The sequence below is a fragment of the Sinohyriopsis cumingii genome, chromosome 19, assembly GCF_028554795.1.
Source record: "Sinohyriopsis cumingii isolate HCF-2022 chromosome 19, ASM2855479v2, whole genome shotgun sequence".
In the NCBI taxonomy this organism is placed as follows: Eukaryota; Metazoa; Mollusca; class Bivalvia; order Unionida; family Unionidae; genus Sinohyriopsis; species Sinohyriopsis cumingii.
The window spans coordinates 2,300,357-2,444,535 of record NC_142979.1 but is presented as its reverse complement, the minus strand read 5'-3'; the positions used below and the strand labels follow the sequence as shown (position 1 = coordinate 2,444,535).

The 144,179-nt window shown below is 37.4% G+C and overlaps 2 protein-coding genes across 2 annotated transcripts in view; one reads left to right on the top strand and one right to left on the bottom strand.

Moving 5' to 3' along the window:
* The first annotated feature begins 61,866 nt into the window (after positions 1-61,866).
* LOC149775056 (calpain-A-like) lies at positions 61,867-123,389 on the top strand. The gene is made up of 12 exons (XM_089943723.1): positions 61,867-62,197; positions 67,235-67,381; positions 70,971-71,111; positions 71,767-71,960; positions 72,494-72,662; positions 78,880-78,960; positions 87,382-87,470; positions 89,903-90,075; positions 101,844-101,960; positions 103,300-103,436; positions 112,939-113,150; positions 122,321-123,389. Exons 1-12 carry the CDS (start codon positions 61,985-61,987, stop codon positions 122,328-122,330), a joined length of 1,683 nt encoding a protein of 560 aa, XP_089799849.1. The 5' UTR covers positions 61,867-61,984; the 3' UTR covers positions 122,331-123,389.
* Positions 123,390-135,456: 12,067 nt separating this feature from the next.
* The window catches only part of LOC149775055 (lysine-specific demethylase 2B-like), a 123,589-nt gene continuing 114,866 nt past the window's right edge, over positions 135,457-144,179 (bottom strand). The window contains exon 18 of the mRNA XM_089944332.1: positions 135,457-144,179. This exon is cut by the window's right edge and continues 6,296 nt beyond it. The gene's annotated coding sequence lies outside the window, so the exon portion shown is untranslated.

Below are 144,179 nucleotides of genomic sequence, written 5' to 3'. Positions count from 1 at the left end.
CTCTCCAACTGTGCTAGTTTTCTGACTCAAATTATTTTCAAGTATATTATTTTAATGCGACGTAAAATTGGCCAAAGCAGCCCAACGTTGCAACAAAAAAATTCCCTTCATTTATTTTTCCTGTCTCGAATGCTATATTTACTAACACACCGGCGCGACCACCCGATGCATCCGGTCTGAAATGCACGAAAATTAGCTTCCGTAGAAGGCTTTATTTTTGAATTCTGAGGCTTCTACGGAGAAAGTTCGCGTAGGAAGGTTTATTTTGGCTGGACGCACTGGTCTGTTAAACTTCCCTGCTGCTTACATGTAGTAATAAATAGACATAGACTGTCACGTGCGGTTTTCAGTAAGATTTACATTTTTATCGATGTCTATTGATATTATCCAAATAGAGATCGTTGTCAATAATTCTAACTTAGTTTTGTATAAATTTTTTTTACTGAATATAATGAAATAACTTGTGTGTATATTTCATTTCTAGTGCGAATGTACTTGTGTAAGGATGCAAATTTATGTCGATCTATGACGAGTACATTACTTTAGGCCAGAGAACAATTAATTATATTTATGGGGACAGGTGCTTGTTAAATGGCTATACTGCAATGATTTCCAATGTCTGTGTCGGGAGGAAGTGATTCTTAATTAAGCCTTCGTTTTTTTTAGCAGCCAGACAGACTGTTAATGAAAGGATAACTTCCATTTTATAACAGAACTGTCAGATGTTGAGTTCTTCCAGGATAATTTGTTTGGGAATGTAGAGGTTAGGCTGACCACAATTTTGGCGCCTAGTTATAAAAGGCGGTAAATATATTTAATCCTGATTGGTTACGCTAAATGAGGGGCGTGTTTCCCCGCACGAATTTCTAGGTTTTAAATTGCCCCCATCGAAAAATCTAATCAGTCTGCAATTTTCCTGTAAGAATAAAAATATAAGGGACTCCGAGACTGAATTTGGAAGAAATTCCCTCGTAAAACATTGGTCAAAGGGACCGGATGTCTGGAAAGTCAACTGACACAATTTTGGTGGTAGAAGCGAACAAAGCTTGAAAACACAAGGTATTTGCGTCAGTCTCATGTAGTTCGTTGATACCAAAATAATGATTTGCTTGATATGCGTATAATTGTGTTGAGTTCATGTATCTGAATTCGTACAATGATCTTTATATAAGTTTGATGAATTGTTTGAACTTGTCGTCTTGATTGTTATAGGAATCTAAGAATTTCGTGCATTACTGTAGTCGATATGAGTTACGAGAATCCGTTGAATTCACCGATTTTAGATGATTTTACGTATGATAAAGACTTGAAAGACTTTGATGTGTGTATTCGCTGGAAAAAAAACGTAGTTGAGGCATATAATGAATTTCATTCATTCATTTGTGTAATTGAGACGAGAACGGAACCGTTATGTCTCGTGTAATGTTATGGGAATCAGTGATGGAATAGCCATTAGGAAGTACATCTATCTTGTGAAACTATGTTTGTTTATGGTCTGCCATCTTTAGCTTGACCAGACAGCCTTTGGTCTGTTTGAATTCCGATAGAACCATATTTGACATAACGTGAGGGGAGTAATGATCTGTTCCCAGTAGGACAACTGACAGAATATTTAGGTTGTCTCTGTTTATTTTGTATGGGGAAAAATAGCTCCACGGACGTATCCACTGACGTATCCACGTACCTACTTATCCAAGTATCTACGTATCTAGGTAATTATGTATCCACCTACCCACACAAAGTTTGAGGGCCGAAGGTCAGAAAAGGGAAAAGCGAAAGGACCTGGAGGAACCACCATAGTGAAGTCGGAGTGGACCGGAATAAGCAGGTTATTAAGTTGTACAAGGCAATGACTTTGATCGTTCACTCGGTTATATGGTGAACTAATTCTATCATTTAAAACAGATTGGCTATTTATATAAATATACTTGTGTTTGAAATTCGGTGAAAGATTTATTCCAAAAAGAAGTGTGCCTTCCTAATGTAATGTATTATCCCAGTTGTTTATGTAATTGATTAAATTTTTGTTTTTCCATGTACGGGGGCTCGTGTCATTCTGTTCGATATATTTGCTCATCTTCCATTTATAATTTCACACTTTATTTTAAAATTTACTCGATTCGGGCAACAATACCTCTGGATAACGATAGCCAAATAAAGCGGACACCTTGTAAGAAGGTACAACCTCATAATACCACTCCACCAGTAGTAACCGCTAGAAGGGAGAGAGGGAGAGAGAGAGAGAGAGAGAGGGCATGGAGGACGATGATGTTGCTTTTCGTTTAGTCAAGTTTGATTAAATGTCGTTACAGCCAGTTGTTTTTTTTTTTTTTTTTTTTTTTTTTTTCTCTCTAGAAAATGGAAGGGTGTCTATTTAGGAATTCTATTAGGATATCCCTTATAGCTGAAACAACATAAAAGAACGAACTGAGTGAAATAATTTGTTGATTGATACTGCACAGTCAATTTCACATGTCCTAGTAATGATATTAACTATGGCAAGGTAATTCATACATGAAGTTGTGTTGGTTCCCAGCGGGGATGTTATCATGGGTGATGTAAATGACTGTATTCTACGTGTTATCGGCACATGCTTGTGGAATTCTCTGTGGCAATGAAGATATTTGTGTTTCCTTTGTCATTTGTTGTGATTACTGTATAGAAGTCGGACCTCTACTATTTGCAATGAAAGTGTGTCTACTTAGGAATTTTATTAGGATATATTTGTTTACGAATTTCGTGTTTCTGAGATCAGATGCACATCTTCAATTATGCGTATATAGGTACCTTACATAAAACCACGTTTTTCTGAGCAACGATTACAGAATAAAAATTGTAAATTGCATTACATAAGGAACAGGAGATGATTTGGCTTGTAGAAATGTGGGGTACGCACAATATAGTTTACTCAGTGTAAAGCGGGGAGGATGTTTTCTGTGGTAGGTGTCCCGCTTAATTTAGTTTTCGTTATCTAGAGGTTGACTGCCCTCAATGTTATTGCCCTGTTCGAGTAAATATAAATATAAGTGGTGAAACGTGTAGGTGAAATAGATAGAGATCTGAGCAGATATATAGAACAAACCAACACGAGCTCCCGTACATGTAAACAAACAATTTAATCAATTAAAATTTGTTGTGCTAACAGAAACAGATAATTGGATTATCCGTGACAAATACGATCCTGTCCTTCAAAACGAAAAAATTGCCATACTGAGTAAAAATTCCAAACCAGGAATGCTGACTGGTATTGACAAACCGTATTATGAGCAAGCGTATCCTGTAACAGCAGTTATTTATGGAATGTATCCGATAAATGAAAAATACAGTGTTGATAATCTGAAGCCAATGAAATTTTCAAAAATAAATTGTGTGCCGAACGAGTAACAGAGCATTTTACAAATGCGATGCGTGGAAACGGTCTGACGGATCTACGACGTGAAAAAAATAAACAAATGGGCTGATTCAGTCAAGGATAAAGGAGCTACAATAAACAATGTTGCGGAGTTAGAAAAAAACACTAAAATTCCCAATAACAGTAACAACGATAACGGAAGAAGTATTGTACGAATCGAAATATAAATCGAAAGGAGCTCCGATAAATATCGTTGATCATACTACTCACGCGTGGACCAGCGCAGTCATAGTGTTTCCACGGGATCGAACCGTAAGATTTTACCAAAGAGGTATGTTTGATTTTATTAATGAAATAAGTAAAGACGATCCTGTGTCAGTGTGGCTATTTAAAAGTTCAGATGATGAAAACTATGATCAATTTGTACGACCCAACGGCGAAATATATCGTAAAGAATCTCTCCATGAAGAAATGAAAAATCTTCAACAGAGAATACCGAGCAATTACTAATTGTTTTACAGTTCCGTCAGTTGCAGCTCACTTTGCAAGAGAGAAAATTCGTGGAAGCCAACACGATTTGAACTTCTCGAAGACGTACAATTCAGTTGCTGTGAATACGGACACGGTGGATTGTGGAATACTAAGTATAATTACAGTGACATTATTTCCGTTGATATGGTCGGGTGTTATCCAGGAAGTTTTCTTGGACTGGGGAGTGTTCTGGATATTTTAAGCGATTTGGACATCCCACAAACGAGATGACAAGAGTATCGATAAATGGACCACTAACTGATTTTGATCAAACCGGATTCGCTCGTATTGTATCATTCGAGTTTGCTAAGGGTCTTCATCCAATTTGTTATGTTTGGTTTGGTAGACACTTTTCAGGAAAACGTTCGGCACCAATAGTGCTGTTACGCTATATGTTTGATTGTAAAATATTAATATCGTTGATTGTAAGTGAGGCTATTATATCATATCGGAAGCAGACCGAAGTTTGGTTACCAACACCTGATGATGATAAAACGGCAAAAGTTCTCGGTAGAAGAATTATCGGTAAGTTTACTCAAGGTGGAGCATATGATCATAAACGATATTATGCACGATTAATTCTAGATGATGCTGAATAACATTTTATAATCGCTGATGCAACAAAGAGAGATATATTTGTAAGTCGAGAAAACGCTTATTTATCTAACGGAACACGGTTAGGTACAGTTGTTGGTTATACTGATGGCGAGTCACCTCTGTTCACTCATTTAAGATCTTCAATGCTCGCGTATGTTCCTATAAATTTATTATCGATATTAAATAGATTCCCTGACACTGCAGTTAGAGTTGCAACGGATTCATTTTATATCGAAAAAAAATACTCAAAATTACTGACTCATTTTACAAGTACTGATGCATCATGGGGCAGATGGAGAATAAAAGAAATGTTATATAATTATTCCGAATCCGCAGATGTTTGAGATTAAGATATTTATTATAAAAATAATCAGATATCAGAATTATCGTCTGCGGCATATGTGTATGATCCAGTATCCAGACACAAGACTGTTTATCTAAACGGATCGGAATTCAGATATAGTTGTTTTAACACCAACACACAGACTTGCAAGAGAAATGAAACAACGAGGAGTGCAATCATGTACATACCACAGCTTTTTTCAATACAAAGGTGACACATGAACTCCTGATCGAATGGGAGAGAAATATATTCCGAAGATTATCGTTTGGGATGAAATATGCACAGTGTCGTTAGAAACATTAAAAACATTTCTTGATTGGTTATTAACAAAAAATACTGCTGTGATAATGTGTGGCGATCATGGTCAACCACCACCTTTTGATGGGTTATCTATACATGATTGGTTAAAGAATTATGTTGATTATTATGAAGAAATAACTGATGATCATAGAGCACTTGATACAGAATTAAGAGAGTTTAAAAAGTTAATCAGACTACAACCGAATAAAATTCAATTTGAAGTAATGCGTGAAATAATTTCAGCAACTTCAATGAACGACTTTCTGCAAACGTGGAGACCAGATGATTTGGTAGTTGCAAGTAGAAAGATAGTTCGTGATACACTTCAACAACAATTATTTATGTTACATAAAGAAACGTTTTCAGAATTACCAGTGCCGCTGTATTATCGACCAGCAGATACGCAACGACAGAATATCAACGTTGATATACCAGGACAGACCGAGAAACAAAATCTTGTATCAAATGATATTGTTTTAGTTGATGTCAATATTGTCGAAGATGCGTTAAAAACAAATAAATCTCCGTGGACGTTAGGATATGCAATGACCATTCATTTCAAGGGTTAACTATTTCTGATACTCGAGTTTGGATCGTCGATGATCGTGTCGAATGGTCAAATTTAGTTTATCTCGCAGTGTCTCGAGTCAGAAAAATATCTCAGCTGCGGAGAATTGTCATAGATGTTACAGAAGCCATCAATGCTGTTATTGACAATGATATAATAAAAAAAAAATTAGTTTGTTATGAATAAAGTGACACACAAAAAACACGACTTTGACCTTGATGTTGAATTTATCATAGCGCTGAAACAACAGCAGAAGAATCATTGTGCGAGCTGTAATTGTATAATGTTGTGGCAGTACTCGAGTAATAATCCAAGACAGTTTACCGCAGATAGAAAAGATAGTAGTCTTGGTCATACACGCGAAAACACCATGCTGATCAGTCTTGAGTGTAATCGGCGTAGAGGTGCTAGTTAAGTGATCGCGGTGCTAATTGTGTATCTTCGGGAATCACCTGTAATTGTTCACGTGTAAATCCACGTTGAGGAGCAGTTGAATCTAATCTCTATATTGCAGGTCTACCAGTAGATCTTGTTATACTAGATATCTTGTGCGTCGTAATACTCCAAATATGATCATTTGCTCTTTTTTTACCACCTTCAAGTTCACCGGGTTCATATAAATATTTTACAGTAACATTACCCAATACTGGCTGCGCTGAAAAATCACGTCGTTGTATTGGTATATGTTTTTTTTTTTTGTAATTGCATTAATGGGTTTCATGTTGGTTGTTCGAGTAATCTCATTATTTAATGCAGTTATCACAATTGGTAATCTTGCAACCCATTCGCGAGATCGGGTATCCTGAATTATTTCCTTCGCGTATTGATATCCAAATAACCGTTCAGCAAGTGTTCGATTGAATCGTTCAACAATTGCCTGATCACGATGAATTGCAGTGTGTCCTTGTCTGATTTTGGCATTATGTCGCTTCATCAACGATGATACTGGACCAAGAAATTCCTTGCCAGGATCAACCTGTAATAGTTGTGGCCATCGTAGACCACCTTGTGGTCCAGACCCTCGTTGATAAATTCGCTCAAAAGCAGATACAACTTCAGTCGCTGTTTTAGTTGATAATGGATCTGCCTTTTTATATCTACTTGCAACGACAATGACAGTTAATGCGTATTTGTACGTTATTTAACGTCTTCCAATTTTAATAGTATCGTGTGGTAAAAATAAAATATCAGCTTGATGAACTTCATTAGGAACACTAACATCGAAATGTTCGTACTGAATTCGTTTCGGTGGTGGTATATAAATTTGTCATATTGCCTGTCGTGCTAACCACGCTGAGGCGGCAGAACGTGTGACATCTGCTGCATCAGCGAGTTTACTAATAACAATAACAATAATGAGGACTTTGTATAGCGCCTAATCTTTAGAAGCTCTAAGCGCTTTACAACATTAGACAACACCTATAAGATAAAAAAACATATAATGATATGATTACAAAAACAAACACCATGAAATTAGAAAACATTAAAAAAACATGCTGAGAATATTTAAGGTAGTAAACATTATTAGGTCTTTAAGTTTGTTCTTGCAGTCGAAATAAGTGAGCTTTGAGAGTTCTCTTGAATGCGATCACTGTGTCTTTGTGTCCAAGTTCAGTGGGCAATTCATTCCACATTGCTGGGCCCTGGTATGCAAAAGAACGTTGTCCATATGACTTTGTTTTCATAGTGGGAATAATGAGTATACGATTGTCAGAAGAGGAGCATAAGTATCTTGCTGGTGTGTACACATGGGTGAGGTCGGATAGGTATGTTGGACTAGAGTCCGACAGTGAAACGTAGCACAGAGAACAAATTTTGTGTTTGATTCTGGATCGAATGGATAGCCAGTGTAGGGTACAGAGCATCGGGGAGGTGTGCTCTGATCGTGGTACTCTAAGTATGATCCGAGCAGTTGTGTTTTGAACTTTTTGAAGTTTCTGGAGTAGCTATTGAGATGAACCAGACATAACTGAGTTACAATAGTCCAGTCTTGAAAGTACTAATGAACACACAAGTGTTTTAGTGGCATCAACTGAAAGATATTTGCGAATTGAGCTGATGCGTCTCAGCTTAAGATATGCAGCCTTGCATATATTCATGACATGTTGGTGCAATGTGAGAGTACTGTCCAGAGTAACACATAGGTTTCGTACTGATTGTGTGAATTTAATGTTGGTGTTGCTGATATTTATTGTTTGAGGTAAAGAATGTGAATGAGAAAGTCTTTGTGTTGTGATCAGAATGGCCTAAGTTTTATCATCATTCATCTGCAACTTGTTACATGTCATCCATGATTTCACATCAGAAATGCACCTCTTTACACATTGGATGGTAGCATCAACTTCAGTTGGGTGGCTAGATTTGTATATTTGGGTGTTATCAGCATACAATTGGTGAGACACTGGATGATGATCTATGACACTTGAGAGCGACTGAGTGTATAGAATGAAGAGAACAGGTCCAAGTACAGACCCCTGTGGAACACCACAACAAAGATCAACTGGGCTGGAGTGTATTCCATTTGCAGATACAATTTGTGTCATGTTGACCAAGTACAATTTGTGTCATGTTGACCAAGTAGGATTTGAACCACAGTAAGGCTGTATCAGGAATGTCAAATACATGCTGGAGACGGTGAAGTAATATATCATGGTCTATTGTGTCAAATGCTGCAGACAAATCAAGGAGGGTGAGGACTGTAATCTTTCCGCTATCTAACGCAGAGAGAATGTCATTAACTACTTTTAGAAGAGTAGTTTCAGTACTGTGGCAAGGGCGATATGCAGATTGTACATTGTTAAAAAGACTGTTTGAATTTAGATGAGATACAAGCTGGGATAGAACAACCTTTTCTAAGATTTTTGAAATGAATGGGAGATTAGAAACTGGGCAGTAGTTCTTTAAATCATTATGGTCAAGTGTTGGTTTCTTCAGCAGAGGTTTTACAATGGCAGTTTTGAAAAATGATGGGAATTCCCCGGATGAGAGAGAGGTATTAATAACATCAGTTAGTGAAGGCAATACTGGATCTAAGCACTCAAGTAGCAGTGATGTTGAAATTGGATCAAGTTCAAATGACTTTGGTGCACTCTTCATCAGGATTGTACGTATGAAATCCATAGAGACAGGTTCAAATGCTGCTAATGGTTGCCGCTCAAATTCTGTATCCCAATTGTATGGTGACGACGAGTCAATTGAAATTGTGGTGTCAAGCTTATCTCTAACGGTTTGTACTTTGTCACGGAAGAAATTTGCAAACATGTCCGGAATGTCGACTGGAGAGAAGGTAACAGCAGAGAGAGTGAATCCCACAAGCTATTTAGCTTAACAGAACCTTCTATCGAGGACATTTTAGATAGAGATATTATTTTCACAAAATAAACCCTCTATTCAGAAAACACGACAAAATAGGCTTTCTCTGCTGACTTGAAGGGTTATCTCATGAAAATATCTACCTATACAACTATTTCTGTTATACAAGGGTCTATTAAACGAAAACACTCGGGGATGTTTAGCCCTCTCTGCTGCTCTGTGAAAGTCCCTGGCAGGGTTTGATTGTCGCCGCCTGTCTAGTTAAAAATTGTATCAAACCCAACTCGATACCGTGTTCGAGGATCATGTAAATTTATCGTTACAAATCCATGTGGTTTGCCTGAGCACGACTAAAGAAATTTCTGAATTTATTTATATCCATGTCGCCGCTGCACCAAGTCTGATGTATATTTCTCAGTGTATGAGTATCAACGCCGTTAAACAGCGCAAGAATGTTACAGTTGTCCTTGATCACTTTCGGGATTTGTGTATATCGTTGAGTTACATAAATCACATCCACGTTTTTATGTCTGCCGCGTGAAAATATCCTGGCAGGGTTTGTCTGTTTGTCTAACATCACATCATCGTACACGACTAAATTATTTACACTTCCATCAATGTCATCAATACTCGGCGCTTCATTGATATCAGTGATAAATTCAACGACGTCTTTATCGTCCTCACTTATAACTTTTACACTTTCGTTAAAATCCTTTATTACGTCATAGCATCGCTGATCGTCCACAGATGGAGCTATCAAATACAACTTATCCCACTTCATCCACTTCATTATTAAATTAAGTAACAACTGCGTCTTCCCGACCCAGATGGACCTATAATAATCATTCGAATTGAGTTTGGTAGCACTGAGTTATGTTTGATTGGCTCTCGTCTTTTTATAGCAGAAAAGTCAGTGATCTCCATTAGATATATTATAAAATAATATGGATTTATATTGTGTGAAATGTAGAACACGTACCCCAACTGCAGACATAACAACGATTACAACAAAAAATAATCGATCTGCGCTTACAGGCAAGTGTGAACGTTGCGGTACAAAAAAGTTTAAATTTATTCCGAAAAAAAAAAGCGAGGCGGTGATATCGCAGCTAAGTTAACAAAGTTACCCGGAGCTCCGTGGGCGAAATACCCAGGAGAAAAACATCTTCCAGGATATAATTACTGTGGTCCTGGAACCCGACTTGATATCAGACTTGATGCCTTAGATCAGCCAAAACCAGGTGAGTATCCGATAAATGGCATCGATAAGGCGTGTCATGCGCATGATGTAGCTTACCGAAGTAAGGATTTGCAACAGCGCCATCTCGCGGATGTGAAATTAATTCACGCGCTAAATGCCATCACTGATAAATCTTTCAAAGAAAAGTTAGCTAGCTGGTTAATAAAATCCGCAACGAAAGGTAAATTAGTTATAGGTGCTGGTATATGAAGTCGATTTATTATTCCCCAAAAGGATATTGGAGAGGTAGCGCAGCAATTAGTAAACTCGCTGAAGCAGCAAAAGTTACTCGAGTTACTGCAAAGAATTGGTTATCCAAGCAGGCAATATGGCAAATTTATCTACCGCGTCCTAAACAAATTCACTTTGCGCATTTTAATGTTAATGTGCCAAATGAAGTTCATCAGGCTGATATATTATATCTGCCACACGATACCATTCGTCGTCGAACATACAAGTACGCGTTAACTGTAGTTGATGTTGCAAATAGATACAAAGATGAGGAACCGTTAGCGACTAAAACAGCATCTGAGGTTGCTTCTGCGTTTGAACGAATTTATCAACGAGGTGGTGGACCACAAGGTGGTCTACGATGGCCACAGCTGCTACAAGTTGATCCTGGCAAAGAATTTCAGGGTGCAGTATCATCGCTGATGAAGCAACATAACGTTACCATCAGAAGAGGGCATACTGAAATTCATCGTGATCAGGCAATTGTTGAGCGATTTAATCGAACACTTGCTGAGCGGTTATTTGGATATCAATACGCGAAGGAATTCATTCAGGATAAAAGATCTCGTGAATGGGTTGCAAGATTACCAAGCGTGATAGCTGCATTAAATAATGAAATAACTCGAACAAACCAACATGAAACCTGCCATCGCGATCACAAAAAACATATACCTGTGCAACGACGTGATTCTTCAGGGCAGCCAATACTGGGTGATGTCACTGTAAGATATTTTTATGAACCAGGTGAACTTGAAGGTGGTAAAAAAAGAGCGACTGATCCTATCTGGAGTGTTACTACTCATAAGATATCTAACATAACTAGATCTACTGGCAGACCAGCAATCTACAGGCTGGATTCAACTGCTCCTCAACGTGGATTCACACGTGAACAATTACAAGTAATTCCCGAGGATACACAATTACCACCGCGATCACTTAACTAGCACCCAAGGCGCTAGCGCCTCTACGTCGATTACACTCAAGACAGGTCAACATGATATTATCGCGTGTATGACCGCGACTGTTATCTTTTCTATCTACGGTGAATTGTCTTGAATTTTTATCCGAATACTGCCAAGGCATTATACAATTACAACTCGCACAGTGATTATTCTGCTGTTGTTTCAGCGCAATGACGAAGTCATCGTCGAGGTCGAAATCGCGATTATTTTTTTTTGTCACTCTGTTTGTAACCGGCTAGTTTTCTTTTTATTATGTCGACTTGACATTTATCGTTGTCATCGATCACTGACTCTTCCAAGACAATTCTTCTCAGTTGAGATATTCTTCTGACTCTGGACACAGCTAAGTAAACTAAGTTTGACCATTCGATTCGATCATCAACGATCCAGACAGTTGTATCACTGATAGTCAGTCCTTGAGATGAATGAATTGTCATTGCGTATCCTAGCGTCCACGGGGATTTATTCATTTTTAGTGCGTCTTTGACAGCATTAATATCAACTAGCACAATATCATTCAATACTAAATTCTGTTTCTCTGTTTTCCCAGGAATATCAACATCTATATTCTGTAACAGAGTATCAGCTGGTCTATAACATAACGGCACTGGCAGCATTGGAAACTTTTCTTGTTGTAATTGAAATAGCTGTTGTTGAAGTGTGTCTCTGATTATCTTTTTACTTGCCACTATCAAATCGTCTGGTTTCCATGTTTTCCAAAAGTCGCTCATTGAAGTTTCAGGAATCACCCCGCGTATAATTTCACATTGAATTTTATTCGGTTGTAATCTGATTAATGTTTTAAATTCCTTCAACGTTGCATCAAGTGCTATATGATCATCAAACACTTCTTCGTAATAATCAACAAAATCTTTTAACCAGTCATGTGGAGATACGCCGACAAACGGAGGTGGCTGACTGTGATCGCCGCACATTATCACTGCAGTATTCGCTGTTAGCAGCCAATCAAGAAACGTTTTTAATGTATCTAACGGTACCGTACATATCTCATCCCAAATTATTTTCCCGGGAATATATTTTGTTCCCATTCGATCTGGAGTCCATACACCGCCGCTGTATTTGAAAAAGCTGTGCCAAGTGCAAGAATTAACTCCTCGTTGTTTCATCTCCCTGGCAAGTCTGTGTGTAGGTGTTAGCACAATCATATCTGACGATTTTCGAAATAATTCAATCGTTCGAGTTGTCTTACCAGACCCGCCTGGTCCGTTCAAATAAACGGTTTTGTGTCTAGTGATTGGATCATACACAGATGGTGCAGAAGACATTTCTGATAATTCTGATTTACAATAATCATCCTTAATCGTAACATCAGCGGATTTACAATATCCATGTAACATCTCCGCTTTTATTCTCCACGAACTCCATGATTCATCGCAAATGTCTTCGACTCTCTTTGTAAAACGAGCCAGTGATTCTGAATATTTTTATTGATATAAAATGAATCTGTTGCAACTCTAACTGCGGTGTCAGGAAATCGATTTATCATTGATAGCAAATTTATAGAAACATAAGCGAGCACTGAAGATCTTAAATGTGTGCATTGAGGCGATTCTCCGTCGATATAACTTACAATTGTGCCCAAATTTTCCCCGTTGGACAAGTAAGCATCCTCCCGATTACAAAATATATTTGTCGCAACGGCGTCAGCAATTATAAAATCCAATTCAGCATCATCGATAATCAGCCGCGAGTGATGTAGTTTATGATCATATGCGCCACCTTGAGTAAATTTACCGATTATTTTTCGTCCGAGATCCTTTGCTGTTTTTTCACTATTGCTGAGTTTGATCTTGAGAACTTTAGGAGCTTCGCCGACAATGACATCCATCGGAGTATTTGGACTCTCTCGTGCATACTCGCTAATAACTTCATCGAGGCTGATACGCTCCGGTGTTGGTAACCAAACTGAAGTCTGCGGTCGATATGATATGATTGCTTCACTGACAGTCAACGATACCAGTATTCGGCTGTCAAGCATATATCGCAATAACACTATTGGTACCCAACGCTTTTCACTAAAGTGTCTGCCAAACCAAACATAACAGCACGGATGAAGTTTTGCGACAAATTCAAATGAAGTCACACGAGCAAATCCTGTCAGGTCAAAGTCGGGTAAAGGACCGTTTATAGCAACTCGCGTCATCGAGTTCGTGGGATGTCCAAATCGCTTAAAATATTCGCGGCACTCGCCCATCCCGAGAAAGCTTCCCGGATAGCATGCAATCATATCCACGGAAATCATATCCCGGTGGTCATACTGGGTATTCCACAGTCCGCCGTGTCCATACTCGACACAACTCAAATGTATATCCGAAAGAAACTCACTTCGGGTTGGTCTCCACGAATTTCTTTCTCTTGCAGCGTGGGCGACAACACTCGGAATTGTAAAACAATTAGTTAACAACTGCTCGGTGTTTTTAAAATCTTCGATTTTCACATATTTCTCTGCGAGTTTTTTCATTTGTTGTTGCAACGACTCCGTCCGGTATAATTCACCGTTGGGTTTTACAAATTGATCATACTCGGAATCTTCGGAACTTTTAAACAACCACATCGACACAGAGTCGGTTTTGCTTATCTGTTTGATAGCATCAAATATGTTTCCGCGATAATATTTCACAACACGATCCCGCGAAAATATCGTAACTGCGTTAGTCCAAGCATGAGCGTCATGATCAATGATATTTATTGGAGCCCCGTATCGATTATATTTCGATTTGTATAATGCTTCCTTTGTTATCGTTGTTACGGTTATGGGAAATCTTAATGCGCTTTCTAGCTTGGCAACATCGTTTATTGACGCTCCTGTGTGTTTGACCAGCTCCGCCCACGCTGCTATCTTGGACTGTCTTAACGCAGTCAAACCGTTTCCGCGCATCGCATTTTTAAAATGTTCCATTACTCGTTCGGCTACACAATTCAGTGCCAACGACGTCCTCATCGGGGTGAGTTTATCAATTTTTGGTTTTTTTATCGGATAGATTCCATAAATAACCGCTGTCACAGGATATGCTCGAGCGTGATATGGTTTATCAATCCCGGTCAGCATTCCTGGTTTGGAGTCTTTACTAAACAAAATGGTCTTTCCGCTAGCAAGGACAGGGTCGAGTTTGTCACGGATAATCCAAGTATCGGAATCTGCTTGCACAATAAATTTTATTCTGAAAAAATATTTCCGACCACCTTGATCAAAGAGATAATTGATAATCGTTTTCGCCCGTGCATCATTCATTGTAGCATCGACAACACCTTCGGTGACATTGACTCTGTCGCGAATAATTTTAAATGACGACTATACGTGAGATGCGCCGTCGTCGCGGAATTCTTTTTTGGCATTCCTGATAATATCAAACAGATCCGTCAGGGAACGTCGTCGCGAGTCAGGGGTTAATCTGTCAAGATCGAATCTTCCAGTGCCAATGGTAGATAACCTCGAAAACTCCTCCATATTATATTTAAGACAAATATTTAAATAAGAAAATATTATATATATATATATATATATATGAATCATTGTAAGTGGCTTGGTACAAAATCATCAACTCGCTGTAATAAGTCCTGCTGAGGTGAATTCTGCGGGACACATTCCCAAAGCGTACGACGTGGAAGTTTAGGACCAATACCATGCCTGCGATGTGGCGTCGGAGTCAGGAGTAAAACACAGTTATGTGCAAGCTGCGGAGGAAAACGATACCGTGAACTCAAGCGATATTACAATAAAAAAATAACGATATATCCGAGCGTGATTATATAACTAAGTTTTCGGACAAATTATGATTTAGACAAATATATTATTATATAAATGAGTCAAGAATTTGTTCCACATCCTGTCATTAAAAATTATGAAGCATCTCGCGAGGGAATAGTCAGACACTGTAGATTGAAAAGCCTGTTTGTGTTGTTAATAATTCTGGTTATCTTAGATTTACTGTTGGGAAAAAGAAGTATCTTAATCACAGGGTCGCGTTCGAGTGTTTTCATGGAGAGATCAAAGACGGTCTTGTAACTGATCACATTGATGGACAAAGACTTAATAATAATTTATCCAATCTGAGAATTGTGACGCAAAGCCAAAATTATAGGGCTGGTAATACTGGCCGTAGTGATAAGAGCGCCAAGAGAGTTGTATCCATAAATTTAGATACGAATGAAAAAAAAAATATTCTCATCTATGAATTCAGCTGCCAAGTATTTTGATATTTGTGTGGCATCAGTACGAAAAGTCGCAGAAAAAATATACAAATCAGCTCTGTCAAAAAAATATAAACAGAAAATCACCTTTCAATATCAATAATGAAGATAAATTATCATGTAATTACGTAGAATTATATTTATTTAATTTTTTTCTGTGATGTAAAACGGAGATAACTCCGTTAGGCATATCTCATGCAATTAGTTCCCTCCCTTTGTGCATTACTCCTTGAGATATCATTGTGGGTAAATTTATCCAGCGCGACTTAGCGGTATACAATTATTATTTATAACACTTCCGCGTTCATGTATTTTTCAATTTAGAACTTAAATTCAATTTAGAATTTGTTAACTGTCTGTTACCACTACAGAGGTAACACAACGAGCAGACGGTTTTCTGTGTACAACGAAGTAAATAACTTCCCCTTATTCCTTAACAAAGTCAAGAATGATTTTATCCTTGACAAAGACATAATTGGCTATTTATCTTTTTTTCACAGATGAAATCTTTATTTTATTGCACTTGTTCGGGGTTATGGTTCATCTGTATTTTCCATACAATCTTATTTAAGAAGAAACATTTTAAACAAGTCACGCTGAGCTATTTTTGAACTTTCAAGTATCAGTCGGTTTATATACTATAGCGTTCGAATTATGTACGGGGTTTCGAAACCCAACAAAGTTGCACAACTTTCCCCGTTATCGCCCCTGACGGGGTGGTCTTTTATCACTCCGCGGGATTGATTTCGGGGAGGGAGTGCAACTTTGTTGGGCGTAGAATATAACTCCGCATCTGTCTGTGCTGTTCTACTGTAAATACTATATGTCTGTACCGTCCTAGGATAAGTTAGAATTCAGTTATATATGCAATTGTAAATATTGTAAATATACAATGCTGTAAATATTGTAAATACTAAATATTGTAAATAATGTTTGTACCGTCCTAGGATAAGTTAGAATTAAGTTATATGTTTGTACCGTCCTAGAATTACTGTAAATATGCTTTTTCTTAAATATATAAAAATATATATAAATATGAATTACGAAAAAATCAATAATCTGATTGTTGCTATTAAAAATTTAGAAGAACGCGGATTTAATTTATCTGAAACAATTTTGAATCATTGCATGAAGCTAAATGTGCAGGGCGTTATATCGATTCATAAAACAAATTCAAAATAATTTGTATAAATCGTTGGCTACAGTAGAAGAAGCACAAATAAATGAATTTGTTTCATTGTGTCGTGCAATTGAAAAGATTAGGCTGGCACTGGCGGCCGAGTATGAAACAAAAAAGATAATAAATACTCGGATTATGAAATTGAAACATTGTATGAGCAGCAGAGGGGGCGAATCCGACAACTTTTTAGACAAATTTCGATTAAGGCCTCAAAACGACAAATAGAGCCTTCCTTCGAAATCTCACTTTTCGAACAAAAAAAAAATAAAGTCTCCGTTTGGCAAATGGAGCCTTAGCGTTTTTTGCTCGAAAACGCTATATTTCGCCACAACATCTCGTTGGTGTTTTCCCGTGGTAATCATCGGGCGTCCCGCGTCGATGTCATCGCCCCCTCTGCTGCTATGATCTTACAAACAGAGTGATCACTAACTCCTCCTCTTGCAGTTCAATTAGGTTATTTGACTGATCGGTAATTCTAAAATTAATTCTCGTTAAAAACCGATCATGGCATCGCATATAGACCGGATTAATCGGACTCTCAACGATTAAAAATCCCGGAGGGGCTGTTGGTGAAAATGAATAAAGGATATATCCCTGTTGAGCCTGATTTGATTGCTTGGTATCCACCTGGTAACTCCCTTCGATAACATCACATACTAGATTAATCGCTATCACCGATGCAATATTTACGTTGTATGGAGCAATATGCCTACCACCATCTCCGTTATCGTATCTGAGGATAGTTGATGGGGGGGCGTCCGCGGGTGGATTCTTAGGCCATCCTAGTATGGTTCTTATTGAACTGTTATAAATATCAACCATATACCCCGGTGTGCTTATTTCAATCGTCGACGATAACGTCGGTTCATGAACCGTAATAGCGATTTTTGATTCTTTTCCTGTGATCGATTTTATCCTGCGTTGAAATTCTTTATTGATTTGCTCTATTTGGTATGACCCAGTTGGTATTGTAACCTCCTCCCAGTTTGGGGTCCCATCGGGTTTATTTGTCCGTGCAAAAACCAGCGAGTTATTAGGTTGTTGTCCGTTAAATGCGTTCGCTCGAATATTAGGCCAACTGTGATATATTCGCAATTTTGCCAGCGCTATTTCCTTCACTGGAACCGGCGACGGGAAGTTCACACTGAATTCGGGTTTCGTTGACGTTAGCGATATCATATTTGTTTGTACCGGAGTGGTGTTCTCCGCGATCCGTTGAAGCAACTGAAACCCTTCGGGGTTCAGCGACATTATTATTATTCGTTGTCTTTAGTGTCTAATTTCAGCAACCAGGTGGTTCCGGCTTCCAGTTAAAAATCCTCGATTTTTGACATCGCGGAGCTATACAACTGGACCATCGTGGAGAATTCAACATCGGATACGAACAAATTATCAATCGATAATGAGATCAACCCGGATAATTTCGAGTACGCGTCGGATACTATTTGATGTTTTACTGTATACTCGTTGAGTTTTTTCTGAAAACACGATGATATCTTTCTAGTGATTGCGTTGGCGACTCCAGCAACTGTTGTCATCGCGGAGACAGCGATTGGAACAGCGATCGGGGCTATCGTGGTCACCGTGGATAAAATAACACCGGTGCCAGCTACTATACCCGACACCGAGTACACGACCGCGTCGATGGCGGTTATTTTACGACGGTATTTTTTTATTTTTGCGCGGTATTGTTCGGAAAGCGTTTTCAAATTCGCGGAGAATTCTTTTGCGGTATCGAATCGATATTGATGTGACGTCGGTGATACCTCTGATTCAATTACCCTGGTGGTCATTTTATTCTAAAAGAGCTAGTGTTTTTAATTACTTAGATTCGCTGCAAATTCCACATACCATGTGATGTTTGCCCGGGTTAAATTTCCATCAACGGCATAAATTGTAAACTGTTCAGTTGCGTTCTTGTCTATAATTGTTGATATTGTATTGTTAAACCCGGATGAACTCGACGATAATATATTAAACTGCATCATTGAAACCAGTGTCAATCGATAAATGCCCTTAACAGTTGCGGTAGTATTTACTGTATTCTGTGTAGGAGTCCAATCGAATGATCCATGCCGAATTGTGTATACTGTGTTGATGATGTTCTCATGAGGGATTTTTATTTTTTTGAATTGCTCTGCTACTCTCGGTAGTCCGTCTTTAATCGCTTCAACATCAGTTCCGATTATTTCTATTCTCCGCAAATTCGCGTCTATATTATTCTTGTTCGCTGCAACCCTAGTAATGAGTATATCTATTTCCTGTATATGCGCGTCCACATTTTTTTTGTTCGCTGCAACCTTAGTAATGAGTGTATCTATTTCCCGTGTATGCGCGTCCACATCTTTTTTGTTCGCTGCAACCTTAGTAATGAGTGTATCTATTTCCCGTGTATGCGCGTCCACATCTTTTTTGTTCGCTGCAACCTTAGTAATGAATGTATCTATTTCCCGTGTATGCGCGTCCACATCTTTTTTGTTCGCTGCAACATCAGTTTTGACTGTTTCTATTCTCCATTCATGCGCGTCTATATTATTCTTGTTCGCCACAATATCAGTTTTGATCGTTCCTATTCTCTGTTCATGCACGTCTATACTTTTTTTATTCGCTACAATATCAGTTTTGATCGTTTCTATTTCCCCTGTATGCGCGTCTATATTTCTTTTGTTCGCTGCAACATCAAGTTCGATTGTTTCTATTTCCCCTGTATGCGCGTCTATATTCCTTTTGTTCGATGCAACATCAGTTTTGATTGTTTTTATTTCCTGTCCATACACGTCTATATTTCTTTTGCTCGTTGCAACATCAGTTTTGATCGTTCCTATTTCCCGTGTATGCGCGTCCACACCCTTTTTGTTCGCTTCAATATCAGTTTTGATTGTTCCTATTTCCCGTGTATGCGCGTCCACACCCTTTTTGTTCGCTACAATATCAGTTTTGATTGTTTCTATTTTCCGTCCATGCGAGTCTACATTATTTATGATCGTTGCAACATTAGCGCCGATTATTTCTATTTCCCGTTCATGCACGTCTACACTCCCTTTGTTCGCTGCAACATCAGTTTTGATTGTTTTTATTTCCTGTCCATACGCAGTGATATCATTTATAGTTGTTGTAATCTCATCCAGCTTGGTATTTTTTTTACCAAAGAATTTATCAAAGTTGTCATCGATCCTGTTAACATTTTTTCGTAACGTGTAAAATTGGCCCGACAGCGTTGTAAACTCCGAAATAGTATTTTTTATTGTTGCAAGATTCGGTTCGGTTACCGTCGGGGTCCCGAAAAAACTAGCGGTAGTGAGCTGTATATCGGTGATAGATTTTTTCACCTCGGTGGCAGATTTTTTCACCTGCGCGTCAAGTTCGGTCACCGATCTATCCAACCTTATAAAACCGTCTTTGACTAATGTTACCGCCGATATATGTTCACCCGGTTTGAGTCGTCCGTCGCCGGTATACAGCGCGATAGTGCCCTCGGCGGCGTCACGCTGTCGTGTTAAAACGTCATCCAGGGACACATTACCGGATTTCAATTTACCCTGGCGGTCTTGAAATACAACTATTTCGCCTGGGTCAACACTGGTTAAATTCAACGTATCGGCGATTTCATCCTCGATTAGTTTTTTTATGTCATCGGTGGCGAGCGTTTCCGTGGATTCCTTCAGCGCCGAAACCGGTCGTCCCCAAATATCAATCATCGTTATTGTAAAAAAAAACGGCGTTTCTAATTAACCCGCCGGGCCTCTACGACCCCACTAGTGTATTCGTTTACAACTACATGAGGTGGTTTTCGCGATGATGAAATCGCCGCAAGTACGTTTAATACCTCACGGCCACATATCGGCGGGTCGCTTAATCGCTGTGTTGGCAACGTGGAATAAAACGCCCGGGCTGAACACGCCCGGATATACCGCATGAACTCGTTTGGCGGGGCTAACCCGTATGAATCAAAATAGACGATCGCGCGCGGATCAATCGCGTATGCAACCCAATGAGTTCCCGCTCCGGAGGACCCATCGAGGTTAATTATGCCTGTTTCAATATTCCTTGGTGCCGCCGGTAATTGATCCCTCATAAAAACACCTCTGAAGTTTTTTATCGCTAGCGCGTTTGCGGCGTCTATTAAATCAAAATTAGACATAGGGGTCAATGACCCCCGAGTCAATAAACGGTTCCCGGTAGTCTTAGACCCTTTCCCGAGTACCATGAATACGGGGTTCCCGGTAGTCTTAGACCCTTTCCGGCCACGGGTCGTTTTTTTTTGTAGCCTTTCCCGGTTGCCTTCTTCAATGCCATTCCCGCCGCGGTACCAACGGCTCCTAACGCCGCCGCCTTCGCCACTGCTGGTGCGGCCGCGCCAATCAACGCTGGAATCGCAGCTAACAACGGAAATATCCCGCCGGTCTTTTCCATGTTTTTAATCGCTGCGGCTGAAAAATCTACCTGAACACCCTTTTTATTCTTCATCGCATCATTGAAATGTTTTATTTGACGCGCCGTCAACGATATCTTATGATTACCACCTGCCATCTGTGACGGCTTCAGCGTTATTGTGGTTCCGCATTGTTTAGCCGACTTTGATCGTAATTTCTTGACTTGACCATCAGTCAACTCTACACTGACGACACTATACGACATTTATTGTAAACGCGTTTGTGCTTTCAATTACATGTTTTCCACTGGCGCATCAACGATTCTCATTCGTCCACCAACACCTTCCAACAGCATTGATTTATCGCTGAGAATGACAGCAATAGCTCTATAATCAGCAATAACGCCGCGAGTTACATTAGCTCGGAAGTGTATATCAACGACGGATTGTCTCGTTAAATCAAGATGTTCCAGCGAAAAGTAATAGATCGGATATAGTTCTCTGAAATCATATTGTGATATTTGCAAACCAGTGTCGACGTTTTGATCACGACTCATATACGACAGCAACCGATGGTACACGCGTGCAATATGGTTTTGACCGTAATTAAGCTGTATATCCTCGGATGGTTCCTGCTGACCGTTTATTCTCAGCGAGACGTCAGTAACGCCTAATCGATCAAATATCATATGGCTGGATAATTGATTATCAACTCTCGTCATATCCTGCAACGCGACAAATATATGACGTGGAGCCGAAATGCCTTGTTGTGATGCCAGGTTCCATGTGAATATACCATTGATATTTGATTGCTTAGTATCTGTTGTTGTTGTTAGCCAACTTAGTAATGATTTTCCTCCCTGCTCCATAAAGGATAGCAATCGTGCCTCTGTGGTAATGGATGGAGTTATTACTGGCATCCACAATAATATTTTAGTTAAAACGACTTTACCAGGGTCATTATTTGGATTTGCAAGATCCGCTGGAATTCTCCAAATTGCATTTCTATCATCACCTTTTCGCACAAGCACCACGGTATGCTTTGCTCCGTAGATAACTTTTCGCACGTTCCTACAAAATCCAAATATATGATGCAGTGGAATCGCGCATGAGAAAGATCTACGCGGTCCTGTTAACATTGATATGCGTGTTGCAGCTCCGAGGTTGAAATTAGGATCGCTGTTTATAATCATATTCTCAACATCAGCGTCATTGTTATTAGCATTATTTCTTGGTCGTCTTACCACAAATTGCGAGTTTCCAGCAGTGTTTTTATTATCCTTTGCAAACATCATAGATGGACCCGCTGATCTTGTATAATCGTCGGAATATCTTGCTAGCCCGATTATTGTTGTAGCAACATCAACATCGCGTTCTATAGACTCGATCTCTCGCCCGTCAATGAGATATTTTGCGCTCTCAAATAGCGCCATTACGCCGTTATTGACTAAGCCAACTTTGGTACCATCTGGATACGGTGCTGGTACAGCAGGAGTATCGGCCTCTGTTACAAGTTCTCCTTCGATTTCAATAAACGCTTCACACGGTAAAAAATATTTACTGGTATCATGGACTTGAAGTTCAATTCGCGATCGTATGTTGGGTTGTACTGCATGATAGGAATAAAATTGATAATTACGGACAGAATCATCCTTGTGCACTGGTGCGTCCATATCAAACGCCGGGTCAGCTGTTCGTTTAAACATTTTATTTAATAATACGCTGCTGCATCTAAATCATCGTCGTGGTTTTAAACCACTTCCCGCTATTATGTTTGCGATGTCATCTTGATTATTGTTTACCAACGACGCTAGTTTTTCTTCCACGGCGTTATTTATTACTTTACTGACATTTGCAGGCATCACTGTCGTTGATGGCATCACCGGTGGTTTTTGTTTTTTTCTTGAAAATCCCCTAGATTTCACCAACGACATTAGTTTGTCCCGTGCGGCTGAAAGCGCCTTTCCGGCGACATCTCCAATGGCACTAATACCCTTATCACGAATAACATCAATAGCCTTCATTCCTAATTGTTTGGCTAACGGCGCTACTTTTGGAGCCATTCTTGTAAATAACCCCGCAATGGTGCTACCGAGACCATCTCCATAGTACGCGCGGTAAACAGGCAATCGCGAGTTTACCACGTAGACGAGTACTGGTTTATCGTGGTTGTAGTGTATGATCATCCTTATTAAAAACACCAGTTTTCCAATTAATCATCCACGAGTTCGTCTATGAGCGTTCGATATGAATTAATGTCTATGATACCACCTGCAAATAACCGCTTGCAAATATCAGCGGCCTCATTGATTATTTCCGTAGAGTTATTTCCGGCTCGTTTTCCTCCGATTAGTACCTCTAGCCGTGATATATCACTGAGAACACTACCAGGACAGGTAACACTAGCGTTTTCAACTAGACCACTACCACTTGGATACCCCTCTCCGCTTGTTTTTTTAGAACCAGCTTTTTTTTGACGTTTTTCTCGGACTTCTCCTTTTTGTTGTTGTTGTTGTATATCATAATCATCAATTCCCCTTCTAAATTCTTTATATCCCAATTCTTTTGTATCCAAGCGATCAACCCCTTTATTCGTTTTATACAACCAATTAACCCAGTCATCTCGTTTTATATTACTGTTTTTATACTCGTCTTTTAAAAAGTCTTTTCTTGAATGATAGCTTTGAGCGGCAAAATTACCCAAAACCCTATAATCGTTGATTTTCAGTAATTGAGGTTGTTTTATTTGTGCTATAGCCCCTTCAGTGAGTTTATCTATAAAGGGGACTCCTTTTTGAGTGGAAATTTTTTGAAGTTCACCAACATCACCCTGTTCAGAATCATCAATATCAGCTAATCGTTCATACTCTCGTTGGGTTTTTATATCACTGGAAAGTTGTTTTATCCGTTGCTGTGTTTGTTCTGTCTCTGCTGCTATCTTTTCAAGCACAGGAAGAAGAGGCGCCTCTTTCCGTTCGCCCTCCTTAGGAATATCCCCGTATATTGCTCGTTCTGTTGCAGCTGTAACATCCTTAGTCGCTTTAGTTACCGGGGCAAACAGTTGTTCGCTTCCAACAGTAAAATCGGTTTGTAGTTGCTGCCGCGTTTGAAGTTGTTCTCGGACCCTGTCTCGTAACGGTATGAACTTTTTAAGCGCCGCTAGCCGCTCTCTGGCTAGCCGAGTAGTGAGTGATTCGCCTACCATTATTGTAAATTGATCCGCAATTTTCTAATTTTCCGCCGAGTGTATCATCGGGAGCTCCACGGAGTTTTCGTCTATAATCCTTCTAATGTTTTTGATCTTACTAGAAATCTCCCGGCGTCGTTCATAAACACGTCCGAGTTTTTTTCGTATTATTTCAACGGCAGTGAATAGTCCAATGAATGCATTTGCGTCATTGTGGTACAAGTTTTCATTGATCGTATGTTGTAATCGTTTTATAAAAAAATACTCGCGGGCCAGGGTAAAACGCCCCCGTTTCGACTGCTCGTTAATAATCTCATAATCGGATAATATTTTTTCACTGTCGAGACCATCAGATAATTCAATTCCTTGATTTTTTAATTTTGAAATCTCAGTTAATATATTATTGATGTCTTGGGAATCCATATTCTTATAAACATCTTGTTTTTAAATAAAAAAAAAAATGAAACCCCGTGTATCAATTCCGAAGGTGTGTTAAGTATTAAACAGACAATTCGTCACGGTGACCTTGTCACGGTGACTTCGTCACTCGCTGATTTCTGTTATATATGAAAATCGAATTCTGTGATCCGTCTTTTTTGAAATCGCTGAATTCTGTATTCCTTCTGCAACAAATCGTATCGAGGCTCCACAAATGTCAAAATATTTTCCTGCCGCATGCATGGAGTGAAATGTTTTTTCCTCGTGAGTTGTTGTATCAAATGACTTTACGGGTTTTGCTTTCTTTGGGTATTTACCGGTTTGGCCTTTTTTGGTATTCTGACTTTGCGAGATAGCTTGCAAGTTTATAAGAGAATTATCAGTCTTATTATTATTAATATGATCAATCACAAGTCCATTCTCGATTAATCCGTTGAATACCTCAAATACCGCCCTATGAACATAGTATTTTTTCTTTCCGGCACCAAACATCAGATACCCCTGATTATTTACGGTACCAATCGGCTTCTTCAGTCTACAATTTCTAACAACGCCGTTGCGGGATACCTCGTAATTGACGAGCACAGGATGCGGCTGAAATTCTTGGTCCATTTGTATAATAATACTACTTGTCTAATTTATTATTTGGTTTAATTATGAATCTTTCAACGTAGTCCTGGGGGGTTTTGATGACGAAGTCTGCGGTGGGGTCAATGACGGCGTTTTTAATTCGCTTGTCATAATAGCGTTTTAGTTCCCTGTATCGCTTTCCGCCACAATTAATGCACAACTGCGATTTTCCTCTTACACCGACGTGACAAACCAAGCACGGGAGGGGGCCAAGAGAACCATTACGAACGCTTTGTAAATGATACCCGCAGAATTCACCTCTACATGATTTATTGCACGGGGTTGTCGACCCAATCATCAACCATTTGCAGTGATTCATTATACTATATTCTTTCATTTAAATACTTGTTTTAATTATATGGATGAGTTCGAGAGATTAGCAGCAATTAAGCCCTGGAAAAATATTAAGTTCAATCTTGATAGAGTCCTCAAGGACGCACCAAAAGCGTTAATAAACGATAGAACCCTGTTGAGTAAAATACGCGATTGTATCGATGAATTCAAGCGTGATGGCGCATCTCATAGTTGGTCAACATTTCGAATTGATGGCGTTGTTGATGCTACCATGAACGACAACCGCGCAGCAACGATAATATCACAACTTGACGGTAAAAGGTATTTCTTCAGAGTAAAATTCATTGTCCGGGTGGAATCAGGCGATTGGATCATACGTGATAAATTTGAACCAGTTCTCAGCGACAAGAAAACAGTCATTGTCAGCCGCGACTCCAAGCCGGGGTTGTTAACCGGAATTGACAGACCATACTATGAACGAGCGTATCCTGAAACAGCAGTTGTTTATGGAATATACCCGTTAAATAAGAAACCTGATATCGGAAAACTGAAACCGATGAAACAGTCAACGGGGATAAATTGTGTAGCAGAACGAATAATAGAGCATTTTACAAATGCGTGTCAAGGAAACAAATTGACTGATTTACGACGTAGCAAAATCAACCAGTGGGAACTAACCGTAAAAGAGCGTGGAGCGACCATCAGCGACATAGCGAGATTAGAAACGTCGTTGAGATTTCCAATAACCGTTACAACGATAACCGGTGAAGTATTATACGAATCAAAGTACAAATCAAATGGGGCCCCAATCAAAATTATTGATCATAACGAACACGCATGGACGCCCGCGATCACAGTGTTTCCACGGGATAGAACAGTAAAGTATATACCCGAAGAATTCCTGGGAGAAGAATTCTCCAAGGACGGTTTTCTCGCGGAGAGGAAACTATTTGATGCTATTGCCTACTTGTGTAAAAACGACCCTGTATCAGTGTGGTTACTTCGCAGCGCTGAAAACGATGCGGATACCTTTGATCAGTTTGTAAGACCAAACGGCGAATTATATCGCACTGAAGCGTTTCACAACAAGATGAAACAAACCGCCATGGAATTTGAGGAGCATGATGAACAACTGCTAACAAATTGTTTTACGATTCCATCGGTTGTAGCTCATGTTGCAGCAAGGAAAAATGCGTGGAGACCAACGCGCAAGGAATTTCTGCAGGATGTACAATCCAGTTGTTTGGAATACTATCACGGTGGACTATGGAACACTGAATACAACCGCGACGCTATGATCTCGGTTGATATGGTTGCCTGTTATCCAGCGAGTTTTCTCGGGTATGGATCCGCCGCTAAGTATTTCAAACGATTTGGACACCCCAGACATGAAATGACTCGTGTTGCTATTAATGGACCACTGCCTGATTTTGATTTAACCGGATTCGCTCGCATAGTATCATTTGAGTTCGCGGCAGGACTTCATCGCTGTTGCTATATTTGGATCGGTAGACACATGGCTGAAAAGAAGTGGCTGCCAATAGCGCTGCTACGGTATATGATTGATTGTAGCATGCTAGTTTCGTTGATTGTCAGTGACGCGATTATATCATACCGGGCACAGACTGAAGTCTGGTTACCAGAACCGGAGCGTCTAGATAGCATAATTGACGAGTCCAGAAAAAACATTGATGCCGACGAGGAATATATCATCGAATGGTCCAGGAGGATATTTAACCAACGAAACCGCGAGGCAAAAGATCTCGGTAGAAGAATAATTGGTAAGTTCACACAAGGTGGAAAAAACCACGACTACAAACGATATTGCTCACGGCTGATTATAGATGACGCAGAATATGATTTCGTAATCAAGGACGCAGTGGCGAAAAATAGATACGTGAACTGCGAAACAGCTTTCTTGTCCAATGGAACGAGGTTGGGTACAGTTGTTACCTACAGCGATGGAGACAGCCCGGCATATCCGCATTTGAGGGCGTCTATGCTGGGTTACGCCGCTATCAATTTATTCTCGATGATAAATAAATTTCCCGACACCGCGGTTAGAGTAGCCGTTGATTCGTTTTATATAGACGTAGCGTATAAGGGAAACTTAGCCGAGTTTACTAGTCCGGACGAGAGTTGGGGTATATGGAGAATTAAAAATGAAATACGACGCGATTATTCCCCGTCAGCAAATGTCACCGTTGAAAACAATTACTTACGCGGTGATAATTTATCAGAATGGTCTAATGCACCACCGTGTTCTGATCCAATTTGTAGATATAAAACAGTTTATTTAAGCGGCTGTGGCGGGTCAGGAAAGACGACTCGGGCAATTGAATTATTTCGAACGCGGGCAAGTATAATCGTGCTTACACCGACCCATAGACTAGCGCGAGAGATAAAACAACGAAATGTTGACGCCGTTACTTATCACAGCTTTTTTCGATACAGCGGCGGTGAGTGGACTCCTGATCGAATGGGTGAAAAATTTATTCCTGGGGTTATCATTTGGGATGAGATATGTACTGTTTCGTTAGATGTTTTACAAATGTTTCTTGATTGGTTGGTGCTCGCGAATACAGCGGTGATCATGTGTGGCGACCATGGTCAACCACCACCATTTGTCGGCGAGGGTCCACATGATTGGTTAAAGGGTTTTGTGGACTATTATGAAGAAACCGATACTGATTACCGAGCACTTGATGAACAACTGCGCGGGGTTAAAAAATTAATCAGATTACAGCCGGATAGAATTCAGTGTGAAATAATCCGCGAGGTGATTCCGGAAACGCCGTTAAATGAATTCTGGGAAACATGGAGACCAAACGATTTGATTGTAGCGAGTAGAAAGATAGTCAGAGACACACTTCAGCGGAAGTTGTTTACGTTGCATAAGGAAAAGTTTCCAACGCGTCCAGTGCCGTTATGTTATAGACCCGCGGACACACGGCGGCAGAACATTGAAGTTGAAATTCCAGGCCTGACAGCGTCAGGGACAGAAAAACAAATTCTCGTGCTGAATGATATTGTGCTCGTTGATATCGGTGTCGTCGAGGACGCGCTACGTGCTGATAAATCCCCGTGGACGCTAGGATACGCAACAACAATACATTCCTCGCAGGGACTAACCATCACGGACACAATTGTTTGGATGGTTGATAATCGCATCGAATGGTCGAATCTAGTCTATCTTGCAGTGTCCAGAGTACGAAGGATAAATCAGCTTCGAAGAATTGTTATTGACGGAGTCACTGACGGAGTCGCTGACAAGGTCAGTGACGACAAAGTCACCATCGATGCAAGCGTCATTGATAGAAAACTCTCGGGTTACCGCCAACAGGATAAAAAAAAACAGCGGCGTTTTGATATTGATGCCGAATTAATAATCTCGCTACGACAACAACAGAATAATCACTGCGCGAGTTGCAATTGTATAATGAGTTGGCGTTATTCGGATAAAGACACTCGCCAATTTACCGTGGATAGGATCGATAACAGTCTCGGTCATGTCAAAAACAATGTGAGGTTGACCTGTCTTGAGTGCAATAGACGCAACGGCGCTAGTTAAGACCACGCGGGGGTAATTGAGTATCGTCAGGTATCACTTGTAGTTGCTCGCGTGTAAATCCACGCTGAGGAGCAGTTGAATCCAGTCTATAGATCGGTGGTCTACCAGTTGATCGTGTTATCGTTGATATGTTATGTGTGGTAACACTCCAAATAGGATCAGTAGCTCTTTTTTTACCGCCTTCAAGCTCTCCTGGTTCATATAGATATCTAACAGTGACATCGCCGAGAATCGGCTTGGAAACGCTATCTATTTTTGATCTTCCGGGTATATACTTTTCTTTAATCGCGTCGCTGGGCTTCATGTTGATTGCTCGGGTAATCTCATTATTTAACGCGGCAATTACACCTGGCAACCTTTTAACCCATTCACGAGATCGTTTTTCTTGGATGAATTCCTTCGCGTATTGATATCCAAATAACCGTTCAGCAAGAGTCCGATTGAATCGTTCAACAATTGCCTGATCACGATGTAGCGCAGTATGACCTCGTCGTATCGCGACGCTATGATGTTTCAGCGTTGATAAAACAGCGCCGCGAAATTCACTACCGGGATCAACTTGTAATAGATTTGGCCAGCGCAGAGGGCCTCTTCGATAAATTCTTTCAAACGCAGCGGCTACTTCAGTTGCCGACTTTGTTTTTAACGGCTCCGCTTGTTTGTATCGACTCGCAACATCAACTACGGTTAGCGCGTATTTGTAACCGTTGTCATGCGGCAGAAATAGTATATCAGCCTGATGAACTTCATTAGGTACGCTGACATCAAAGCGCGAGAAGTTGATTTGTTTAGGCGGTGGTAGATAGATTTGCCATATAGCCTGTTTGGATAACCAATTAGCTGCAGTGGTCTTTGTTACCTTTGCAGCGCTTGCAAGCTTACCAATTGCGGCCTTCCCCTTCCAGTATCCTCTCGGAGAATAATAGATGGAATCCATGTTGTTATTATAAACGCTAGCGTTTTCAATTACCAGCGCGAGAAGCTCCGCTTCCAATCATTAATTTACCTTTCATAGCCGATTTTACCAACCATGAGGCCAATTTTTCTTTGACGGATTTATCGGGAATAGCATTTAATGCGTGAATTAATTTTACATCCGCGATATGACGCTGTTGCAGATCGCTACTTTTGTAGTAAGCAACATCATGAGCATGACACGCCTTATCGATAGCGTTTATTGGATACTCACCGGGTTTGGGCTGATTTTGATCATCGAGTCTAATATCTAATCGTGTTCCGGGGCCACAGTAGTTATATCCTGGGAGGTGTTTTTCTCCTGGATACTTTGCCCACGGTGTTCCGGGGAGTTTTGCCAATTTGGCTGCGATGTCACCTCCTCGCTTTTTTTTAAAACACCCCCGGGTCTAGCAGAAATAAATCTAAATTTCTTTGTACCGCATTGTACACACTTACCAGTAAGCGCCGATCTATTATTTCTTGTTGTAACGGTTGTCATATCATTTGTGCCAGTACGCACTCTACACTTCACACAATATAGATCCATAATTTATGTATAGAGATATGAATATAATTGATTTTTCGGCGACTAAAACAAGAGAACCAGTTAAGCATGTTGCAGCGTTACCAAACTCGATCCGGATGATTATCATCGGACCATCTGGATCCGGCAAGACGCAATTGTTACTCAATTTAATAATGAGATGGATGAAGTGGGATAAGTTGTATTTGGTTGCTCCTAGCGTAGATGATCAACGATGCTACGAGGTGTTGAAAGATTTCAACGAGAATGCATCAGCGATCGCTAAAAAAAATGTTATTGAGTTTATTACGGATATCAATGATGCACCGGGTATTGATGATATTGATGGCGACGTTAACAATCTAGTCGTGTACGATGATGTTATGTTAGACAATCAAAAAAACCCAGCTAGGATATTTTCCAGAGGCAGGCATAAAAACACTGACGTGATATATGTCACTCAACGATACACTCAGATTCCAAAAGTAATTAGAGACAACTGTAATATTCTTGCTGTATTCAACGGCGTTGATACACACACGCTACGAAATATTTGGCAGACATGGTGCGGCGGTGACATGGACTTTAATGTTTTTCGAAACTTTTTTAGTCATGCTCAGTCGACCCCACATGGATTCGTAACGATAAATTTACATGATCCTCGCACACGATATCGTATCGGACTTGACCAAATATTCGGTTAGTTGTAAATAATTTTCATTGTAAATAACCACTTAGCAGCAGAGGGGGCGATGACATCGACGCGGGACGCCCGATGATTACCACGGGAAAACACCAACGAGATGTTGTGGCGAAATATAGCGTTTTCGAGTAAAAAACGCTAAGGCTCCATTTGCCAAACGGAGACTTTATTTTTTTTTTGTTCGAAAAGTGAGATTTCGAAGGAAGGCTCTATTTGTCGTTTTGAGGCCTTAATCGAAATTTGTCTAAAAAGTTGTCGGATTCGCCCCCTCTGCTGCTGTATGTCCGCTGACAAAGTCAATGATGACGAAGTCAATGATGAAATCAAGGAAGTAAATATCTCACCTTGATGAAATCACCTTGATTTACTTGGAAATGAAATCGAAAGTAAAAAAAATATTGCTTTTTTTTTTACTTCCCCTTGACAAAGTCAAGGAGATAGTATTTTTCTTAGTCGGTGGGGTTCAATGCAGGAATGTGCATAATTGAGAATTTGATCTCTGTCACATACTATTGCAGTAATATGCTTGCGTCTGAGATTATCCAACTGTTGCTGTGTTAGTAAGAAATCTTCGTCTCCGTATTCATCAATAAGCAATTTAACGTTAATTTCTTCTTGTGCAAATGCAGCCCTAACTACTTGCTCGAGCGCTTGTTTGTCGTACACGAAAATATCGGTGTGGTGGTACATATTTAAGATATAAATCTATAGATTTATCAATCCAATCTAAGATCTAAATACGCGTATATACTCGTGGATTTCATGTACACTGCAATGCGCGATTACAACATGATCTTTTACCAATACTTGCAGTTGCGCATCAGTCAGTATAAAATCGTCATGACCGTATATATCAACCATTATTTTTACCGGGATAACTTTTCCGGTTCTGATAGCTTTATCAAGAAGTTCTTTATCATGTATGAAACATTTTACACGGTGATACATTATATAATACTTGCTTGATTAATTGTGGAAATCCCAGAAGTCGAAGACTTCCGCGATTTTCGGTATTTTTTAAAACTAAATTCGCATGATTTTTACTAGTAAATACCCTATAAATTTCAGCAAATCGGACGATTTCTGTGATTTTTAGTAGCCCTATAAATTTTAGTGTTGTAGAAAATACTTTTACTGCAATATCTTATCAAGATGATCTCGTGAAATACACGAGTGAGCATAATTTATGATTTGGTCTGGAAGACACATGATTATCGTAATATGATTCTCTCGTAGTTGTTCCAACTGCGATTCTGTCAGTAAAAACTTATCGTTGCCGTATTTATCAATAACTATTTTAACACCGCCTATCAACGATTCGCTGAATATTTTGATATATTCTTCAAGTACTTGTGTGTCGTGTATAAAACATTTCACGTGCGTGTACATGCTATATTTTTTTTATTGTTTAAAATAATTTATTGAAATATTTTTTATGTTGACGGTGACATCAGTGCTATCATCATCACTGTCGTCGTCAGTGACATCACTGCTATCATCACTGTCGTCGTCAGTGACGTCACTGCTATCATCATCACTATCGTCGTCAGTGACATCACTGCTATCATCAGTGAAATCATCATCACATTTTTTCTTCAAGGACATTATTATAATATAATATTGTTAATTGAAAATCGTTTTACGATGAAAGTCCTTAGGACTTTACCAGGAGACTAATATGTAGTGTTTCATTTCGCAAATCAAGGGGATTCCCACGCTGGTCTGTCAGCGCGAAATTTATTCTGGTCAGCCACGGATTATGACATCGTAGATAGACCGGATTGATCGGTTCTTGCACAATCAGAAATCCAGGTGGTTCTTTCGGAGGAAATGAATAAAGAATAAATCATTGCTGGGCTTGATTTGATATTGTCGTGTCTGTGCTGTAACTGCCATCAATGACATCACACACAAGATTGACCGCGACCACTTCAGTTATATTTACGATGCCCGGGGATACATGTCGGCCTTGCCCTTCGGAGTTATTGTTGTGTCTGAGGATAGTTGGCTCCGGTAGTGTTCGCCTGTGTTGTGTAAGTATGTCATCAAAGGACTCATTGATGAGGTCGGTGACGGATTTTTTTAGTTGTTCTGCGTTATATCCAGGGAATTTAAAATTCGGCAACGTGTCTTTTGTTATTTTATACTTATCCGCAAAATATCTTTTAATAGAGTCAATTAAAAAAAATTAGTATTCTCTGAATAAATAGTGTGTTTATATATTCCATGTCGGCGGTCAGTTGATTTAATATTTCAATCCGCGTAATGATGTCGCTGCGTGAACTTGTTATATCAAAAAGATGTTCTTGGAAGAGCCACCGTAGCTGCGTTAGTTGTGTTTGATGTAATTGATTAATTTCTTCAAAATATTCGGTGGCTAATTCTGGGGTAAAATTAAAATCATTTCCATCAGGAAGGCGTTCGGTAAAGACTAGCACAAAAGTGTTACTGTAAGTCTGAATACCAGCAGGTCTTGCACCTTTTACACCATCCATATATTCTTTATATGACGGGGTAATTTCATGATATGACTGCGTGTCAGTGACATAGTCAGACTTCTTTGGCGTTGGTGGTATTGGTTGTGCCGGTGGAGCGACTTCAGGCCATCCCAACACTGTTCTGATTGAACTATTATATATATCCACGGCGTAGTCTGGGGTGTTTATTTCGATCGCGGACGACAGCGTTGGCTCATGAACAGTTATTGCTATTTTGGATTCCTTCCGGTGATGTTTTTTATTCGACGTTGCAATTCCTCATTGATTTCTTCGATTTGATAAGACCCGGATGGTAACCCAATGACGTTCCAGTCTGGCGTGTCATCAGTGCCATCGGCACTGGGTTTATTTTTATATGCAAACACAAACGAATTATTCGCTCGTAATTTACCAAACGATGCTGATCTGATATTGGGCCAACTGTGATATACTCGTAACTGCGCTAACGCGATCTCGCTTGCTGGAATCGCAGTTGAAAAATTAATACTGAATTCTGGCTTAGTTGATGTTACTGTTAGCAGAGAGGTTCGCGACGGACTTGTATTTGCGACTATCTGCTGAAGTAACGACTCTGTCATTATTTATCTGCTGTTGTTTCAAATCAAACTTTTTGGTGTAATCCCCGTACATCTTAGCCATTTGCGCAAATTCGGAATCTGATATGATTGTGTCGTCGAGACTAGACGATATCAACTATGACAATTTCATATACGCGCTTGTGGCATCGGTGTTTAATTTTTCATACTCGTGTAATTTCATTGACGAGCACGAGGATATTTTCTTCGCGATGATATTGGCAACTCCTGCAATCGTCGTAGATGTTGAAACTGCAACTGTGATCGCGATTGCAGTTGTTACTGGTGTTAACGCTGACAATAATATCCCCGTGGACGCAAGTACCGCGGATACCGAATACACTATTGTGTCTAACATGGTTACACGTCGACGATATTTTTTTATCTTTATCGTGCATGTGTCAATGATGGTTTTTAACTCTGAATGCCAATTTTGCACCTGATTGTATCTATATTGTTGTGTCGTTGAGGCCATTTTATTATATTACGCAGTAACCAATTGAGGCGTTTCAGCTACGAATTCCAAACACCAGCAGTAAGATGTTGCGGTTAATTTCTTGTCGGCGGCTTCCAGTATAAATGTTTCTTCGGTTCCGCTATTTAATATGATAGTCACAACCCCGGAATACTTGTCGGTGGAATGTCTCCAGGGATATGTTGTGAAGATTTCAAATTTATCAGCACTAAACACAGAAAACCTATACACGCCAGTGGCTGTTGCTGTATATTTGATAGTATTATTTTGTTTGGACCATGTTGCGAATCCCGATGATACCGTGTATACTATGTTGGTAAAATGCCCAGAAGTAACTCCAGTGGGGACTTTAATCAAACTGGTTTTGTTAACGATCTCAGGAATCCCCGTTACGATATCCTGCAGTGTTTGTTTGATCGTGTCAATGTTCGTCTTGATATCAGAAAGTTTCATGTCGATGACGGGAGGAGTTCCAAAGAACTTATCCGTGGCATCATCGGTTTTTTTGACAGTTTCTTCGAAGTCTTGTAAAAGCACCCACGTGAACATCATACTCAGCCCGCAACGTTGTTAGTTTACCGTCAATGGTGCTAGTGCCTGTGTCAACATATTGTTTGTTAGTGGCGTCGGTTGGCAAGGTTGGATCTGCCAGCGTTGTTATTTTGAACCCACTAAGATCGAGATGACCAGTCATTGTATCACCGGATTTTAGTAATCGCTGTCCGATTAACAACGCAGCGATGCTATGTTGCGCATCCACGCATTGTTTGTTAGTGGCGTCGGTTGGCGATGTTGGATCTTTCAACGCGGTTATTTTGTTGTTGCCGAGATTGAGTTCACCTGTCATTGTATCACCGGTCTTCGCTACACGTCCCCCTGCAGCTTTCTGCGTATCATCTCGAAGCGCCGCGATTGATATCAGCGAATCTCTGATTTTTCCGCTGTCGGTGAACACAGGAAGGTTACCCGGACAGCTCCAAGAACCCTAAGTAGTAATAAGGGATACCCTACGGACAATGGGAATTAGCATTACAGAACCCCTTGGGACAATCTACGGACAATGGAAATTTAACATGGCGAAAAATCGTGGGACAATCTACGGACAAGGGGAATTTAACATGGGAATAAATCGTGGGACAATCTACGGACAAGGGGAATTTAACATGGGAATAAATCGTGGGACAATCTACGGACAAGGGAAATTTAACATGGCGAAAAATCGTGGGACAATCTACGGACAAGGGGAATTTAACATGGGATTTTTTAAAATTTTTTTTAAAAAAAGGGGTAGGCAATTCAAAGACTATCTCTTTTCGAGAAATATGGCTGGCCCTGAAAAGGGCCTTTGGGTTTTCTTCTTCTTCTTCTTCTAATTTCTTCTTTTCCTCCACCAACTTCTTATTTTATCTCCTACACTCTTCTTCTCTTTCTTTTTTTTCTTCTCCTCCTCCTCTTCTTTCTTCTTCTCTTCCTCCTCTTCTTTCTTCCTCTTTTCATTTTCTTCTTCTTTTTCAATTTTTTCGTTCCATTCTCTCATCCTTATCCTTTCCTCTTCATCCTCCTTTTCCTCCTTTATTTCTTTCAACAGATCACTGATGATTACCTTCATTTTTCGTAAATTGTTTATCTCCATCTTCACTCTATGGGGACTATATGAGTAGTGATCCTCGTTTAGGTTAACCAACATTTGCTCAAACATTCCTAAATTGTCCATGACGTTTTGCAATTTTTCCATTTTGTTAAGGTGGTTTGAAGCCATCTTCTTTTTTTATTCTTTGCAGAATGGTTTGAACCACGAATACTGTGGGTTCTTATACAAAAAGCGCGGACGTGATGGAAAACATCCCCCTAAAAAACATAAAATGGATCTTACCTAGATCATGACCCAATAACGCGCGTACGTGAAGGAAAACATCCCCTACTTTTTCATTTCATATAATATAACCCCAACTATACTCTTCACATGCGCTAAGAAACACTAAAAAACCTATAATCTACTATTCACAGAAACATACCTGAGCTCTTACAAACACAAACACACAAACACATACGCTAAGAAACAATAAACAAATCCATAATCTACTATCCTCACAATCTTACGTGAGCGGGTACAAACACAAACACACAAACACATACCCTCACATTTTTTAAAAAGAGTTAGTGTTTATATTCACACTACTCTACTTACTCACATTGGCAAATGGATCGTTATTTCTTTTCTAGAGTATTGGGTAGCCCTGAAAAGGGCTGTTTTTTCAACTCCAGATGCACCTATCTAATGGTTGCACCTTCCAGGTCTGGCGCCACACACACATCTTCTTCCCCAGTCTTCTTTCACCTTTCTTCTGGGGAGTGCAGAGGCGGGATGATTTGCTTCAGCACCCCAATCCTCTGTCTCTTGTATCTTATAAGTCATCCTCTCTCCTATTTTCTTTTCCTCTTCTTCCCTCTCTCTTCTCTCCTCCTCTTCCTTCTTTATTTTTGCTTCTTCTACTATAGCCTCCGCGGACAGTTCGTTTACTATGCGCCTGGCATATTCCAGGTGCATCTGGAGTTCTAGCAGCTTCACAATCCTTGTATTCATTGTCTTGCTGTTAACAGGTCGACGATGGGCCCAACTGACGATTAGTTTTTAATTTATACTGAAAGCGCGGACGTGATGGAAAACATCCCCCTAATAACATAAAATTCATCTTACCTAGATCATGACCAAAATCAACAACAACGCGCGGACCTAAAAGAAACACTCACTCACTTTTTATGCTACCCATCACTATTTTAAAAATTTTTTATAAATCACTTCAATCCAATCTAACCCCTAATATACACCCCAAACACTAAGAAAAGATATCATTTTAATCTACTATCTCCACCAACTTACTTGAGCTCTTACCAACACAAACACACCAACACATACACTTCCACTATTAATAAAGAGTTAGTGTTTATTTTCACACTACTCTACCTATACGCATTGGCAAATTAATAGTTATTTCTTTTCTAGAGTATTGGGTAGCCCTGAAAAGGGCTGTTTTTTGTTTTGCTATGGCATTCTTTTTTAGTTTCTAAGAATGCGATGTCCTCTGATTATAGACTTTCTGGCAATAGGTCTGCTTCTTCGGAAAGAGAAGAAGAACTCTTTGGTGTCGATACGGCAATCGACAAAGCCTCTGTCAGCTTCAGGTTGCTGCTGCTGTTGTTGTTCTTGTTGCTGTTGTTGCTGCTGTTGCTGCTGTCTCTGAAGTCTGTACTTCTCTGTCCATTCTTCTTTTTCCCTGTTCACTTCTTCTCTGAAGAGCTCTTCTATTAGGTCTTCAGTGATTTTTAACATTCTCACATTTTCTATTTCTTCTGGCTTCGGTATCAGACTGTGTCTGACCCTATGCAAATTCACGTAGGCTTCGTTGAGCTTAGCTAGTTTGGAGCACATCTTCGTAGGAGGATGAGTCGACAATGGATGGTTAGACTGGGAACAAACCGGTTCTTAAAGTGAAAGCGCGGACGTGAAGGAAAACATCCCCACACGGTTTTCGAGCCGCAACGTTCATGAGAGGGATAGTAAGAAATGAAAGAGCATCAATCCAACATTCTTATAGCTAAACAAAAGACAAAGGCATTTTTTTCAAAACACAACATTTTTTATTCAAAAATCACTTAACACTAAACAACAACATTTTTAACAATAATCCAACACTATAACATCAAACAAATTTTTTTCAAATCACCAACATTTTTTTCTCAAATAACAATCTACTTTAAACAGGGCTGACAACGTTGTGAATGAAATTGTGATTTCCACTGTTGGAAATCATTAGGCCATTGATGGACACTACGTTTCCTAGCTTGAGACAAAAGATAAGCATAATGGTCACAAAACCATCGATCTACTTTCACATCGTTTCTAGCAGAAGAACGAGGATCGAAATGAGTCACTAAATGTTCTAAGGAATAGCCCAGGCTGCGATGATGCAGAAAATACACGCAGTACTGTCCACACACCAAGGAATCTGTGCCTTGTAATTTCACATTATTGAATCGGGTGGTTTGAGCATTTCTTCTCATAAAGTCGATGATATCGTCTTCCAAAGGGGGCAATCCGTACGAATCGAAATATTCCACACATCCTTCTTGAGGAAAGTAGACGGCTACCCAGTGGGTTCCTGGGAGATGACTGTCGTCCGTGTTGATCACGTAAGCTTGATGGTCTTTAGGTTTGCGATGAGGGAGTTCATCTTTAGCACAGACGACAGGATTCCAAGAAGCCGTATACGAACTGTGGTTCAAAAGGTAATAAAGTTCCCAGGTATCCATTGATTTGTGTTTTTTCTTCTTCTTCTTCACAGGTAATAATAAGTCATCAATTCGATCCTGACTTTTTGCTTGAAAATGTCTGACGAATAAACGGTGATTCGTTCTGTTTCCTCACTCTGATTTAGGAGAGCTTCGATACGATGGATCTCTTGAGTGGTTAATGGTGGACAAGAATGTTCACGCAAGTCTTTATACCACTGGTGCAACACGTCTTTGTTCGAGATGAGACTCCAAGCTTCGTCCAGATACTCGTCCAATTTTTCTTCTTGGCTCAACATCAGGCATTTATCGTGTTGAATTTGACTGGGATGATCGTTTTGACATCCATAACAATTTTTCTTGATCAATTCCGTCATTTTGTCGACCAAGTGTTTGGCAAAACAGGAGACTAAATGGGCTTCTTGTTCTGGCCATCTTGACTTCATCATGATCACTTCTTCTTCCACAGTCTCCTCACATTTCATGTCCAAAGTTTCTCCACTTTGTAAAGAGGGATAACAGTCTTCCATGGTTTCTAGTAATCCAGAATGACTTCTCTCAAACTGTTGATTTCTATGGTATTGTCGAATTCTGCATACAGAATGACGTTCACCGTTTCATCAGGGATTCGGTCTTTAAACTGAATTTCCACACGAATCTGGCCGGATTTTATAGGGTGGAAATGTCCCTCGTCGCTGCCTTGGTCAGGAGTGAAATCGAAAGCCCACAAAGCATAGCCTCCTGCGTAATCCTCGTACGTAATACCGTGACTGGTGTTGGTTCCTAACTGGCCGGTGGCTTCGTACAGGGACAAGTACGATCTCAAGTAATTCTTCTTCTCAAAGTCAGGTTCGAAAGGTCGGGTACACAAGGTCTTGCCATCGCGACTGACTTCGATCTTGGACACGCCAAAGTGTTGAAAGTTGAAAGGATTTTTACCCAAATCTCCGTTGAAGGCTGTATTTTCGACGATACCAACGATCAAACGTTTGGGTAGCTGTCCTTGAAACAAATGATCTTCGATCATGGATCGTTGTCCCTTGGGAATGGTGAAGGTTTTCACTTCCACGCGTCGGATCGGATACTTAGCGGTCGTTCTGCTCAACGTCTGACTGATGTCGTTACCCACTTTAGGTAACACTTCTACGCGTCGTACGTAGAGCCTGGCTTCCTCGATGACAGTTTTGCAAGCAGTTTTACCTATCAAATGGAAAGCGGTACTGCTACGATTCAGTCTCAGGCGGACATTCACCCCGTTCAGCAAATACTTCTCTTGCAACCACATGTCCAAATGCAAACGATCCATCAGTTCTAAACTATCTCCACTTTTGATTCTGTTTCTTCGTTCTATAAATCCATCATTTGTTGATTTAGTTTTATCCTTTGTATCAATTTCGAATTCTTCAAACTGGCCTGCTTCGTCAGCTTCCCATAGCACACAGGCATTGAGATGAGTGTTCTTGGTATCTATTCCGTACGTCAAGAGATTTTCCAGGTACGCTCGATAAGGGTAAGTATCCATGCTGCTGCTGACCAGTTTGTTGTTCAAGTACAAGTCCACTCCGCTAAACAAGGAATGCATGAAATTGTTGACGGGAGCTATTACCTCATCGCCATCTAGGGTCGAATTGTCCTCATCGACAACTTTGACTTTCAAGTACAAGTAACTGCTATTCAGATCGATGTAATCTTCGGGCTGTCCTTTGATTTCAAACTCGATGGGAGCTGAGGCTGTCAATGAGGAGACGGGATGAAATTCCACCCATTGGGATTCTTGCATCGTCATCATGGTGGGGGGCATGGCAAACAGATCCAGTTCCGTCTTGGAACAAGCGCAAGATTCTCGGTGCATCATTTTTTTGTCTCTTTTCTCAATAATCGAAAACGTCTAAGTCTCGAACGGTTCTTCTTTTCTTGGCCTTTCTCGCTTGAAGTCTGGTGAAAGGGTGTTTTCTTCGTCGTCGTCTTTTTCTGCCTTGTCCTTGCTGAATGCCTGATTCGGTAGCGTGCAGGGCATTTATAGGTGTGTCTCGTCGGCCCAAAATGTCTTTGCCCGTTTGCAGCAAGACATTTTTGCCTGCCCTCATGAAGGCTTCTTTAGGGTTTTGTTTGTCAATGATGACATTTTGGAGAAATTCTTTGCCTTGCGTCAGTGCCGCATCTTTCAAAGCGTGCAATCCGCGTGTCACCATCGGTTTCAACACTGGGGCCACCGAACGAAAGGCCGATTTTAACATGTCTCCTAAACCGTGTCCTCGCTGTCGAGCAACCCCTTGGTACACTGGATACATGACTTACTTACGAGTCGTGAGAGAACCGTTTTCGAAAATGGAGTTTCACCGTGACTTTTCCTTTGGTGAATGGAATATTTTGTCCCAAATCTCCTTTTATAGCAATGTTGACCGTGTCCAAATACGACTTGCTGACAGGCAAATAGTGAGGATGGACAAATTCGCGGTGGACGTGGTAAGTGTTTCCACCTTCCTGGTCACTGACCGTGGTATTATCCACTTTGAAAGGAATGACACGCAGTAACGGTACAGAGGTGTGTCCCACCACGTTATACTCCACCACATCGGAGTACACGAACATTAAATTCAGTCCTTGATTCAGTTCTATAGGGAATCTAAAAAACTTGTAAAATTCCGTATTGCTGTTGATCTTCGGATTAAAATTTGGAGCCATGTTTGTGTCTCCACCTAAAATATCAAACAAGTCACGATTGAAACTGATGGACATCGTTTGGGTATCCTGAAATTTCATCAGTAAGCGACGAGCCACTTTATGGTACTCCAGGGTGACACTTTTTTTGGTTCTGTTCAGGGCTTTGGCAAAGGCGAACTCGAACCTGTCCGCAATAGTGTCCACCAAATGTTGGCCACTAAAATAAAACCCTGGTGGAATTTTCACGGTGTAGATTTTGAAGGCTGGATTGCTGGTGGATGTTGTTGTGATCCCTGAAAACCCGATGTCAGTCATGGCTTCTTGTAATTGTTGGTTCAGGATTTCGACCTCAAAAAAGTTTTGAGTTTCAGTGATGTTTTTGATTTGTGTAGGGTGAATCATTTCTACTAAAGCCACTTCCCAATGGGCTTCGTGATCTAAGGGGATGGCTTGAGGTAATTTGGCCGTGTAACAGCACAACGTGTTCTTGGGAAACACCTCCATGGAACTGTCACTGGGTAAGGTTAAGTAAAATTGGTTTTGGTGACTCATAATTCCAGAGTTCTGTGGCTGTCCGAGGGGTTATTAATGGATGTCAGAGGCGTGTCTCCGCCCAAAATGGGGTTCTGATTGTGGTTGTTGTTGGAGTGGTGACTGGCACTGGACACAACGTTCCCGTTCGAGGAGAATTTCAGGGAGGGATTGGGAAGCAGGTAACCGATGCAACTGCTCAATAAAATGGTCCACAATTGTTTGTCTCCTTGTTGCAAACTCAAATTGGCAATGGCTGCCCCGATGACACAATACACCACGAAGATTTGGCAGAAAAAGACGATTTGCGTTTTAGGCACACGTTCTCCACACCACACCCACAAGGGTTGTTTTTGTAAATCTTGCACAGAAGAACTAGGGGAAGAAGGACTGATTGACGTAGTTGCGTCTGCTGCTGTGTGAAAGGGCATGATGGTCACTTCTTCTTTTTATAGTCGATGACTTGCGAAGCGTCGATCCAAGAATCGAAACTGGGTGGATATCCTTTCCAACGTACTTTGACTTCTTTGACACGTCGTTTGCCCACTTTACGGGTTCTGCGTTCGAGAATGCTTTCGATGTCGTACACGTCGTCTTCTTTTTTGGTGACACGTTGTAACTCGGGCAAATAAAACGTTCCTTTGAGTACTTCTCCGTTCATGTCTTCCAATTTATAGACGGCAGGATGACGGCCATGCACTCGTCCAGTGACGCGAAACAATTCGGTCGTCCAGTTAGGTAAGTAACCTTTGTCGAAAGTGCGTTTGGTTTTGCCAATGCGCACCCAATCTCCTACGGTCAACTCTCCACTTTTCTCGGGGACAGCCCTCGTCGGGGACGTACCGAACAGGCGCTCGAACACCAGCACTTCGTTGTCGGGAGTCACGTCTTGCGGGGCACGTCCGATGCTTCGATGGTAAGATTGGTTGTACGCTTGCACCAGGTGCGGTAAGATGTCGATGTACTTCAGAGTGTGGTGATGCGTAAAATATTTCCACATGCGTTCTTTCAAAGTGCGTTGAAAACGTTCCACGATGCTGGCTTTGGTTTCGGGATTCTCGGTGGTAAAAAAATGAATGTCACGTTTCTTTAATTCTTTTTGGAAAGCTTGGTTCAGAAATTCGGTGCCTTTGTCCGTTTGCCATCGAAGAGGGTGACGACCGCTTTGTTTCAACACCCGTTGCAGGGCTTGCACTAACTCGCTGCTCGATTTGGAAGTCAAGGGTACGACCCAAGCAAATTTGGAAAAGACGTCGATGACACAAAACAAATATTTGTAGCCACGATTGTAGCTGGCCAAATGAGAGACATCGGCTAAATCGGCTTGCCATTGATGATCGATGCCTTCCACTCGGGTGCGACTTCTGGCAAACTTGCGTCGAATGGGTTTGTGTAAAGTGTAGGTAGCTTGTTCTTGTAACCATCGTTGCACTTGAGGTAAACGGAGACTTTTCAGTCGAGTTTTGGCAGCACGATACAATTTTTGAACTCCTGCGTAACCTGCAGGATGGGAGGGATCGTAGTAAATGCTGGCTAAGACTTTTTCCATTTTTTATTTTGTGTTGGCGTGTTAATAAGTCACCCACTCTTCGGTGATGCTACTTTGGGTGGGTCGAAAGGGTGGTTTGGAAACGGATTTACGTGTCCGATGGGCTACGGGAGTAGAAGTCGAAGGTAGTGGTGGTGGTGGTGGCAATGGAATGGCTTTGGTTTTCTTTTCTTTTTTCGCTTCTGGTTTCCCTTCTTTCTTTTTCACTTCTGTCGAAGGAGGTGTGGACATCATCTTTTTAACCCAAGCTTTCATTTCTTCTCGTTGGGGTGTGGGGGACGGGGTCAACAAGGATGCTGCAATCTTACTCGAAATGGGAGCTGCTGTCGGTGTTTGAAACACTTCGCGCATCTCTTCTTCCTCAGGTCTTTGTGGGGTAGCATCTCTGGTGACCCTTGGGGATGGTAGTGGTGGTAATGATGATGATGGTGCTGGACTTTTCATCAAGGTCTTAAAATCTTTTAGAGTGGGTAAAGCTGTTTCGTCTAAAGCTTTCTGGTGAAAGAGTTGCAGTCGTTGCAAGAGTTGACCGTACTTTTGCGATTTTTCTGTTTCGGACAAATCTTGGCGATCCATCAAGGATTGCAATTCGTGTTGTAACTGGGACATCTCGCTCAAATGGGGATTGGGAGGTAAATGCGGGGTGCGTTGTTCTTGCCACCGATGGTATTCCATCCATCGTTTGTAAGGCACTAAAGCTAGTTTTCGTCCTTCCATGGGGTTGTCAGGGGTCGATTCTGAGATCTTGGGACTTTCGAAGGCCTTTTTATCTTGCTCCCATCAGTCCTCCCAACATGGTTCCCAAGACTCCTTTCAGTATGGGGCCTAACAAGAGAGGCAAAATACCTCCACGTTGGACCAACATCTTCTTTTTTTGACGAATGGGAATTTTCTTTTGAACCATTTGGCGAAGAACGTGACGATGTTTGCCTAAGCATTGTTTCTGGTGTTTGGACAAAGGGATCGTGCCTTTCAAAACGTTCAAACAACATTCGCACACGGTATCGATGACCTCTTTGGAGGCCGTTTGAATGAGTTTTTTTCGTAGGGGTGAAGAAGCTTTGGACAGGACAGATAACAGGTCCCCATGTTTGGCTAAACGTGGTGGCAGTCCTTTCCTTTTCTTTCCTTGGGGTTTTCTGGAGGGTGACATCTTTGAGTCTTTAGGAGCACCAAAAGAACACTGATACCCTACTTGGTCACAGGCCTTTTTTATACTGGAACGCGTCGCCACTGATTGTCTTTACGTTTTATCAGTTTGAGGACAGGCATGACACGTCGTGCAGGGGTACGCAACGGACTAAATCGAGCCAGTTCTTGCTTGGACAAATCCAGTAAACTTTGTAACATGCCCGATCTTTCTTGGACTTTGATTTTGGGAGAAGGTACTTTGTGAGCAGCAGCCACTGCCACTAAATTGGAGGGTCCTGCCACTGGGGAAGTTCTTTTGGGGGTCATCAACGGAGATGTTCTTGGTGTGATCAACGTCTCCAAGTACTCTTCAGTTCTGGGTGACATTAACGGAGAAGTGGATGAACGTGAGGATGCTGGAGACGCAGTCACTGCTGTGGCAGGTCGTGGTTTGCGAGTGTAAGGTTGCGTCCTGGCCGCAGTGCCTCTCTTGCGACTAGTTTTCTTCTGTGGACTTTTCTTTTTCTGGGGACTTTTTCTCTGTTTCTTTTTCTGGGGGCTTCTTTTCTTTTTTCGGGGTGGTGTCTGGTAAGAGGAGGGTCCCGCCACTGGAGAAGTTCTTCTCTTTGGGGACCTGGTCTTTTTCTTCTTGGGGCTTCGTTGGACTTTTGTCTTGGGGATAACTTTGGGGGCATTAGGATCCCATCTTAAGAGTGAGCGAATGATGACCCCTCCTAGAGTACCGCTCCCTCCAGGTTTCAAAATGATTTGTTTTTTGGTTTGAGTGTCGATGCGGGGATCGGCCAGTTGGACCAAAGCGACTTTGTTTCGATCGAAAAAGCGTTGGGTTTGATGAGGAATCTGAATGATTCCTTGGAGTAATTGACGTGCCGTCACCGTAAACCATCGTAAGACTTCTTTGAGACTAGCTTCTAAGACACGGGCTCGTGTTTGTGGATCTTTTTCTCGACTGATGCCATACAAGGCACGAATCAATTTGACGGGAAGATGCGACTGAAGGGACGTCATGTTCGCACTGAGTGTGAGACAGACGAAAAAGGGTCTGAGGTTTTTATAGATTTTTTGATGGGGAGTGAAATGAAGTCGAGGACGGAGACGTGTACAGGACAGGCCCTCCGTCTTGGCACCAGTGGTGAAACAAGTGGGTACGAAATCGCAAATCCTCGGGGGTCGTAGGTTTCAAATCGACGAGTAAATAGGCGTGTGGCGTTTGAGTGGCATCGTCGTACGCCTGAGTCAGCCAAGGCGTTCCTAACTGTTTGGCTAAGACTTGCACTTGCGATTTATCTCGAGGGCTTTTAAACAAGACCACGTAATGCGCATTGAGACTGATGGTGCGATGGGCTTTACTTTGTTGAAACAAATTTTGGGTGATGTAAATGACACTGGCATTACGGTGATGCCCTTTGCGCGTGAACCACAATTTAATTTCTTCTTCGTCTTCTCCTAACATGTCGTCGAAAATGACCAAATGGGTTTGACGGGAGTCAGAGACGATGCCGTCGTCTTCTTTAGGAATGCCTTCCACAAACACGATGGAATCGCCTTGACTTTCTCGCAAGAGACTGTACGCCGATTGCCACTCTTTGTAACACCACACGATCCGTTGAGGGGGCCGATCGATCAAATGATGTTTATGTTCGATCAAACGTTTGACGAATTCGGTTTTGCCTGAACCGCTAGGTCCAGCAATGAGCATGTTAAAGGGATGGCGAAGATACAAAGCCTCCCAACTGGCACGATCTAAGTGTTCGTCGATGACTTTGACAGTAGAGGAAGAGGGAGTAGAGACAGCAGAGGTAGCCATGGTGTAAGAAATGTCACTTGTGACACGAAAACGAACAAGACAAGAGTTTATATACTTTTTCAGAACACGTTTATTGAATGTTTTTTTATCAAACATGAATACGAAAGACAAAAATACATAAAAGCCAAAGGCTTAAGTACAAGGATAAAAGGCACATGATAACGATGAACGTGGAATAAACACAAGTGTCTGTACAACAATCACATCTTTTGGGTAATGTTCTAACCAGTTCAACAGGGGGTAAGGTCACACAAGTGTCCTCCCGAAAGGGTCTTTCAGGTCTGTCCACGACAGTCCTGTCCTGGGTGACGGGTTCTTCTGGCACCGTCACTAACACGGGTTGAAAAGTAACTTTTTTCCTTGAACAACTCTCGTGCATACTGGGCCACTTCTTGGGTCCAAGCCTCAAAATCCCATTCTTTCCAGGCACGGACATCTGTCCAATGGGGATGTAAGTCACAAGCTACACACACATCGTCATACACGTCTTGGGTCGCTAAAAGTTGACGAATCTTTTTTTCCCGTAGAGGTCGAGAAGTATCCAGATGAAACCGCAAGGCTTTGAGCAAAAGGAGTTTTTCGTGACCATTTAAGGCCATGGAGGTGGTAAGTACTGATCGTAAAGAGTCCACAAAGAATCGGCTGGTAAACGAAATCCCAGAAAACAAGTCACTAAGACACACACCACTTGTCGTCCAAAATTGAATGGATACAGTTCTTGTAATAATCGATGGTAATGATCCACGGTTTGAATATGGTCATTGAGTTCCTTCCACGGAATCTGTTGGATAACATGTGACATAAGTCGTGGCATGGCAGCCTGTTTTTATAGTCTCTTTGTTTCGGAAACAATACACGTACTTTCTAGCCAGAGATCTTCGTTCTCCAGTAGGGAATCTAAATCTTGCATACTGTAACCGAAACTTCAGAGTTCGTTTAGAAGTTTCCTCTTCCTCTAAGTAGATTCCACGTAAAATATGTTGATAATCCTTTACCTTGTCTTCCTCAATGTATTGCTGTAGGTGAATCTCGAAGTAACCAAAATGATCAACACGTGGATCATCGGGGGCTTGGAAGTATTGAACAAGGTCTGACCACTGAAACAATTTCTGACGAATCAGTTCTCTTATACCATTCAGGTACCAGTGGTTAAAGATCTGGTGACGTATCGGATGCAATTGTTCTTTACGTTTCACTTGTATTTTCACCAGCTCTCGGTAAATGCGTTCTCTCAACTCCACAGGCAAAGCACGAATGTTCTCTTGTAAAGTATCCATGAATAGGTCATACTAAATCCTCTTTGGTCTGACACAAGAAATGTACTCTTTGCACAAACATGGTTTCACTTCAGTGTCGAATTTAAATCGTTGAGTCACTAATCTACACATTACAATTCGTTCAGAAGTTTCCTCTTTCACCAAGTTGACATTGTGTGAAAGATGTTGGTAATTCGTTAACTCTTCCTCTGGAATTCGATGCAGTACGTTTACAATGTAGTAGATAAAATCGTCCATACCAAACCATTCCTTTTTATAACCAGGAGGTCGTTGATCAATGTCTGTCCAATGGAACACTTTCAATTGAATCAGTCCTTGTATAGCCTTCAGGTACCAGTGGTTCAAACACCGGTGACGTATCGGATGCAATTGTTCTTTACGTTTCACTTGTATTTTGACCAGTTCTCGATAAATGCGTTCTCTCAACTCCACAGGCAAAGCACGAATGTTTTCTTGTAAAGTATTCATGAACAGATGATTATGGTAAGAAGTTACTTCAATGTCTCGGTCCCACTAAGGGTAAGTAATGACAATTCGGTGACCATCGAGCATGTTCTACGTAGGCCGAATCTTGCGGTTCCCAGTGGTGAAGTGTCACATCGCAACTGAAGCACCTGACTTTATCTCCTTCGCCCAAGTAGAAAAATCCGGCTCTGGCTAATTCTTCGGGGGTCGGTCCTCCCAGATACTTTGGCCATTTTCCTTTGAACGATTGAAGACGATTTTCAAAGTCGCAGTATTCCGACAAACGCACAGGAAAAGAATATTCGTTTTTCACAGGTTCGTTTCTATGAGGGTTGAGTGACATGGGTAGGAGTTTGCTCAGGGCTGGATGACATCCGTAGGGGGGTAGACGTGAAGGTGGACATTCCCCTTTAAAACGAAACCCAGTAAAATGTCCAAGAGGACGAGCAGCATCGCTTTCGCATCCCACAGGTTTGACACGCACAGCATCACTTTCCATGATAGGGGTAGGGGCACTAAAGTTCCCATGATGCTTTACGGCATCGCTCAGGTCACAAGGTACAGCATCGTATCCATCGCAAGGCTCACAATCGCACTCGTCTGCAAACTCCGTTACGCAATTACAATGGTAACCACATGGACAATCGCAGTTTCCTTCCGGACATTTTCCGTCGCAATGCCTGGGTCTTATCCATCCAATATTAGTCACACTAGAGGAAGATACAACTTTTTTACAATCCCCAAACTGGAACGATGTCTCTTTCAAAGTATTCATCTTGTTCGCTCGGTCTTGGTAGTCCCAATGAACTATCGATCTTGCCTAGGGTTCCTTTTTATATACAGACCAATACCGATGTGACCGTACGGTAAGGTGAAATGATTGGGAAGTCGAACTCGCTTCTGGTACACGATTTGATAAACTTTTTCCAAAGGTCGACTGACGATGTGGTGAGTGGGTAAACGTACAATCTTGTTCGGTTGGTAGGTGGTCACTTTAAAGTTTCCATCCTCTCCCGATTGCAAGGCTTCTTTCATTACCCCAAAGTTGACCACTCGACTGGTACGATAATTCAGAGTCAGTCCTTTCACTTTGCACGTCGTGTGCACTTCTCCTTGTTTGTCCCGGTATTCGTAGCCGTAATTTTTGGGACCGCCACTGACGAAACTTAGAATCTTGTCGTCGGGATGTTCGTCTGTCCAGGCTCCTAAACGGTCTCCTTCGATGTTAGGGTGATGTTGAATCGGGTGATGGATGTAAATGCAACTGTCCGTGTCAAAGTACAGGACGCGTTCTTCTAACAGTTCTAAAGCTTCGTACAATTTTAAGCGAGCATGGGCTGTCACGTAAGCCGCAATGATGACATTTCCAAAGGGGTCGTCTTGTACAAAGTCCAGATCTTCTTCGTAATTGACCAAGATCAAATCCTCGCGAACGACGTCCACGTGTTTCATGAATTTGGTTTTGTCGTGAATCATCTGAAAGTAGCGGGAAGGTTCTGTCAAATATTCCGTCTTGGGTAAACACGGTCGTTGTGCCATTTTACCCCACAAGCAATTTAACATCACTTTGGCAAACGATCGCCTGCCTTCGTTTTTCTCGATGTGGTCTAAAGTGATGCCTTCTTGTGCGTAGTATTTCTCTTTGAATTGTATTTGGTCTTCGGGAGTGTGACACCAGGAAGGATAGCCGCTGGCTTCTTGCTTCAGTTTCAAAAAGGCATCCACGTAGTCGGCGAAAATGCTTTTCTGAGTAGGGTCACCCTTGCGGTATTGTTGTGTCTTGGGAAAGTGGCAAATTTCGTACACTTCTAACAGTTGGTATCCCATGTCCAGAGCTTTGAACAATTCTACGCTGACCCAGGTTCCCGTCAAGGCCCGTTCTTCTTGGCTGTGATGACAAGGCTGGTCTTGGTTGCACGTTTCGGCACAAGTACGGCACAAAGGAAACATCAGTTTGCCTTGACAATGGTGAGGTAAGACGGGATGGTATAGGATCGTGGGAGGCAAAACTTTACACTTGATCAAGCCTTCGTATTGTCGAATGTTGACCAGGTCGATGTGTTCCGTGAACAATTGCGGGTGCCCTACGGGAAAACGACAATATTTGCACACGTAGGGATACAGCGAACACACGTCCAAGTATTTGATTTCTTCTCCGTTCTCTTCGTCGGCTTGGTACAGCAAACAGGTGGCATTGGTCCTTCCTCCGTACAAACTATCCCTCGGGTTCAGCGGGTCCATGAACTGGTAACTTTCCACGAGGCGTTTAAACTCGGGATCGGTTTTCATACGGTGATCGTACTCGTGTTCCCACATTTCCACCACTTGGTATCCTTCCTGTTCCAACTTTAGGCGTCGCTGACAAGTGTCCTGGTACAAGTCTTCCATGGTTCGTTGCAAAAACTGATTTTTAGTGTCACGGTCAGGGTAACAGACGGGACATCCGTGAAATAAGCAACCGTTAAACTCGTACACGATCTTGGGGTTTTCTAAGTCCCAGCCATCTACCGAATACGTTCCGATGGTCTTTTCGCCTCCTCCGTTGCGGGCATGCTGAATCCATTTGTCTTCCTTGTCACACAAGTAATGTAACCAACGTAGGGCTTTGACCGAGTATTGACGCTTGACATAGTGGGTCGTTTGAGGACTGATGACAGCCACGGTGTTTTCAGGCATGAATCGTTGGCGGTACACTAAGGAACACGCTTTGGCAATGGTGCAAGCTTCTTTCAAAGGATCGACCCCTCCGTGTTCCATGAACAGTTCTCGAAATTTTCCACAGCAACGTCGTAAAATGTCCACGTCGGAACGACAATACTTTAGCATTTCTTCCTGAAAGTCGAAAGGGTCCGAGGCATGAGCCTGGTACCAAGCGTAGAAAGCTTCTCGTTGTTCGGTACGCATGTTGTCGGGGTCGTAATAGTGAGCCTCAGGTAAATGGGGTAGAACGGCATGTTGATTGGCTTCCGTATTGAAAAAGTGTGGAAAGTACCCTTTAGCCATTTCTGTCATTCCAAACGTTTTAGGCATTCGACTCAAAGGCATGGCCAAGTAACTCATCGAATCTTTAAACTGTACTTGTCCCACTTGCATGAAAATGATTTTGGCTCCGTTCAAAGTGACTTTAGGACGCTCGGTGCCTTGTTCCGCATAGTACCTCAAAAGAAACTGTCCATCGTATCCGGATAAATTGTGAGCCATCACCGTGGCATGACGATGACAATCTCCGTAACGTTCGATGTCCTCTTGGCTCCACGTCTTGTCGATGGGGTCTAAGACCCATTGGGCAAAATCGGCTAACGTGTTTGGTCCCCGAAAGATTTTTTCACGCCCTCCTGGTATCTTGCTACAGTGAGGGCAATGACTGAAGATAGGTTCTTGAATGCACTTCTCGCACGCTCGATGAGCCACGCAGAAATTAGGAATGTGAATGCCAGTCTCTTGCATGCATTCGAAATCGAAAAAGATGAAATTGCCTTTCTTCTTGTGACCGTCCTCTTTCTCTGGTGGGGGTTGGTATTTTTGCACGTAGCATTGGTGTTCCAAGTCCACGATGTGGTGACAAATGTGACATTTTTTCTTTCCTCGACATACGTGTGCCTTGGCAGCATTGGTACATATGACTTGTTCACACGTAGGGCACAATCTCAGGAGTTGACAAGCACATTTCTTCTGTGAACCTTGCGTTTTCAGATGTTGTTGGTAACAGGTAGGGCTGACAAACGTGCGCAGACAAGTGGAACAAGGCACTGGTTCTTCGCTCAGACAGGGTGAAGAGGCCAAACATCCTGAGCATTTCAATCCACAATGCTTGTGTTGCTCTCGATTATTATAACCATGGTCACATTTCTCACAGTAATAACCGTATCCCAGAAATCCGGTGATACTGGTAATCGTATCGAAATGGTCATCGTGATGATAAACATGAATGTATTTTCCGTCCTTAAAATCTTGGCCTCGAAACAATAGAGGTCCGCGCATTTCTTGAGGGTGCACTTTCAAGGTGTATCGTGGAGCTAGGACATCTTGCAATTTTTGCATCTCAGGAATGCCGCAGGGTGTGTCATTGGGCAATCCGGCTTGTTGTAACAAGAGTTCTGCTTCGTTTCGTTGTTTGGCTCGGTCGGAACGTTGAATAGTGTCCCAGGTTCTTTTCCCTTCTACCGTGTCGTTCTTGTTGGCATAGGTTCGTCCCACCACGATGGCACGGGCTAAACACATCTGGTCTTGAGGGTTGTTAATTCGGACGAGACTTGTTTTGGTGTTGCGAAGGTCGTCTACCAATAACATCTTTTTGCGTCCAGTCCCTTGAGGAGGAGAGACGTGGGTCATGTCCAGTGTGGCTTTTCCATCGGTGATGTCAAACTGGTCATTAGATTGTTGCACGTGTTGAATCTTGTCCATGACTTTGGAAGCAGTCAATTCTGCAGGGGTGCTAAACTCGATCCAAACAGGGGATTTCAAACCGTCGTGTTGTATGGAAAGTCTCAAGCGATCGTCTTCTTTGGGTTGACATTGCTGCTTGAGTGAAGTGAGCAAAGAATCCCACACCTCGGTGATGAACACTTCTGCTTTCTCTAACGGCACTTCAGCCTTGAAATCTTTAAACTTCACCGTGTATTTGTAAGCCGTGGTTCTAAATTTTCTAGAGGAGCGCTTTTCCGTCTCTCGAATGGAATAGTACTTTTCAGGGTTGACTAAGGGTGGTGAATTTGGTTTAGAGGGTTCGGATTCTGGTTCACTCATGTCCTCTTCAAAATCACTGGCATGAATTTGTGCCAAGATTTCAGCCCTGGTACGAGGCGATAGATCACGTTTCTGCCTCTTACTTTCTTCTTCTTCTTTCTTCTCGAATGAATGGGATCGTTTCATCTTGAAAGCAAAAAGTCAAATGACTCAAGTTCAAACACCATAAACTACTTTATAGTCATAGCAGACCAGCGTATATAAAAGGATGTGTGTCTTGTCCTTTCACTATTCATTTCACTCTCAAGCCGAACACAACGATGGAAGAGACTGACCAGATGGAACGTTTCGTCAGAGCTTTGCGAGGGGTCATTAGAAAATTCTCTTCAGACCAGCCTACGGACTACTCTCCTTCCTTTAGAGATAAAAGTCAAGATACTTGCTATATCTGTCAGAAGAAAGGGCATTGGTCTTCAGAGTGTCCAGACCGTCAAAAAAGAAAAAAAACAGGGACTAAAAAAGACAAAAGTCAAGATACCTGTTATTATTGTAAAGAAAAAGGACATTGGTCTCCAGATTGCCCAAAAAAGAAACAAGAGGAGTCAGAAGAAAAGAAGGATTCTTCAGAAGAAGAGAGGGATTCTTCAGAAGAAGAGAGGAATTCTTCAGAGGAAGAAAGCAGACAGGTGAAGAAAAAGAAACAGGAGAAGAAAAGAAGAAGGGAAGACAGTGAGGAGGAAGAAGAAGAGGAAAAGAGTGAGACGGTGAAGAAATTCAAAAAAGAGAGAGACTAAACAAGGAGAAAGAAGAAGTCAATAAACTTTTAATTAAAGTGTTGTGTTGTGAATTGTAAATTGAATTGTAAAAAATGGAGAAAAGAATAAATGAATGATATAAGGTAAGTGTCTTTGAGTTATGATTTTAAAATAAGAAGCTACACTCACGCACTCATACACAGACACGTACTATAAGGGTAAAATGGGTGGGTTATTTTTTTTTTTGAGTTATTGGCAAATTGAAATTGTATTTCTTTTCGAGATATGTGGGTGGCCCTGAAAAGGGCCTTTTTTTCTTCATGGTGCAGGGGTGAGTTTAAGCAATCAACTTTAACTGCCTTATGCCTTTGCCACGGCCAAGGCCTACTTCTGGACTGCGTAATGTTGATGATAATGATTGGGTTGAAATCACTAAGGGTGGTACGGTAGGCTTAGTCACAGGGTTGACGTGTTTAGCTCGGGAAGGTCGTATTCTCTTCGGTCGTGATAATGAAGTCTGATACATTTGTTTCAGACTTCTTAACTCCGCTAAAATGTCCAACAGTACCGTGGCCATTTGATTTTCACCCTCTTGTTTCTTTGCTGCTACTTCTTCTTCTTGCTGTTGCTGCTGTTGTTTTTTTCTTACCTCTTCTTCTTCTTGTTGCTGTTGCTGTAGGAGAAAAGCTTGTTCCGCTTCCTTTTGTCGTTGCATAAATTTCTCCAATTCTTCTTTCTGTCTCTGTCTAAAATTCTCCACTTGCGGTAATGAAGAAGCTAACGAAGGTTCCGGAACAAATTCTTGCGAGGAGAGGAAATCAACAAAATCCCAATTCACTTCTTCTGAAAGTAAGTCCGAGTTCCCTTGGGCAGTCTCCCCTGCTGGTGCAGCCCAATGGATCGTTTTCTGAGTTTCCGTCATGTTGAATCACTGTCGCATAGATTGACTGCACACAAGCGCTAGCGAATCTATATTGACTACGTGACGTCACAGACTGCTCTCTTCGGATTGGATGCGGGCTGACTGAATTCTGTAACGCGTGTTCGGATTGGTGAATGAACTCAATCCGTTTCAATCCCTCCTGTCCCTATAAATAAGCGCCGTTCACTGCATTGATTCACCTATTCTCGTCGCTTCAAGATGTGGACTACAGTTGAGTCATCCACCCTTGTGTCTTCCATGATGTTTCGGACAGACTTGCTTATGTATGTCCGATCGAAGTGGACCGTTGTCCACAGGACCAACACCAGCCTGTGGATACGTAGGATCTACGTCGAAAGACAAGGATGCCTGAAAAGAGTGCTGATGTACGGACCAACAGTAAGACGCAGCCTAAGGAGAAGAAGAAGACCAATGCGGTGCCATTTATGTTTATGAATACATTAACATAAACCCAAAGGCCCTTTTCAGGGCCAGCCATATTTCTCGAAAAGAGATAGTCTTTGAATTGCCTACCCCTTTTTTTAAAAAAAATTTTAAAAAATCCCATGTTAAATTCCCCTTGTCCGTAGATTGTCCCACGATTTTTCGCCATGTTAAATTTCCCTTGTCCGTAGATTGTCCCACGATTTATTCCCATGTTAAATTCCCCTTGTCCGTAGATTGTCCCACGATTTATTCCCATGTTAAATTCCCCTTGTCCGTAGATTGTCCCACGATTTTTCGCCATGTTAAATTTCCATTGTCCGTAGATTGTCCCAAGGGGTTCTGTAATGCTAATTCCCATTGTCCGTAGGGTATCCCTTATTACTACTACCCTACGAATTATTTCATGCCATTTGATATCGCTGGTTTTTAGTTTTCCGTGCCGGTCCTGAAAAACAACAACCTCATCTGGGTCTATCCCGGTTAACGTTAAAAGATTATCGATTTCATCTTTGGTCGCATATTTTGATAAATCCACGTCGGCGCGTTTTTTAGTCTTTGTTTCGAGAAGAAATCTTCCGTAAATATCAACCATTATTTGATAGGAAACTGTTTAAATCGACCCATGGTATACTCGTGCACAATTTTGTGAGGTGAACTCGCTGATTTCAAGATCGTATCAAGAACATTTAATACCTCACGGCCACATATCGGAGGATCGGTCAGTGTTTCTGTTGGTAGCGTTGAGTACCACACTTTCGTCGCGGGGACGTCTTTTGTATATCGGACAAATTCAACTGCTGGTGCTAACCCGTACGAATCAAAATAGATAATTCCACGTGGATCGATCGCGTAAGCAACCCAGTGAGTTCCTGGACCATGGCTGTTATCGAGATTAATAATTCCGGTTTCTGGATTATTCGGTTGTTGTCGTAATTGATCTCGCATAAAGACGCCTCTGAAATTTTTTATATCTAATTGTTTAACAGCATCGAGCAAATCAAAATTTGACATCGGCGTGAAAACACTTTGTGTTTTTACGCTAGCATTTTTCAAAACCGTTTTGGGTACCATGATGGTGGAGTTCCTCGAAGTCTTAGCCCTCGTCCCTTTTTTTTGATTCCTCCGCCAGTGATTTTTTGTGCTAGTTTAGTTCCAGCGTAACCAGCTGCACCCAACGCCGCGGCTTTTGCAACAGCGGGATCGGCAGCTGAAATCAGCGCTGGTAACGCTGCGAAAAGAGGAAATATACCGCCGGTTTTAACCATATCTTTGCCAGCTGCAGGAGAGAAATCAAGTTGAGTTCCAGTTTTCGCCTGCGCTGCTTTACTGAAATGTTTTAGTTGGGTTTTAGTCAGCGACAGTTTGTTTGGACCACCATTAGCGATTTGATCGTGTTTTGGTGTTATTTTTGTCCCACATGTGCTCGCGTTCTTCGATTGTAATTTTTTCACCTGACCAGGAGTCAGAGTGACATTAACGTGACTGTATGACATTTTTATAATAAACGCGATTGATCTAATTGTTTACATGTTTTCCACTGGTGCATCAACGAATCTCATTCGGCCGCCAGCACCTTCAAGCAACATTGCTTTATCGGAAAGTATGACCGCGATTGCTCTGTAATTAGCTATAGCTCCTACGTCTCTATTCACGGTAGCCCGAAAGTGTATATCAACGACAGACTGTCTGGTTAAATCAAGATGCTCTAACGAGAAGTAATAGAATGGATAATGAGATATAAAATCCAATTGTGATATTTGCAAACCAGTATCGATATTTAGATCACGCGCTAGATAATCTCGAATAGCTCTTTGCAACTGGAACTTATCATGATCTTAGTAGTGTAGTGGCCTGATTTCGCTGCATGGACTATTTTTGTGATATTCTTCTTAGAGGCTTCATAGATTTGCTTATGAATAGTGAGTCTGGTGGAAAGCCAAAGCCCCTCAGCTTTACGGCGGTCTCTTTTAGCAGCGCGAAGCTGGTCCCTAACACTGCTATACCATGGAGAACACTTTTGAATTGATACTCTGCACTTGGTAGCTGGTGCATGTTTGTCAAGCAATGAACGCAGGCAGTTATCGAGTTGTTCTGCTTTAGGAGGTAAGCAAGTTAAGTTAGCATGGATGTCGTGCATTAGTTTGGTTCTATATATCATACGGAGGTTTCTCTTAGTAGCAGATAAAGGTGGAGGGCTAGGGACTGATACGTCAAGATGGCATATAATGCTGAGGTGATCTGATGCAAGGTCATGTGATACCAGGGAGGATCTTAGAATGTTATCATGAGGACTATGAGGAATGGGTCGAGGAAGACATAAAAACACTGATGTGATTTACGTTACTCCGCGATACACAAAATACCAAAAGTGATCAGAGATAACTGTTATATTTTAGTTGTGTTTAATGGAGTCGATACGCATACGTTGCGAAATATTCATCAAACTTGGTGTGGCGGTGACATGGATATAATTAAATTTAAAAACTTCTTTTCGCGAGTACAGTCAACCCCACACGGATTTATAACAATAAATTTACATGATCCCAGAATAAGATATCGTGTGGGTCTTGATAAAATATTTGGTTAATAGCAGCAGAGAGGGCGCGACCTCAAGTTGGTTCGTTTCGTGATATATTCGCGCCTATCTTGATGAGTTTTCAGCCAGAGAAAAAAATAAATAAATAAAATGAACTAACCCCCAAGAGGGAATCCTCAACGTGGTTAGAATATCTTGATTTTAAGGTATTTACGTCATTTTAATCTTTTTTTTAGGAAGGCTTATTTCGGCATTTGGACCCCTTTTTGCTTGGTCTGTTCGCCCTCTCTGCTGCTGTATCACATACTGTTACCCATAGCTTTGTATGTTCTTGAATGTAAAGTTTTGAAAATGATAGTTCCAATCGGATACATTCATCGACTGCTCCGTTAGAAAGGACAATGCTAAAAGTATTTATTGTTAATACATGTACATGTACTTTCATTAGAAAACAAAATTATAGGCACTGTTTCCAGCATCATTTTATTTTACAATTTCTTGTATTATATAATATTTTACAAGTTATCTTCAGGACAAAAAAATTGTGCTCTTAAATTTGCTCGCTATATAATGTAAAATAACAGGGGCGTACCTAAAGTATTTGGCACCCGGAGCAGATCGTCGTTCGCCCGCCCCCCCCCCCCCCCCCAGTTTTAAAATGTAAGCACACAAAGCAATATATTATGTTTGCAAGTAGATTTTTAAACAATACACTGCTGTCATAAGCAAACTGGAAATAACTTTTACTTTGGCAAATTTTTCATTTGGTTTGAAAACTTGTACTGGGATTTCAACTCTCCCGATAGCCCCCTCCCCCTTCTGGCTGTCACTAAATACTAATAAAAATAAAGGGAAAGGGTTCAACAAGAGGGTGGGGGAGAGCCTCAGAGAGTCAGTTTCAGCTAGAAATAGCACAATTTTGAATAAAAACTAAACTATATAAACCATAAAAAAAGAACATTTCTCAAAACTGAATCCCACAGTGAGATTTTCGAGTCAGTCTATGAGAACTACAACCATTACTACTACTGCTGTTTATATTGACGCTATTATTTGCTTTAGTTTTCTTCAAATCTACAGCTTTTACTTCTTCAACAGTCAGTACTCTTATCAGAAAATGAATCCAATCAAAACCTTTAGGTAATATGTAGATTTTGACAAATGTCACTTTCCTCAGAGATATTTGTATAAGCACTTTACTTAAAACTTTTTTTTTTTTTGTTAAATGCAGTACGCATATAGAGATCAGACTTAGGAAAAGAAAGCATTAAAATGTGGGTCAAATGAGACATTAATTATCTCATATAAATGCCAACATAACCACCAGTCTTGTGAAGGATTTATATGGAGATTAACAAATAAAATAAAATATACATGAAGACACCGCATGAAGTAATAAATTACTGCGATATCGGGTACACTGCACATACCCTTACGAAACCTTGCTGTCACCACCAAACTAAGGCTTTGGTGATAATCCGGAAGTGAAATCTGTGTTCTGTTTTCATGCTGCTTTGTTGACAGTCTAGCCTTTTAAAATAATACAGGTCAACCTTTGACAAGAACTTCACTGTGAAGTCATCTTTGAATGTATTTTAGATTAACATATAATTTGTATTGATTGTCACACGGTGGAAAAGTCAGTATTGAGAAACAAATGTAGAGAATGTGTGAATTAATCGTGTTCTATGTCCAGATGTTTAGTGGTTCAGCGAGGAGATATTATTTTGGATCCATTCGCCGATGTGAGGTACAGGATCCTACTCAGTCTGGTTCCCTGCTTAGTATGCTCCCTGCGTTGCACGCAGGGAGAATACTAAGCAGGGAACCAGACTAAATCCTACACGAGACACTGGAAAGTTCCGAATGAAAACTTAGTCTGGTTTCCTGACTTGTATGCTCCCTGAGTACATTCCACTATACGTTATCTATACGTTACGCTCTATAGTTCCGCATTTTGGCTCTATAGTTCCGCATTTTGCATTCTTTTCCTATGTTTTCCTCATCGGTTATTCTGGTTATTTAAAACAGACTTTGTATATCACATGTACTGTTAAAATTACTTTTTAATTCCATCGATGTTAATGTATGATTGATATGAATAATTGGGTTTACAGAGCTTGGTCTTATTTCAGATGTGCATTTCTCAAAAGACTGCTAGCTCTGCTGGAATAAATTTCTGGATCTTATAAACTCATCATCATCATCAGTCTCATGACCTAGTGTGGTCGTTGAGGCACTGTGCTGCTGAACATCTAACCAGTTCCCTCCACTTGTCTCGATCATGTGCCAATGCCTGTGTCTCCGCAAAACTTTTCCTGGTCCATTCTGTGATGTTGTCAGTCCACTTTTTTCTCTGTCTATCTTTCCTTCTGCCACCCTGGACGCTGCCCTGCAGGACTGTTGTGGATAGACTGTTGGCTCTAGTGACATGGCCATACCATTTCAGCTTTCTCTTTTTGACGGTGGTGAGGAGGTCCTCATATTGGCCTACTTCGCGCCTGATGGTGTTACGCACTTCTTCATTTGTGATGTGGTCCATGTAAGAGATGCCAAGAATGGTTCTGTAGCATCTCATTTCAAGTGACTGGATTCTACGTTGTAATTCTGCTGTCAGGGTCCATGCCTCACATGAGTACAAAACGACTGAGATGACTAGAGCTCGCAATAGTCTGATTTTAGTTTTCAGACAGATATTCTTGTCTCTCCAGATGGGTCTTAGCTTTGACATAGCTGCCATTGTTTGTGCTGCTCTCGACAAAATTTCTGTTCTTGATCCCTCTTCAGTGATTATGGAACCAAAATATTTGAACTGGCTCACTGTTTCCAGTTCATGTCCTCTGACTTTAATCTTGGCTGAGATTGTTTGCCACTATTTGTCATCAGTTTTGTCTTCTCAGCGCTTATCTCCATGTCAAATCTGGAAGATGTTTCATCCAGGTTCTTCACTAAGGTGGCTAGCTCGTCTTCACTGCCTGCCAGCCCATCAATGTCGGGCAGTGGCAGATGCTTTATCTGCTCGGGAAATGGACGCACCGGCCCATCCACGAGTCTCCTGCTGCCTTGCAGGTCGGCTTTGGTTAGCCAAAGGCTAAGGGAGTAAACCCTAAAAGAAAATCCGGAGTGAAGACCCTAAGGCAGCTGGACGATGTACTACATCCCCTTCTGGCAACTCCTTGGTCTGGAGAGGGATGGACTCCGCCAGACGACTTTTGCCCAAGACACACTGATAATGCTGGACAAATCTGAGCTTGTAAACTGGCAAGACCAATAAGTTGTTCTCCACCTTCTTTTTTTTTTGTGCTGGTCTAATAAACTGGCATCTTCGCTAGCCAAGTTTCCGTTAACCATATGTAGATGGAACCTTGCCTAGCGAAGATGATAAACTGGAAGGAAGTAATTTTGGATTAGAAATAGTTCATACTCATTTTTCGAGCACATTGGAGCTGCCATTATTATCAGTGCCTGCTTTTGATGGCGCATAGTTTCCAAAATTATCACATATAAAGACATTTTTGTCACAGTACATGAAAGTAGCATAAGGTATGCAAACATTCTCTCCACTGTGTATGTTGCCAATGTTAATAACTTCACCTTGTACTGGCCTTTCTCTCTTTCACCTTATACCGTAAGCGGAACCATATCGGATGACAAACAGGGAACCAGACTAATTTGTATCACATCGAAGTTACGAATGGATAGTTTTTCTGATAAATTGGCCAATAATATTTAATGTTACAAAAGCCGTTTTGTGTAGTCCTGGAGGTATTTGTAAACATAATGATAGCATCATAAACTTTGTAGAACTAATGTTTGAAATGAGCTGATATTTAAGTGCAATGAAAATTTAAAATGGGAAGTAGTAGTAGTAAATCGCCATCTGATGAATTAAGACGGACGAAAAGCGCAGATTTGCATCAGAGAAAAGGGTATAAGAACGGTGGATTGTCATTTCTCATTGACGGAGTATCTACTGACTCGTCATTCATGAGAAGAAAGACTGCAGAGGATAACAACACCGTGTTTCCAGAGGAGGACTACGAAAATGGAACCCTGGGCGTGACAGTATGCAGTTTTCACAAGCAATTATATCGATAATTATAGTACAATTCACATGGGTTGTGTTAGTCCTACAACGTAAGACATAGCACATGTTTTTGTTTTAGTGCTATGTCTTACTATCCAAATAACGGCCTTGTACAGCCAACGAAACTTGAAAACAGGTCCATTTCTTTTGTGAGAATAAATTTATTAGAGAAAATACATTAGGGTAAGTAAAGTCTGACAAAAACATTATAACTTTGTAGGAAAGCGTCGTTATTAGTTGCCAGTTGCGTGATACTTCTGAACATTTGACTTTCATTATACTGTTAGTCGACATCAAAGCACACTACACAGCACCTTTATTTAGGCAGTAAGACCCATCACCCTCCAGAATAAAAATATCGGGTGATGTATCTTATTTTGTAGGACAAATCACCCGATATATTTTCTGGGGGGGTGATGGCATTAAATCAAAAACAACGTGTTATGTCTTACATTGTACGACTTGTGTTATGCACATTTACTCATTTTAAATTAAATATAAATTGTTATTTTAAAATTTAATACTAATTTTCTTTAAACAAAGTCAATTCATTCCTGATTATTGAATGCTTTGCACCTTAACTGTGACCAAGAAACTTCCAGATGAAAATTATCTATCGCTATGGACTTTTACAATGGTGGCCACATGCTAAACTTGGGTGAAAATAAGAGTTGAATCATCACAATCGATGGTTGTATGAATTTATTTAGATTTCATTGTGATCACAGCATTCACATTCAACCCAGATTGTACTGGATCACATATTTAGCTTCATTTAGTCCAAAAATGTATATGTACTTTAACACTAATTTTGCTGTAAGCACCTCTTGGAGCATCTAAATAATGACCTTTGAAAAGAATATGGATGTATATGAATCCAAATGAAGTGAATACTTGCCACTTTAAGGTATGTAGAATCAAATTCTAAAAAAATGACACCCATTACTGAAATAGTCAGTATTAAATGCCTACATGACCCATGCTGCTTGTATTATAGCTCCACCCTGACCGAACATCTCACCAGTGTATCCAAATTAACTAAATTTTCTTGAAAAGGAAAGGAACCTTTTAAGTTTTATATTTTTATGACAACACATTCTTATGACTTGAATTTAACCTTTCTATAAAGATAAAAAAGAAATTTGAAATAGTTGTTTAGAAACCTTCTGAGGTCTGAATCATACTTCTGGGACTCCAAACCCTCTAGAACAAGGACCCTGCTACAACAGCATTTTGTGGTTTTAAATAGCATGTACAATATTTGTTTTGTTTCCTTTTTTTTACTGAAATGTTTTGGGGGCCCCGAGTGGCCGAGTGGTCTAAAGCGCTCTTCGTTACGGATCACTGCCATCTCACCTCTGTCTGCGGTGGTTTGAGTCTAAGATTCAGCCAATGTGGGCATGTGAGAAAGCTTGCCAGTAGCTTCTCGTGGGTCGGTGGTTCTTTCCGGGGTTTTCCGGGTTCTTCCTCCACCATTAATACTGGCCGCCATGTATAGCCTATCGTGTGCTGAAAAATGGCGTTAAACCCCACAACAGCAACAACAACAACTGAAATGGTTACATTAAGTGTTTGTTTTCCAGTAATATATATATTTTCACATGGACTAAAACATTGCTTAAAGGCATTAAAGAAAATTGTTGTCTTTTAAAGTAGAAGTCATACAGGTCATATTGTCTTTTTGTGATAACTATTTCAATAATGGGTCTCATTTTTTTTTAAAAACATTTGAACACACATACCTTTAAGGCAGACTTATTCACTTTATTTTTTATCCTCATACATGTATATTCCTTGGAAGGTCATTATAATCAGAGAAATACACAAGGCACAATCAGTGTTAAAGTAGATGGATATTTGTGATGAGGTCAGCCTAAATGTATGATAGAGTACAAATTGGATTAAATGTTGCATGCTGTGATGTCACAATGTAAGCTGCATGTGTTCAAACAAAAAAAAATCATATAACCCTTTTATTTCTTATGTTTAGATCCAATGCCCATTTTTCCTAACCCAGTTAGCACCTGGTTACTAATATTCCGAATTATGATTGGACAGTCTAATTGCAAAAGTTAATATTAAATATAATACATCTTGCACATGTCCTCTAGAATCTTGAGTTGATTCAATTAAAATTCTTCATCATATCCTGATGTAAACCAATATTTAGTACCAAAATAATATATGCTGTGGGTGGGGTGGGTAGTAAAAAGGGGTTTGTTTATCACTTCTCCACAAGGTTATGAATTTATAGATTTGCCCCTCACCCCATGAAATGTATTATTTTTCAAATGTACTATCAATTCATTAGAATGAAGGTTGGTAAAATTTAAATTTTTCTTATGTTATATATGAGTGAAACCTATCCTTTCCATCAACAAGGCAGGTAGTCTGTGTGAGATGCCATCACATTACAGCACACAGTTGTTCAGTTAATGAAAGTGTGGTCTTTTATAATAGGTGGTCTCATTTTCAGTGGGTTTACTGTATTCATAGTGGGATAGCACAGTGGGTAGAGGGTACCACATGTGTACACAAAATTGCTGGATTTGACTTCAAAGCAAATTTACTGTGTTGAATATTCTTAAACAAGGAAGATTAACTTGTAAGATGTCAGAAATAGGTTAGGACAGCTGTTGTTCCTTGTTGGAAATAACTGAATTGCCAGGTTGAATAAACAATATTGAATTGATTTACAGTTATAAAATTTGCTTATCAGTCCTAGTACACAGTAGAATTAGACAGAAAAAAATTACCTGTAGGTTTTAGTAGAATTGTGCCATAATGTTATTTTGTTTTTGGCTACTAAATATTTCAGTGTATGAAATCAGTCTGTGGTATAACTAAATACCACAATATTGACAGTTCATCTGAATTATTATTGTAAACAGACTTGCACTATGCTGTCATTGACACTAGAATCATGTGTTTCATATTTCCATATCTTTGCTTAAGAGGTTTATATGATCTTTATGCATAATTCTTAGTCAATGTATAAAAGCATATAATGCACCTGTCAAGGCTGTATGACCTGTTTCATTACCAATGTTTTCATCATGTACATGTATATAACAGTAAGAAACAATACACTGTGTCAGTAAATTCTAGGGACGTTTTACTGGATCTGTCAGTCATATTCAACAAAGTTAGTCTTACAAACTGAATCCAGACAGAACAAGAGGTTCAGGACATGCAAGAAATGAATATGTCACTCTCTAGTCTGCTTAGGTTGGCAATTCACATTATAATGGCTGTCAGCTATAAAGTAAGCCTAGCAGATAGATTTGGGGAAAAGCTGAGTGTCAGTTAAACACAACTGTTTTGTTTAATTTAAACCAAGCACATGTTTACACATTTTGGTAAATATTGCAGCCTGTAACACCAGGATGCATGATTGGCAGAATTTGTGCTAATTTCGGAAATACCAGACTGAAAATCATTGAATGCATGAAAATCATGCACCATATTTTTAAACCCTACCTGTATTTGTTCATTAAATTCATTCTGTATTCTGTATTTGGTAATTAAATCCATTATATATTCTGAAAATTCTCTCCCTTTTCTCAAATGGAGGGTGGGAATTCGCTCTTAATTTTTACGTCTGGAATAGACCATGTGTATGGATGGCTTTGATATGCAGTTCCTCCTCATTATAATGCAATAAGTGGGGGCCATAATTGTTAACCTCATTATAATTCAATAAGTGGGATCCATAATTGATAACCTCATTATAATGCAATAGGTGGGGGCCATAATTGATAACCTCATTATAATGCAATAAGTGGGGTCCATATTTGGTAATCTCATTATAATTCAATAAGTGGGGGCCATAATTGATAACCTCATTATAATGCAATAGGTGGGGCCCATAATTGATAACCTCATTATAATGCAGTAAGTGAGGGCTATAATTGGTAACCTCATTATAATGCAATAAGTGCTATATACAGCAAGATTGATAAAATATATAATGATTTTGTGTATATGCATATTCCATATCACAGGCAGACCAGAAGAGCTTACAGGGAGGCATGTCATCTCTCTGTCCATTAGCACAAGTTTGCTATGGCTACTCTTCCAAAACTGCCTGGAGATTTGCAATAAACTTTACACTTTCATTACTCCCAGTCTAACTAGTCCTAAATGAAAATACTGCTGCTATCTTGAAAATCGCTACAGCTTTTGAATCGATGGTCATATTTATGTGTGGGTTTCACTATAAGACTTTTTATGTTTAGTTGATCATAAATAAAAATAGTGCCAATGTGACATCCAATATGGCCATCACAGGAGTCCTCTTGATGCTAGCTCCGAAATGGCCACCATGACATCTCGTTTTAAAATCTTGTTGCTAATACTCCTAAATAGAAAGTCATTTTGATGTGGGGTTTAATTAGAAGCCTTATGATATCTAGTTGTTCCTGAATGAAAACTAAGCTGATCTGCCTTCCATTATAGCCATAATGGCAGCCATCTTGAAAATCTTGTTAAAACTACCCCCCCCAAAAAAAAAATAAAAAAATTGATGGTCATATCCACATAGTGTTTCCACCAAAAGAGTTCATATGCTATCTGGTTGTTGCTAAATGAAGATTGTGCTCCTCAGACTTCAGGTATACCTGACATTTTGAAAATATTATTCATTAATTCTCCTGGATAGATGGTCATTTTGGCATGGGTTCTTAGCCAATAGTCTTTTAATGGTGTCCAGACTGACCTAAATCAAAATGGTTCTGATCTTGCATCCAATATGGCTGTCATATGCCGTTAAAGTCAGGGATGTTTTCAGCACTCAGCAGTTAAGAAACAGAAATGTTCCATCTTAAATTCATGGAAATTCTTTTAGAACAGTGGAGTGTCAATCCCTTCTAGGGACTCTTCTTTCATGTATTTGGTATTTTGATTGAGTTTCCTCTTGTAGAAAATAACATCCCTAGTACCATTTATTAGAAGAGATACAATAATAAATTGCCTTAAACTTTATTTCATATTGAAGTTTGCTTGTTATTTTGCAGAAGGCAGAAGAGTTGCGGAAGACCTTGCAGTCACTGCCAGAGGATCGATTGTTTTGCGACCCATATTTTCCTGCTGATGCCCATGCTCTGTACTACAGTGAAGACAGGTTGAAAGAAGCAGAGTCCATTGTTTGGAAACGTCCTAAGGTGCATAGAAGTAGTCTAAGTTTGTTAGCAATCAGTTTCATTTCTCAGTGGTAGCCTTGTACAAAATGCAAGATGTCTTTTTTTTTTACAGCTTGAACAAGGCCCTCATTTTCATGAATTTTTTAAATACATGATTCAGGCCCAAGACAAAACCTAAACTAGAAGTACAATCTGATTCCAACTTTAAAATTTAAAACAAAAATGTTTCCTGTATCTTAATTGTCTAAGAGATTCAGTTTAAAGCTTATGTATCTCCTGTCTGTTTTAAGAATGCAGTATATTAGAGTTCCTTGTTGCTTTTATTTTTATATTGTGTTTCGCCTACCTTTGCCCCAAAACTGTAGTGTATGTGTGATTATGATTTTTAACGTAGCTTTAACAATATTTCAGTCGTATCGCTACTATCTCTGCCGTGTGGCAGTTTATAGTGATGTCTAGCACTGGGGCATCATGCTGCAGACATGTAGCATGATGTCCCACCCAGTCACACTATCCTGACACCAGGCCAACCAGTCCTAACACTAACCTATTAATGTTGAGCGCCTAGCGAGGCACCTGTTAGTACCATTTTTTTAAGTCTTTGATATGACTTGGCCGGGGATCGAACCCACGATCTTCAACTTCCGAGGTGGATGCTCTAACCACTAAGCCACCGGAGTGGTCTCAAAACTGTAGTAATTTTCTGATTGTGTACAAAATGTTATTTTATATGTGTTGTTGTCGTGTGTATATTTCACTTTGATATTTGCTGTTGTCATTTGTACGTTTCACTTTTATATGTACTGTTGTCATGTGTATGTTTCACTTTTATATTGACTTGTTTTATGGAACCTTTCGGAAAACAGTTGTTTTTCAGTTGACATAGTAACATAGTAACATAGTAACCCCCAAAAATGTCTAGAAGAGTCAAAGTTCTAAAAGTCTGTAACAAAGTTAGAGAAGGCTTTAAAATTTGGAATTCTGCGTGAATTGAAAATATTGTGCTGCAATGGGCGGCAGCCAGCCAGGCCAAGTAAATTTTTAGCATGTGAAAGCAGCCAGTCCAAGTAAACTTTTAGCATGTGAAGGCAGCCAGTCTAAGTAAATTTTTAGCATGTGAAGCCAGCCAGGCCAAGTAAATGTTTAGCATGTGAAGGCAGCCAGGAGAAGTAAATTTTCTGCATGTGAAGGCAGCCAGGACAAATAAATTTTTAGCATGTGAAGCCAGCCAGGCCAAGTAAATTTTTAGCATGTGAAGGCAGCCAGGCCAAGTAGATTTTTAGCATGTGAAGGCAGCCAGGCCAAGTAAATTTTTAACATGTGAAGGCATCCAGGACAAGTAAATTTTTAGCATGTGAAGGCAGCCAGGCCAAGTAGATTTTTAGCATGTGAAGGCAGCCAGGACAAGTAAATTTTTAGCATGTGAAGGCAGCCAGGCCAAGTAGATTTTTAGCATGTGAAGGCAGCCAGGACAAATAAATTTTTAGCATGTGAAGGCATCCAGGACAAGTAAATTTTTAGCTTGTGAAGTTTGTTGAGCATAGTGAACTCTGTCTTAAAGCAGGGGTCGAGTGAGGTTGGGATATTGTCAGCATTTATGGACAATTGTAATTGCTCAAAAGTATTTTCTTGTCAAAACTAAGTGTTGCATAAAACATATGGTCATTCATTGTTGCATAGTAAGGAGTTGAAAATTCAACATTCCCAACTTGAAATTTCATACAGTATGAATATTCCAATTACTTGCCTGGATGAATGCTGAATCAGAGAAGACCAGTGTTTCTCTTGAATGAAAGGTATGTCCTGTGGAGAATATAGCCAGCATTGATCATTGATAGTCCATACTTTCTACTGCATGCTTGTTTTTTTAATCTTTTTTCATCAAGCTCATAAAAGTATTTCATTTGCACTCTTCAATACTAACAAATGCTAACCAGAAGGAGAGGAGACTGGTCTCAGTTTGTAATTACTTAAATTTGGTGTCAAAAGAGCCAGAGAATAAGTTCTGGAAAACAAAGTGTCATGTGATCAAATTTTCACTGTTGTCAAATTTTGTATTCCTATAATAGCTGAATGAATGATTTGTTTTTCTGGGCAGGTAAAAATCTGTGATACTTGCCTGTGTGGGAAAGTAAAAATCTGTGATACTTGCCTGTGTGGGAAAGTAAAAATCTGTGGTACTTTCCTGTGTGGGGAAAGTAAAAATCTGTGGTACTTTCCTGTATGGGAAAGTAAAAATCTGTGGTAATTTACTGTGTGGGAAAGTAAAAATCTGTGGTACTTGCCTGTGTGGGAAAGTAAAAATCTGTGGTACTTTCCTGTGTGGGAAAGTAAAAATATGTGATACTTGCCTGTGTAGGAAAGTAAAATTCTGTGATACTTGCCTGTGTGGGAAAGTAAAAATCTGTGGTACTTGCCTGTGTGGGAAAGTAAAAATCTGTGGTACTTTCCTGTGTGGGAAAGTAAAAATCTGTGGTAATTTACTGTGTGGGAAAGTAAAAATCTGTGGTACTTGCCTGTGTGGGAAAGTTGATTTTTAGATAGTTTTCATCATTTTTTGTAGCTTTATTAATAAATCAGGACACTTGTGCAAGGCAGATTTTAGCCTAGTTCACTTCCTGTGAAAAGTGTTATAAAGACAGATCACTTTTTTGAAAATTAAATCATCTGATTAATGGAAGATTTTACATGAGTGCTAATTTCAAATAAAATGAATTTATATAAAAAATCAAATATTATAGATGTGTTTCAAGCCTTTGCAAGCCAGAGTTGGAAATTTTGTGGACAGGTTTCATAAATTTAGTTCGAAATAAGCACAAATATAAGATTTTCTTATCACCAAAGTAAATACTGCTTTTATTTTATGAAATCGGAGAATAATATAATAAAATGACTTATTAATGATACATTATGTCCTGGTGTTATTAATGATATATTATGTCCTGATGTTATTAATGATACATTATGTCCTGATGTTATTAATGATACATTATGCCCTGATGTTATTAATGATACATTATGTCCTGATGTTATTAATGATACATTATGTCCTGATGTTATTAATGATACATTATGCCCTGATGTTATTAATGATACATTATGTCCTGATGTTATTAATGATACATTATGTCCTGATGTTATTAATGATACATTATGTCCTGGTGTTATTAATGATACATTATGTCCTGATGTTATTAATGGTACATTATGTCCTGATGTTATTAATGATACATTATGTCCTGATGTTATTAATGATACATTATGTCCTGATGTTATTAATGATACATTATGTCCTGATGTTATTAATGATACATTATGTCCTGATGTTATTAATGATACATTATGTCCTGATGTTATTAATGATACATTATGTCCTGGTGTTATAAATGATACATTATGTCCTGATGTTGTTAATGATACGTTATGTCCTGATGTTATTAATGATACATTATGTCCTGATGTTATTAATGATACATTATGTCATGATGTTATTAATGATGCTTTGAGTTGTTATCATATGTATTACATATAGCAAGTCTAGCAATATGGGTGTATTAACCTTAATAACACAGTGGGCATGTGTTAAATTGAAATACGATTTATACTAAAGGATCTTGTAGAAGAATGGCAGACTCCATATTTGATGGTGGATGGTATGACAAAGAATGACATTAAACAAGGAATTCTGGGCGATTGCTGGTTTCTCTCTGCATGTGCTGCTGTCTCACAGAAAGAAAAGTTCATTTCCAAGGTACTAGCATCATTTCATTGAAGGATAACTTGACTCATTATAACGTTTAAGTTAAAGAAAAATTGTATTGCAAGACTTGATACATTTTTCTAACGTAAGTTTTGCCACACAAAGCAGTAAAATCTCCAGGCATCAGCAACTTGTACTGTATAGAAAATTATTAATTGTAATTCATAATTTTTGGGATTTTTTTTGTTCTTTAAGAAATTTGCAGACAGTTCATAAACATAATATTCCTTGCATGTAGTCATTTATTTTGCTGCATGACTTTTGTACATGCATTAACAATATTTTGAGCTTATGTGCTATCTGTAATTGAACAGACAGAAAATGTCAAGAGTCTTTTGTCAATAAATACATGTAGCAGTGTCCTCTGTAAAGTTCCAACAAAATCTTGTCTTCTTTAATGCTTAGCAATGATTTCTGTGAATGATTTCCAAAGTTGTCTGTCAATGATTAGTAATGTCTTTTGTGAATGCTTAGCAAAGTCCTCTGTGAATGATTATAGATGTCATTTCATTACTAGGATGGAATATTGCTAGTAAAATTGAGTTTTTAACATTAAAATCACAACTAGAGTCCTCAAGACATGTTGACTGGTGTGTCCCAAAATTTTTAGCACAGTGTGCCACTAGTCTGATTTTAATCTTATTAGGTGATGCCACTCGACCAGCCTTTATATGGTATTGGGTACAGAGGATTGGTGAAGTTCCGTTTCTGGCGGTTTGGGGAGTGGGTTGATGTCATCATTGATGATCAGTTACCCACTAAGAACAAAAGGCTGATCTATGCTTCCTGTAATGATCCCACAGAATTCTGGGTGGCTCTCATCGAGAAGGCATATGCCAAGTATGTATCATTTAAAATTTGTCAGTCATTTTTTTCATAACCAGTAGACCTTATAGAAATATATATTTCAGGACAGACTTTTGTATGTTTAATGACCTATCCCAAGCCAAGATGTCCTAATTTGATGGATGATGGGGCTAAATAATTATGGACATGGATACATGAAGTCATTATTAAACTGCATGGTACAAGTGCGTGTATTTAGACTTAAACCATTACCTTAAAATATCGGATATGAATTACACATATTTCTTCATACCCATGATATCATATTATGGTGATATTTTCTATTTCAAAAGTAAGATTTTCTGTAGCTTCCTGACACCTCCTATTTTTGTAAAGCCTGTGTTTAAGAAATAGTGAGACAGTGTATAACATTTTCCAGATAATGGTGGTATTAACATAAGGTGTAAAAAGAATTTATAATTCTTAAATAGTAGGCTTGCATCATAGAACAGTTTTCAGGTTGGGTGTTGTGCTTTGCAGAATGCTTGCTTGGATGAAAGTTTTTAAATTAGGCAGGTTTATTTCAGATTACATGGATCATATGAAGCTATTGAGGGAGGACACACCATGGATGCCCTTGTAGACCTGACAGGAGGTTTAGCAGAGAGAATATTGATAGAGGATAAGAACACAGACTTGTACAGAAAGATTGAAAGAGCTTATAAAGCTGGTGCTTTTATTACTTGTTCAAGAAGGGTACATTTTTTGTTTTATCAAGATAAGAATAGTAGAATTTAGTCCATTGCAGCCCAGTTTTTATTGCCAAACTCTAGTGAAGATATATAATTTTCCAGGATGCTGTGCCTGTTAATTGCATGTTTACTTCATAGCAGAACCTATCTAGGTTTATCTGAAGCCAACAAGATTTACTGATAAGTACTTGGTGAAGAGCATAACAGCTGTAAGCAGGACTCAGACCCATGATCTTGAATTCACAGAATCTGCCACTCAGCCTTGCTGTCTAATTATGATAGGAATGGTGGTTAGGAGATTAGAGTCTTGTGTTTAAGGATTTGAGAACATTAATGTTACGGTATTTACTTTATGTATTGGGACATGATAAAATAATTAAATTTTTCCTGGCCCAGAACTTATAGTGAAACTTGTTTTCACCTAGGTCATGTGTCCCAGGACTTAAGAAATGAAAAAATTTGTGTTTAATTTGTGCCCATCAACTGCATGTTGCAATAACAGATAAACAAAATTCTTATTTGATAATAAAATAAAAGAAACTAATCTTATATTGTTGTCATATACTCCTCTTTGTTCGTCATGAGTAATTTATTAAAGAAAAATAAATATCCACAAATTCCATGTATGTTGTATATTCATCCATACTGCAGCATTTATCTCTTATGTCATGTAACACATGACACATTGTTCATTGACATAAATATAGAGAAATGAATTGTGTTTGGTTGTATTCCAAAAATTGAATATGTTGTCAGACTGAAAACTGGATCCAACAAAATCAGAAAGAAGAGAGAGAAATATCAACCGAATGCATTAAGGCACCTGCCATTCATGCATGACATGGTGTAAGGTGCAAAATAACCAAGATTGTATTATATCCAAGTTAACTATATAACAGTATCTCGCAAGTAAAGATCATATCCAGGTTAACTATATAACAGTATCTCGCAAGTAAAGATCATATCCAGGTTAACTATATAACAGTATCTCGCAAGTAAAGATCATATCCAGGTTAACTATATAACAATATCTCGCAAGTAAAGATCATATCCAGGTTAACTATATAACAGTATCTCGCAAGTAAAGATCATATCCAGGTTAACTATATAACAGTATCTCGCAAGTAAAGATCATATCCAGGTTAACTATATAACAGTATCTCGCAAGTAAAGATCATATCCAGGTTAACTATATAACAGTATCTCGCAAGTAAAGATCATTATTTGAAAATACATTCACTGTGAGTGCAAATGACAATCTGTTTGCTAGCATGGATTACAAAAAGCATTATTAAAGCGAGTTATTACAGTGTATACTATTTCCCCTGCAGACATCAGTGCCCATTTGTATCAATTATGATTACAAATGGCAAGCAAATGGAAGCCCAGGTGGTGAATAAACACAACTGGCAGAGATGCAATAAACTCATTGTTTGAACTTACAGACAAGATATGGTATTCTGTGTTTTCACAATAGATTAAGTGGAGTTGGGCAGGAAACCAGATCAACTTTACAGGAGTACCTCAGATGATATAATCTGCCCATATTTATCATGCAAACCACCTGAATGATCAGGATTTTTTCGCTTTTGCTCTACCGCATTATGTAGAGACATTCATCCAGCAAAAGAAATATATTGAAGGCAAAAGGGACACTCATCCTCTTGAATGAGGTCATTGATCTCCCTGGGATCTGAAACTGCAGTTTCTGAAAATGAACTGGAAGTCTTTTAGATTTAAGGGTACTTTACACACTGTTTGGTTTTAACATTCACTGCATCAGATTCAACTTGTGGACTTACCAAATACATGTTTTCACATTTGGCAATAGCAGTGCATGATATTTTCTTGCACCTTACTGAAAATTGGTTAAACTTAAGGAAAAACATTGACTGCCTCAGTGAGAAGACCTTCTTAGGGTTGGCAGATCTGCCCCTTGGTGACAGTCTTCATCTAGACCAAGTACTTCAAAAACTATTTCAGAGTGGTTATTTTTGGACTGAGATAGTAAATATGATATTTTGTGGACCCTGCAGACCATAATAAACAGAGGTGGACTGTATTATTAGTATGTTGGTTTACCACTATTTTTTTCTGGTGGTACATACCACAGTACTTTGTCACTGTACTGGTACATTGGTAGTTTCTGGCATTAAGGAATGTATGAAAATTCCAGAGGAATCTTGTTATGAATTTAAAGACATTCATGACAAAATAGTTCAGATTTTATTTTTACAAATTGGTTATATCTGTCACAGATTAATGGTGACAAATATAATTATATTTATGATCCTTTAATCACATCTTTGACACCTGTCACATATGCCAAAGTGGTAGCCAAATAATTGACCTGTCACATATGCCCAAGTGATAGCCAAATAAATTAACCTGTCACATATGCCAAAGTGATGGCCAAATAAATTGACCTGTCACATATGCCAAAGTGATGGCCAAATAAATTGACCTGTCACATATGCCAAAGTGGTAGCCAAATAAATTGACCTGTCACATATGCCAAAGTGATGGCCAAATAAATTGACCTGTTACATATGCCAAAGTGGTGGCCAAATGAATTGTTGTGAAACATTCAGGCAAAGTCTAAGTTTCAGAAGAAAAACATTGGATTAAATAAAAATTATACCAGAAATGTTTATATTTTAGTTATTTTCTCGCATATGTGAATGTTTTAAGTATATCTTTTCATTTGTATTACTGTGAATCATCCTATGATTTTCAGGAATGCACATTTTCTGTCTGAAATACACATGATTTCTCAAGTCTGCTAAATATTTTTTTGTCCACTGAATAAGTGTGTTTAATGTTTATTGTCCCTTTCTGATAAATATTTTTCCCGGATGTTGGCATCCTAGTCGAAGATTTCCAGCCTGTTATATCAATTCTGTAGTTAGAAAATTAACACTTCCTGTTTTTATCAATAGGCCCTCTAATGTCAGCACAATGTCTTTCACAGTATCGGCTATAATGTAAGCTTAATAATCCCACTTCACAGTATCAGCTATAGTGTAAGCTTAATCATCCTACTTCACAGTATCAGCTATAGTATAAGCTTAATCCCACTTCACAGTATCAGCTATAATGTAAGCTTAATAATCCCACTTCACAGTATCAGCTATAGTGTAAGCTGAATCATCCCATTTCACAGTATCAGCTATAGTATAAGCTTAATCCCACTTCACAGTATCAGATATAGTATAAGCTTAATAATCTAACTTCACAGTATCAGCTGTAGTGTAAGCTTAATCATCCCACTTCACAGTATCAGCTATAGTGTAAACTTAATCATCCCACTTCACAGTATCAGCTATAGTGTAAACTTAATCATTCCACTTCACAGTATCAGCTATAGTGTAAGCTTAATCATCCCACTTCACAGTATCAGCTATAGTGTAAACTTAATCATCTCACTTCACAGTATCAGCTTTAGTATAAGCTTAATCCCACTTCACAGTATCAGCTATAGTATAAGCTTAATAATCCCACTTCACAGTATCAGCTGTAGTGTAAGCTTAATCATCCCACTTCACAGTATCAGCTATAGTATAAGCTTAATCCCACTTCACAGTAACAGCTATATTATAAGCTTAATAATCCCACTTCACAGTATCAGCTGTAGTGTAAGCTTAATCATCCCACTTCACAGTATCAGCTATAATGTTAACTTAATAATCCCACTTCACAGTATCAGCTATAGTGTAAGCTTAATCATCCCACTTCACAGTATCAGCTATAATGTAAACTTAATAATCCCACTTCACAGTATCAGCTATAGTGTAAGCTTAATCATCCCACTTCACAGTATCAGCTATAATGTAAGCTTAATCATCCCACTTCACAGTATCAGCTATAGTGTAAGCTTAATCCCACTTCACAGTATCAGCTATAGTGTAAGCTGAATCATCCCATTTCACAGTATCAGCTATAGTATAAGCTTAATCCCACTTCACAGTATCAGCTATAGTATAAGCTTAATAATCCCACTTCACAGTATCAGCTGTAGTGTAAGCTTAATCATCCCACTTCACAGTATCAGCTATAATGTAAACTTAATAATCCCACTTCACAGTATCAGCTATAGTATAAGCTGAATCATCCCACTTCACAGTATCAGCTATAGTATAAACTTAATCATCCCACTTTACAGTATCAGCTATAGTGTAAGCTTAATAATCCCACTTCACAGTATCAGCTATAGTATAAGCTTAATCCCACTTCACAGTATCAGCTATAATGTAAACTTAATAATCCCACCTCACAGTATCAGCTATAGTGTAAGCTTAATCATCCCACTTCACAGTATCAGCCATAATGTAAGCTTAATCATCCCACTTCACAGTATCACCTATAGTATAAGCTTAATCCCACTTCACAGTATCACCTATAGTGTAAGCTTAATAATCCCACTTCACAGTATCAGCTATGGTATAAGCTTAATCCCACTTCACAGTATCACCTATTGTGTAAGCTTAATAATCCCACTTCACAGTATCAGCTATAGTGTAAGCTTAATCATCCCACTTCACAGTATCAGCTATAGTATAAGCTTAATCCCACTTCACAGTATCAGCTATAGTGTAAGCTTAATAACCCACTTCACAGTATCAGCTATAGTGTAAGCTTAATCATCCCACTTCACAGTATCAGCTATAGTGTAAACTTAATCATTCCACTTCACAGTATCAGCTATAGTGTAAGCTTAATCATCCCACTTCACAGTATCAGCTATGGTATAAGCTTAATCCCACTTCACAGTATCACCTATAGTGTAAGTTTAATAATCCCACTTCACAGTATCAGCTATAGTGTAAGCTTAATCATCCTACTTCACAGTATCAGCTACAGTATAAGCTTAATCCCACTTCACAGTATCACCTATAGCGTAAGCTTAATAATCCCACTTCACAGTATCAGCTATAGTGTAAGCTTAATCATCCCACTTCACAGTATCAGCTATAGTGTAAACTTAATCATTCCACTTCACAGTATCAGCTATAGTGTAAGCTTAATCATCCCACTTCACAGTATCAGCTGTAGTGTAAACTTAATCATCCCACTTCACAGTATCAGCTATAGTGTAAGCTTAATCATCCCACTTCACAGTATCAGCTATAGTATAAGCTTAATCCCACTTCACAGTATCAGCTATAGTGTAAGCTTAATAATCCCACTTGACAGTATCAGCTATAGTGTAAACTTAATCATTCCACTTCACAGTATCAGCTATAGTGTAAGCTTAATCATCCCACTTCACAGTATCAGCTATAGTATAAGCTTAATCCCACTTCACAGTATCAGCTATAGTGGAATCTTAATAATCCCACTTGACAGTATCAGCTATAGTGTAAACTGAATCATCCCACTTTTTTTACAGCTGTTGGATTGCAACTTGTTTAAGAATAAACGTACACATAGCATATTTATCTGCTGTAAGGTATAGGCCATTTAATTATTGGGGGGATGATGGGCTGTGATTTTCTTTTGAGCTGATATATTTTCTTTTCTTTTATCTTAAGATAATGAATATTTGTTTTACTAATAATATAATGGATATAATATTGTTATTTTGCTATAAACCAGAGAAAGATGTCTTTCCAGTCATTAATAAATGCCCCAGAACATTAAATTGTTGGCCCCTGATATAATTGGGCTATACCATGGTATGCATCACAGTACATTGGGAAATTCAGTGGTGCAAAATTTCCCACAGTACCCAGCTCTAACAATCAACATTATTCATAAGTTTAGATGCAGTTAATATATTATATTGTTTGAAAAAATTTCTTGAATTTTCTGGTGAAATGTCTGTTTGAACTATGTGAGGCCTGTATCAGTTTCTAGTGACACGTCTTTGTGAACCATATGAGCCCTGTGTCATTTTCTGGTTACATATCTCTCTGAACTTTTTGAGGCCCATATCATTTTCTGGTGACATGTTTTGTATGAACCATGAGAGCCCTGTATAATTAAACTAATGATCCTTGTTGACAAATCTTTTGGGACTAACCCCATTTGAAGAATCATAGAGAACCCAATGACCCAAATTAGGTAAAATATCTTGCTGTCTTTTGCAGTTGAATGACCCTGGGTTTCAATCTTAGAAACCCAAACTTTTAGTGCTAAAATAGTCTAGAAGACCTTATTACCTGTACTGTAGGGAATAGCCATTGCTTCCCATAGTACTACCTGTATTTTATTTATTTCAGGGAGACTGGAAGTTTAGCTTCAAGGCAGATTCTAATGGGCTGGTATCAGGGCATGCCTACACTATCACTGGCATAGAAAAGGTTTGCAAACTGGCTAATATGTTGGAGGCATAAAATTATCATAATACAGGTCCCCACTAACAGAAATGAATTGGGGTGCATAGGAGTTTTTTCTTGTCACAAGCACATCTTCAAGCATGGTTTTAAATATATTTTTTTATACATTTGGGGACAGACGTGGCATTCATTGTATCCAGAAACTTGTAATGGTAAGTTTATGGTAGCAATGAAGCACTGCATCAAATCTTGTTATTCCCTCCATTCACTATGAATAGAATTTGAACCCAGATACGACATTGTGCCCTTACTCTACAGTTTCTTTCTCCATATGATGAAATTAAACACAAGCTAAATCTACATTGATCTACTTTTGAAAGGATCTAACAAAACTGCATAGATTTGCCTAACAGCAAACTTTAAAATAATTGTTTTTAAATTTAAAAATGTTTCTTGAGGACCTTGATCAGGTGATGCAATCACAAAGTTATCAACAGTGTCTTTTTTTCGACAAGGTGGGAATGTGTTTCATCTGGTATATGATGACCTTGGTGTGTTCCTGTGCCATATTAAATGAGTTCTTTACCTTGACCAAAACAAAACATGTCGCTTGTATTTATTTTCTACCCACATTCAGGTACTTCCCATTATACATAAACTGTGACATAAGTAAACTAGCAGATATGTAAATGAACTTTTAAAATGCACATAGACAATTTTTGATCTTTGAATTGAGTGCATATGCAGTATATTGTTTAACTTCTCCAGTTGTGTACATGTGTAAATCATTTTTGTTAAATGTTTTCAAATGTTAAGATTTTTATCATGTTTTGCTAAAGTTGCCCTTCATCATGATGTCAGTAATGAAACCCCCCATATGTAGCCCAATAAAACCCCACCTTGTGTAAAAAACTGACATGTGTAGAGATCCCAGGAACATAACCCTTACTATTTCAGGGACTACCTTTATTGTATTGCCTATCTACATATTGTGTGGTTTGTATTCAATGCATTCCACATATTGTGTGGTTTGTATTTATTGCATTCCACATATTGTATGGTTTGTATTTATTGCATTCCACATATTGTATGGTTTGTATTTATTTGCATTCCACATATTGTATGGTTTGTATTTATTGCATTCCACATATTGTATGGTTTGTATTTATTGCATTCCACATATTGTATGGTTTGTATTTATTGCATTCCACATATTGTATGGTTTGTATTTATTGCATTCCACATATTGTATGGTTTGTATTTATTGCATTCCACATATTGTGTGGTTTGTATTTATTGCATTCCACATATTGTATGGTTTGTATTTATTGCATTCCACTTTTTGTGTGGTTTGTATTTAATGCATTCCACATATTGTGTGGTTTGTATTTAATGCATTCCACTTTTTGTGTGGTTTGTATTTATTGCATTCCACATATTGTATGGTTTGTATTTATTGCATTCCACATATTGTGTGCTTTGTATTTAATGCATTCCACATATTGTATGGTTTGTATTTATTGCATTCCACTTTTTGTGTGGTTTGTATTTATTGCATTCCACATATTGTGTGGTTTGTAATTATTGCATTCCACATATTGTGTGGTTTGTATTTATTGCATTCCACTTATGTGGTTTGTAATTATTGAATTCCACATATTGTATGGTTTGTATTTATTGCATTCCACTTTTTGTATGGTTTGTATTTAATGCATTCCACATATTGTATGGTTTGTATTTATTGCATTCCACTTTTTGTGTGGTTTGTATTTATTGCATTCCACATATTGTGTGGTTTGTAATTATTGCATTCCACATATTGTGTGGTTTGTATTTATTGCATTCCACTTATGTGGTTTGTAATTATTGAATTCCACATATTGTATGGTTTGTATTTATTGCATTCCACTTTTTGTATGGTTTGTATTTAATGCATTCCACATATTGTATGGTTTGTATTTATTGCATTCCACTTTTTGTGTGGTTTGTATTTATTGCATTCCACATATTGTGTGGTTTGTAATTATTGCATTTCACATATTGTGTGGTTTGTATTTATTGCATTCCACTTATGTGGTTTGTAATTATTGAATTCCACATATTGTATGGTTTGTATTTATTGCATTCCACTTTTTGTGTGGTTTGTATTTAATGCATTCCACATATTGTGTGGTTTGTATTTAATGCATTCCACATATTGTATGGTTTGTATTTATTTGCATTCCACATATTATGTGGTTTGTAATTATTGCATTCCACATATTGTGTGGTTTGTATTTATTGCATTCCACTTTTTGTATGGTTTGTATTTATTGCATTCCACTTTTTGTGTGGTTTGTATTTATTGCATTCCACATATTGTGTGGTTTGTATTTAATGCATTCCACATATTGTATGGTTTGTATTTAATGCATTCCACATATTGTATGGTTTGTATTTAATGCATTCCACATATTGTATGGTTTGTATTTAATGCATTCCACATATTGTATGGTTTGTATTTATTGCATTCCACTTTTTGTGTGGTTTGTATTTATTGCACTCCACATATTGTGTGGTTTGTATTTAATGCATTCCACATATTGTATGGTTTGTATTTAATGCATTCCACATATTGTATGGTTTGTATTTAATGCATTCCACATATTGTATGGTTTGTATTTATTGCATTCCACTTATGTGGTTTGTAATTATTGCATTCCACATATTGTGTGGTTTGTATTTATTGCATTCCACATATTGTATGGTTTGTATTTAATGCATTCCACATATTGTATGGTTTGTATTTATTTGCATTCCACATATTGTGGTTTGTAATTATTGCATTCCACATATTGTGTGGTTTGTATTTATCGCATTCCACATATTGTATGGTTTGTATTTAATGCATTCCACATATTGTATGGTTTGTATTTATTGCATTCCACATATTGTATGGTTTGTATTTATTTGCATTCCACATATTGTGTGGTTTGTATTTATTTGCATTCCACATATTGTATGGTTTGTATTTAATGCATTCCACATATTGTGTGGTTTGTATTTATTGCATTCCACATATTATGTGGTTTGTATTTATTGCATTCCACATATTGTGTGGTTTGTATTTATTGCATTCCACATATTGTGTGGTTCGTATTTATTTGCATTCCACATATTGTATGGTTTGTATTTAATGCATTCCACATATTATGTGGTTTGTAATTATTGCATTCCACATATTGTGTGGTTTGTATTTATTGCATTCCACATATTGTATGGTTTGTATTTATTGCATTCCACTTTTTGTGTGGTTTGTATTTAATGCATTCCACATATTGTGTGGTTTGTATTTAATGCATTCCACTTTTTGTGTGGTTTGTATTTATTGCATTCCACATATTGTATGGTTTGTATTTATTGCATTCCACATATTGTGTGGTTTGTATTTAATGCATTCCACATATTGTATGGTTTGTATTTATTGCATTCCACTTTTTGTGTGGTTTGTATTTATTGCATTCCACATATTGTGTGGTTTGTAATTATTGCATTCCACATATTGTGTGGTTTGTATTTATTGCATTCCACTTATGTGGTTTGTAATTATTGAATTCCACATATTGTATGGTTTGTATTTATTGCATTCCACTTTTTGTATGGTTTGTATTTAATGCATTCCACATATTGTATGGTTTGTATTTATTGCATTCCACTTTTTGTGTGGTTTGTATTTATTGCATTCCACATATTGTGTGGTTTGTAATTATTGCATTTCACATATTGTGTGGTTTGTAATTATTGCATTTCACATATTGTGTGGTTTGTATTTATTGCATTCCACTTATGTGGTTTGTAATTATTGAATTCCACATATTGTATGGTTTGTATTTATTGCATTCCACTTTTTGTGTGGTTTGTATTTAATGCATTCCACATATTGTGTGGTTTGTATTTAATGCATTCCACATATTGTATGGTTTGTATTTATTTGCATTCCACATATTATGTGGTTTGTAATTATTGCATTCCACATATTGTGTGGTTTGTATTTATTGCATTCCACTTTTTGTGTGGTTTGTATTTAATGCATTCCACATATTGTATGGTTTGTATTTATTGCATTCCACTTTTTGTGTGGTTTGTATTTATTGCATTCCACATATTGTGTGGTTTGTATTTAATGCATTCCACATATTGTATGGTTTGTATTTAATGCATTCCACATATTGTATGGTTTGTATTTAATGCATTCCACATATTGTATGGTTTGTATTTAATGCATTCCACATATTGTATGGTTTGTATTTATTGCATTCCACTTTTTGTGTGGTTTGTATTTATTGCACTCCACATATTGTGTGGTTTGTATTTAATGCATTCCACATATTGTATGGTTTGTATTTAATGCATTCCACATATTGTATGGTTTGTATTTAATGCATTCCACATATTGTATGGTTTGTATTTATTGCATTCCACTTATGTGGTTTGTAATTATTGCATTCCACATATTGTGTGGTTTGTATTTATTGCATTCCACATATTGTATGGTTTGTATTTAATGCATTCCACATATTGTATGGTTTGTATTTATTTGCATTCCACATATTGTGGTTTGTAATTATTGCATTCCACATATTGTGTGGTTTGTATTTATCGCATTCCACATATTGTATGGTTTGTATTTAATGCATTCCACATATTGTATGGTTTGTATTTATTGCATTCCACATATTGTATGGTTTGTATTTATTTGCATTCCACATATTGTGTGGTTTGTATTTATTTGCATTCCACATATTGTATGGTTTGTATTTAATGCATTCCACATATTGTGTGGTTTGTATTTATTGCATTCCACATATTATGTGGTTTGTATTTATTGCATTCCACATATTGTGTGGTTTGTATTTATTGCATTCCACATATTGTGTGGTTCGTATTTATTTGCATTCCACATATTGTATGGTTTGTATTTAATGCATTCCACATATTATGTGGTTTGTAATTATTGCATTCCACATATTGTGTGGTTTGTATTTATTGCATTCCACATATTGTGAAGTTTGTATTTATGGCTTGTATTTACTGCATTCCACATGTTGTGTGGTTTGTATTTACTGCATTCCACACATTGTATGGTAGGTATTTATTGCATTCCACATGTTGTGTGGTTTGTATTCAGTGCTAGGCAGATCCCAGCATTACATTGTATTTTTTGGGTTGAGGGCTGATGCCAGCTCAAATAGAATTGGTGCTAGGCTGATCCCAACTCAGTGTAAAAGACTGATTTCCAATGCTATATTAAAAATAAAAGATCAAATGTTCATATAGTACAATTTTGAATATCATTTCTAAGTTTTCACACTTTGTCTTTCTTCTATTGTGCATACATGTACATATATATGGTTTGTTTAAATAGTCAGTATTCATTATATTCTTCATGGGTACTAATTAATATGTACATATACATGTACTGAGTTTTATCTAAAGATTGTGTATTCTTTATATTACATGAGTGCTATTGCTGAAGAATCGTGCATAGTTGTACGTGTATATAGTACAATTAGACACTGAGTATTCATTATATTACATTAGGAGTACCTCTGATTAAGAGTCATGCATACAAGTACATGTATATGATTTATTTAGACACTGTCAGTATATTCTAGTATGAGTACTACTGATCAAAATCTAGTCAATGCTGCACATGAGAACAAACTGACTGTTATGTTCCCACAGTTTGAAATCTTGTGTCCCTCAAATCTTTACCATTTTCTTTGTCTTTGTCATTTGGGGTTTTTGTGCATCATCCAGATTAATTATTTCTTTACAGGTGAAAATCACAAAATCTGACATTATTTTTTCAGTTCTGATCTTCTTAAATTGACACAAGTATATATATATCAATAAGACCTTGTGTCCACTGATTTTCATGTCGTAATCACTTGTTAGTGTTCACATCAGCATTGATGAGTATGAGTGATATAGGAGTAATCTATTATCCTTTCATCAATACATGTAAAGAATTTCTGACCTTTAGCTTCCTAAGTACTGATATTCCATCAATACATGTAAAGAATTTCTGACCTTTAGCTACCTAAGTACTGATATTCCATCAATACATGTAAAGAATTTCTGACCTTTAGCTTCCTAAGTACTGATATTCCATCAATACATGTAAAGAATTTCTGACCTTTAGCTTCCTAAGCACTGATATTCCATCAATACGTGTAAAGAATTTCTGACCTTTAGCTACCTAAGTACTGATATTCCATCAATACATGTAAAGAATTTCTGACCTTTAGCTTCCTAAGCACTGATATTCCATCAATACATGTAAAGAATTTCTGACCTTTAGCTTCCTAAGCACTGATATTCCATCAATACGTGTAAAGAATTTCTGACCTTTAGCTTCCTAAGCACTGATATTCCATCAATACGTGTAAAGAATTTCTGACCTTTAGCTTCCTAAGTACTGATATTCCATCAATACGTGTAAAGAGTTTCTGACCTTTAGCTACCTAAGTACTGATATTCCATCAATACATGTAAAGAATTTGTGACCTTTAGCCTCCTAAGTACTGATATTCCATCAATACATGTAAAGAATTTCTGACCTTTAGCTTCCTAAGCACTGATATTCCATCAATACGTGTAAAGAATTTCTGACCTTTAGCTTCCTAAGTACTGATATTCCATCAATACATGTAAAGAATTTCTGACCTTTAGCTTCCTAAATACTGATATTCCATCAATACGTGTAAAGAATTTCTGACCTTTAGCTACCTAAGTACTGATATTCCATCAATACGTGTAAAGAATTTGTGACCTTTAGCCTCCTAAGTACTGATATTCCATCAATACATGTAAAGAATTTCTGACCTTTAGCTTCCTAAGTACTGATATTCCATCAATACATGTAAAGAATTTGTGACCTTTAGCCTCCTAAGTACTGATATTCCATCAATACATGTAAAGAATTTCTGACCTTTAGCTTCCTAAGTACTGATATTCCATCAATACATGTAAAGAATTTCTGACCTTTAGCTTCCTAAGTACTGATATTCCATCAATACATGTAAAGAATTTCTACCTTTAGCCTCCTAAGTACTGATATTCCATCAATACGTGTAAAGAATTTCTGACCTTTAGCTTCCTAAGTACTGATATTCCATCAATACGTGTAAAGAATTTCTGACCTTTAGCCTCCTAAGTACTGATATTCCATCAATACGTGTAAAGAATTTCTGACCTTTAGCTTCCTAAGTACTGATATTCCATCAATACATGTAAAGAATTTCTGACCTTTAGCCTCCTAAGTACTGATATTCCATCAATACGTGTAAAGAATTTCTGACCTTTAGCTTCCTAAGTACTGATATTCCATCAATACCTGTAAAGAATTTCTACCTTTAGCCTCCTAAGTACTGATATTCCATCAATACGTGTAAAGAATTTCTGACCTTTAGCTTCCTAAGTACTGATATTCCATCAATACATGTAAAGAATTTCTGACCTTTAGCCTCCTAAGTACTGATATTCCATCAATACGTGTAAAGAATTTCTGACCTTTAGCTTCCTAAGTACTGATATTCCATCAATACATCTAAAGAATTTCTGACCTTTAGCTTCCTAAGTAGTGTCCAAAATTTTCACATTCACCAATGAAGCCTGTTAACAGAAAAGATTCCAGGAACTCCAGTCAAAATTGAATGTGATGTGCTTATAAAAATTGTACTTCTTTCAGGTGGTATTTACCACCAAATGTACAACACTGCAGCATGGGTGATATCCTACCAAAGGACTGTCATGAGTATATTTGTTTTCAGGTGGTATTTACCACCAAATGTACAACACTGTGGCATTGGTGTTATCCCACCAAAGGACTGTGAGGAGTATATTTGTTTTCAGGTGGTATTTACCACCAAATGTACAACACTGTGGCATTGGTGTTATCCTACCAAAGGACTGTGAGGAGTATATTTGTTTTCAGGTGGTATATACCACCAAATGTACAACACTGTGGCATTGGTGTTATCCTACCAAAGGACTGTGAGGAGTATATTTGTTTTCAGGTGGTATATACCACCAAATGTACAACACTGTGGCATTGGTGTTATCCTGCTAAAGGACTGTGAGGAGTATATTTGTTTTCAGGTGGTATATACCACCAAATGTACAACACTGTGGCATTGGTGTTATCCTACCAAAGGGCTGTGAGGAGTATATTTGTTTTCAGGTGGTATATACCACCAAATGTACAACACTGTGGCATTGGTGTTATCCTACCAAAGGGCTGTGAGGAGTATATTTGTTTTCCTTGAGACTTTCATTTATCTTACTTAAATATTTCTCAAATAATTGACAGATTGACAGTTGGGTCAATAAGCAATTTGATAGAATATTGTTTGCATCAGCTTTGTGAGACAAGACTGTGTTCTACCTTGCTAATAATTGCAGATTCAGCACATGAGAGGGGAGGAGAAATTGATACGGGTATTAAGTCCTTGGGCAGATGGAACAGAATGGAAAGGATCCTGGAGTGACAAGTAAGGAATATTTGCCATTTAACTGTTTTCTGCATCCATGTATGTGTATAACTAATTAAATGGTTTTATTCAAGTTGGGCATTGCCAAAATTAATTGACATAATCTGCATTTGTCTCTAATTAGCCACTAATGGTATTCAGCCATTATAAACTTTGTTTTCAAAATATGCTTTAATGACCTCTGATGTCATTCACATGTAGGTTGCAGGAGCTGTATAGTCCAGCTATATATGTAGAACCACTGTATGTTATGCTTATTTATAGGAACAATGCCTTTTTTTCTTACTGCTGTTGCTGCTGGAGGCAAAACATAGTGTGTGTGTGTGTGTGCATGTGTGCATGTTAGATAATTGTAGTCTCTGTTCAGGTAATCCACTGAGATCCCCATTACATAATCTAGACATTTTCTGATGTAAATGTGGTTCTTGCTTATACCCTCTGACTTTTTAAATACAGAAGCATTGAAATAGTGATGTTTTTGGTTGAATTTCATGTGATAAAGAAAATATCTAGATTAGAAATGAACATTGACCGAGGTATTTCTGCAAACAAGGTGTTCCATTGTTAGTTCACCTGACCAATAACCTTTGAGCTATGATGTGAACTTTTGTCCATTATCCATTTCTTTTTCTGGTAACACTTGCTTGTGGACACCCTAGAGGGTTCATTTCTGATCAGAATTTGATCAAATTTGGTATGTAAGCTTATATAGTCAAGTTCTCACTTGAGATTGATTATGAACATCAATGGATATTAATGAGGTGATAGTGCATCTGATTGACTGAGATTGTGAATGTCCTTGAGACCATATTTCTAATCAGATTTTGGTATATATACTTATAATATCAAGATCTTGTTTGTTTCCAGTTATGAGTGACGTTCATGTGTTTTAAAGAGGCCGTCTTGCATCTGACTGGCTAGTCTTATCTCATCGATTATGTCTGAGATCCATGTATATTAATGAGGATCCAGGCTGATTAGATGGAAGTAATTGAACACGTAACACTCTAGTCATGAAACCATTGCCATAATGTCTTACCTACTGCATATCCGTTTGATGTGGATCTCTGTTTTCCAAATTATAATTATGGGGTGGTGGGGAATGGGGATAATAGCAGATAAAAGAATCCATACTGACTGTGGCAGATTAACTCCCTTAACCAAGCTGACTGCAAAAATTAGCTCCCCATTTAATGTCAAGTAAATGTATATACTTTAAGGGTGGGGCTGCAAATGCAGCTAAATGATCAGTCTCTCCAACCAATGCAAGACAGTTAAAATATTTTATGCAAATAAATGCAGTGACTTTAATGTTGTTTAGTGCTTTACCCCACCCTTAACAAACACATGTCCACAGTTTTCGTATATTTCACACTAGTTGTAGATAAGTGTTTGTGTTTTGGAAAGTTTTAAGCTTGAACAGTTTTGTTCATGTCGCTACGATGTCTGCATTGTGGCATTATATAGTGATGTCAAGCACTAGGGCATCATGTTGCAGACATATAGCATCATGTCCCACCTGGTTACATTATTCTGACACCAGGCAGACCAGTTCTAACACTAACCTCTTCATGCTGAATGCCAAGCGAGGCAGCTGCATGTATCACTTTTTATAAGTTTTCGTATCACTTGGCCAGGGTTCAAACTCGTGACCTCCAGCATCTGAAGCAGACACTCTGACCACTTAAGCCACCATAGTGGTTGGATATGGATATGTATATTTTATATCTTGAAAATTATATTCTGTGAGAAAATTGCATTCAGCTTTGTCAGATAAAATTAGGCTGCCATGGTTGAAAGAACCTGATACGAGACTGCAGATTGTTTTTACCATGTATTAATTGGCTGGTTGAAAGAACCTGATACGAGACTGCAGATTGGTTTACCAAGTATTAATTGGCTGGTTGAAAGAACCTGATACGAGACTGCAGATTGTTTTTACCAAGTATTAATTGGATGGTTGAAAGAACCTGATACTAGACTGCAGATTGGTTTACCAAGTATTAATTGGCTGGTTGAAAGAACCTGATACTAGACTGCAGATTGGTTTACCAAGTATTAATTGGATGGTTGAAAGAACCTGATACTAGACTGCAGATTGGTTTACCAAGTATTAATTGGCAATCAGGTCTTTTATTCAGTTTCAAATTCAAATACAAGGTGTGGTTTACTTGGGAGGAAACTGGGTAATATTGGGGATTATTGTTGATGGGAACATAATGAATTCTTCAAAATTATTTGAGAAAATATTGTCAAATTGATAAACTGACATAATTGAATACACATCAGAACTAGTTATACATTGTTTGGATTAGTCTTTCTTCTTTTTTTAATTACATGGATAACTAATGAAAAGTTGTGTGAAAGTGAAAAATGAAATCTATCATTTATTAATACTGCAATTTTATAACATAAGATTATTATCTCATCAGTGACGTCAACTGGACGTGGGTGGATGACAAAACTAAACAGCGGCTGGGGATGGAGTCAAAAGATGATGGGGAATTCTGGATGTCATATCGGGACTTCTGTCGACACTTTTTTGAGCTGACAATCTGTCTGATGGGGCCAGACTTTGATGGGGACCTAGTCTCAGACACAGCAAGTAAATATTTCAAGCTTATACTGCGAACAGTGTAGACCCCAATCTGCTTTTCATTATGTACAATGATAGACCTAATGATACTGTTCATAATGTACATGCAGATTAAGGTTGATACATTTCACTTGAATCATAATAGAACAAAGAACATTGACCTGTGATTTGCTTAACCATTATGTTACTATAGATCTGGGTCTGCATTCTTATCAGTTGCATATATGTTTTAAGAATAATGTCCGTTTTTTGTTGAGCTGCAATCGACTTGGCATTTGTCCATCCACAACTTTGGTTAAGGCTTGTAGGTGTGTAACATTGATGACAGTCTGTCATTAGATATGGCTGAGGATACTTATAATATGTGAAAAAAGCTTTTTACAGAATTGGATCAATAACATCTGAGCCTTTCACATTTATAGAAATGATTCCAATTCACTATCAGATATGGCCATAGTTGCTAAAACTAGAAAACAGTATATATTTCAGAATAGCAAAAATGCTGTTTAATCAAATGTGATAATATAAAAGCTAAAGAAACGTTGAGATTGTTATTTTGATAACAGATGCATTCAACAGCATATGACGAACGTTATAAAGAAGCACTAAATTAGATTTCTTGGACAACTGCTCATGCTAGTGAGCAGTAACAGTTGCACTAGGTACTCTTGTTTGGATCATAGCTAGCTATTTATCAGCCAAATTGATTAAAGATTTCACATGATTTTCCTGTTTATTATTTAGCAAAAACAAGTTAATATGTCAATACTAGCCACCCATGTTAGAAAGAAAAAAAAGCTGGCCATTGTATACAGGTACCTCTGTATGCAGGTTCACCTTTTAGATTTGATCCTTGAATAAATACCATGCACGAAATACCAGTATCAATATATTGGTATTATTAATAGTAGAAGGTAGAAGAGGCTGAGTAATTCTTTTGTAGTAAGGGAAGCAACCCAAACAATACCAAAAGAGTCAATTTACTACAACAATTAAAGAAAAAATTGCAATTTGAGAACTGCAGTTTATAAGGTACTAAATTAGTCTTTTAATCACAACAAGCAAGTACAATTGCAATTTAAAAACTACATACAGGATGATTGGACCTTACATGGTTTACCTTTAGGGTTATTCCCAGTTAGTCACCCATTTCCACAGAAAGTTTTCATGTTCATCATCATACTGTCAAGGGAAAATATTAGGGCTTGTGTGTTAAGTTTGTGTATTAGCTTATGACCTATAGATTTTTGATGCTATGTATATGATATTAAACTGAAAATCAAAAAAATTGGTGAGGGGATGCATCTTTATGGGAACCAATCTGTCATTTCTGTAGTAGGTCATAATGGCATATATTACTCTTAACTAACCTGGGTTAAATTTTGGGCTTGATGTTCTTTTCTTAGACACTGTGTATCCTAGAATTATGAAGTGGATAATGATATGAATCTCTGTTAGTACCACACTTTACAACAAAACAGGCTTGTTGTGACCTATGTTTTATCTTTTACTGGCTTTGATTAAATTTTGATGTTTGCCTTATGTTGTTATCACCCTGTGTCCATACTGTCCTTACTAGAATCATGAAATTTGGTGATCAGATGCATCATGAAAAGTACCATATCTTTTTGCAAAAGGAGGTCTCTGTGACCTGCATTTCAAGCTTCATTGACTTGTTTGAAATTGTGCCTTAAATTAATTTATGGGTGCTGTTTTTATTTGTCATGGATTTTAATTGGATACACCTCTGAATGTACTTCAACCAGAGAAGGTCACAGTGAGCATCATTGTATGTTTTTATAGCATTTCATGCTTCATTAACACAGTATCTGTATTTAGGTCATGGCCACACAGATTCTTCCATGCTATATGCTCTGTAGCCTTCTCAGATGGCCCTTCCTGATTAATGCATTTGGATGTAGAAATAAACGTTTGTTCATTGGTAGACTTCAGTATTAATGACTATACATTTTATATTGTGATAGGTTACCTTTGACAAGTTAATTTTATTTTGTACATTTGAATGAATATAGGAATTAGATCAGTGCTGCATGATTTTCAGGTGATGCCACACTGTAGTGGTTACTCAGGGTAATTGCTGATGCATTAAGTATGTTTGTATTACTGGCTATGATGAAATTTGCTTGTAATAGTTGCTGTCATGAAGTATGTTTGTAATACTGGCCATCATGAAGTTTGCTAGTAATAGTTGCTGTCATGAAGTATACTTGTAATACATGTTGTCTTGAAGTATGCTTGTAATACTAGCTGTCATGAAGTATACTTTAATACTAGCTGTCATGAAGTATGTTTGTAATACTGGCTGTCATGATGTTTGTAATACTGGCTGCCATGAAGTATGCTTGTAATACTAGCTGTCATGAAGTATGTTTGTAATACTGGCTGTCATGAAGTATGTTTGTAATACTGGCTGCCATGAAGTGTGCTTGTAATACTAGCTGTCATGAAGTATTCTTGTAATACTGACTGTCATAAAGTATGCTTGTAATACTAGCTGTCATGAAGTATGTTTGTAATATTGGCTGCCATGAAGTATGCTTGTAATACTGGCTGTCATGAAGTATTCTTGTAATACTGACTCATAAAGTATGCTTGTAATACTAGCTGTCATGAAGTATGTTTGTAATACTGGCTGCCATGAAGTATGTTTGTAATACTGGCTGTCATGAAGCATGCTTGTAATACTAGCTGTCATGAAGTATGTTTGTAATACTGGCTGCCATGAAGTATGTTTGTAATACTAGCTGTCATGAAGTATGTTTATAATACTGGCTGCCATGAAGTGTGCTTTTAATACTGGTTGTCACTCCAAGATTATTCAAAATTTGTAACTTTCACACATTAAAATCAGGTTTCCTGGGGTTGACATTGAAATTATGGGTTCTAAATCTGATTTTAAGAATAAAGATTTTTGTATTAAAAACAACTTGATACTGGAGACTGCTAAAAGCTTTGTGAAACCAATTGGATGTAATCGATATAAACTCCATGAATGCCAAGGAAAACTGGGCTATGTGTACTAAGCTGTGTGTATCCTGGTCCCACCACATGTAAACATCAAGACTGGTTTATTGAAAATGATGCTACATTACAGAGACTTATGAATGAGAAACATGGGTTGCAAAAGACCTGTTAAAAGACAGCACTTTATCATCTAAGAAGGCAGCTTTCAATAACATCAAGAACACTGTCCAATGCAAACTCAGAGAATTGCAAGATTCATGGCTGAGCAATGAGATGAGATTCAGTCCTACATAGAAGGGAATACCATGAAGAACTTGCATGATGCTTTGAAGATAATCTGCTGGCCACAGTTATCAGGAACATCTCAAAATACTGAATGCTTAGATTACCATGATGCTCACTGAGAAAGAAAATGATATTCCAAAGATGAGCAGAATACTTCAACATCATCCTCAATCAACAGTCATCTGTCATTGTGGAGGCAATTAATTGACTGCCAAAAATGGAAATCAACATAACACTGACTGAAACTTTCAAAACAATTTACCTGCTGTCAAGTGGCAAAAGAACTTGGAGCAGATTTTATCTCAGCAGAAGTCTTCCTAGCCAGAGGCTCACAAATGGTACAGAAACTGACTGAACTCTCCTATTAATGTGGACTCGTGGAACTGTATACCAGGAGACAAGGATGCATCCATCATCCACTTGTACATGCAGAAAGGCAACAGACATTCCTGTGACAACAACTTTCAATAGCTGGCAGAATCCTTGACAGATTTCTGCTGAATTGTCTTGTGCATCACATTGATCAAGGGTACATGCCAAAGAGTCAGTGTGGCTTCAGCAAAGGACAAGGGATTAGTCATGGTGTTTGTAGCCTGAAAAGGACGAGGGACTAGTCATGGTGTTTGTAGCCTGAAAAGGACAAGGGACTAGTCATGGTGTTTGTAGCCTGCAAACCCCAGAAGAGGCCTTTGGAAGATCATGTCAAAATTTGGTTGCCCAGAGAAATTCATCATGATGGTTCAGTAATTCAATAATGGCTTGCTAGCTTGTGTCATGGATGATAGCAGCAAGTCATCTGAATTGGTCAAAGTCACCAGTGGAATCAAGAAAAGCTGTGTGTCAACCCTGACCCTCTACAATATGAGTTCTCTGCCATGCTTACTGATGCCTGTACATGATCACCTGTTTGCTGATGACTGTTTCTTAAATTCCAAATCTATGTCTGACATGCAATACAATATGGGACATTTCTCTTTGGCTTGTAACAATTTAGGTCTAACAGTTAGTATCAAGAGGACAGATGTGATGCACCAGAAAAGCCTACCATCACAGTAAATGCCAAACCCACATGGCAATGGACAAGTTCACCTCTCTCCGCAACACACTGTCACATGCAGTCTATGTTGATGATAAAACCAATGTCAGAATTACTAAAGCAGGTGTCGCCTTTGGAAATGCAAATGTGTAGGAGCACAGAGGAATCAGTCTGCAAACAAAATTTAAGGTCTACAAAGCCATTGTGTTGCCCACCCTCCTCTACTGTGATGGTAAACAGATGCCATGCCAAGAAGCTGAACCATTTTCACATGGGCTTCCCAGGTAAACTGATTAAGACAAGATGACAGGACAAGGTGTCAGACTTGAAATCACAGTTGAGATGGGCAGGCCATGTACCAGTATGTCAGAAAAGTGACAACCAAATAAGATCTGCAACAAGCTGAAGGAGGGAGAGTAATCTCAAAATGGTCAGAAGAAATGCTTCAAAGATTCTCTCAAGTCATCCCTGAAAAACTTCATCAAAGGACTGGAAGAGTCTCATCTATAATGGAGCAACTGACTTTGAATGGTGGAGAATTGCAGAGGTAGTACAAAAGTAGAAGCAGCATAAATCTCAAAACTGCAGCTTGTCCTCAAGCAAGAGACGTATCCTATCATGTGAGCTTTGTAGAGGTGAACAATATAATTGTTGATTACACTCTGCATGATAATTAATGTTTGCAATGGCTACTGGAAACTGTTAAAGCTTTGTACAGGTAGGCTATATAATCATTGATTACACTCAGCGTGATAATTAATGTTTCCAGTGACTACCAGAAGCTACTAAAGCTATATACACTGCCTGATAATTTGTATAATAACTACTGGAGACTAATAAAGTTTGTAGAGGTGGGCTATATACACTGCCTGATAATTTGTATAATAACTAATGGAGACTACTAAAAGTGGACTATATAATCATTAATGAAACTGGGGAGTTTGGGTTGCCAGCATTAGCAAATAGTGAAACATGGGCATCACTGTTTACCTTGTGTGACAGTAGTGACAAGTAGTAACAAATAGTAACAGAGTATTTTAGTGTAAATAGTTTTATCAAGTTGGACATGATGCCATATTTTCCCTGTTTCTTTGTAAGTTGGACATGATGCCATATTTTCCCTGTTTGTAAGTTGGACATGATGCCATATTTTCCCTGTTTCTTTGTAAGTTGAACATGATGCAGTATTTTCCCTGTTTCTTTGTAAGTTGGACATGATGCCACAGTTTCCCTGTTTCTTTGTAAGTTGAACATGATGTCGTATTTTCCCTGTTTCTTTGTAAGTTGGACATGGTGCCGTATTTTCCCTGTTTCTTTGTAAGTTGGACATGATGCCGTATTTTCCCTGTTTCTTTGTAAGTTGGACATGGTGCCGTATTTTCCCTGTTTCTTTGTAAGTTGGACATGATGCCGTATTTTCCCTGTTTCTTTGTAAGTTGGACATGATGCCATATTTTCCCTGTTTCTTTGTAAGTTGGACATGATGCAGTATTTTCCCTGTTTCTTTGTAAGTTGGACATGATGCCATAGTTTCCCTGTTTCTTTGTAAGTTGGACATGATGCCGTATTTTCCGTTTCATTGTAAGTTGGACATGATGCCATATTTTCCCTGTTTCTTTGTATGTTGGACATGATGCCATATTTTCCCCGTTTCTTTGTAAGTTGGACATGATGCCATATTTTCCGTTTCTTTGTGAGTTGGACATGATACGGTCTTTTGCCTTAATTAATCTACACTTGTGAAATTTAGTATGTAGATAGACCTCAATGAAAATAACTTGGTGGTACCAACACTTGGACATAGTGACCTTATTTTCATGCCTAAGTTTCGTCATTTCACATTAAATGTCTTGGACACTATTTCACCTACACTCATTAAAAATGATATGTATATATGTCTCAGTGAGAGTCACTCATCCACACTTTAATGATTAGTATACTAGAATGCCACTAATTTTCATGGATTTTTCCCCGAACCTCTAATTTAAAGACCCAGTAAACAATTAGTCACGTATGATAAAGATTCCCCTCACCCTCCACATTTTTTAAAACTATGTTTCATTCCTAGAAGTCAACAGAGCTGTTTGAAAAATAAACCTCATTCCTGTAATCTGGTACAGAAATAGTACGTTTTACATATGTTTTTTTTACTTTAACCTTTTAAAAAAGAATAATAAAGCATTTAATATTGTTTCAATGCACACATGTATATGCTGTATCCAGAAGTGGTAATTTCCACCCTCTGCCTCAAATCAATGCTATGTGATATAAGTAATGATAGAGAGAAATACGAAAAAGCATACAAACACTGTTAATACTACATATTTAAGAAGAATAGGAAATGATGCTATAAATGTGAATGTTATTTTTAAAAATTTAAGTCCTTGTGAAATCATGTCTGATTTTATCTGTGCTTGCCTAATTCAAATGAAAAACAGGACTATAAAACACAAAATCTATTGCTTGAAGCACATGTACAATTACTAATGAAACACTATATGTACATTACCATATATACTCACATGTAAGCCAAATAATTTAGGGGAAAAAAAGGCCTGGAAGAAGGGTGGTTGGCTTATCTGCAGGCCATTGTCGAAACTTTACAGTTTTTAGGTCTTTTTGTTGACTACTGTAAAGGCTGTAATACTTGGGACATGAAACAATAATTTTTTCCATGTCCTAAGACATAGGCATGTAAAAATAAGAGTAACTTTTGGTGACCCAACAATTATTAAACTGTTATAAAGTACTATGATTGATTTTGTTATTATTTTGCATGTGTATATTTTCTGATTTCTCCAACACGAAGTAAAGTAAAGGTAAATACAGACTTCATAATTCACAGGCCAGTTGAGTTTACCAGGGAGACCATGCTATAATGTACATTTCTTACACAGTGCAAAGCGTGCATAGCGTCACTTAAGTCCTTACTTATTCACAAACATATTAGATACAGATTTTGCTTTATTCATTGTTTGAACCAAATTGCATTCTTCAGATAACATTTCAGCTAGTCCTAAATAGCTGTTTCATTTACGTTGAATCACACGCTCACAAGTTACCCATTTTCAGTGATATAAGTGATCCTGCAAATTGAGGTAATATTTTTAAAAAGGTATGCACATTTAATTGTACAAGGCACATAACCATTCTGTATTCTGAATTAGTTTTTTGAAGACATATTTGCTGTGTGATAATATTTTCATTCCTCCTTTTAATTTAACGATAGTAATTAACATTGGTATATACAGCATAAAAATGCCAGGTGTTCACTTGTGTAAGTTTCTTTTGTGGGAATGGCACTATAGCATATGGAGTTAACCATTCGTAGTGATCATTCTTGGGATTGAAATTAATTGAGGACAATTTTATTGCTGTGGTTTACTTTTTTGTATCTTTTTATTTTTATATTGTAGAGGTAAAAAAAAAATCATTAATTTACATGAATAATGTTTAAACTTAACATTCTATTTAGTGAAGAAGCGAATTCTTTATGTATGTGTGTGTGATTTGGATTTTTAACATAGCTTTAGCAATTTTTCAGTCATATCACTACAATGTCTGCAGTGTGGCAGTTTATAGTGGTGTCTAGCACTGGGGCATCATGTCGCACACATGTAGTGTGATGTCCCACCCAGTCACATTATCCTGACACCAGGCCGAGCAGTCCTAATACTAACCTTGTAATGCTGAGCGCCAAGCGAGGCAGCTGTTAGTACAATTTTTGTAAGTCCTTGATATTGCTCGGCTGGGGATCGAACCCACGATCTCTCGCATCCGAGGTGGACACTCTAACCACTAGGTCACCAGAGCGGTACAAGAATTCTTTATAGTAAAGTAATTATTTTGTCACAACAGTAATTCACAGGTGATACAACAGAACATCTAGGACTTTTCCTGTTTAGAAGAAATGAAAATCGAAGACATAATTTAATAATCAGGAGTCCTCTGCAAAATTCTGAAGATATTATGAAAATGGAAAGTGGAGCGACCCCAAAACTTGGGAGTTTTTTTTTCCTCCCAGCATGAAAGTTGACAGGTATGGTGTAAGATCGCTTACATCAAAGCAAACAACAACTCAGTTTTTATGGTATTAGCATCAAACCGTATTGTTTGTTCATTGTGTTGTCATACTATGATTACATTTTAATGAGTTAGGTATTTACAGTTTCAGAGCAAAGTAAAAATATAATTACTGGTGCACTTATTTAATATGTCCAATGCAATAATGCATAAACAAACAATAATTGAGTCAGAAGTAAGAGGTAGTGTTACCGCAACTCATGATTGCTAAATTCTTGTCATTGTTCGATCAAATTATACACAAATCTAAATTAGGCAGAAACAATAAGAAAACAGAAAATTAAATAAATTTTCAAACTCATGCATACCAACCTTAGTTTGCATTCATGCACTTGGATATGGGGCAGCTGGTCATGTGTTTGGTTCACATGTGGAATGGCATTATCTAAACTGATAGGGATCTAGTTGAATTTTACCACTGTTCAGACACTGTGTTAACACCATGGTCATCAGGGCGTAATAGATGGTGCCACTTTATGGATGGTGTTTTGAGGAAGAGATCATAAACATATTCTTTTATGACCAATTAGCTTAGTGTTGTTAGCTGTGTCTACTCCCTTTGTGATATTTCTTAACAATTGTTTGATTTGTGCTCACAAAGATGGTAGTATTGTTGTAACCATTGCAGTGACATGCATTTGTTGTTGTCATAATTTTGTTAATTTGTATTCTTTTTGTTATGAGGTATTCGAGGTTAATTTTTTACATGAAATACATGTAATTTTTTAAAATATAAGTTTGCCTAAATAAATGCATTTAGAACTTACTTTGTGCATCTTGAGATGTCTCGGAGTTGTAGGTCAGCTTATATGCGATTCTGTGTCATGCACTTTTTAGTCTATATTTGTGAACAGGCTTATACGCGAGTATATACAGTAATTACCACAGAGTATTGAAGATCACACTTAACTGATATTATGGACAGTGTTTTGAGGAAGAGATCATAAACATATTCTTTTATGACCAATTAGCTTAGTGTTGTTAGCTGTGTCTACTCCCTTTGTGAATTTTCTTAACAATTGTTTGATTTGTGCTCACAAAGATGGTAGTATTGTTTTAACCATTGCAGTGACATGCATTTGTTGTTGTCATAGTTTTGTTAAATTGTATTCTTTTTATTATGAGGTATTCGAGGTTAATCTTTGACATGAAATACTTATAAATACTTATAAATGTGCTAATTTTGACAAGCAAAACTAAACTATGAATTTAAGTACCCATTTAGTTTTACAAAAACCACGAAAATTGTCACTCACGAAAATAAATTACACTATTGCAATGGAATTTCCTTCCTGGTGATCACTAGTTTCATTAGTATAACTGAGCTGGTTTTCTGATGGACCATACAGATCAAATGCTTTAATCAATTAGACATTATAACAAAGCCTTTGGAATATAGTAATTAGACATTATGACAAAGCCTTTGGAATATAGTAATTATACATTATGACAAAGCCTTTGGAATATAGTAATTAGACATTATGACAAAGCCTTTGGAATATAGTAATTAGACATTATGACAAAGACTTTTGATTGTAGTAATTAGACATCATGACAAAGCCTTTGGAATATAGTAATTAGACATTATGACAAAGCCTTTGGAATATAGTAATCAGACATTTTGACAAAGCCTTTGGAATATAGTAATTAGACATTATGACAAAGCCTTTGGAATATAGTAATTAGACATTATGACAAAGCCTTTGGAATATAGTAATTAGACATTATGACAAAGCCTTTTGACTATAGTAATTAGACATTATGACAAAGCCTTTGGAATATAGTAATCAGACATTATGACAAAGCCTTTGGAATATAGTAATCAGACATTTTGACAAAGCCTTTGGAATATAGTAATTAGACATTATGACAAAGCCTTTGGAATATAGTAATTAGACATTATGACAAAGCCTTTCGAATATAGTAATCAGACATTATGACAAAGCCTTTTGACTATAGTAATTAGACATTATGACAAAGCCTTTGGAATATAGTAATTAGACATTATGACAAAGCCTTTGGAATATAGTAATTAGACATTATGACAAAACCTTTGGAATATAGTAATCAGACATTTTGACAAAGCCTTTGGAATATAGTAATTAGACATTATGACAAAGCCTTTGGAATATAGTAATTAGACATTATGACAAAGCCTTTGGAATATAGTAATCAGACATTTTGACAAAGCCTTTGGAATATAGTAATCAGACATTTTGACAAAGCCTTTGGAATATAGTAATTAGACATTATGACAAAGCCTTTGGAATATAGTAATTAGACATTATGACAAAGCCTTTGGAATATAGTAATCAGACATCATGACAAAGCCTTTGGAATATAGTAATCAGACATTTTGACAAAGCCTTTGGAATATAGTAATTAGACATTATGACAAAGCCTTTGGAATATAGTAATTAGACATTATGACAAAGCCTTTGGAATATAGTAATCAGACATTATGACAAAGCCTTTTGACTATAGAAATTAGACATCATGACAAAGCCTTTGGAATATAGTAATCAGACATTTTGACAAAGCCTTTGGAATATAGTAATCAGACATTTTGACAAAGCCTTTGGAATATAGTAATTAGACATTATGACAAAGCCTTTGGAATATAGTAATTAGACATTATGACAAAGCCTTTGGAATATAGTAATCAGACATTATGACAAAGCCTTTGGAATATAGTAATCAGACATTATGACAAAGCCTTTGGAATATAGTAATCAGACATTTTGACAAAGCCTTTGGAATATAGTAATTAGACATTATGACAAAGCCTTTGGAATATAGTAATTAGACATTATGACAAAGCCTTTGGAATATAGTAATCAGACATCATGACAAAGCCTTTGGAATATAGTAATTAGACATTATGACAAAGCCTTTGGAATATAGTAATTAGACATTATGACAAAGCCTTTGGAATATAGTAATCAGACATTATGACAAAGCCTTTGGAATATAGTAATCAGACATTATAAGAAAGCCTTTGGAATATAGCAATTAGGAAAATTGAATTTGAATGTTCTAACAGAGAAAATGTTTTGTCCAAGAACATAAAATATAATCTTTACTGTTCATAAAACTACAGTGCCTCCAAAAATAACAAAGTTTTGAATTTCCATGAATATAATGATTATGCAGTTTTCCATGTACCAACATTTGCTAGACAAAGCAGAAAGGGATGAAACAAACCATTTATTTTAGTTGTTTTCAATTACTAGATACATAAGTTGCCTACACAGATAAGTTTTCAAATACATAAAAGCAGCATGATACATTCTGATGTTTTCATACATGTGATATCATAATGTGCACAATATAAAACTGGTCTGATCTTTAAGAACACGTGAAATTACAAAGGTTGTTGATATTGCAGGTCATATGGAGGTGATTAAAGGAGAATGGATAGCAGGAAAAAATGCAGGAGGGTCCAGAAATAATATTGAATTGTTTGCCACAAATCCACAGTATTTGCTTACACTAACTGAACCAGGTACTTTTTGAAATATACCTTAACTGAAAGACAGTACTTTGTACTTTTGGCTGTTATGTTCATGATATACAGCTAAATGCCAATTTTAGTATCATTGTCATTTTTGTGATCACGTTAATGTTTTCAGACTTGAACGAAAGATCTTAAAATGTCCATATTTGCTGGACATGATCGACAAATGACATTTGATAATGTGACTTTTCAGACATTGGTACCCGTAATTTTCCCATGGATTTCTTTTGGTCATTGTGTTTCTGCTTGAACACTCAATAGCCACAAGTGCAGATAGAAGATGTGTGAAAGCTTGTATCTGGGACTTCACAAAACTCAATACTTGAACGATTGCCTCAGGGTCTGTACTGTAGATATTACATCAGTCCTTAACACTATGTTATGTTTTTTTAACTACATTGTATCAGCTCACATCAAAGTTTTAAAACCAACTGTGTGTATCTTATTTGAGGACCTAAGCAAATAAACTTCACTACTTGGCATGATTAGAAGTATCTGTCAATTAAGTGTAATGTATTTTGGAGGTGGTATGAATGATAATTATTAATTAATAAATAATTGTTAAAAACATTAGGTGGAAACAAAAACACTGCTGCTGAATATAGTTTTCAGGAAGAAATGAAAATCAGTTTTGTAACAAAATAGTATGAGAGAAATTTGTGAAGAATGGAAGGTTAACACTAAAAGTGAAGCAGCAGCAAATCCAGAACCAAGAATGACTCATTCTCTGGTACATTTAATATTTAAATATATCTCAGGATTTTTTTGGTTACAGTTTCTTATGCCTACTTTGTATATTTTTATTTTCAAGTTTACAAATATTTGTTTGCCACATTAATTACTGGAAAATATGTCTGGTAGGATCTATTAGAATTATTGGATCCCTGAATTTAACCTGTTGTTTGAGTTTCCCATGTTGTAAAGTTTTCCATATTTAATTTTAATCTGCCTAATTCTTTTTCACTCAAATGACATTATTAAACATAGATAATTACAGTTTAAAAAGAAGTTATAATGGATGTTTTGCCTCAAAACTCAACAACAAATGACAAAGTGGAATAAGTGGTTAAAATTTTTAATTGTTGAATTTTTGAAGTACCATCAAATTGTACTCAACTGACATGGTGCATGTGACTAATTATGAATTTGGAAATTAGTTATCTGGATATATTTTACTAATAGGACTAATTTTGAATTTGGAAATTAGTTACCTGGATATATTGTACTAATAGGACTAATTATGAATTTGGAAATTTGTTTAATTGGATATTTTGTATGAAAACTGCATCAAATTGAAGAGTGGAAAAGATAATTGTCCATTTTTCAGATGACTTTGATGAGAACACAGATGATCCAGATAATGAGGGGTTATGCACAATTGTGATTGCCTTGATGCAGGAACACCGCTGCTCCAAGAGAAATGTCAAAGTGAAGAGTTTACAAATAGGCTTTTTTCTTTACAAGGTAAACATTCATTATTTACTAAAACAGCAGGGAAGGTGAACAGACCAGTTTCTACGAACAGTTATTTTGCGAAAATAAAGCTTCATACAAAAATTGAGGGAGGGTGATTCCAACAAACATTTTTCAGCATCAATTCAGACAAGCTGGAGGGTGATCAGACCATTTTTAGGAGCATCCATTTTTTAAAATATTGCTTTCTACAAAAATGTTGCACAAGCATCACCGACACCTCTAACTAGGTTAGTTTCTTCTTTCTGTGACTTCCTAGTTTACTGACACGTTGGTTACCACCCTGTGTATGTAAAAAAAAAAGTGGCAGGTCTCTCAACCAAAAATTTTTTCGAGACCTATTCAATATCATGACCGAGGATCATGTAAATTGATTGTGATAAATCCATGAGGAATCGCTTGTGCTTTTGAGAAGAAATTTTTTAATTTGATTATATCCATGTCCCATGAACACCAAGTCTGGTGGATGTTTCTTAGTGTGTGGGTATAAACACCATTAAAGACAACCAGAAGATTGCAGTTATCTCTGATCACTTTAGGTATTTGCACATATTGCTGAGTAATATATATACTATCTGTGTTTTTGTGTCTGCCATGGGAAAATATTGGAGCTGGATTTGATTGTTTGACTAGCATCACATCATTGTATACTATGAGGTTGTTAATACTACTATCAAGATCATCTACTAGCGACGCATTGTTGATGTCAGTGATAAAATCAATAATATCATTGCCATCCTCATCCAACAACTTTGCATTTTCATTAATCTTGAGGCACGTCATAGCATATCTGATCATCTAGAGATGGTGCCACTAAATAAAACTTATCCCACTTGAGCCATCTCATTATCAGGTTAAGTAATAATTGAGTCTTACCAAACCCAGAAGAACCTATGATACTTGCTCTGATAGAATTTGGTATCGCTGGATGATGCTTGACTGGCTCTTGCTTTCGTGTATTTAAAAAAACTCTCAGAGCATTGCTTGCTAATTATTTTATAAGATCTGTGATGAAAGGTAAACTATTGCTAGGGGCTGGTAATTAGTCAATTAGTATAATAATGGAATCAATTTATTATAGCACAAGAGGGTATTGGAGGGGTAGAGCAGCGATTAGTAAACTTGCTGATGCGGCAGGTGTCACACATTCTGTTGCTGCAGATTGGTGAGCACAACAGGCAATATGGCAAATTTATCAACCTCCACCTAAAAAAAATTCTGTACGCACATTTTGTTGTCGGCACTCCCAGTGACGTTCATAAAGCAGATTTAACTCCATGCTCATTCTTTTCTCCAGTGAGTCTATATGTGGGTGTCAAAACAACCATGTCAGGATTCTGAAATAATTCAGTCGCACTTGTTGTTTTACCAGAACCATCAAACCTGTTAAGATAGACTGTTTTATGTCTGGCCACAGGATCATATACTGATGGTACTGATGACAATGCTGACATTTGACTATTTTTATAGTATATATCCTTAGATTCAACATCGGCGGATTCAGAATAATGAGTATCTTTTCTTGCTTTATTCTCCATTTGCCTCATGATGCATTGATACCAATCTTTAACAGATCTGCATGTTTTTATCCACATAGAATGAATCTGTAGCAACTCTAACTGCAGTATCAGGAAATCTGTTTATCATCGATAATAAGTTTATTGAAACATATGCTAACATCGAAGATCTTAAATAAGTAAACTGTGGTGAATCGCCATCAGTATAGCTCACAATTGTACCTAATTTAGTCTTGTCTTGTAAGTATGCTTTATTCCAGTTTATAAATGTGCCTTTCTCTGTTGTATCATTTATTACGTAATCAAGTTCGACATTGTCGATGATTAATCTTGTGCAATGTTGTTTATGATCACATGAACTACCCTGAGTAAGTTTACGAAATATTTTTCTGTTGGGATCCTTTAGTTTGTTTTTGCGTTTCAATTTCATCAGGACTGTGCTCAAGATTATATCAAGAATAGTTTTCTCAGCCTCGAAGGGTTTTGGTAACCAGATTTGTTTCTATGGAGGATACGATATTATTGCTTCACTTATGGTTAATGATGCTAAAATTCCAGCATCAAGCATATATCGTAATAACACAATTGGAGCCCAACTGCGTTTGTTATAATGGTGACCAAACCAAACAAAAACAATCAGCTGGAGATTTTCCGTGAATGTAAATGATTCAACACATGCAAATCCAGTTAAATCAAAATATGGTAAATGTCTGTTTATTGCAGCTGTGGTCATTGCATGTTTTGGCTGTCCAATCCTCTTAAAATATTCAGCACACTCTCCCATTCCAAGAAAATTCCAGGTTAACATGCAACCATGTCAATGGATATAACATCTTTATAATTGTGTTTAGCATTCCACAATGTGCTGTGTCTGTATTCTCAGCAGCTTAGCTGCACATCGACAAGAAATTCCAATCTTGTTGGTTTCCATAAATTTTTCTTATGAGCAAAGTGAGCAGCAACTGACAGAGTGGTAAAACGATTACCAAGTAATCATTCAGCATCATTGGTATATTTCAGCACAAGATTTCATTTCCGAATGGAGTTAGTCAGATCGATAAATATCTCCATTAGGTCTGATAAAATCAAATATGTCACCAGCATCAAATTTAACAGTTCTATTTCGTGGAAATATTGTCATGTCCAATGTCCACGCTCGCGTGTTATGATCAACAATCTCTATTGAAGCTCCCTTTGATTTATATTTTGATTCATACAGAATCTTGCCAGTTATTGTCTTTACCCTTAACGGAAATTTTACTTTCTTTTCCAGTTCAGCAACGTCATTGATCGTGGCTCCATGTTCTTTGACATACTCAGCTCACTCTTTTTTTTTTATTATGTTGAAGATCTGTTAGACCATTTCCAGGTATCGCGTTTGTGAAATGTTCTGTAACTTGCTCAGCTACACAGTTCAGTACCGAAAGTTACATTGGTTTGAGATCATCAGTACTAGATGTATCATTCAGCAGATATGCTGCATAAACAACTGCCATCACGGGATATGCTTGTTCATAATATGGTTTGTCAATACCAGTCAACATTCCTGGTTTGGAATTTTTGCTTAACATTACAGCATCTCCAGTGTGATGTGATTCTCGAACAGGGTCACATTTGTCAGGTATTGTCTACTTCTGCAGTAAACTTTATTCAAAACAGGTAACTTTGCTCGTCTAGATAATCATTAATTGTCTTTGCTTGTTGGTTATTCATTGTAGCATCAATGTCCTACATGATTCTGAATGTTGACCATACATGAGCCGCGCCATCGTTGCGAAACTCTCTCTTGGCACCATGAATCCTATTGATTAGAGTCTGATTCGTCAAATCAACCAGAGCTTGCCTTGGCAAGTCAGGGATTATTATGTCAAGATCGAATCTGGCTTTAGAGAGTTTGATCACAGATAATCTCATAAATTCTTCCATATTATAATTAAGGCAAATATATATTAAATTAAACTTTAATTTGTAATATATAATGATTCAAAGAATAATTGTAAATGTTTGACGATTAGATCTGCAACTCCTTGTAATTGGGCTTGTCTAGATGAATTATGTGGATACCACATGCAGAATAGAATCCAGCAGTAAAAATATACAAAGCTTTGAAACTGTATTATGAAAAATAAAATGATGGTAATGAATCTCTGATAAAAAATGCTGAAGATTATCTCGCTAGATTTTTTTGACATGACAAAGTCCTTGTCGTTGACAGTGGCTTGTCACTGGGGATATTTTTTTCCAGCAATAAAATAATAATTTAGACAACTAATATTTACTATATAAATGAAATAAGGAGAATTCGTAACACATCGTATCATTAAAAAGTATGAGGCATCATGTGATGGTATCATCAGAAATTGTAAACTAAAAAAATCTTTCAGTTTAGTTGATAATGCTGGTTATCTTAGATTTACTGTTGGGAAAAAAGGTATCTCTGTCATACATTTATCTATGAATGTGTTTATGGTCTGATTGAAAAAATCTTGTGATTGATCACATTAATGGCAACAAACTTGATAATTCTTTGAGTAATTTGCAAGCTATTACACAGAGTCAGAATTGCAAACTTGGAGGTACTGGTAAATATAATAAATTTCCAAGATCAATTATATCTGTGAATGCAAAGACATGGGAAGAAATAAAATTTCATTCGATACATGCAGCTGCTAAACATTTCTGTATTTTCTCAGGTTCGATACAACATGTTGCAGATAAAACAGCCAGATCAACATTTTCAAAGAAATACTAACAAAGCATAATACTTATTTATTTAATTCCTGAATTTCATGATGAAGTAGAACAGAAAAATACTTTGTTTGAGACAGAGAAATTCAGTGATGGGAGATCACTCCAACAAGTAAAGTTTCTTCTGGTGGAGAGAATAAAGAGTGACTTCGCCTGTATTTTGTATAAATACTTGCACTTATAAATAAATGTTTTTTTATATATTTTTTATTTTAAAAAAACCATTATCTTTGTTTTTCTGACTTTGTCAGGTTCCTTGCCCCCTCCCGACGTTGTCAGGGATAATAGTATAGAAAAAAGAGAAAAAATAAGGCCCACCCCCTGGATGTAAATCCAGGCGAGCTATTTCTGGATTCCCAGATATTGGGCACTATATAAGAAATGGAGTTCCAATGCTCGAAATTCAACAGAAAAATATAATGATAACTAAAAAATCATGTACACCTTCCCACCATGTCAGCATGTGGTGCGTGCTATTTTGCACTCTCTGGGGGGGTGGGGTCTTGGCTGTGTCTTGAATGGTACCCACAGAAAGATGAAGTCTAACACCAGTCACTGATCGTTTGGCATCATTGAAGTGCTTGAGTTGATGTTCTGTCAGTGATAGTTATTTGGATCACCTGCAATCTGTGCTGATTTCAGCGATATTTTTATTCCAGAATTCTTTTTTTATATTGATTGTAGTTTTTTAATCTGACCAGGAGTCAGAGTAACACTAACATGATGATATGACATTATAATATCATGAGCGATTACATGTTTTCCACAGGGCATCATTGACTCTCATTTGTCCAGCAACACCTTCAAGCAGCATTGTTTTGTCTGAGAGTATAACAGCGATTGCTCTGTAATTAGCAATAGCTCCTCTTACTACACAAGCTCGAAAGTGTATATCAACAACTAATTGTCCAAAAAAATCCAAATGTTCCAGTGAGAAATAATAGATAGGATATAAATCTAGTTGTGATATTTGTAGACCAGAATCAACATTTTGATGACGTCCCATGAATGTCATTAAACGATGATATGCACGTGCAACATGATTATTCTCAAAATTCAATAATATCGGATGATGCCCATTTATTCTCATTGAAACTTCAGGAACACCAAGTTTGTCAATATTACTTTTTCAATATTTTGGAAAGCAACATATATATATGTCACAGTGCAGAGACACCTTGCTGTGATGCTACCTGCCATGTGAATAAACCATTAACGTTACATTGAACACTATCTGTGATCATCGTCAACCATGATAATGCTGATTTACCACCTTGATCCATGAAAGAAAGTAACCATTGTTCTTCAGCGAGTGATGGAGTCATTGTTGGTATCCACAATGAAAGTTTTGTCAGTATTACTTTACCTGCATCACCAAGAGGTTGCCAGATTGCATCATCATTGGTAGCCTTCCTTGCAGGTACAACTGTGTGCTTGGCTCAAAAAATAACCTTTCTTACATTTCTGCAAAATCCAAAGATATGTGACAGTGGAATTGCACATGAAAGTCTTCTGCTTCCATCCTTCAGCATTGATCGACATGCTTTGAATCCTAAGTTGAATTCTGGATTAGCACCATGAACCAATGGCCACACATCAGAGTCAGTGTTGTCAGCATTGTTTCTTGGTTGTCTTATATTATACTGTCTTTTGTTAGGGTGGTCAGAAGTATCCTTCACAAACATCATTGATGGACCAGCTGATCTTGAATAATCATCACTGTCTCTTAATAGACCAAACATTGTCATGGCAACGTCAACTTCGTTCTGGCATATTTCAGTGTTTCATGTATGTAGTACTGTTGAATAATGTCATAGAGCCATTATTAACAAAACCAACTCCATATACAGTATTATCTGTTTTTAAAATTTCACCTTCTACTTCAATAAATGCTTCAGCAATTAAGAAATATCTACTTGTATCCTGAACTTTAGCTCAATTTGTCCAAGCTGATTTGGCTCTCATGTGTCATAAGAATAGTACTGATAATCGTGCACCGATTCATCCATGAGAACTGGTGCATCTATGTCAAATGCTGGATCAGATACACGTTTAAACATTATTTATATTTGTTATTGTCTAACCGAAGACCACTTCCTGCTACTAGACTAGCAGCTGTATATTCTTCTGAAAGGGGTACGCCTGCCAACTCTGCAAAGTTTTTATTTGGAGCTTGATTTATTATTTTACTGACATTTGCTAGCATAACTGCAGTACTGGGTAATTTTACTGGCTGCGGTTTTACTGGTGGCGGTCTGCATGTTAATCATGTTAGTCTGTCCTTGATTGCAGAGAATGCTTTACTTGCAACATCGCCAACAGCACCAATACCTTTATCATGAACAATGTCAGTAGCTTTCATTCCTAGTTGCTTTGCAATCAGTATTGCCTTTGGGGATATCCTTCTAAATAAACCCTGAACAACATCACTGAGTCCATCTCCGTAGATCACTTTATATGTTGGTAATCACGAATTTATCACTCTGACCATTACAGATCTACATTGAGCATTGTGTATGATCATCTTATTTTCTTGTCACTGATCTAATTGCATACCCTCATTCATGGCAGTAATCATCAACGATGTCATCAATGAGAGACCGATAAACATTAATGTCCATGATACCGCCTGTAAATAATCTGTGACAAATAACAGCTGCTTCATTGATGATTTCTGGGGAATTATTGCCAGTTCTTCTTCCACCAATCAAAATTTCTAGTCTATAATTATCAGCAAGGACGTTATTGGGATAAAGTTTATTGGGCAATGGAAGTGTTTGTTTTTTTATGACCACAATGTGTTTTTACACTGCCAGTGGCAAAACCTTGTCCGGATTTTTTGCCTGGTTGTTGTAATTGTTGTTGCTGTAATTGTGCAAGATAGTTATCTATTCCAGATAAATGCAGTATATCTTGTCTCAGGCCTGATCAGTGTATGCAAAATATTAATTTGTACCAGTTACCATGACTTATAACATAATAAGCGTATTCAGGTTTCAAAATTTTTCCTCTATCATCAAATCTATGCATGTCAAATGCAGATAATTCTTTCATGTTGTTAAGTTTTTTATGGAGGCACTACTGTTTTCGGTAAATTTATAATTCATTTCAGTTCTCTCTCTTGCTTGTTCTGGTTCTGGTTCTGGTATAAGATCATTTATATCGGCTACTTCAGAACAAAGCTGGCTAATATTGTCAAGTATTTCTTGTGTTTGTGTTTGTAGTTGAGCGGCAGCTATTTCAGCTGGAAGTTCTGGTAGAATTTTTTTGTTTGTTTAGTTTTTTCATGATTTTTCCAGTTGCTTCAGCGGTTTGCACTAATGTGGGAAGAAGACCTTTGGTAGCCTTGTAACTGGTTTAAGTAACTGTTCTGCACCTTTTTAAATTCCACCTGAGACTCCTGAGGCTCTTGTTATTTTTGCTTGACAGAACTGGAAGATATATTTTAATTGCCTATAGTCACTGTTGAGCTAGTTAGCAATGCAAGATTCCATGGTTAGTGTAGAATCACTCATTATTACTGATAATGATTTAATTACGCCACATTTTTTACACACATAGGGTGTCAGTCAACAGGTCAGTAAATAAATTTGACATATCAAGAGACAAAATAATGAAATACGCTAATTCTGTAGAGGCCTCATTCGGTTAGAGGCCTTGGTGATGCTTGTGTGACATTTTCATAGAAAGCTTTATTTATAAAAATGGATGCTCTTAAAAATGGTATGTTCACCCTCCACCTTGTGTAAGTTGATGCTGAAAAATATTTGTCAGAATCACCCTCCATCATTTTTTATAGGAAGCTTTATTTTCGCAAAATAACTGCTCCAGAAACTGGTCTGTTCACCCTCCCTGTTGCTACTAATAAACCTTATCCTTCGCATAGTAATTTGTGACATTTTTTCATGACTGCTAAATATAGTTTTTATCTTGTTTTATTAATTCACTTTGCAAAAACACATTTTTATTTTTTATAGAACCCTTAACAAGTTTTGATATATATTTATTCCTGTGTTTAATATGGCTTTTTTTATAAATAGTCAAGTAAAATTCCTCTGTATATTTCCCATTTTTAGGTCTTGGAAGATTGAATCTACTGTATGCTCTTCCCCAAAGTTGTCACAAATATCATAGTCAATGAAAATTTAATTGAATGACAGTAAAAGTGTAATTAATTGGATCTCCATAAAAAAAAAATATTAAATTTTCACCCAGACCTACTCATAATAAGGACCCATATCTTCTTATCTCTCTCTATTTTTCCATTTGTTCATTGCCCTATAATTTACCAACTTTCTTGAAAAATTTGACTGCCAATGGTAATTCTGATATAATCTGGAAAAAATATATTAATGTATATACAATGCATTATTTATTTAGTGTGTTGGGTCTGTAATGTGTTTAATAGTACTTGTACTTTCAAATATTGGTATAGTCCTGTATTTATATTTGTTTGCATTATTTTCATTTACAATGTATGATAATGATTCTTTATGGACCTTTTGGATTTTATTTATGCTCTATGGAATACCAAGTTGCTTAGGGTGACCTCTGGAAAATGTTTTGGTCCTTATTGATGATTTGATATTGCTGTTAAGTAGCTTGACAGTAATCAATCAACGTAAATTATTTCAAAATCTGAACAAAGCAGTGTTATATTGTGTAACTTTCCTAGACAGGAGACAAGAATCTTGTTACTGTGACTACCAAATCAGTTCCATAAATGTTATGCAAGATGCAAATATGCTGATTAGAAGTAATGAAATTTTACACAATCTTTTAATTGGAAATGTACTATTTATATGAGGTTATTTAGGTATTCGTAAACAATCCAGGTGAGTGTTATTCTCTAAAAAGAACAATACACAAGAATCCTAATGTTTCAGGCTAAGCAAGCTCTTCGTCAGGGTAAAATACCTAACAAACACTAAACTTAAAATCTATGAAACTGTCTGGACTCCTACATGTTAGAATCACTAGGGATAATTTATAGCAAGAGGTAAAACAATACAAAGTTTTGCCATTTTTTTAATTAATTTATTTCTTATTGTAATGAACAATGATACATCTATTGAGAAATGAGAACCCCATCCCAGATCCATGCACTTTCATTATCTGCATAAATGTCTTCTACTGAACTTCAGAAATTTAAACCAATCTTCTCGTTCAACTAAGTCATAGCATATATGATGACCCTATTTAAAATCAAATCTTTCCTCACATTTCAGACAGATGATCCTCATGAAAGACTTCCTGTCGGGCATTTCAGATATAAGCCTGAAACTAAGAAATCAGGGGTTTACATTAATTATCGTGAAGTTAGTGCTAGATTTCAGCTGGAGCCAGGACACTATGTTATCATACCAACAACATTCAAACCAGACTGCAGTGCATCTTTTATGATTCGGGTTTTTAGAGACAAGAATTTTAGTTTAAAAGGGTAAGTATTGTTACTGATTTGAGGTGACAGCATTTTTAAATATTAGGATATTAGAATTTTAGATATTTTGCTCCACTAATCATAGACCAGAAGTACCTGTTTGAGGACCTTTCATTTGGCGTCATGTGTATATCATCCATTATCTGTTAGCAGAAGTTTCTTATCACTACTCCTCCTAAACTACTGGAAGGTTGGGCACAAACCTTTGCAGACATTTATTCCAGTGTCTAATTGGGCCAAATTGAAAATGGTGCCCGTTGGACTTAAAATATAGCCACAACAGCATGCATCTTGAAAACCTTGTTATCATTGTACCACTCTTGAACAGATGGTCACTTTGGGATTTTCAGTTAAAGACTCTTAGTCAGAACTGGAAATGGTACCTATCGGACTTGCTTTAAAATTCAGTGTGGTCACTTTGGATGCCATCTTCAAGATCTTGTTATCAGTAGCCTTTTTCAACAGATAGTGGAATCTTCATTTGATTTCACTATGGGACTTCATATGATGTTTGATCCTAAGTGCAAATGGCATTGTCTGATATCCAATATGGTGGCCTTTTTTGCTACTCCTCCTGAATGAAATGTTGTATTGACATGAGGTTTTCACTAAAAGACTTCTTTTGATGTTTAATTTGTCCTCCTTGAAAATAATACCCCTTTGATATCTAGTATGGCCACCACCACATCCACCTTGAAAATCTTGTTACAACTGTTCCTCCGTTTATTTTTACATAGTGTGTTCACTGAAAGATTTGTAATGTCTACTTGGTACTAGATGAAGATGTCACCAATCTAACCTCCAATATGTCTGCCAAATCTTCTTATTGCTACCTCTCCAAAATGCTGCATAGGGTTTTCAACAAAATGCCTCATATCATGTCTGGTTGGTCATAAATGAAAATTATGCTGATCTGACATATTGTATTGCTGGCATGGTAGCTGTCTGGAAAATCTTGTTATGGCTACTTCTCCCAAATCAGTGGCAACATGGGCTTTTACTAAAACAAATCATGTGATGTCTCTTCGGTCCTAAATGTAAAAGGTGTCAATCAGATGTCCAATATGGCTACCACGATATCAATGTTTAAAATATTATTTTAGCTATTTCTCCTTAACAGTTGGTCGTATTTATGTTGGGTTTCTCCTTTAAATACGTTCCCCAATCACATTATATTAGGAATATTAACCTGCTACCTCACGAATCCAGTCCTAGATGAGAAATGTCTTTTTCTGTTTATCTCATAGACAAAGGGCAATAACACTTGCCCATTACCTTCCCTTTGCCACCATCTGATGTTGCTAGCTTTTATCTTTGCTGCTGTACTAATGACCAAGCTATTTTAGTGTTCAGATTGGACAATCAATACTCTGTTAGTAATGGGGAATATACTGTAGCAAATCAGTAACATGAGGAATTACTAATCCATGCTTTGTTTTCTCTTCTTGTGTCATTTCAGCAGAAATGTCAACTAAATGCTATAATTGCAACTTAATGGTATAGCTGGATAGTTCATCGCTTGCAGTTCCAACTCGTTGGGAGAGTGTCCCCACAATTTCATAATTTAAGGCAGCCCAGTGGACATAAGTCCTCCTGCATTGGGTCCAACTCATTATACCACCTTACCATTACCAGCTGTCACCGGCTGTCCAGTTATCCCAACATGGGACTTTTTCGTTGAAATGGCCAAGCCAACTATGATTTATGGAGATCTTAGTGACAGATCCATCTATCAGCCACACTGTAAGTGACATACCTTACTATGCCAGAGATTTCAGTGAGAAATCTGTTAGTCCAGCTAAGCCCTTGGAGTGGTCGGTACCAGTGATAGCTGGATCATCTTCTATAGTGCCAACATCCAGGCCGTCCACACCCTGGGCAAACCAGCAACTGCAGTACTGGACATCTGAATGTTCACTATACTTGTCTGTGGGGGAGAGCTAGTGACAATTTCAATGAGGACAGACTTGAATCATCAGTGCCACCTTGTATGACTTATCCAAGGCTTCAAGAGAACCCAGATTGGGACTCGACTCTGTAAGTGAGACAGAGCTCCTTCAAATCAACCATTCTCAGATCCACCAAGGAACAGACTGAATTTAGCTTTAAGGTCACAGTCAAGGACATTTATTGGCAGCTTTAGGATGCCCTCCACCTTATCGCTACTCATGATTATAAGTTAAAGCATTGGTAGATTATGAGGAGGAGGAAGAGACACCCAATCAGCTAAAATTAAGATCATGACCTGTTTTTGAGTAGAATTTGTGACCTGGAAGTTCCAGGGCTTTCTTCTTAGAAAACCAAGTGCCAGTGACATTCTTATCTTGCTAGTATAAAACTCTGATTTCTTATTGTTAAATTTGGTTTCATTAGCAATCTTCCAACTCATGGAAATATCCACTATGGCCATTGCCTTGATGGCTTCCACCAAATTAGACCAGATACCATGTGACATATGTGTCACCATTACTTTTTGGAGGAAACATTAAAGATGTTCAAAAGCAGGCAGCTCTGGAACTGCCCCTCCAGTTTGCAACTCAACCCACATAGGCATCTGGTAAACACTCAGCCCCTGCCACTCAACCCACACAGTCATTTGGTAAACACTCAGGCCCCTGCCAGTGCGAAGGGACATTAAGCAGCTTCAGGATAAAGGATCTTTTCAGCCAGATATGCTGAGCTGGTGGTGGAAATGGTGCAAAGGCCACAATTGTCATTGTTTTATTGAAAGCTGTTTCTTAATCAGAAAGCAAACAGCAAGTGGAGGCCAAACATTGACTTGTGTTGCCTCAACCAGTTCATTGCACAACCGTAGTTCAAGATGGAGACAGCAAGGTCATTCTGCCTCTCCATCCAAAAGGATGAGTGTGCTGTCAGTCTTGATCTGGCCAATTCATATTTTCATGTCCAACCTCCACCCATCCCAGCTTTTGTCCAACTGGGTATGAAGTTTATCACCAAAAAGTATGCCTTCCTCATGTTTGCATAATCAGGATCATGGAACTCGAGTCTGTTTCCAACAGGACTTGGATTTCTTGCAACTCCTCAGATTATTCATTATGGCAGCAGACTTGATCCCACTCAGCCATCTTTTATGCACCCCTTACAAATGACATTGCTAGCATAATGGTGCCTATTTTCAGGTCCCCTCAATCAAACAGTCATGACCATGCTTATGATATGATCCAGGATCTGTGGCTCGCTGACCATGGGGATCCTGCTGGAGAAACCCGAAGTAGAAATAATGGTATCTACTGATGTTAGTATGTATGATTGGGGTGCTTACCTGTTGCTGGACGTTGCTACAATCAGCTGCACTTGGGAGCCAGGGGAACAGCCCAAACACGCCAATCTTCTAGAAATTAAGGCTGTCATCAATGCCTTTCACTTCTGGAATGATCAGTTCTCAGGCAAAACAGTCCTCATTATGTTCAACAACTTTGTGGTGGTGACCTATTTCGTCAAATGGGAGGCACCAAATCATCTGACCTGTGTGGTCTGATTTGGTAGTTTCTACGTTGGTGTGACAATCTCCTTGTCAGCATACAACTCAGGCACATTACCACCAGACTCAGTGTCTAGGTCGATACTATCCAGGAAGGGTAAAGCCCTTCAAATGGGATGGTCTTGCCATCATTCAGTCTTCACTGGGATCTGTGCACTTTGGAGACATCTGATGATAAATCTAGAAGCTTGGGCTGTGGATGCACTTTCAGTCAGTTAAGATGGGTTGTGAGGATGTGTCAGAAATGCAAGATGATTCCGATAGCCCCTCTCAGATTGGACAAGTCCTGGGTCATCGGTTTACTCGATCTAGCAATATTTCTAACCAGGAAGATTCTGGCCAACCCGAATCTTCTCAAGCAGCCATTTTCACCAGTGTTCCTTCCTTGCCCAGATCATCTTCTTCTGCATGCCTGGCTCTTGTCATGGCAGCCTTGTGAGACAAACAATTTAAACCTTCAATTGTTGAGAGAATCTTGAGAGCAGGCAGGCCTTCCACTCTGAAGGCTTACAAGGGAAAGTGGCATGTTTACGGGGACCAGTGCCAGACCAATAACATTGGCCCTCTGAGTGCCTCAATCCCTCAGCTGGCTGACTTTTTTATCTGGAACTTTGAGGAGAAACAGTTGGTACCAGTTACTATCAAAGGCTACTTCTCCATGATATCGGACACATTCCAGCATCATGGTAGACATGATATTGGGCATGATAAAGAATGTAGCCAATATTGATCTCAATCAAACAAAAGCCCTCCAAAATGGAATCTGTTCTTGGTTTTAACACGGCTCAATTCAAGCCTCTGGCCTACACTTCACAAAAGTTACTATCATGTAAGACATGTTTCCTAACACCTTTAGATTCTGCATGCAGGGGAAGTGAGCTGCATGCCCTTTCTGTTGACCTGAACTATCTTCAGTTCAGATTGGATGGTTCAGTGGTCCTCTTGACACAACCAGGCTTTGGACCCAAAACTAGGTTACTATCTCAGTAATCAGAGAATTGTCATTTGCTTGTTTTTTTCTTTTCACTGTTCTTGCATTCAGGCACCATTTATAATGCACAGAAACAAGTTGTGGCATGAGCAAATGGTTCTTCCTTCCAATGAAAGCCAGATAACAGGATATCACCCCTCAAGCCCTTCTTGGCTAAAATGGGCTATGTGATTGGCATAGTCTAACAAGATAATTATTTACAGGACTTACAATTAGTTTTAGATTTGAGAAATGCTGATGATGTTAGAGACAAGATAGTAGATTATGTTTCTCTAATTAGCAAGAGTATCTCATATATAGATTTTCAAGAAATAGATATTTTATACTTGAACTCAAACACACTTTGCCAACCCTTACACTTAAACTACATTTATTTAACATTTATATTTTGAGGAAGAGGTTGAAAGTGAGTGTGAGTCTGATCAGACATGTTATAATCATTTATATGTTTCAAATCAACTTGTAAACAACTCATTAGTGAGATATTAAATGTTTAGTTTAATGTAGGAAACACAGATCTGTGTACTAGAAACAATCAAGTCAGTTATAGAAATATGATATCAGGATGTCTCCTGTGAAGTCCACTAGGATGATATATATACAAAGGCAGAAATGGTTAGAGGGAGCTTTTGAGTTTGAATTTGGTACAGTGAAAAGAAACCATTAAAGAAAAATGTAATCTAGACAGTTGTTTGTTTGCTCTACCAGCATAATTCCCCAATGTAGCTGCTGCCGTCCCTACAACAGTCACCTAATGAAGATAACCACTCATGAGATTTGAGCCATCTCTGCAAGCCTCATATTTGAACGTAATGTTTCAACTCAAGATATAATGGAAGCTGTTGGCAGAGAAAACCTTCTCAAATTTTTAACTCATAGATTTTGCTTTGCAGAAGCAAACCTTGAATCTGGTAGGTCCTGTGGTGGCAGCACAGGCAGCTACCAAACCCAATCAAAACAATCAACACAGCCTATCAGCTTCACTGGATTCACTAGTGAAATTTTGTAGGAAAGAAGATTTCATTATTTATCTTCTTAACCTTTTGTAAGGGTCACAGATCAAGTGACCCTAGGCTGTGTTGCTTATGTAATTAGGAGAATGGGTTATCGTTTGCATGGGTAGTCCAGACATCAATCACTAGAAAGATACCCAAGATAGAGGTTGGATGCTCAGCATTCCCTCCTTCTATTTCCTATTCTCCTAATGTAATACAATGGGGAATTGTATTTGAAGGAGAAAGCAAATTTTTAAGTCAAAACCCAATTACCCAACCACATTACTTAAAATCCCTCCTGACCACCCTGTCATGCAAACATCCTCATTAGTATATTGCTCAGCTAAAAAAAGTGACACCTGGTGGTGGCAAGAGGAGGTAATGGGCAAGATTTATTGCCCTTTGTCAATATGAGCTAGAAAAAGATGTTTTTCTTCTCTTAATAAGGCTGGATTTGCAAAGTAAAAGGTGAATATTCCTAACATAATGTGATTGGGTAAGTATTCATGGAGAAACATAATTTACTAAAAAATTTTGCTTTTCACTAAAAGATTTTGATATGTTAATTAGTTGCTCCTAAAAAATTATTTCTGCCTTTATGATTTTTGCCATCATGAAAATCTTTTTATAGCTGCTTCTTCTGAACAGATGGTGATATAAGCTTGAGGTATTGTCTAAAAGACTTCTTACAATGTCTAGTTGGTCCTAAATAAAAATGGTCTGATCAGACTTTCAGCATGATGGTCATAGTGACTGTCATGAATATCTTGTTATCAATAGTATTCTAGCAATGATCATTGGGTTTTGACACTTCTCACTGTATATAGTTGGTCCTGTTTGAAAATGTTACCAGTGTAAACTCCCAGAATTTATCAAATGTTGTAACAGTTCCATCTACAAAATGGATTGTCACACTTAAAATTTAAAAAACCACTTCTTTCTTGCATTATGTAGTTCTTCTGTATTAAAATGATGCTGATACATCCTCTTGCATGGCTGCCTTGATAGTCATCCAAAAAATCTTTATATGGCTGAATGATAATCATGTTCATCTTACCTCCATCATGGCATCAATCCATCTTACCTCCATCATGGCATCAATCCATCTTACCTCCATCATGGCACCAATCCATCTTACTTCCATCATAGCATCAATCCATCTTACCTCCATCATGGCATCAATCCATCTTACCTCCAGCATGGCATCAATCCATCTTACCTCCATCATGACATCAATCCATCTTACCTCCATCGTAGCATCAATCCATCTTACCTCCATCATGGCATCAACCCATCTTACCTCCATCATAGCATCAATCCATCTTACCTCCATCATGGCATCAATCCATCTTACCTCCATCATAGCATCAATCCATCTTACCTCCATCATAGCATCAATCCATCTTACCTCCATCATGGCATCAATCCATCTTACCTCCATCATAGCATCAATCCATCTTACCTCCATCATAGCATCAATCCATCTTACATCCATCATAGCATCAATCCATCTTACATCCATCATAGCATCAATCCATCTTACCTCCATCATGGCATCAATCCATCTTACATCCATCATGACATCAATCCATCTTACCTCCATCGTAGCATCAATCCATCTTACCTCCATCATGGCATCAACCCATCTTACCTCCATCATAGCATCAATCCATCTTACCTCCATCATGGCATCAATCCATCTTACCTCCATCATAGCATCAATCCATCTTACCTCCATCATGGCATCAATCCATCTTACCTCCAGCATGGCATCAATCCATCTTACCTCCATCATGACATCAATCCATCTTACCTCCATCATAGCATCAATCCATCTTACCTCCATCATGGCATCAATCCATCTTACCTCCATCATGGCATCAATCCATCTTACCTCCATCATGGCATCAATCCATCTTACATCCATCATAGCATCAATCCATCTTACCTCTATCATGGCATCAATCCATCTTACCTCCATCATGGCATCAATCCATCTTACCTCCATCATAGCATCAATCCATCTTACATCCATCATAGCATCAATCCATCTTACCTTCATCATGGCACCAAACCATCTTTAAAATCTGTCACTACTCTTCTCGCATGAACAGTGACACTGACATGTCATTGCGACACTGACATGGAATTTTCACTCAAACAATTCTTGAGTATTTAAATGAATGAAAGCTAATAATTCTGGCACATTATGCAGTAGCAGATCTGGGTCCATGCACTTTAAAGTTGGACCTGACTTACATGCAAGTATCTTAAATTAGCAAATAAAACACATGGGTTATCCAAGTTTTTCCCTACCACCACCCCACTGCCAGGTATAAAAATATGTGTGTTATACAATTTGATTTTTACTCTTATTACCAAGTTGTAGTAATATTTAATAAAGACTCATTTCCTATTTCAAACATTGCACCAATTTCAAAATAATAAACAAATCTATGTTGATTATATAGTTATGTTTACATTTCATCTGATTTTTTTGAAGTTTAAAGACAATATAATTACAAGAAGACAAGATCAACATAATAAAATTGGCGTCTTCAGTTTAACAACTTACTAATTTTTGAAGAGTGGCATATTGTTTTGTTTACTAAAATCTTCAACTGCCATAGATGGGACTGATTTGCTGTGGTTTTAGTTGAATTCAGAGCTACCATAGACGAGTTGACTTCTGAAAGAATTTCACATTTCTGGAATCCATTGCGAATAGTAACCAGTGTTAATACTGTTTTTTGTAAAATTGATATTTGTGTAGTTCATACCATCTGGCAATTATTTATGGGTAGTTGACTGTTTTGTTGATTTTGAATTACCAGTAACAGATAGGCGTAGCTTTGGTCATGCATTTAACGAAGAGAACATGACATCATCATGGAATGTTTGAGACTCCTCAAGAAACTAATTATGAATTGACCCAGTTTGGTTGAAACAGCTCTACTGCAGTTCAGTGGTAAACAGAAAGAATGATTCACCATACCCTAGTATTTTATAATGAAAAGAAGCCAACATGGAATTTGGTAATTTATTATTCTTTTTGAAAACCTGCAGGTTATGTATGTCCGTAGGTAATGTGATATACTTTTTACACACATTAAAAAAACTGTGTGTAATACATGAGTGTGTAATATACTTGGATGTGTGTTATATTCACTAATTTACAGGTATATATGGTAAGTACTTCTTTAAAGAAATGTAGATATTAAAAACTATTAATACAACTGCACATGTTGTACCTCAGAACAGAGTTTTCATAGCAACTATGGAGGAGAAGCTGTCATACATAACTGACTTGAATTATTGTTTAAACAAATTTATTTGAGTAAAAGAAACTTCTAAAATGAGAGGAGGAGGTGGTGATGAAGGTGGAACATAATAATTGTTTAATAGTTGAATTCGGTTCCCATTTTCTGTTGTTCTCTTTTAATACATATTGTATATAAGTTACCATTTTCTGCTATGTCTGTCTTGGTTTTTTTTTATATGACTCAACAATTATCCAGAGTTGAAATTTTGGAACAAGTTTTAAGTTTTAAGAATTTTTAATTAGTAGATTTAGAGGAGGTTTTACAGCAAAAATAAAAATTTGCCAAAATAATTTTTAGGTTCATACTTTTACATTTTGTCACTACAGGCATTTATGTCTCTCTATGATGTTTTTCAGACCACTGTGATGTAACACTGAAGACTGATTCAGATCTATCACTTTACATCGAAGACAATATTGCTCAAGATGAAATGAAGGTGGAGACCAAATATTTCCACAGCTAGAAACACTTTAGGTTTAAAGATTTAAATGCAATTTGCTTTAGATCATTTTACATTACATGTTCTTAAAAATGTACACCTTGCTCATGATGCAATCTTTCAATTCAAGGAAACTGTAAAAACTTGACAAAACTTCCCAAACTGTGATAGGCAGACTACTTTCATATTGAAATGCCTTTGCCATCACAAGTTGTCAGCTCTTGTTTTGTACCTCATTTGACAAGGAATTAAAAAAAAAAAGCTACATATAGTGTTTTTAAAGTCTTTTCAGTAGGTACCATACTAGGCCGATAAATCAACCCCTCATCTATAATAATGTGACTAGCAGTTATGGGGCTGATATTGCCTTTTCATTAAAACCTGCAAATTTCTGTTGCCACACTTGTCTGCACACATTGGTGTAGATTTTATAGGCTTACCGGTGCTTTTTGCAGCTGTTTTGCTACTGTTGGCTGAAGGGTTCTTTTTGCAATACATACATACTATTTCCAGATCAAATCCTATGTTTGATGACTTTTAAGTCCACATGGAATAACATAACCCTTTGTCCTGCAGCTATTTTGAATTTTGCACTAAATATGGCTGTCACCAAATACCAGTACATGTCTACACTGTACACAAGTGCGTTCCGGATAGAGCAGAATTGCACAATTTAATAAAGAGGTGACATCATAACTACATGTTTTCAATCGGTATCAACACAAATTTGGGGGACTAATTTATCGAATAGTACCATACAAACATGCATTTAAGTGGTCCAACTGCAAATACCCAAATCTGCTGTCACATAAATTACTGTCAGATCTGGATCTATTAGGTATAACAATAACATAGACTCTCATCTGCCAATGCATTATGCAACATCAGATCAGGGTCTTTTTTGTTTTCAGTTGGACTCGTATAAGTGAGTGTATGCAGTATGTCTGTAAACTGATAATTTTTATTTCATTCATATTTGAATCATATTTTGCTCTCTCTGGATTTTGAGGTTTACAGTATATATATATATATATATATATATATATATATATATATATATATATATATATATATATATATATATATATTAAACACAGATTGGTGTAGTCACCAAGTCAGACACAATTCATTCTTTTATATATATGCCATCAGATTTTGAAATATTCAGTAGTCAATTGGCCCTAAAAATATCAAATGTAAAAACATATTAAGTGAAAAACTGAAATAAGTTTTATTGCAATTGTGTAAAAGGTTACAGAGAATACATATAGTTTTCTGGGTATCAATTTTCATGGCTTTGCCAGCATAGACAATTTCATCATTACTGAAATGTGTGGGTTGGGATTGGAGGTTGGTACTGTCTACACAGGATGTTTATATTGCCTCCACAGAAGGAGGTTTGTACTGCTCCAAAGAAAGAGTTTTCTGTTGTTTCCATGGAAGGAGGTTTCTATTGTTTCCACAGAAGGAGGTTTCTGTTGTTTCCGTGGAAGGATCATTGTTTGTTGGGTCTTTAAATTCTTTGTTTGTATAAAGCAAAAATCTATTAAAGTTAGTGAATCTAAGTTATAATAAAGATGTGGTTTTTAGATTACTTTGTTTATTCCCAGTTTTATGTTTTGGCCTGGGGTGGGGGTATGAGGATTTCAAACTACCATGTCCTAAACTACTTTCTGCTTTGAAATAATCAAGATGAATTTTAAGTATAGATAATATCGTATTAAATTGAATTAATATGAAAGTTTCATTGATTATCAAAAGTAAAAACATGTTCATTAAAAAAACATCGTTTAGAATAGTCATAGCATTCATGAAGGTTATATTCTTAAATGCCATCTTGGTGTCGACTGTCATGAAGGTTATATTCTTAAATGCCATCTTGGTGTAGACTGTCATGAAGGTTATATTCTTAAATGCCATCTTGGTGTAGACTGTCATGAAGGTTATATTCTTAAATGCCATCTTGGTGTAGACTGTCATGAAGGTTATATTCTTAAATGCCATCTTGGTGTAGACTGTCATGAAGGTTATATTCTTAAATGCCATCTTGGTGTAGACTGTCATGAAGGTTATATTCTTAAATGCCATCTTGGTGTAGACTGTCATGAAGGTTATATTCTTAAATGCCATCTTTGGTGTAGACTGTCATGAATATTATATTAATGCCATCTTGGTGTAGACTGTAACATTTAAAAAGGAAAATTACATGAGCTGCTTCATAAACAAAATATTCAAAAATGAATGAGATCTCTTCAGAATATGTAAGTATCCATTCACATTTAAAAAAAAAAAAATTTGTGGTGAAAGTGACTAATTTTGAGTGAAAATTAAAGGATCAGTCCCCTTGCCGTGCATGTGGTCTGCCATTTTTACCCATTATCACAGGAATAGAAATGTGTTTTCAAACCCATCACATATAAAAAATCTCAGTAAATATTTATGGAGGTAACAGCATTTATTTTATAACATCTAAAAACTATGTACTTTTTCTCTATTTATTGATGTTGTCTGACACGTGTTGAGAAAAATATTATCCTCTTTATTAGCCAAGGTTCCATTATGTTAACCTTGTCAACAGTGGATCAAACCAATATTTCTGTGCTTCAGGTCTGTGAAATTCATTGCATGTGGCAGCAAGCCACCACATCCAATCAAAATTAAGTTGTTCAGATTTGAACACTGTTCCCACATGATCGAGACAAGGGGAGCACACAACTTGAACGGACTCATAAATAAGCAATTTTCCACTGCTGGTCCATGTTTGTACGAATAGCTTTCACTCAAATACACCTGTAATGGCTTCTCTCTGGTATGTAGTCATGCTTTCGACATTAAACTTACAAAGTATCCTTCTGAAGTCATTTGCCTCCACCATTTTGGCTGATGTACTATGCTTTTGGTTAGTTGGCATTACATACTAAGGGAGGCAACTCATGAAATCCAACAGATGTCACTAAAACAAAGCATTTAAATATATGTTCAATCTGCCAAGGTGTAGGTCAGGTTAACATATTGGAACCTTTGCTAGCAAAGATGGAATATTATGTGTAACATTGTTCTTTTACATCATGCGTTGACAAGAGTATTACTTGTAAAATTGTTCTTTACATCTTGTGTTGACAAGAGTATTACTTGTAACATTGTTCTTTACATCATGTGTTGACAAGAGTATTACTTGTAACATTGTTCTTTTACATCATGTGTTGACAAGAGTATTACTTGTAACATTGTTCTTTTACATCATGTGTTGACAAGAGTATTACTTGTAACATTGTTCTTTTACATCATGTGTTGACAAGAGTATTACTTGTAACATTGTTCTTTACATCATGTGTTGACAAGAGTATTACTTGTAACATTGTTCTTTACATCATGTGTTGACAAGAGTATTACTTGTAACATTGTTCTTTACATCATGTGTTGACAAGAGTATTACTTGTAACATTGTTCTTTACATCTTGTGTTGACAAGAGTATTACTTGTAACATTGTTCTTTACATCATGTGTTGACAAGAGTATTACTTGTAACATTGTTCTTTACATCATGTGTTGACAAGAGTATTACTTGTAACATTGTTCTTTACATCATGTGTTGACAAGAGTATTACTTGTAACATTGTTCTTTACATCATGTGTTGACAAGAGTATTACTTGTAACATTGTTCTTTACATCATGTGTTGACAAGTGTATTACTTGTAACATTGTTCTTTACATCATGTGTTGACAAGAGTATTACTTGTAACATTGTTCTTTTACATCATGTATTGACAAGAGTATTACTTGTAACATTGTTCTTTACATCATGTATCATCATTACTTGTAACAGTTCTTTACAACATATGTGTTGGCAACAGTATCACATATAACACTGTTCTTTACTACTTATTTTGCTTGTATATGATTTTATTTATGTTCTAAATTTTTGTTGCTAACAGTCATACACTTTGAGTCTGTCTTGTAAAGATTCTTATTTTTTGTAGTCAATTTTTTCATGTGCATTATCTGTGTGCTGTGCATGTCCATTTCAACAAAAGTATTATACAAATATTGTATATACTCTCTTACAAATCCAGTCCAACTGCAAACAACCTAACACCTGATCTGCCAATGCATAATGCACTGGTAAAACAGGATCTCTGTTGTTTGAGCTGTTACACCTAACAAACAGCATAGATCCAGATATGCTGGTACATTATGTCATGGCAGATCTGGGTCTGTGCATTTTGCAGTTGGACTAGACTTATAAGGGAGAAATAGATGGTAGAATCAAAAGTATTTTTGATGTAGTTTATACTAGTAACCTGACTTGTACAAAATTCATGTAGCTTATTATTGACAGACCCTTTGTGTGTCATGCCATCATTCATCATCCTTTGTCCTTCATGTACCATCTGTTTACCATTAAGGTAATTGTGTCTTGTCCTTCATGTACCATCTGTTTACCATTAAGGTAATCGTGTCTTGTCCTTCATGTACCATCTGTTTACCATTAAGGCAATTGTGTCTTGTCCTTCATGTACCATCTGTTTACCATTAAGGTAATTGTGTCTTGTTTTCATATAAAGTCTCAACTTGAGTATGTACTCAACACAATTTGTAACTTTCCTTTAAATGCAGATTGAGGCATAGTATTTCAGGTAACACAACAACTTGCTTGTTTCAAACATAGGTTTAATTCAAGTATCTTATCATCACATATAATCAGCAAGCAAAACTTCTATCTAGAGTTGAGTTTTGACCCTACATTGAGATGTTTTATACAGATGTGAGCAGGGTGTTTTAACTGGATGACCTTGTAGATGCTTTATTGGATTTTTTAAAATGAAAACATTTTTATAAAACTTGCCATGTTGGTTTTGATGTTTGACTGTCTGTAATAAACACCAAAGTGCAAACATCGTAGACTCAGGTCTGCCATCCCATAATGTGCTAGAAAATCAGGGTCATCACTATAGAGATTATACATGTTGTTTTTGTATGCAAATGAGGGGAAGACTTTGAACCCATTTGTTTAAAGTCATTCCCGATTAATCTGGCAAATGTTTGTGCACAGCAAGTTTCATCAAGTTGTAAAGTTTTTGTATGGTCAGTAACCTTTTTGTATGGTCATTATCCTTTTTGTATGGTCAGTATCCTTTCTTAAGTATAAACACTAATTAATCATTTTCAACAACTACTAAAAAACACTTCACTCCCAGTACTGTTGACATAAGAATTAGTGCACAGTTTAGTGCAAACATCTAAAGATATGCAACATGGCCATTTGACCTTGCTTTGAATTCTGCATTGTTACAGTTATCACATATTCATGACCCTTTAATGACAAGTTCAAACAGTCACCCACTTTTGTCCAACACCTCAGTGCCACATCAATCTTGCCATTGTCATCAGCAGCTCACATTAGTCTGCCCTTGAGTTAGCATCAGCTAAACAAATACTCTTTTTTAGTACAGTTTACATAAAAAATGCATATGCCAAACCAGAGCATTATGATGTCCTAAATAGAAATGATGCAAATTTTATGACCAATATGGCTACTGTGTCAGCCATCTTGAAAATCTTACATTGTTTCTTTCTCAAAATGGAAGTCATACCAACATAACGTTTTCACCTAAAGACTTCACATGATGTCTTTTTGGTTGTAAGTGAAAATGGTGCCAAGCTGACATACAATATGGCCACCACAGTGGTCATCTTGAAAATCTTTTATCTACTCCATATTCATATTGACATGGGGTTTTCACTGATAGATTTTTTATGATGTCTAGATGGTCATAATTGGAAGCCATCTTAAAAGTCATCTTTTAATTGTTACTCTTCATGAATGGAATGTTAAATTGACATGTGGTTTTTGCTATAAATCTTCTTATGTTGTGTAGTTGGTCTTAAATTTAAAAAATGGTGCCACTCAGACATCCAATATGGTGGACATTTTAAATATCTTGTTATCACTAGGAAAGATATGACAACACGGGTTTCACCAGAAGACTTCTTGTGGTCTTTGGTCTGTCTTAAATGAAATTGTGCCAATCTGACATACAAAATGGCTGCTACAGTGGCCATCTTGAAAATCACTGTCTAGTCTTCCTAGATGGAAAGTAATATTGACATGGGTTTTTTCACACAGAAATCTTCTTGTCTTGAATCCTTCTAAATGAAAAGGTATATCAACATTGGGTTTTCACCAGATGATTTCTTATGGTGTCTAATTGGTCTTTAATGAAATTGATGCTCATATGACATCTCATCATGGCCATTTTGAAAATTTTGTTATTCCTAAACTTCCAGAATTGATGGTCATAACACCACTGGGTTTTTCACCAACAGACTTCTAATGATATCTAGTTGGTCCTAAATGTAAATGGCGCCCCACATAAATCCAATATGGCTGCCACAAAAAAACATGTTGATCTCTTCAGTGGTCATTTTGAGCATGGTATTGTCACCATAAATTTGAATGGTCATTTTGGGCATGATATTGTCACCAGACATTTGTGTCTAATTTGTCCTAAATTAAAATGATGCAGATCTTACATCTAGTATGGCCACCACAGAGATGGGGGTGGGGTAGGGATGGAAGTAGTCTTAGCTCAAGATCTTGAAAACTCTTTTAGGATAGTACAGCATCAGTCCCGTCAAGGTTGAACAATTGCGTTATTGAACTTAGTGATTTTCAAGTTAATATTGTCCCAGGGTTAATTTTCTTTTATTAAATTATGTATATGTAATTAAGAATGGTTTTCAAACTTGTCTATTAATTAAAGAGATTTGTTGATATGATGTAACGTTGTCCTGTTTCTAAAATTTTGAATACCTTTTTATTAGCTATTTTTTTCATAAGAAACTTTAGGCACACAAGCAGTTCTATTCAGAGCATTGTAAAGCTTAAGTTTCCAGCCTTTATATATCTTGTATGTGCAATACTATGCTGTGATTTTTTAAAAAGACCATTTGAATGTGCTATCTGTGCATTGAAATGTGAATGTTGCAGTCATTACATCAATCTATTGTTATGTATGTGTGGTAAATATAGAGAATACAATCTTTAATGTTTGACATTGTTCATTTTTTTAATGTTTGTTTTTTTTATACTCATGCATGGATATGTAGAAATCCTTTTCTCCATCACACAGTTTTATGAATGCAGCTAGTCTCGACAGTTTTTGATGGATTATCATGAAAATCATTAAGTTTTAGGATTATCACATGATGATTTGTTAAATGATTTGAAGATACCTATATGGATGTATGACTCTTTTCTATAGAGTTATTGCCCTTTTTGTATTGCAGCTATTTGAAGAGTATAGCAGAATCTTGTGAACACAACTAATCTCCATTTTTTATGCTTGTGTTATTTTTATTTGGAGCCTTATGTTGTGCATGACAGCTAGTCTCAGTGTTTTGTAGCTTGCCACAAACTTTTTTGCGTGTTGTAGCCTTTACATCAGCTTACTAACAGATTACTCTCCTCCTGCAAGTTTGGTAGAGTTGTTGCCCTTTTTGTGTTGCAGAATGCATTGTAAGGGGATCTTGTGAAGGCAGCTGAATGTAATGTATGATACAGCCTTGTGAACATAATGTCACAGAGAAAAGCTGTTATCTGTTGTGAAAAGTTATTTCCCTTATCCTGATGGCTGGGTGAAGTGTGTGTAAGATAGTCAACTTTTGTTAATGTTAACATGTGCTACTATTACTGAATATCAGTTCTGTTTCATAAACTAATTTTATGTCAATTATATATGCTGTAAGTTGGAGATAAATTTATAAAATAAAATGCAAATCACTGCAGTATTTATTAAGTAAAACATGCTGGGATGAGCAGTGGACAGACAAAAATTATTTTTAGTGTCATTTAATATACCATATATTCTTGCTTATGAGTCAGGTCCAACTGTAGACTGCATAGATCCACATCTGTTGTCCCATAATGCACTGGCAGATCTGAATTTATGAAGTTTATTATCAGTAAAACAAACAGCATTAACCCTGGTCTACTATTAACATATATGATGGCAGAACAGGGTCAGTGTTGTTCGCAGTTAGACCTGACTCAAGTATGAACAGTATTTTAAGTTTATTCTCAATGTCTTCATTTGAACAATTGTCTTCAGTATTAACTACAATGCCTACATTGTCAAGAACTGATTTACTCTTTCTGTATTCATTACAGTGCCTACATCAAACTTACTCTTTCAGTATTCATTACAATGCCTGGGGCCCCGAGTGCCCAAAAAGTGGTCTAAAGCGCTCTCCGTTACGGATCACTGCCATCTCACCTCTGTCTGCGCTGGTTCGAGTCTCAGATTCAGCTGATGTGGGTATGTGAGAAAGCTTGCCATTAGCTTATCGTGGGTCGGTGGTTCTTTCCGGGGTCTTCCTCCACCATTAATACTGGCCACGATGTATAGCCTATCGTGTGCTGAAAAATGGCATTAAACCCCACAAAAACAACAACAACATTACAATGCCTACATTGCCTAGCTCTAATTTACTCTTTCTGTATTTATTACAATGCCTACATTGTCATGCTTTACTCTTTCCATTACAATGCCTACATTGCCTAGCTCAAATTTACTCTTTCTGTATTCATTACAATGCCTACATTGTCATGCTTTACTCTTTATGTATCAATTAGTGCCTACATTGCCTAGCTCAAATTTACTTTTTGTATTCATTAAAATGCCTACATTGTCATGCTTTACTCTTTCCATTACAATGCCTACATTGCCTAGCTCAAATTTACTCTTTCTGTATTCATTACAATGCCTACATTGTCATGCTTTACTCTTTCCATTACAATGCCTACATTGCCTAGCTCAAATTTACTTTCAGTATACATTACAATACCTACATTGTCTAATGTTACTCTCTGTATTCATTACATTGCCTACATTGTCATGCTTTACTCTTTCCATTACAATGCCTACATTGCCTAGCTCAAATTTACTTTCAGTATACATTACAATACCTACATTGTCTAATGTTACTCTCTGTATTCATTACATTGCCTACATTGTCATGCTTTACTCTTTCCATTACAATGCCTACATTGCCTAGCTCAAATTTACTTTCAGTATTCATTACAATACCTACATTGTCTAATTTTACTCTCTGTATTCATTACAATGCCTACATTGCCATGATTTACTCTTTCTGTACCCATTACAGTGCATACATTGCCTAGCTCAAATTTACTCTTTCAGTATTCATTACAATACCTACATTGACATGCTTTACTCTTTCTGTATTCATTACAATACCTACATTGCCATGCATTACTCTTTCTGTATTCATTACAGTACCTACATTGCCATGCTTTACTCTTTCTGTATTCACTGTAATGCCTACATTGCCTAGCTCTAACTTACACTTTCTTTTTCAATGTGAATTTGTTTTTAAAAAATTTGTTTACTTGAAAATTGACAATCATTCACTACTATTCCATAAAAGGACTATGGCAAAAAGTCCACACTACAGTATACTGCTTAAACAAATGAATGACAGTTCATCTTGGATGTTATGTTTAAAAATTCTAACATTTTCTCCAACAATTCTCAGACTTATGCCAAACAAGACACATATGCAAGCATTACATATTGTGTAGCTCGTTAATGGAGGACTGCAGGTGTACAATGAACTTAATAAAAAATGTCATATAAATTTATATTTTCCTTTGTCCAATGTAATATTTTTGGTAAAAATATTTATCAATGTTTTAAATCTTAATCTACATAAACTGTATATAGCTTAATAAAACAGAAATATTTGCACTTAATACTTTGTTGTTTTTTTTATTATTACTTAACAGTGGTTTAGCCCACCTGGCTCTGTCAACATTTGCTCATGAACATCTAGAGGTTTTTTATTAGATGTTGATTACACTTAATATTTAAGCTTATTATATATTTCATAGATATTGAAATATATCGGTGGGAGAAAAATTATGTCACCAAAGTGGCAATATAACTTTTGGAACTACTTTCTTTTTCCAATTAGGAAATATATCTGCCCTTATGGATGTTATTCAAACATGAATTTTGATATTTAGACATATTCCTTTATTCCAAGGTCATTATTTAGATTCCATGAGAGGTGCATCTGCAAAATCATTGTTAAAGTATGTATACATTTTTGGACGAAATGAACCTTAAAGTGTGATCTAGTACAATCTGAATTGAATGTTGCATGAGAGGTGCATCTGCAAAATCATTGTTAAAGTATGTATACATTTTTGGACGAAATGAACCTTAAAGTGTGATCTAGTACAATCTGAATTGAATGTTGCAGGCTGTGATGTCATAATGAAAGCTACGCATACTGATAAACAAATTCATACTACCCTCGATTGTGATCATTCCACTCAACACATTCTTATTGTGACCCAAGTTTAAAACATGGCCGCCATTGTAAAAGTCCATAGTGATTGATAGTTTTCGTCTGGAAGTTTCTTGGTGAAAGTTATGTTGCAGAGCATTCAGTAATCAGGATTGAATTGACTTTGGTCAAAGAAAATTATTGTTAAATTTTAAAAGAACAATTTACATTTAATTTAAAATGATTAGATGTGCATACATGACCCATGTGACTTGTACTATATTTATAAAACCTTGACCCATGTGACTTGTACTATATTTAAAAATCCTTGAAACTTCTGAAACACTACTCAACAGAATTTAACTAAATTTAACACAAATTAACCAAGCAAACAAGTTTTCAAATGTATGCAAAAGATGTCATCCACCTTTAAAATATGGCCACCGTTGCTACAAACAGAAAAACTTTGTACTGACTTTTAATTATTTAGAAATGATGATCTGCAGTATAAATGAAAATGACTTCATTTCAACAAGAGTCCCTTGAAGGGACTTGTACTGACTTGAAGGGACTTGTACTGACTTGAAGGGACTTCATGGAATCATAGATACAAATGTTTTTGTTTTTTAACTGCTGAATATTGAAACCATCTCTGACATTGTTAAAAAACTTCACCATACAAAATTTGATTACAAATATATTTTCTTGGAAAAATTCTGTCATGGTCATTGACTTAAACCTATTATTATTAATGGAAAGTCAGTCAACTGGTCTCAGACAATATCAACAGATAGTTATGTACTAAGTTTAGTTAAATCTTCAATTAGCTTGTTTTTGTTGAAAAGAAAAGTAATCACTCAGATATTAATCAGATACATCTGATAAAAATCAGTCATACTTCTCTGTGTTATCATGCTTATCAAAACCTTTGACTTTAAAATCGATGTCAGAATGCTTTCAGTGATTGACTTGAATGTTAAAGTCATTATGTACACAAGTACTATGCAAGCAATGACCTTTGACTCAATTCCCACATAAATTAGGTCTGGGTTTCAAAACTTAAAAAAGGTGTAGACATGCTGATCATCTGCACCATGTTCATTGTTAATTCAATACCGCAAGAAGTGTTTTAGCAAAAGCCCAAGGTCAAGGTTACCATTCATCCAATAGGAGTATTGCTACTATTTTTAAGATGGTCACTAAGATAAGACCAACAACTCTGTGGAAGCATACACATAAAAGATTTTCAGGACAGCTGTCAAGGCAGCCATTTTGGATGTTTTATCAACATCATTTTAATAAAGGAATGAAAATATGCTACAAGAAAGAAGGTATTTTTGATGTTGGTATGGGGCATAGCCATCAATTTAGGAGAACCAGGTGTTAATAGATTTATCAAATTTTGGGAGGTCACCTTGGCATCATTTTCATTTAGGATCAAAATTTCACTAAAACACCATGTTGATAAGACCATCCCTTCAAGAAGAGTACTGATTACAAGATTTTCAAGATGACTGCCACTGATCACTACCCTTTTCAATTGGGACCACTAAACATCATGACAGATGTTTTAGTGAAATCCATATGTTGCAATGATTATTAACTGAGGAGCAGCTTTTACTAGATTTTCAAAATGACCACCATAGCGTCCATATTTGATGTCCCTAGGGCACTACTTTCATTTACGAATAGCTAGACATCGTAAGAAGTCTTGTAGTGAAAATCCCATGTCAATATGAAAGAGTATCAGTAGTGGTAACAAGATTTTTAGTATGACTGCCATCCTGGCAGCCATATTTGATGTCAGACTGGCACCATTTATATTTACAGCCAAATAGATAGCATAAGACGTCTTCTGGCAAAAGAAACCTCATCCTTATGGCTCTGTTCAGAAGGTTTAGTGACAACAAGATTTTACTTAGGACCAACTAAAGATCATGTTAAGTCCTTCTGTGAAAAGATCATCCGTCCATATTGAGTGGCTATAAAAAGACATTGGAAGTCAGGTAAGATCATTTTTAAAGTAGATATTTCTAAAGTAAACCCATGTTGGTATCATTTTCATTCTGTAGGAGTAATAGTAACAAGATTTCAAAGACACTGTCATGGTGGCCATATTTGGTATCAGGTGGCACCATTTTGATTTTATGACCAACTAATAATATGTGGGACAGGCATCGGTGTCTTAATAACACATATTTTGCTTTTAACATCTCAATCAAGTGTTTGTGGTTGAAATTAAATAGACCTTATTCACTGATCCAGCTGGAAAACTTCTATGCAATTTAAATCCATACACCTTTTTTAAAACCACCTTTTGTATCTTCATATCATGGTTTTCCAACTGAATCATATGCTCAAATGATGTGAAAGTCACGATGCATACAACACGATTGGGGCATGGTCTGTGTTGATTGGTCATTTTAGCATGGTCTGTGTTGATTGGTCCTTTTGGCTTACCAATCATAAAGTCAACATAAGTGTCACTTAATGATATTGTGTGATTTCATTATCAATATGTGATAGACAGACACTAAATATGAGACAACACACTAAACCATTAGGTTGACATATTAAATCATATGCAATTAATCTTCCAAAAGGAATAAGATTTAAATCTGTGCTAAGCCTTGGTATTAAGTAAAGAAAATATTATCTTTCATTCTGCTTAAATTCTATCTTAGTTAAAAATTCTTTTTATAAATCTTGTTTTTTGGTGGAAAAACAACTGACAAGAGTTTTGCAAAAATCTTCTACAATGTTTATTTTGAAAACATGTGCAAAACAACTAAAATTCAAATTACAAACTGAAAAACTCTACTGTTCAATATTGAAATATACAAATACATAAAATGAATATTGTTTTACAAATATGAGAAACTTTCTCACAAATAAAAGTGATTATTCAAAACTCAACTCTGTTTCTAAATATTTTATACAATACCCTACAGAGAAATCTGAAAGGGCCACAATAAGACTAAGAAAAACCCACCAAAAAAAAAAGAACAAAAAACAACGAACTAAACTGTATCTATGGAAGGTGGAGGTCTATGAAAAGTTGAATAACAAAACCATAACACAGTCAAAAGAACTTGAAAATGTGACAAAACATTGGAATACAATGTCCTGTGTTGATAGGGAACATATGTAATTTACAGTATTTAATGTTTGTTTGGGCATAATTTAAGAGTTTGGGCTAAGTGTCTGAGGTTTTAGGTTTTTCCAATTATGGTGGTACAACTGTATTTAATTACAGCTGGTATCACAAGATCACATGTCAAACAAGCTAAAATCTGCATAATGATATAGGAAATGGGCATTGGTACCATCTTGTCAATCAAATTTCCTCATATAGGTCAAAGCCATATATATATATATATATATATATATATATATATATATATATATATATATATATAGTGCTAAACAAGTTCTGAACAAGTAAAAATTTTTCAATCTTCAAAATTCAACATGTCTTGCCCATATATTCAAATAACCAAATGTTATCCATGCTTTTGAGTATTTCATCCCTACTAAAATCATGTGAACATTCTAATAAAAAAGTAGGAAAAAATACCTTATATATTCATTGATTTACAAGTCCAAATGCAAACAACATAGATCCCAATGTGTCATCATATCATGTGCTGGAAGATCAGGGACTTTGTTCTATCACCCCTAATAAACTGCACAGACCCAAATCTATCAGCACATTATGCAATGACAAATCTAAGTCTATACAGTTTCTTCAAACTTATAAGGGAAATTAACAGTCTCCTTAGTAGATATTTGCTGCCATTTAGTGAAAACTGATTGATGGGTTGATCACCAAGCATGGACTTACCATTAGGCATGGACTTATCATTAGGCATGGACTTGTCATCAGGCATTGACTTATCATCAGGCATGGACTTATCATTAGGCATGGATTTGTCACCAAGCATGGACTTATCATTAGGCATGGACTTATCATTAGGCATGGACTTGTCATCAGGCATTGACTTATCTTCAAGCACAGGCTTATCATCAGGCATATTTTTCAACAAATCTTTTCAACTTAAAAAAAATATGCTCGTATGGGATGCAATTAAATAAAAAAATAAACCCATTTTTTTTATTAAAACTAAAAAAGAAATTAAAATCATACACATTCATGGCATTATTTTGTTGTGCTTTTACTACTTTTTAAACCTTTTATTTTGATGTTTACATTTCTAAATGACTTTGACAAAACACCCATTTACAATTTAGATAAGTTCAACGTATTGTATTGCCAAAAGGAAAGACTTTCATTTAAAAGTGAATACCATATGCTGGTTAAAACATTTTGTATTTACAATATGTAAATAAATATACCTATATACAGGTCTCTTGGTAGTAATATATATATATATATATATATATAGAGAGAGAGAGAGAGAGAGAGAGAGAGAGAGAGGCAGAGAGGCACTGGTTGTTAAATAGAATTAAAATTCATGTTATGAATGGTGAACAGCCAATATTTCAACAATCAGCTGTTATACTTTTATGTACTTTTTCTTGCATTTCCCAACTGATTGCCTCACTTCTGTGGACCTCTTTCACTTCATTCCAGTCATAGCTAGAATTACCTGGACAGTAATATCGTATCAGCCAAATGTCTAGGAATATTTAATTAGCATGAAATAACCATGCATGACAATGTGGTTTTTGGCATGTTGTGCCAATAGGTCTTGGAACTGAAACTGGAATAAACTGTTTTTTCTGTGGTGTTAACTGCCAATAGATCATAATCTGTCATAGATCTTGTACATGAGGATGATCACAATTATGGTGTAAGTGAACACAGATTAGAACTTCCATATAACCTCTCTCTGCCCATCTCTCTCTCTATTGCCAAAATAATACACCAGAATGGATATAAAGTAAACAAATTGCACTGTTGTCAATCTGATGAATATGGCCAAATAATTCACATGTTGTCAATCTGATGAATATGGCCAAATTAATCACGTGTTGTCAATCTGACAAATATGGCCAAATTAATCACATGTTGTCAATCTGATGAATATGGCCAAATTAATCATGTGTTGTCAATCTGACAAATATGGCCAAATTAATCACGTGTTGTCAATATGATGAATATGGCCAAATTAATCACATGTTGTCAATCTGACAAATATGGCCAAATTAATCATGTGTTGTCAATCTGACAAATATGGCCAAATTAATCACGTGTTGTCAATCTGACGAATATGGCCAAATTAATCATGTGTTGTCAATCTGATGAATATGGCCAAATTAATCACGTGTTGTCCATCTGATAAATATGGCAATTAATCACATGTTGTCAATCTGATGAATATAACCTCTCTCTCCCCCATCTCTCTCTCTATTGCCAAAATAATACACCAGAATGGATATAAAGTAAACAAATTGCACTGTTGTCAATCTGATGAATATGGCCAAATTAATCATGTGTTGTCAATCTGATGAATATGGCCAAATTAATCACATGTTGTCAATCTGATGAATATGGCCAAATTAATCACATGTTGTCAATCTGATGAATATGGCCAAATTAATCATGTGTTGTCAATCTGACGAATATGGCCAAATTAATCACATGTCAATCTGATGAATATGGCCAAATTAATCATGTGTTGTCAATCTGACGAATATGGCCAAATTAATCATGTGTTGTCAATTTGATGAATATGGCCAAATTAATCACATGCTGTCAATCTGATGAATATGGCCAAATTAATCACGTGTTGTCAATCTGATGAATATGGCCAAATTAATCACGTGTTGTCCATCTGATGAATATGGCCAAATTAATCACGTGTTGTCAATCTGACGAATATGGCCAAATTAATCATGTGTTGTCAATCTGATGAATATGGCCAAATTAATCACGTGTTGTCAATCTGACGAATATGGCCAAATTAATCATGTGTTGTCAATCTGATGAATATGGCCAAATTAATCACATGTTGTCAATCTGATGAATATGGCCAAATTAATCACGTGTTGTCAATCTGATGAATATGGCCAAATTAATCACATGTTGTCAATCTGATGAATATGGCCAAATTAATCATGTGTTGTCAATCTGCATGAATATGGCCAAATTAATCACGTGTTGTCAATCTGATGAATATAGCCAAATTTATCACGTGTTGTCAATCTGATGAATATAGCCAAATTAATCACAGGTGTTCAATCTGCATGAACTTTTGAAGTTTATATCTGCAATTCACTGAGTATTTTTTTAGTCATTATTATTCATTCCTGATTTATTACTTATTACTCAAAAACGTGTTAGCAAAGGATTTACAGCCTGTATGACCAAACTTTGATGACAACTGAACCGGTTTATTTACAACATTAGGACAGGTAGGTCAGCAAGTACTCTAGGTTACACAGATCTTTTTGGGTGTCTAATCCACTTTTCTTTAGATTACCAAAAAACAAAAATTATTTAATGTAAACTTTTTGTTCTTTAAAAAAATGTATATATGAAAATTTACATCAGTTTATAGAAATGATAGATTTCTGAAAATACTCTAAATTATAATATTTAGGGTCATCATGCCAGCATTAAGTATCCAACATCATTTGCAACATAACATTTTCACAAGTTAATTAGGGCTGTTCAATTTAAGCATACATGGCACCCAGGGAAGGCAGTTTTAAAAAAAATATGCCAGGGTACTTTGATTTCTAAATTACATCTATGGGTGAGTACCCCACATTAAAAGTGTCTTCCTGGGTCTCAGGTATGTTTTACTAGAACAGCCCTTACTGTCTGTATGGATTCTATTCAGCATTATGAATGTTTTTTTAACATTCATATTTTTGGGGCAAATTCAGTTTTGCAGCTAAACTGTATGCTTGTGATAATTCTATGATCTCATAAGTTTCAGTTGAATTATATCTGAATTTCAAACACTTTTAGCACAGGTCATTTACATGCACGAAGATGATGCCATCAATGCTTGAGGAGGGACACCTATGTCTTGTAATTAACAGGTAAGATAATTCATGGTACAAAGGTAAAACAAAAGTCAAACCCAATACAAAAATAGTTAACATCTGGACTAGTCAGTCTTGCTTTTGGAATGTTAACTCAATGATGAGAGGATCATCAAAATACACAACACTAAATAGTCTCTCCATTCTTTCCATGTTTACAACACAATTTATCTGTCAAACCAACAGTGAATTCATTATTTTGCAAGAGATGTACAAAAGTTTGTTTACTTCAAGGTTGCCAAAATTACTGAATTTAAAGACCCAATGAATAATGACCCATTTCTCAAGACAATTATATCCAAAACTAGTGAATAAAAATCCATCTCTCAATACAATCATATCCAGACCAAATGAACACCTACCTCAAGACAACTGTATCCCCATCCACAATTTAAGTAGTGATGAAAGTACAAAATACAAAATTTTAAACCATGAAAAAATGGTCATATAATCAGTCTCTTTATAATACCAGCAGTTATACATTATTAATCTGATATCTATAAAATAATACCAGTAGTTATATATCCCTAGACTGATATCTGTAATAATACCAGTAGTTATATATCCCTAGACTGATATCTGTAATAATACCAGTAGTTATATATCCCCAGACTGATCTCAATTTTAAATACCAGTAGTTATATATCACCAGACTAATTTCTATATAAATACCGGTAGTTATATTTCACTAGACTGATATCTAAAATAATGCCAGAGTTATATTTCACTAGACTGGTATCTAAAATAATGCCAGTAGTTTTATTTCACTAAACTGGTATCTAAAATAATGCCAGTAGTTATATTTCACTAGACTGGTATCTAAAATAATGCCAGTAGTTATATTTCACTAGACTGATATATACAGACTATTAATATCAGCAGTTATACAATAGTGGACTTGTATCTATAAACACAAATTGCTATTTTAAAAAATAGATCACAACATACTGTATCTGTGAATAATACTGACTGTAATAATAAACATGATCTAAAACCAAAACTAAATTGTATGTCCATACAACATGGATACTTGTGCCAATGTGATGCAAATACAGGGCAAAGTTCAAACAGGGCTTTATCTCCAATAAATTCTGTCTGAGAATAGTGAAAATGAAATGTGGCAAAAAATCTTATCAAATTTGGTTACAATACATGAAGCCAATTGGTAGTTACTGAGTGGAAATGAAATGCATGTCAGACATGATGAGATTGATGAAAATACTGTTAACACTAGACTCTCCATATATATGGTGGCTGTACCTATTGGGATACAGTGCAGGTAATACCTTTATAGGGATATGGCATGGGTCATACCTCTATAGGGATATGGTGTGTGGGTCATACCTCTTTATTGGGATATGCTGCGAGTCATACCTCCATAGGGATAGAGTGCTGATCATACCTCAATAGAAATAGAGATATGGTGTGGGTCATACCTCTGTAGGGATATGGTGTGGGTCATACCTCTATAGGGATAGAGTGCTGATCATACCTCAATAGAGATATGGCATGGGTCATACCTCTGTAGGGATATGGTGTAGGGATATGGTGTGGGTCATACCTGTATTGGGATATTGTGTGGGTCAAAGCTCTATAGAGATATGGTGTGGGTCACACCTTTATAGGGATATGGTGTGGGCTATATTAGTATAGGGATATATTGTAGGCCATACCTCTACAGGGTCATACCTCTATAAAGACAAGGTATGAGGTATCACTCCATAAGACAGAACAATCATACAGTCAATATACAGCGCACTGTTTACATGCTACATTTACAATAGCCATAAAAGCTGGAAAAATATTTTCCACTGTAAAAACTGACCTACCAATATATAATGTGCCAGCACTCTACAGTCTGTACTAATCACCTGACATCAGTCATACAATGAATGGTATTGGCCCAATCACCAGTATTTAATGTGCCAGCACTCTACAGTCTGTACTAATCACTTGACATCAGTCATACAATGAATGGCATTGGCCCAATCACCAGTATTTAATGTGCCAGCACTCTACAGTCTGTACTAATCACTTGACATCAGTCATACAATGAATGGTATTGGCCCAATCACCAGTATTTAATGTGCCAGCACTCTACAGTCTGTACTAATCACTTGACATCAGTCATACAATGAATGGTATTGGCCCAATCACCCGTATATAATGTGCCAGCAGAATACAGTCTGTACTAATCACTTGACATCAGTCATACAATGAATGGTATTGGCCCAATCACCTGTATATAATGTGCCAGCACTCTACAGTCTGTACTAATCACTTGACATCAGTCGTACAATGAATGGTATTGGCCCAATCACCCGTGTATAATGTGCCAGCACTCTACAGTCTGTACTAATCACTTGACATCAGTCATACAATGAATGGTATTGGCCCAATCACCCGTATATAATGTGCCAGCAGAATACAGTCTGTACTAATCACTTGACATCAGTCATACAATGAATGGTATTGGCCCAATCACCCGTGTATAATGTGCCAGCAGAATACAGTCTGTACTAATCACTTGACATCAGTCATACAATGAATGGTATTGGCCCAATCACCTGTATATAATGTGCCAGCAGAATACAGTCTGTACTGATCACTTGACATCAGTCGTACAATGAATGGTATTGGCCCAATCACCCGTGTATAATGTACCAGCAGAATACAGTCTGTACTAATCACTTGACATCAGTCATACAATGAATGGTATTGGCCCAATCACCCGTATATAATGTGCCAGCAGAATACAGTCTGTACTAATCACTTGACATCAGTCATACAATGAATGGCATTGGTCCAATCACCTGTATATAATGTGCCAGCAGAATACAGTCTGTACTAATCACTTGACATCAGTCGTACAATGAATGGTATTGGCCCAATCACCTGTATATAATGTGCCAGCAGAATACAGTCTGTACTAATCACCTGACATCAGTCATACAATGAATGGTATTGGCCCAATCACCTGTATATAATGTGCCAGCAGAATACAGTCTGTACTAATCACCTGACATCAGTCATACAATGAATGGTATTGGCCCAATCACCCGTGTATAATGTGCCAGCAGAATACAGTCTGTACTAATCACTTGACATCAGTCATACAATGAATGGTATTGGCCCAATCACCTGTATATAATGTGCCAGCAGAATACAGTCTGTACTGATCACTTGACATCAGTCGTACAATGAATGGTATTGGCCCAATCACCCGTGTATAATGTGCCAGCAGAATACAGTCAGTACTAATCACTTGACATCAGTCATACAATGAATGGTATTGGCCCAATCACCTGCATATAATGTGCCAGCAGAATTCAGTCTGTACTAATCACCTGACATCAGTCATACAATGAATGGTATTGGCCCAATCACCTGTATATAATGTGCCAGCATAGTAAAATGAACACTATATGCTCTGATCAACTCACACAAAAGTGCCAATAATAGGTCAGAGTCTGTGCTGTTTTGCTGTCAGCATGTGGATAAAACAGATAAATACAGTGCAAGACAGCATTAATACTGTATTGCTAAGTGAGCAAAGTTGGTGCTATATACACAATGTTGGTTTCAAGACACTTCCCACAATGAGATTCCCATTAATTTACTTAATTTGAGAAACTATAAAATATATTAAGTTTTTGTGAAATAAAAGCTGAAATATATATATTTCTTGTTTTGGTTGTTTTTGTTGGGTTTTTTTTACAAATAGATTTAATAAAATTTGTTAACATTCTTTTTCTTGCAGAAATGGATACTCAATGCAGGAATTATTGAGGTGCTTTACTGGAGTAGGCATACATCAAAACACTGAATCATTACGTACTGTATCACAAGCAGACCTTCACACACACACATCTGCATATAACATTAACTTTTCCAATTTACAATTTAAAAAATTTCCATGCATACATTTTTTGCACTTTGTACAATTTTCTAATTACTTAATTCCCATTCACAAGATATTATGCTTGTTCTTTTTTGACCAGGCCTCAAAATTCATGAAAACTGCAGAAAATCTGCTAAGGTGTAGCCTATTCTTTCATACAGGTATTCTAAAAATACCCACAGAAATCCAGAAAACAAGTTGTGACGCATAATCATGCACATATTACTATAATGTAAGTATATTTGTTCCGACAAAAGTAATCCTGTACAACAGATGAGTTTCAGTACAGGATCCCATCTGAATAATGTCATTGCTTTCTGCCGATAATGGACATTCTCATCAAGATATTGACAAAATGGTGAGGAGGTCATCACATGCTCTCACTGTCCAAGTGTCACTATAAGATAATTTATGCCTAACCTAAAACCTAGTATAGTTGACCCAATTCAAGACAACAATCTAAAACCTAATGAAGTTGACCCAATCAAAATTCAAGACAACAATCTAAAACCTACTGAAGTTGACACAATCAAAATTCAAAAC

Excerpts from the sequence above, each read along its gene's own strand:
- LOC149775056 (XM_089943723.1), top strand. The coding sequence starts at position 61,985 with ATGGGAAGTAGTAGTAGTAAATCGCCATCTGATGAATTAAGACGGACG. Across the intron at positions 78,961-87,381 it reads CTATCACTGGCATAGAAAAG|ATTCAGCACATGAGAGGGGA; the intron begins GTTTGCAAACTG and ends TAATAATTGCAG. Across the intron at positions 101,961-103,299 it reads GCTTACACTAACTGAACCAG|ATGACTTTGATGAGAACACA; the intron begins GTACTTTTTGAA and ends TCCATTTTTCAG.